The 144,179-nt window shown below is 41.2% G+C and overlaps 2 protein-coding genes across 2 annotated transcripts; both read left to right on the top strand.

The window, feature by feature from the left end:
• Nucleotides 1-16,644: 16,644 nt before the first annotated feature.
• On the top strand, nt 16,645-34,494 carry LOC149468008 (uncharacterized). The gene is made up of 5 exons (XM_089670917.1): nt 16,645-16,776; nt 23,191-23,364; nt 29,789-29,888; nt 31,545-31,675; nt 33,849-34,494. Exons 1-5 carry the CDS (start codon nt 16,726-16,728, stop codon nt 34,119-34,121), a joined length of 729 nt encoding a protein of 242 aa, XP_089527043.1. The 5' UTR covers nt 16,645-16,725; the 3' UTR covers nt 34,122-34,494.
• Nucleotides 34,495-49,328: 14,834 nt separating this feature from the next.
• DCAF10 (DDB1 and CUL4 associated factor 10) lies at nt 49,329-92,734 on the top strand. Its single transcript, XM_089670916.1, has 7 exons — nt 49,329-50,068; nt 59,688-59,801; nt 64,268-64,465; nt 72,168-72,370; nt 77,232-77,345; nt 88,605-88,750; nt 90,918-92,734. The coding sequence occupies exons 1-7, from the start codon at nt 49,722-49,724 to the stop codon at nt 91,284-91,286; spliced, it is 1,491 nt and encodes a 496-aa protein (XP_089527042.1). The 5' UTR covers nt 49,329-49,721; the 3' UTR covers nt 91,287-92,734.
• The last annotated feature ends 51,445 nt before the right edge of the window (nt 92,735-144,179 follow it).

Genomic DNA, 144,179 nt, shown 5'->3' with positions numbered 1-144,179 from the left:
AAAATGAAATAAAAAAATGTTTTTCACAATTGCTTTTTTTTTACATACTCTGACCAGTGCAGCACAGCGTCATCATATAACTGGTGTGGTGTTGATCAGGGACACTGACTGGTAACAGTATGTAAAAAAAACACAAATAATTGTTAATAATGTTTTTTAATGTTTTTATTTTTTACATTTAAACATACTTTGACCAGAACAATACAGTGTTACCATAGTAACAATGTGCTACTCTGATGAGGTGATCAGGATTTTTTTTTTACAGTGCTAAGCACTGTTATAAGCAACCATTTTTTTCTGACTTAAATCCATTCATTTAGTGAGTACTATTGTGATTAGATGTGATTGGCCACAGCTAATCATGTTACAGATGGGCCATGATTGGCCCTGTCTGTACCATGTGATCACTGTGACCAATCACAGAGATCAACACAATAGTACACAATGAATGGAAGACATCTATTGAGTACAATTAATAGTGATCTGCTGTGATTGGTCACAGCAATCACATGGTACCAGCAGCGGCTCAGTACACTGATCTGTCATTCGCTATGTCCAGTGGACATAGTGGGTGACAGAATGCAGCTGCAGTGTGGCCCATGGGGCACGATCCTGGGAAGACGTCATATGATCCACCCAGGATAACAGTGCTCCCATCCTATTGTAATATGAGTGGCTAATAAAACAGAGAAAATGTTAATGTAGAAAAATCAGTTTCCCACGCTTGGGTTTCTAACGTGAAAATAAACATAAACAACTTTTAGCCTTGTGGATTTTTCTACCAGCACTACTGCTTAGGCCTGTTTTCTTGGGCCCCCCAACCATCAAACACAGCACCTCAGTGCTCCTGTACACACTGTCACCATATGCTCTGGCACTGTGCAGACATACATGCTCTGGCTGCCCTGTGCAGACTCCTGGGAAATTAATGGAGTCCTGTCTCTCAGTTGGAGCACTGCACTGTTGTCAGGTCCTAGACTAAGGCAAGGGTGTTGAACCTGGGGCCTAAGACGACTATGAATCAAATATTCCACTAATTTTATGTCGCACTCTTTTACTTTTATGATAAAAAATATTACAAGAAAATGAAGTTTTATAACTCAGGTACATTATCTATATCAGTGATCTTTGTGATATCTATATCAGTGATCAGTGATCGGCCCGACTTTTTCTGCTCATCAGCTATCCTTATTGTTAGTGTATTTTATGTGTGGCCCAAGACAATTCCTCCTCTTCCAGGTTGGATATCCCTGCTATAAAGGCTGTGAAAACTTGTGCGCTCAGCCTGCTGGTTACTGACAACACCCAGATTCTGGGTTGGAGACTCTTTCCCTCCCAAAGCACCCCAGGGTCTCCAAGCTCCAGCTCCTGATTCCAGAATTACAAAACTCTGAGAAAGACGAAAAACCACCTTTCTCTGCTCAGAACTGACATTCTAGAGCCCTGTACTCTGCATATCTGTAAACCCCAAGTCACCTTCTCCTACAGTTTCACAGTGGCAGGACCACACACTGTCACATATATATATATATATATATATACACAGTGGGGATCGAAAGTTTGGGCACCCCAGCTAAAAATTTGTATTAATGTGCATAAAGAAGCCAAGGAAAGATGGAAAAATCTCCAAAAGGCATCAAATTACAGATTAGACATTCTTATAATATGTCAACAAAAGTTAGATTTTATTTCCATCATTTACACTTTCAAAATAACAGAAAACAAAAAAATGGCGTCTGCAAAAGTTTGGGCACCCTGCAGAATTTATAGCATGCACTGCCCCCTTTGCCAAGCTGAGACCTTCCAGTGTCATGGATTGTTCTCAATCATCGTCTGGGAAGACCAGGTGATGTCAATCTCAAAGGTTTTAAATGCCCAGACTCATCTGACCTTGCCCCAACAATCAGCACCATGGGTTCTTCTAAGCAGTTGTCTAGAAAACTAAAACTAGTTGACGCTCACAAAGCTGGAGAAGGCTATACGAAGATGGCAAAGTGTTTTCGGATGTAAATATCCTCTGTTCGGAATGTAATTAAGAAATGGCAGTCATCAAGAACAGTGGAAGTTAAAGCAAGATCTGGAAGACCAAGAAAAATATCAGACAGAACAGCTCGCAGGATTGTGAGAAAAACAATTCAAAACCCACGTTTGACTGCACGATCCCTCCAGAAAGATCTGGCAGACACTGGAGTTGTGGTACACTATTCCACTATAAAGAGATACTTGTACAAATATGGTCTTCATGGAAGAGTCATCAGAAGAAAACCTCTTCTACGTCCTCACCACAAAAATCATCATTTGAACTTTGCAAATGAACATATAGACAAGCCTGATGCATTCTGGAAACAAGTTCTGTGGACCGATGAGGTTAAAATTGAACTTTTTGGCCGGAATGAGCAAAGGTACGTTTGGAGAAGAAGGGGCACAGAATTTAATGAAAAGAACCTCTGTCCAACTGTTAAGCATGGGGTTGGATCAATCATGCTTTGGGGTTGTATTGCAGCCAGTGGCACAGGGAACATCTCACGACTAGAAGGAAAAATGGATTCAATAAAATTTCAGCAAATTTTGGATGGTAACTTGATGCCATCTGTGAAAAAGCTGAAGTTAAAGAGAGAATGGCTTCTACAAATGGATAATGATCCTAAACATACCTCGAAATCCACGGGGGATTACATCAAGAGGCGTAAACTGAAGGTTTTGCCATGGCCTTCACAATCTCCTGACCTCAAAGAAGAAGAATGGGCAAAGATACCTCAAACAAGAATTGAAAGACTCTTGGCTGGCTACAAAAAGCGTTTACAAGCTGTGATACTTGCCAAAGGGGGCAGTACAAGGTATTAACTCTGCAGGGTGCCCAAACTTTTGCAGACGCCATTTTTTTGTTTTCTGTTATTTTGAAAGTGTAAATGATGGAAATAAAATCTAACTTTTGTTGACATATTATAAGAAAGTCTAATCTGTAATTTGATGCCTTTTGGAGATTTTTCCACCTTGCCCAAACTTACGATCCCCACTGTATATATGTATGTATGTAGCGCTACTCCCATAAGAGCCACAGGAATACTGTCCAGGTCTTCCCCAAACAACTTTGCCCTCACAGCCAGATGCATAGGCTCACTCACACGTTTCTTCAATGACCAGTCTAGGGGTGTTTTTTATTTTTGGAGAACTTGGATAGGGTCGAGGGGATTAGGTGGCATACTCCAAAAACAAGAATTATGTACAACTTGAGGTCTTGGGCATTCTTCAGGCTAAGCTATAACAAAGTCCATGCTTGCAACAAACAGTGGACTTCAGCATTACAGCAGTAGTAGAAGTGGTAGTAGTAAGCTAGAGCAGAATCCTTTCAAGTAGGAGATTAAGTGGACAAAACTCGTCAGAACACCAACAGGTGTCCAAGTTATATAGATCTGCAGCTGACTCCCTAGCACCAGAGGGGTTTAAGGAGCACAAAGTCTCTAAGATCATTTAGAGGTGTCTGTACTCACAAGGCCCAAGAACAGCTAGTTGCCTTCCTTCGTGATGTCAGATCTTCTGTATACGGTCCCTCAGTCTGCTTTAGCAGAATATAGGTCCCAGCATTCAGGCCCTCAGGTCGCTCACCTGAGGCCGTACTGCAGCAGTTGCCTGGGAGGGCAGCATGCCCTGTCCAGGCTGGACCAATCCTATACAGGAAAAGACCCAGAACTCAGTGTGCACACTGAATATATACAGTTACCCAGCATGCCATCCAAGCCTGCCTCTCTGGGATAGGCCAGGGCTGTATCAATATTCATGCTACCATCTGCATAACTTCACACCAGAAGCTTCTCAAGCTTCCTGGGTGTAGAGGGAACTATTAGCCTGGCTGCAGTTGATTACACTGAGCAGATTTAACTAGCAGAACACAGCAGCACTGATTACAATGTACAAGTTGTGTACACACACACCTCTTTTAAACTGAACTGGTAGATCCCTTTAAGCAGAATTCCTTACATTATTTACAGCACTGTTTCTTCATGGAAAAATAGAACTTATTTTAAGCAGATGTTTTATATGCAATGTCAGATTGCCTAGGCGTAATATTGCCAACAAATACAGTCAGCATTGCAAAGCTGGTTGCTTCTCATGGAAAATATCTATGGATACATTTCCCGTGCTCTGGCAGTTATTTTTTTTTTTTGTGATAAATAATGGCTTCTAGCTTCTGTAGCTGTAATGTTTTAAAAAGCAGTTATTTATTTTTGAAGTTCTCTCATTAAACAGTTAAATTTTGTTCCTCAAAGACATGTATAATGAATAGCTGACTTGAATATGGCTGAGCAATGTCAACTACAAGCTTTCTCTGCACTAAAATTTTATATAGAGGGCATTTTCTTTCATTGTACCACAGTTGAAACAGACCTTCCAACCATCCTGGATTCAACAATACAGTCTGGGGATTTCAACAAAATCTCAACATCCCTCAGATTCGGGCTGAGTCACTATATGTACAATATAGTGTATGTGGTGCAGGAGTATGCAAGACACAGAGTGCTGAAGTAGGTGTCAGGTTTAGGAATACCTAACACAGTATGTAATGCAAAGAGTACAAGAGCCAAGAGTATGTAACACAATCAGCGCCAGGAGAAGAGCGCTGCAAGCAGTGCCAGGTTTAGGAGTACATGTCACACATACTGTGACTGTGCACTACATACTCCTAAATCTTGAACAATTTGCACTACACACTTGTAACGGAACCAGACCCCGACTGCACTAGGGTATTTCCATTAGACTCCCACTTCCCTGTCCGAACACAGATCCACGGACACCACCGCTGACCATACAAGAGGAGACAGCACCAGACTTGAAGGAAACCAGGAGATAGACTGCTTTGTTTTAACACAGATACAAGATATATACAGTTGCGAGAAAAAGTATGTGAACCCCTTGGGATTACGTGGAGTTTTGCATAAATTGGGCATAAAATGTGCTCTGAATGTCATCTAAGTCACAACAGTAGAAGAACACAGTCTGCTGAACATAATACTACACAAACATTAGATGTTGCCATGGTTTAATTGCACATAACATGTAAACATTCACAGTGCAGGGAGGAAAAAGTATGTGAACCTTTGGACTTAATAACTGGTTGACCCTCCTTTGGCAGCAATAACCACAACCAAACGTTTCCTGTAGTTGCAGATCAGACCTGCACAACGATCTGGAGTAATTTTGGACCACTCCTCTTCACAAAACTGTTTCAGTGTAGCAATATTCTTGGGATGTCTGGTGTGAATCGCTCTCTTAAGGTCATGCCACAGCATTTCAATCGGGTTGAGGTCAGGACTCTGACTGGGCCACTCCAGAAGGCGTATTCTGTGCTGTTGCAGCCATTGTTTTGTTGAATTATTGTATGCTTTGGGTCATTGTCCTGTTGCATCACCCATCCTCTGCGGAGCTTCAGTTGGCGGACAGATGGTCGTACGTTTTCCTGCAAAATGTCTTGATAAACTCTGGAATTCATTTTCCCATCAATGACAACAATCCGTCCAGGCCCTGAGGCAGCAAAGCAGCCCCAAACCATGATGCTCCCTCCGCCATGTTTTACAGTGGGGATGAGGTTTTGATGTTGGTGTGCTGTGCCTTTTTTTCTCCACACATAGTGTTGTGTGTTCTTCCCAAACAACTCAATCTTGGTTTCATCTGTCCACAGTATATTCTGCCAGTAGTGCTGTGGAACATCCAGGTGCTCTTTTGCAAACTTCAATTGTGCTGCAATATTCTTTTTGGACAGCAATGGCTTCCTCCGTGGTGTCCTCCCATGTACTCCATTCTTGTTTAATGCTTTCCTTATTGTAGATGTGTCAACAAAAATGTTAGCATGTGCCAGAGATTTCTGTAGGTCTTTAGCTGACACGCTGGGATTCTTCTTTAACTCATGCAGCATTCTGCGCTGTGCTCTTGCAGTCATTTTTACAGGACGACCACGCCTAGGGAGAGTAGCAACAGTGCTAAACTTTCTCCATTTGTAGACAGTCTGTCTTACCGTGGACACACGAACATCAAGGCTTTTGGAGATACTTTTGTAACCGTTTCCAGCTTCATGCAAGTCAACAATTCTTGATCGTAGGTCTTTTGAGAGCTCTTTTCTGCGAGGCATGGTTCAAATCAGACAGTGCTTCTTGAAACCAGTAAACCCAAAACAGGTGTGTGTTTTTTAAGGGCAGGACAGCTGTCAGCAACACATCCAATATCATCACACTGATTGGAGTCAAGGTTGGCTCACTCCTGGCTCCAATTAGCTCTGGGAGAAGTCATTAAGCTAGGGCCTCACATACTTTTTCCTCCCTGCACTGTGAATGTTTACATGTTATGTGCAATTAAACCATGGCAACATCTAATGTTTGTGTAGTATTATGTTCAGCAGACTGTGTTCTTCTATTGTTGTGACTTAGATGACGTTCAGAGCACATTTTATGCCCAATTCATGCAAAACTCCATGTAATCCCAAGGGGTTCACATACTTTTTCTTGCAACTGTACACAGGGCGGGGCAATACATTTAGTAACAAGAGACACACAGCAGACACCCCCCACCAAGCCAATACACAAACACATACATCCCATAATAGTTTGCTCCCAAGCAAGACACACAACAATGGAACAACCACATGGCATTAAACAATGAACAACCCCCACCTATACATGTCTACACAATAGCAGGACATTTCACTGTGCACCCCTAACAGGCACAGGGTGACTTACACATAAGAGGGATATGGGGAGCTGAGACAGGGGTCTCCCCACCTCTCTAAAGTTAGCTGGGTTCCATGGGCCCCCCACCCAAAGTGACTCCCGTCACATAACACCCTTTACCCCTTCCCTCTATGCATTACATGGCCCTGACTCCTGCATTTTGTAATATGTATTCCTAAACCCTTGCACTTTGTGCATTGCACATCCCTGACCCCTGCACTCTGCTTTACAGACTCCTGCACCATATACTGTACACTTTATTGTACATTTCATACTTTTCACCAAAGTGTTCATTGTCTCAACATTTGCTGTTTATTAAGCTGGCCCTGGTTATTTTAATGAAGTTCTTCTTTAAGGTAGGCTCAGACAAAGTGTTAGCTCTTGGTTAATCTTCAGTGTACTGAAGTTTTTGTGTGTCCACAGCAATCAAAGCATATTGTATAGGTACAAGAAAGTCTGGGTTTTGTTTAACAATACCCATTAAGCCCCTCTCGCTGTTAAAGTGGTTGTAAACTCTGTTTTTTTAATTTTACCTACTGGTAAGCTTATAATAAAGCTTACCAGTAGGTAAAATGAATATCTCCTAAATGTGCACCGTTTAGGAGATATTATTTCTTCATTTAATCCGGCGCATGCGCTCTGAAGGAATGGCATGCCCACGCCGTTCCTTCAGAGCTATGTACCGTGGCCTGGGACTCATGGTACACACATGCACGAGAGTGATGTCATCACGGCCTGGCCTGTCAGAAAGACAGGGCTCACGAACCTGGAAGGAAGACGGGTGAAGATGGAAGCCTCTACAGCGGTGACAGCGCACCGCTGGAGGGCTTTGTTTTAAGGAAAGTTTTACAAAATGTGCTAGTATGTGATGCTAGTATGTGATGCATACTAGCACATTATGACATTACCTTGCAGGGGACTTTTTTTTGTCTGCGGTTTACTTCGGCTTTAACAGCAGGTTTGCCGCACCCACTATTCACTGTCACAAAGTGCACACACTGATTTATTACTCTCCCTGGGGTGCCCAAAGGTGCCTGTGTTTTTTTACAATTAAAGCAACACCCCTGGGGCTGTGGAAGAATGTCCTCCACCAGCCACTGTGATTTAACCACAGTCACTTTTTGCCATGGGAAGCTTTGTGAGCCACAGGTCACTATCTCCCTGAAATGTCCCTCATTCTCAGTTTCTAAAGGTGGGAAGTTCAGTATGTTGAAAGTCCAGCAGACTTCTTCAGTTGGAGACAACCTGTTGGCAAAAGATGGCTAACTGTGTGTATTTTGTACTGGATACTCCTGCTTGAGAGCTTTACAGATGCTCTGACAGGGATGTAAAGTGAAGGAAACCTGTCATGAGGGTAACACAGAGAATATCATTTCTGACTTTGCCTTATGAAAATGCAAATTGTCTGGCTGTGACACTAGCTCTTTTGCATTCATGTTTTCTGAAGTCTTGAAATGGAAGAAACATGCAGATAAGGATGGAGACTTTACTTTTACAACCCTGATCTGCACTTTCATTCCAGGTTAGTGAGTTAGCAAGCACTGAAACTACTAGGGCAGCTTAAATAAACAGGTAACTGTTATTCTCACAAGGAGGTCATTGATGGCAGCCCCATTATGTCTAGAAAAGTAGCCCTTGAGGTAGTACATTTGTTACTGACATAGGCAAAGCTATTCTTTATTGCAGCCTGTCACCACATACAGTACTGATCCTGTAAATTGGTGTGCAACAGACCACCAAATATTTAACCCCCCCTATTGCCATAGCAGCCATTAAATGTGAGCAATCCCCTTTAAAAAACTTGTCAGGTAAGTCTTAATAGAGGTTCTGTACGCAGAGGTAGTAGTGGGAAAGCAGGTTCTGTAGAACAAAACAGTGGTCAGACAGCACCATCTAAAGCCAGGGAACATCTGCCTTTTGTAACTCTAATAATGGCTGTGCTATATAGCCTCAGCATACACAGGAGGTAGTTGAGTGCTCCGCCTCCACAACATTCTTTTGCTGCATCCGCCGCAACATCTGTGGCCTCTAGTGATGGGGAGAGAAGTCTCAAAGGTGGTTTCAGAGACTTAGGATATGCCACAACAAGTGAGTTACAGAGTTACGGGACCACACTGAGGAGGATCAGCAATCGTGAATTCTCCTACACTCGTCCTGCCATCTGCAACAGTAACCCTCTCAAGGAAAGTATCTTTCTGCAGCTGCTGGAGCAAAAGAAAAAACGTCCCCAAATCATCCCTATGCCCAATACCTTAAAGACAGCTTCACAAACTGCTGGCTTTGCAGCTGCTCCTATTCCTGCTGGTGGAATCAGCCCCCTTGTGCAAGTTTATGGCCTGTTCTACACCACAGTGGCAGGTACCTAGCCACCATTCATTTTCTCAGAATCCTATTTCTGCTCTCCATTAGCACGTGGAACATATTGTGCCTGTGTTGCTGGACAGTGGCAGGGTACACTTGACAATGGAGATGTGACCCATTATGTATGTGAAGGATGTTACACATCCTTCACAGCACCCTGGGTCTTCTGGTGGCTGGAAAGAATGCAGGATGGAGATCACTGCTGGAGCTGGTGGTTCCACAATGAGCCTTGCCCAATGGTGACAATGCTGTTCTTTGTTCCCCCCTTTTCCTAACTTGCCTCATCCTCTGACTCTTTGGAACAACAAAACCCCCCTCAAAGCAACCAGAACATATGCAAGGCTAAATGTTGCCATGCTCTGTTGCAATTTGTATGCCTGGGTGACAGGAGCCACACTGGGCCAGAGCTGTAGGCAGCTCTCTAGGCCTAGGTCTTTGAAGTAGCTGATCCTATGCCATCTTCAGCCAGGCAAGGTCATGTATGACAATGGCACTAACCTACTGGCCACCCTTCACCTGGAAAAAAAAATCACACCTTGCCCAGAACATGTCTTCAATCTTGTGGTGCAGTGATTTGTCATGAAGTACCTTGGCTCCATGAGGTCCTCTGTCAGACCAGAAGGGATTGTGGTCACTTTTGATGGTCATACTCAGCCAGTGTTCTTCTGAAAGAATTAGAGTGCTAACATCAGCTGTCCGTCCACTGTATATATGCCCATGTCATATATGACATCCCCACATGCTGGAACTCAACATTGGCAATGCTGCCAAGGCTGCACAAGCAGCAGTGTGTCATCAGTGTGTACCTGTGTGATTATGGTACAAGGACGGCCTTTGGAAAACTGAGATTCCTTTTAGTACCTCAAAGTCTCATGATTTAGGCCATGTGCAGCATTTTTGCTGGTTTTGAAGATGCAATCAAAAAGGAAACCTGTGAAACAGCAGGTATTCGTGATATAATCCCTCTTATGTTCCCCCTGGAGCAAAAACTCCATAGCCTGTTACACCAGACATTGAAGGTACAGCTGCAGGAGGAATAGGAGTACTTGCTTCTGCCTTAGGGGCAGCAGGATTCTTTGCCAACTGCCTTCATTCTTGTGACGTAGAGACAGCAGGAGGTTAAGGAGGAATACAAGAAGGAGGCAAGTTGGGGTGTTGGTGGTGAGAAGGAGGAAATAAGGCAGGGTTCAAGGAGGAAGCTTCATCCTTCTCAAGCCCCAGGAGTTGTACATGGGTGAGGTGAGATTGTTGGGACAGTGTTTTCCTCAGTGATGCTGAGGCAATGAGGTTGATTTACTAAAGGTAAATATACTGTGCACTGCAAGTGCAGTTGCTTTAAATCTGAAATGAGGCAAAGCTCTGCTGATTTCTTTCATCCAACAGCAAAAATGCTGTTTTTTTATTTTCCTTGCATGTTCCCCTCAGATCTAGGGCAACTGCACTTACAGTCTATTTGAGTTTAGTAAATGCACCCCATTGCCAAAAGAATAGGGTTTTTTATGGTCAGGTGCCTGTGCAAAGACCTTAGGATTCAGGTAATCATCTACAGGCAGCACTCACAGGCAACGCATGAACCTTATTATTTGTGAGTACATCAGGTCCAAGGCTGATGCAGACGCTCTCAGAAAGAACCCATGGACTATAGGATGTCCAGGCTGTACCACTGGCAGGAGCTTGAAAAGTAAGCACTTAAGTTTCTGACTTGTTGTCCGAGAGGGCCATCAGTGCATAATGAGCTTTTGTTATGGAGAAGTGAATCTGCCTATCCCCTGACAGTGTGGGCTGGCTAACTTTTATTAAAATGAACCAGTTTTGGATTACCAATGACTACAAAACCCCTGCTGCTGATGCTACAGACTAAACCTTTAAGTTCAAGTTTCACTAGTTTCAAATTGGATTTTCTAAACCCTCTAGAAATCAAACACAGTCATACGTGCAGAGCGGTACCTGTATTGTTTTTGCATAGTTTCTTCACATTAGCAAAGAAAATATTGTCTTGAGGAAAAAAATCAATATGCAAGATTTGCATGTTAGCCATTATTTCTAAATTCAAGGCAGAACCTTATTTATTGAATTAATTTAATGTGCTTTATTGGCATAAAAATTATTCTGGCTAATCACTATAGCAACCATCTCCATAGAAAAGAGACCACTCACTGTTACATTTAAAATTTCTAACAGGGCCCTTTAGATAAGCACACTGAACAATACATTAATGTTTCTATGTGAATGCATGTTATTGATCCATATTTTGCCAAGGGTATTGTTCTGATTTTATGCTTGAAGATGATGAGAGGTGCCTAATATGACTAAAAATCAACTAGATCTAATGGTTTGGAGGCATATTGAAAATTCTGAGTTTTTAGTTCTTGAAAAAAAATAAGGTTTAAACAGTGAGGCATGGCAAAGAGCCTAATTTAAACATGGTTTATACCCAAAGGCCCAAAGATTATACCTGACATGCTTACATGTAAAGCCTTCATATGCATTGGAAATGATCAAGACACAAATTAAGAAAAAACTTACAAGTAGCCATCCCCCCTTTTTCAAGGGACCAACAGTAATTGGACAATTGAATCAAAAGCTGTTTCATGGCCAGGTGCTACTCCTTCATTATTTTTTCATCAATTAAGCAGGTAAAAGGTCTGGAGTTGATTCTAAGTGTAATATTTGCATTTGGAATCTATTCATGTGCATCTATATCATGCATTTAAAGAAGCTGTCCATGCAAGTGAAACAGGCCATTGTAAGGCTTTAAAAACTAAACAAATCCATCAGAGAGATAGCAGCAACATTAGAAGTTTGGTACATTCTGAGGAAAGAAGAACACACTGGTGAGCTCAGCAACAAAAAAGGCATGGACGTCCACAGAAGACAACTGTGGTGCATGATCGCAGGATCCTCTCTTTGGTAAAGAAAAACCCATTCACAACATTCAGACAAGTGAAGGACACTCTCCAGGAGGTGGGCTAATATTGTCAAAGTCTACAATCGAGAGAAGACTTCACGAGAGCAAATACAAAGGGTTCACCACAAGGTGCAAACCATTCATAAGCCTGAAGAATAGAAAATCCAGATTAAACTTTGCCAAAAAACATCTAAAAATGCCAGACCAGTTCTGGAAAAGCATTCTGTGGAGGGATGAAACTAAGATCAATCTGTACCAGAATGACGGGAAGAAAAAAGTGTGGAGAAGATTTGGAACCGCTCATGATCCAAAGCACACAACGTCATCTGTAAAACATGGTGGAGGTAGTGTGATGGCATGGACATGCATCACTTCCAGTGGCACTGGGTCATTGGTGTTTAATGATGATGTGACAGAAGACAGAAGCAGCTGGATGAATCATGCAGTGTTTAGAGATATACTGTCAGCTCAGATTCAGCCAAATGCAGCAAACTTGATTGGACGGCGCTTCACAGTACAGATGGACAATGATCCAAAACACACTGCAAAAGCAACCCAGGAGCTTTTGAAGGAAAAGAAGTGGAATATTCTGCAATGGCCGAGTCAATCGCTTGATCTCAACCCAATTGAGCATGCATTTCACTTGCTGAAGGCAAAACTAAAGGCAGAAAGACCCACAAACAAAGAACAACTGAAGACAGCTGCAGTTAGAGCCTGGCAAAGCATCAGAAAGGAGCAAACCCAGTCTTTGGTATTGTCCATGGGTTCCAGACTTCAGGCAGTCATTGCCAGTAAAGGATTCTCAACAAAATATTAAAAATGAACATTTTATCTATGTTTATATTCCATTGTCCAATTACTTTTGGTCCCTTGAAAAAGGCTGGATGGCTACTCTTAAGAGCTGTAATTCCTAAATCCTTTCTCCAATTTGGATGTACATACCCTCAAATTAAACCTGAGAATGTGCACTTTCAGCCCATATCCATTATATAACTATAGCTTGAATATGTTTTGGTAAATACCTGAAAAAATCTAAAACTGTGCCTGTGTCCTGGACCTAACTGTACTTACCTATTTTTATGCTGCTCCAGTCTGGTCTCTTGATATCTCCTGTGTCAGCTAGTCGCTGCTGCAGCGGGGAAAAGAAAGTGCTGGACAACAGTGTAGGTGTAAACCTAACTAATCTTAACAATGCTCTCTTCTTCCTTCCTAGCACCTATGCCAACTAACCTGTGATAGAAACTTATGCATATGCTTACCTATTTTCAGGCTGTGCCAGTCAGGTCATGTAATCTCCCCTGTGTCAGCCAGCAACAGCTGCAGGGGAGAGAAGAGAATGCTGGACAGCAGCTGGGATGCCTGGAATTGGTGACATCACCCTTAGGTTCCTATGTCTATCCATTATTGGCATTCCCACTTCTTCCCTGTAGCTGCTGCTGGCTGACACAAGGGAGTCGGACCAGAGCGGGCTGAAATTAGGTAAGAATATACATCTTTCTTACAAAGGTTAATCAGCATGTCGGTTAGGAGGGAGCATTTTTAGGATGGGTTAGGTTTAGCCTGGAATTCTGCATTTATGATTGGCTGTCACGGCTGTCACATGATCAGAAGCCCATCCCGCGAGCTTCCGTTCATAATTAGAGACCGGGAACTGTCAGCGAAAATTCAGTCACTGTAGTGGGAGCATGCTGGGAGTGTGCTTTCAGCACAGAGACCTCAGCCGCCATGGACGCATTTGTGTGGCGTGTGGCTGTTAAGACCCACTCTCCTTGCTCCATATCTCCTATGTGGTTGGCCAGAGATTAGACAATAAGTTCACATTTTCATGAAAAATGCCAGTGTTGTCAAAACACAGCCCCAAAGCGAGTATTCATCATAATGCAAGTGTACAATCCAAACGCACATGTTCCTGCGTGAAAAATGGCTCTGTGTATACATGGGTGCTGCAGTCACCATCGGCTGGAACCAAACAGAATCAGCAAGGAAGAATGTCACCAGCACACCAAGGATCACCAATATGGGTCCAAAAGTTTTAATAAACGATCACATAGTTACAGCAAGGCAACGTTTCGGAGTCTTGCAGGACCCCTTCATCAGGCATGTAACAAATTATGACAGAAACTGGAAAACTATTTAAGAAAACCATCCACTAATCAGAGTGAAGTGAAATGAGCCCGACCCCACCCTATGATGTCATGTTCCCTCCAAAAATGCATTCAAATCAATGTATTCTTGTTTTTTCTCCACAGGTCAGTTCCATAACCCTGCCCGCCCATTGGCTTGTGTGGCGCTGGCGTCATGTGTTTCCATGACACCAGCGACCTGCCTCCACCTCGTCCTGTCTGGCGCCGACATGGGTTTCCATGACGACAGCGACCAGTGCAGGAATGGCTTTGAGCACATGCGTGAGTAGTAAACTCGCATAGTGCATACAAAGGTGACATGTGCCACCATGACACTGTCGGCCGCTGCACCAATAGAACCACTGTAGGTGTGTCCTCATTGCAGCTCACTTGACAATAGGAGAGACACCCCCACATTTCTAGGAAACAGCTTTTAGCTTCTGTCAGAAACATATATGCTGCTAATCATTGTTTACATAACAAGGCGATGCTTTCTGCTAACACAGTGGTTCTCAACCTGTGGGTCGCGACCCCTTTGGGGGTCGAACGACCCTTTCACAGGGGTTGCCTAAGACCATCGGAAAACACATATTTCCGATGTGTAAAGAGCAGCTACTGTGTAGAAGGCAGCTACTGTGTTGAAAGCAGCTACTCTGTTAAAAGCAGCTACTGTGTTGAAAGCAGCAGTATTGGAGGTAAAACGACACTTCATGAATTATAATTACTGGGTAAATAATTTTATGGTTGGGGGTCACCACAACATGAGGAACTGTATTAAAAGGTCGCGGCATTAGAAAGGTTGAGAACCACTGTGCTAACACTTTATTGCAATCCAATGAGTACTATGATACACATGTGACCGCAATGTTTATATCCCCGGGAATGCAGTTGATGCACATCTGATTATTGTTTTATGGTTTATTTATTTTCACAGTTTATAATGTTTCTTTTTACATTGATTTGAATGCATTTTTGGAGGGAACATGACATCATGGGGCGGGGTCGGGCTCATTTCACTTCACTCTGATTTGTGGATGGTTTTCTTAAATAGTTTTCCAGTTTCTGTCATAATTTGTCACATGCCTGATGAAGGGGTCCTGCGATACTCCAAAACGTTGCCTTGCTGTAACTATATTCATCATAAAATTGCTTGGAATGGTAAGCGCTCATTAGTCAGTGCAACCAAGTCAATGCGTTGACCATCTAAAGCTTCTTGTTCCAAGAGAGTAAAAGCTTTTCTGATTGGTCAGTGCAGTCATGTAGTTGGGATTACCAATGGATGCTTGTCATTGCAAGCAATTTGATGGATACTCATTCCAGGGCTGTGTATTAAAGTGTTACTACACCCAGGACATTGCATTCACTATATCTGGTCTCCCACAGTACACAGAACATGGAAATGCAATTATTTTAGTAAATATATACTGCTAAATACCTTTTCTCAGCAATATATAGCAGTCTTATGACTTCTATCAGTGTCCAGCTGAGCACTTAAAGCTTGTAGGAGGAGTTTTCATTCTCATCTGACTGTCCTATGAGGCTGTCCCCTGACCCTTTGTCTGGACAGTACAGATTGGCCCTATCAAAGAAAAATAAAACACTCTAGCCATACACACTAATCTGAGCATGTGCAGAGTGACTCCTAGAGCTCTGTAGTATCAGCAGATGGATTAGGGACAGTAGAAGAAGGGGACGCTCAAAGAAGACAGCCTTTTTTTTACAATGTGGAGGACTAACCCCTTAGTAGGACAGGACAGCTGTCAGCAACACATCCAATATCATCACACTGATTGGAGTCAAGGTTGGCTCACTCCTGGCTCCAGTTAGCTCTGGGAGAAGTCAATAAGCTAGGGCCTCACATACTTTTTCCTCCCTGCACTGTGAATGTTTACATGTTATGTGCAATTAAACCATGGCAACATCTAATGTTTGTGTAGTATTATGTTCAGCAGACTGTGTTCTTCTATTGTTGTGACTTAGATGACGTTCAGAGCACATTTTATGTCCAATTCATGCAAAACTCCACGTAATCCCAAGGGGTTCACATACTTTTTCTTGCAACTGTACAGTGAGTATAACAAGCATGATTTACTGCATATACAGACTGATTTTACTGTTGTGGGATTAGTAACACTTTAAGTGTACGGACTGCTACACTTGCAGCACGGGGCACCATGATCTGTATGTGCAATGGGATCTGCAGGGGTAACCAGGATAATTGGTGTTAGCTCATCTTTCTCATTTTGTTTTTTACCCGTAAAGAAATTTAGTCCAAATAAAGACTTTTACCGATTTGAAAAAAAAAAAAAAAAGAATAGTGAAATATATAAACAATTGTTAAAATGTGGCAACTTGAAAAAACAGAAAAAGGGAATGATTTGCTACTCTGCAAATGGAAAGTAATATGTAACTATGGTACAGAAAAATGGAGGGATTTGCTGTTGAAAAGCAAAATGTAAGGCAGAGCCAGTGAGAAAGCAGTTTGTGTGGGTGTGCGCAGCATAGCAGGGAGGATATAGTGTATGCAGTGGAGGAGGGATTCAGCTGCGTGACCCTGAACTAGGAAACACTATCTGAGCAGACAGGCTGGGAGAGAGGACTGGATCATATCACCATGAGAGTAATCAGCAGTCTAATGAAGCTTGGCAGGTTCAGCCTCTCTGCTGTGAGTACACAGGGCACCTGACACTACTGCCTACAATCAGCTTTTGCTGCAGGACACTATTTTAGGATGATAGTTATGTAAGATTTGTAGCACCTAGAAAACCTACAACACAACACATGTCTTCAACAGCTACACTTCTCAGAAACGTGTATGTACAAAATTGACAGTATTTTTCCACTGTGAATGTAAAGATACACCTATAACCTGCTGAAGTATCTCATATTTTGAAATATGCATCTGTATATAAGACACTGACCCTGGCGAGAAACTTTCTTTAGGGCTAGGTTATACCGGCTCTTGTGCTGTACTGATTTGCACAGATCATTGCAAAGGCACAAAGCAAACAATTGCCTTCTATATATCCTGTTCACACCAAAATGCTGCATTATAGTTTGCCACATAAAAATGCAATAGGTCTGCACTTTAGGACAGCGCAACACACCTCACCTCGTGTCCCTGCAGCACATCACATTACCCTACGGTACAGAGATTTGATGGAAGTGTCTCTTTGTGGCCTTTCAATAAAGATAAATAAAAAGAATAAATATTGCATTGCAGCCCCTCTACAAATCACACAGCAGCACGCACAGAATAACAAAAAAAAGACCTTTGCACTGCTATGCCATGATCAAAAGCTATCTAAAAAACAATAGTAGCTTCCCACACTTTATGCCACTCTTATGTGAACACAAAACAACTTGAAAAAACAAAAATAGTGCAGTGCTATTTCATATACCTTTAAAATCCACTTACTGACTCATTACTTATATACAGACCAAAACCATTTATCACAATTAAATATATATTTTGAAATGTGCATTAATAAAACCAACCTACATCCAAGAAAAGTGAGTCATAAATTCAAGGTGAGTGCACAAACGTGGAGGAAAACTTTATTGTACACCGTTTAAGTTTGTGGATGCACAATTTGGGGAGGAGTTAATTAGGTTGTCAAAGAGACTTTTTCTTGCATGTAAGGGAAAATGTCACCAGCACACCGAGGATCACCAATATGGATCTAAAAGTTTTAATGAACGATCACATAGTTACATCAAGGCAACGTTTTGGAGTCTCGCAGGACCCCTTCATCAGGCTTGGTCATATGCCTGATGAAGGGGTCCTGCGAGATTCTGAAACGTTGCCTTGCTGTAACTATGTGATCGTTCATTAAAACTTTTGGACCCATATTGGTGATCCTCGGTGTGCTGGTGACATTCTCCCTTGCTGATTCTGTTCAGTTCCAGCCGACGGTCGCTGCAGCACCCACTTATACACACAGCCATTTTTAACGCAGGAACATGTGCGTTTGGATTGTACACTTTTTTTTTCTTGCATGTGGGATGGTTTTATTGATGCACATTTCACATAATATTTTTAATTGTGATATATTGTTTTACCAAAAATATTTTAATAGTTTTAGATGGGGAAAATGGGGAAAGAAACTCTTGTTGGGTTTTGCTGCTCTTCAGGGCTCCGTTAGGGAGATTTGCCCTTACTTTCTGTTCCGGCTTCACCAGACAGGGGAGAGAACTTGTAATAGAAACTGCCAGGGGTTCTAGTCCTCCACTATTCGACAAAAAGAAACCTTTTATTTGAGTATTCTTCTGGATGTTATGTCTGGTTCCCTGCTGTCCTCTATAGTTCCATCTTCACTGCAGGACAGAATAGTAACCTAGGGACCAACAGAAGGAACCGCAAAGCACGGCATTAAGCCAGGCATTCGACACTGTTGAATGCCAAAGAAAACTCAGCATGGTTAGATCTTCAAGAGAGTGAAGATCAGTGGCAGGACAGGTAAGTACCATTTTTTATTTCTTTCAAGTTTTGTACAATAGCAGCAGGGTCCCTGCAGGGTCCCTTTCACATGGGCTTTCTGAATAGGTCCGCTTGTCTGTTTTTCAGGCAGACCTCATCGGAAGCTCCATGTGGGTCAAGTGGTGGCTGATGTAAAAATGGACTTTTCATGTCTGTTTTAGGGCGAATTCACAATAGAATGGACAGCTGCTGGGGGGGGGGGCGTACAAACTTTAACAAAAGTACACTTCACTCATGGCGTTGCAAAGTGCCGTACAGTTCTGTACAGTGTGCTGTCAGCACATATATATCTTCAAGTGGTACGCAAATATGCGGCCACTCGGCATCCAGGCCCAGACGCCGAGAGGCCGCATATTTATGTGCGCTCGGCGTCTAGAGGTTAAGATCTTCAACCAGCTGAGCTCATCAAGAGTGCAAAGATCTGAGGTAAAGATGGAAGAATGGGTAATTATTATTAATCTTTCTTTGGAAGAATGTCTGTCTCTCTCACACCCCCCCCCCCAAAATGAAGAGGTTACTCAAGTTCTGAAAATTCTTGTATGACCGAGTAAAAATTTGGTAGTAATGTATTGTATTTTCAGACGAAATCTATACTGATTAAATTAAAATTGCGCGGTCTGGTATCATGCAAGAAATATTTTTTGTGCTTGTTCCTTCTATTGATTTTGGACGAAAGCGGTGTACTATTGATCAGATTAGCGTACGATCACATCGAAAGCTGTATTTTTTTTGTATGATTTTCTGATTGTGTACTGGGCTTTACAAAGAGGTCCTGTGTGCATGAGAGCTTATTGTAGCACTGACCACTCATTCCAATTTAAAACAATAACCAGTCTTCAAGGAGCCCTTTACTTTAAAGTTCTTGGCATATATATATATATATATATATATATATATATATATATTTACACTCACTATCTCACAGAAGTGAGTACACCCCTCAGGCAAGTGGATACCTTTAATTGCACAAACAAGTTCTTATCTAATTTAAACAGTCTGATATCTTGTTCCTTGGGCCTAGAGAAATGACATCAGTCACTTCTCATGCTCCTGGGCAATGATGCTTTTATTGTAAAAATTACTCAAGAAACAAAGGGTCCAAGGCCAACACATTTCATAGGCATTACAGCCATGGATTATTGGAACCATGTCTTGTGGTCTGATGAGACCAAGATAAACGTATTTGGTTAAGATGTTGTCAATTGTGTATGGTGCAACCAGGTGAGGAGTACAAAGACAAGTGTGTCTTGCCTACAGTCAAGCATGGTGGTGGGAGTGTCATGGTCTGGGGCTGCATGAGTGCTGCCGGCACTGGGGAGCTACAGTTCATTGAGGGAACCATGAATGCCAACAGGTACTGTGACATACTGAAGCAGAGCATGATCCCCTCCCTTTGGAGACTGGGCCACAGGACAGTATTCCATCATGATAATGACCCCAAACACACCTTAGACATTAATGGCTGTGTGTTGAGTTATTTTGAAGGGACAGAAAATTTACCCTTATACAAGCTGTCCACTCACTACTTTACATTGTAGCAAAGTGTTGTCACCTGAAAAAATATAATAAAATATTTACAAAAATGTGAGGGGTGTACTCACTTCTGTGAGATAGTGTATGTGCATATACAGTTGTGTTCAAAATAATAGCAGTGTGTTGAAAAAAGTGAATAAAGCTCAAAATCCTTCTAATAGCTTTTATTTCCATACACACAAATGCATTGGGAACGTTACACATTCTATTCCAAATCAAAATATGAAGAAAAATATATCAAATTTGTGTTGTTCCTCTAAACAAAAATTGAAGAAAAGTGAATATTAGACTGTTCAAAAAAATAGCAGTGTTTGTATTCTTCTTTACAAACTCAAACATTCACTATATAAACTGAAAAATGTTTGAAGATTTTGCTTTCCTTTGAATCACTTAATTAATATTTAGTTGTATAAGCACTGTTTCTGAGAACTGCTGTACATCTGTGTTGCATGGAGTCAACCAACTTCTGGCACCTGTGAACAGGTATTCCAGCCCAGGATGATTGGACTACATTCCACAGTTCTTCTCTATTTCTTGGTTTTGCCACAGAAACTGCATTTTTTTCTGTCACCCCACAAGTTTTCTATTGGATTAAGATCCGGGGATTGGGTTGGCCACTCCATAACGTCAATCTTGTTGGTCTGGAACCAAGATGTTGCACGTTTACTGGTGTGTTTGGGGTTGTTTTCTTGTTGGAACACCCATTACAAGGGCATTTCCTCTTCAGCATACGGCAGCATGACCTCTTCAAGTATTCTGATGTATTCAAACTGATCCATGATCCCTGGTATGCGATAAATAGGCCCAACACCGTAGTATGAGAAACATCCCCATATCATGATGCTTGCACAACCATGCTTCACTGTCTTCACAGTGTACTGTGGCTTGAATTCAGTGTTTGGGGGTCGTCTGACAAACTGTCTCCGGCCACTAGACCCAAAAAGAACAATCTTACTTTCATCAGTCCACAAAATGTTGCGCCATTTCTCTTTAGGCCAGTCAATGTGCTCTTTGGCAAATTGTAACCTCTTCAGCATGTCTTTTTTTTCAACAGTGGGACTTTGCGGGGGCTTCTTGCAGATAGCTTGGCTTCACATAGGCGTCTTCTAATTGTAACAGTACTCACAGGTAACTTTACACCTTCTTTGATCTTCCTGGAGCTGATTGTTGGCTGAGTCCTTGCCATTTTGGCTATTCTTCTATCCATTCGAATGGTAGTTTTTCACTTTCTTCCACGTCTTTCAGGTTTTGGTTGCCATTTTAAAGCATTTGCAATCATTTTAGCTGAACAGCCTATCATTTTCTGCACTTCTTTATATGTTTTCCCCTCTCCAATCAACTTTTTAATCAAGGTACGCTGTTCTTCTGAACAATGTCTGGAACAACCTATTTTCCTCAGAATTTCAGAGAGAAATGCACTGTAACCAGCATGTACAACATTTGATGCCTTCCTTCCTTATATAAGGGCAATAATTGCCACCTGTTTTTCAAAGAATGAATGACTTCACTAATATAACTCCACACTGCTATTATTTTGAACATGCCCCTTTCAATTAGTGATTCAATTACACAGAATCAGCAGCATGCATGTCATGACTGTTGGGTCTGTTGGATTTCTATTACTCTACTACACCTGCTAGTAAATTATTTGCCATGTAGAAATATCATTTCTACCAAAAACAGTGATTGATCAGGTTAGTGATGTCTGACTGCTATTATTTTGAACACAACTGTATGTATGTGTATATATAAAGCCCAGAACTTTAAAGTAAAAGGCTTCTTGAAGACTGGTTATTGTTTTGAATTGGAATGAGTAGTCAGTGCTACAATAAGCTCTCATGCACACAGGACCTCTTTGTAAAGCCCAGTACACAATCAGAAAATCATAAGAAAAATACCGATTTCAATGTGATTGTACGCTAATCTGATCAATAGTACACCGCTTTCGTCCAAAATTAATAGAAGGAACAAGCACAAAAAATATTTCTTGCATGATACCAGATCGCGCAATTTTAATTTAATCAGTACAGTTTATCTGACAATACAATACAGATACAATACATTAGATGACTACCAAATTTTTATTCTGTCATACAAGAATTTTCAGAACTTTGAGTAACCTCTTCATTTTTGGTATGAGACTAGCATGCAAAAAAAAACAGACAATTGTCCAATACTCTCATTGTATATACAGAGCTTGGCTCTCACAGGAGAAGATGTAAAGGCACAGAAGTGCTGTTTATATAGCAGTGCTGTTATCCATCCAATTATAAGGCCTCATGCATACTAGGTGATAGACACCGCTTTTTGTAGCTTTTGGGGATTTTTTTGTTTTCTTTTTTTCTGCCTCTAAACACCCCTTTATGTTAGACTGTGTCCATGTACACATAGGTGTTTACAGGCATTTAGAGGCAGAAAAAAACTACTGCCAGCTCATTCAGGAGCAGCTGCGTTTTTGCCATCTGTGTCCCATTGGGGAGATCCCTGCAAATAAGGGAATCCCTTGGTGGTTCCCCTGGTCACTAGTGTTCTGGGGACAACCCAAAATTTTGGATTTTCCTTTACTTTTAATGATAGCAGTACATAGGATGAATAGAGAGGGTGAAACTCCCTATAGGGGGCGCAGACAGCAATAAAAACCTAATAGGTGTACTATTCCTTGTCCACTCCATCCAAAACTAAAAAAAAAAAAAAAAAAGTTTTGCTTTTAGTTATACTTAAATTTAAGCTTTAGCTGTTGAGCAGGCTTTTTACAAGATGGCAGAAACAGGAAAGCATGTAAAAGAGCCTAAAGAACTATGATTTATTGATATTAGGAGTATATAATATTTTTCGTGCAATTTTTAATATTAACCCAACTAAAAAAACACTTTAAATCAACCATGATTAGGAAAGGAGAATACATTTGCATGCTGTCTCCGTATCTTTAATTATACTCAAGGATTATGTTTGTAGTATAGCATGTTATATTGAGATTGTAGGTCTTTTTTTTTTAAAAACCCACATATTTTAGTCTGATTACACTAAATAAAATAAAAATGTATATGTTCTCTAAATGTTTTTCAGAACTTTCGAGTAAAGATTTCTCATGGGAATTTGGGATTACCTAGAGCAGTCTTGGGAAGAAAAGGATATGGAACTGACTCAGACTCACCCAGACCAATCAGCCGCTACCCTGTGCCTTACAAAAAAGACTTGCCATATGATATAGTAGAACTAATGGAAGAAGTTGAGAAAAAGGTTTGTGAATGTGTCTACTAGAGTTGGAGTATCAGCAGATCAAATTATAAGAACATTTTTAAAAGCAATTTCAGAAAATTCTTAAGTGTTTGAACCTTAAACAATGTCCATGTATTTTCCATGATTGGTTTGTAGCCATGTCCCCTCTCTTAATTGACAGTGGTTTCCTCAGCTGGCTGATCCCCAGATTACCTGCATTAAGGGAAAAACATTTTACAGCTTGCTTTGCATCCTCACCTTCCTAAATACTTCCTCCTGGATCCTCAGTCAATCCACCTCTGTGACCATCTGCATCTCTTCTCTCTCTCTACTCACAGGAACTGAGGCAGCTGTGGGAGCCATTTACTCCCGCTGCTGTCAATCATATGCTATGAGGAGAAAATGGGGGGCGGGACTAAGCCATGCTGTGTGTCAAAAGATGCACACAGCCCGGCTCAGGGTCACGCTGGCATGTCTGCCTCCAGAGCAATGGGGACAGATGGAGAAAGGGAGCTAAGGGTGCTGACACGGGACCACAGGAGGATGAGGGCCGCTCTGTGCAATACCATTGCATACAGCAGATAAGTATAACATGTTTATTATTTTATTTAAAAAAAATAAATAGGACTACTTAAAGATTTAAAATATATTATAACTTTGGAGGATTTAATATTACCTGTTCCACTATTATAAAGCAGTACATCTATCATAAAGCATATAGATAAATTCAGTTATCTTTTTATGACTAATCTTTAAAGCAGAACTACTGCCAAAAATAAAAAAGAATAGCTGATTATGCTATAAAAAAGCATATTTTGCTGTAATACTCACCCACCCAATGCTTCGTTTGTTTTTAGTGCCCTAGATGGATGGTCAATTTTTCCCTCAGGTCTGCTGGAAGGGTCTTAAAAACTATTTTTGGCTAGCTTTTATTTATTTATTTTTTCCTTCAATCAACACTATTTTCGACATTGCTGCTAGAGGTGATTTCTACGATTGCATCTATCCAAAGTGGCCTTTCCTCAGCCTGGCTTTTGGATTGCAACGACCAGACCCTTCTGGATTAGTAGCCTGAAAGTGACCTTCAAGCACTGGGTTCCGCATAAGGTGCTTTCCTGACCCTGTTCTGGTAACAAGTTAGCCACAGAGTGCTTTCCAGGAAAAGAACTATTGGCATTGCCTCAGCACTTGCCCTATCTCTACTCACTCACTCTGTTCATTCAGGCACAGCACTGAAAGCTACCTTATTCGTTTGGATTGCTGGACACATTTGTCTAATTACTGCCAGTTCTTACCATGGAAAGGGTTAGTGCTGAGAGATGAAGTCACCCATTGGAGTGTTGCATCCCCTCTATTCTCCTTTTGATCTCCTTTCAGCATTAGGCAAGCATCTGTCTACTGCTGCTCCTGCTTTTCAAAGAGCCATATTGAACTTAGATCCTTGGTTCATTCCTGCTGCCCAGCTACAGTGACCATGGTCACTTCTGGCGATCTGACACTCCCCTGCTACCATGCCTCATACCTGAGCTTGACTTGTCCTAACACTGTGTGGTAACATGTCTCTGTCTAGACATAGAAGTGACAGCCCTGCAGTATTTGGTGACTCCAGCTCACACACTCTCGGTTTCTTCCATACCCTCTGAAGGAACAACATGTTGAACCTGGTTCCCTGCTGGTTAGAGTCCTCCCTAGCTCTTCCAGGTGGAGCCAGGGTTTCTACTAGTTATTCAAGACCAGTTCACTCAGTCCCTGGGTTCTGACTGCATATGCTTTAAGCACATCCTTGTGCAGTTTCTAAAGCTGATCTGTCCATGGTCCTAGAGGCTTCTGAACTATCAGTTGCAGCTATTTCTTTCTATGATTCTGAATTACCCCTATCTCTACCTGATATATATTTCCACGACGAGTTGCAGTCTTCTGATATTTCTCCTGAATTTAGTGGTTGTTTGCAGCGTGCACCAGTCTTGCTGTTTCCAGTCCTGGGTCATTCAGAGTTCCTACAGCTTTGAAGGTCTGTCCATTGCATCCACTCTTTAAAGTCTTCTTCTATGGGGATTGGATACCTTGATGTTCCCTTGACACTTCCCAGACACTTACTAGACTTGTTTTCATTTAGGGAGGATGAAGTTTATACCTATTGTGGCTCTGCTTGTGGCCCTCAAAGATACTACTAGGACAGTGGGCCGGAGCCCTGCATTCAAGGATCCACTTGATCTCTCCACAGTGGCAGTGGAGTTTTCCCTTCTAGAATTCGTGGTGCATATGACTGGTTCCTTCTCTGATGGCAGACCATCCCCTTAACAGGTCAATGATATGGATGCAGGTGGGTGCAGCCTAGGTGCTGGTGTGATTCTACTACCAAGGAGAAATAGGGGATCTTCCTGTAACAAGATAGTTCCAGTCCCGTTCCCTGTACTTCTCTCAAATGCTGTTTATTAGGCTAATTTCACACTGATCTGCCACAAAAAACCAAGAAAAAATACGTAGGCATTTTTACTGTGTTTTTACCATGCTTTCTGAGCATTTTTTAAAGGACACGTAATTTAAAAACTGCACCAAAAACGCTTTTTAGAGGCATTTTTGAGGCACTTTTCAGGCAATTTTTTTTCAGACATTTTTCCATTGATTTCAATGAGAAGAGGCATTTTTGGGGCTTTTTTTTTTTTTTTAACTCGCCAAACATGCCCCAAAGATGCTGTAAGCAGTAGTTTTTACACCGCACCGCAAGTGCAACGACTCAGTGTGAAAACATACATTGATATACATAGGGAAGCATTTTTCTTGAGCTTTTCAGGCACTTTTTTTTAACACAAAAACACTTCAAAAACTCCTCATTGTGAAAGTAGCCTAAGTCTGTTGGGAGTTTCTATTGTAGTACTGAGAATGCATCCCTTCTACAGTCCTATTACTTGTCCTGGAGCAAGAGCTGAAGTCACAAATGAAAACAAGCGTTGTTTGTACATTCCAAAATATGGGATTTCTTATATTTGATGAGATACAGTAAATGTGCCCATACATTGGCAGATATCTGTAAGCCATACAACTCTTGAGTATTGCATTGATTTGGGAAGTGTATAGTTTAACACTTGTATTATTAAGTAGGCTACAATTAGGATACATGAGTCCATTAGAATGGTAAACAATAATATGTGCATGGAGGACCTCACCTCCTCCATGAGAAAACAGGAAGTCTGCTTCAGCAAGACGTGGTTCTACTGGACCCAGTTCACTTTCTCTTAGAAGTATAAAGAATTTCTTGAATCTAGTCTTTATTAGCCAGAGGAATTGTTGGCTTGTTAGGACATGTACCCCCCCCCCCCCCCCCCCCCTTTTCATTTTTTTTTTTCACTCCCTCTTTTCTCCCCATTTTCATTTCTATCCTACCTTTCTGCCTACCTCATTATAAATATAATACTTTTCGGGGAGCCGTAAGGTGATACCCCCTGCCAGCGACTTATGTCCCTGTTGACCCTCATGTCTTCCACAATTTGATGGCAGCCTCTGCCTGTGGTATCATTTGGAGCAAATTCTTCAGATTTCTTGTTGCAATTTTATGGCCTTTTGAGTGTTGCTTTCTTCACTCATATTACCTTTTGCAGGACATTGCATGCTGAGTTTGGACTAAAGTCGCACCATACATTCATCTGGTTTAGCATCGACCAGCCGAATCAGCCGATCAGCTTCTGCACAACCGAATGGTCAATGCCACAGCTATAGCTGGCAATGCTGATCATTATATTCTGACAGCAGGGAAGTGTTCCCTCTGTCAGAATACAATACCACAGCAGGAAAGAATACCCCATCCGCCTCAGATGTGTGGATGGGAAATCGACTGATTTTTTTTTTTTTTTTTTTTTTTTTTTTTTTTCGTTCAACCCGCTGGTTGAATGAAGGAAAAAAAAAAGGAATCTTGTATGACCAGCCTTACTGTGGTGCTTCTGTTGGGCTGACTTATTTATTTGATGTATTTTATGTCACTATAAATAATAAAAAAAAAAATTAAGATACAAATTAGAAGTGGCTTGTGTTGTTCCCAGAGATATTCCCAAAATGTCAGATGCACATCTAGACCTTGACCGCTAAATTAGGAATAAAAACTCAGGGACTATCAATCTATTACCACCTGTTCTTTTACCATCTATCATCATCTTAAGGGATTTTCTATTCTCTAGGCAGCCATTGTCGTAGACATAATGGATATAAAAAGTCTACACACCCCTGTTAAAATGTCAGGTTCCTGTGATGTAAAAAAATTAGACAAAGATAATAATGTCAGAATTTTTTCCACCATTAATGTAACCTATAAACTGTAAAGCTCAGTTGAACAACAAAATGAAATCTTTTAGGTGATGGGAAGTAAAAATAAAAAACTAAAATAATATGGTTGCATAAGTGTGCACACCCTTAAATTAATACTTTGTTAAAGCACCTTTTAATTTTGCTACAGCATTCAGTCTTTTTGGGTATGAGTCTATCAGCATGGTATATCTTGTGCATCTCCTGTGCACAGCCCTCATCAGATCAACCCATAGATTTTCGATTGGATTCAGGTCTGGGCTTTGACTGGGCCATTCCAAAACTTTAATCTTCTTCTGGTGAAGTCATTCCTGTTGATTTGGATTTATGCTTTGGGTCATTGTCATGCTGAAAGATGAAGCTCCTCTTCATGTTCATCTTTCTAGCAGAAGCCTGAAGGTTTTGTGCCAATATTGACTGGTATTTGGAACTGTTCATAATTCCCTCTACCTTGACTAAGGCCCCAGTTCTAGTTGAAGAAAAACGGCCCAAAAGCATGATACTGCCACCACCATGCTTCACTGTGGGTATGGTGTTCTTTTGGTGATGTGCAGTGTTGTTTTTGCGCCAAACATATCTTTTGGAATTATGGCCAAAACGTTTAACCTTGATTTCATCAGACCATAAAAAACTTTTTTCACATGCTGTTGGGAGACTTCAGATGTGTTTTTGCAGAATTTAGCCGGGCTTGGATGGTTTTCTTAAGAAAAAAAAGTTTCTGTCTTGCCACTCTACCCCATAGCCCAGAAATATGAAGTATACGGGAGATTGTTGTCACATGTACCACACAGCCAGTACTTGCCAGATATTCCTGCAGCTCTTTTAATGTTGCTGTAGGCCTCTTGACAGCCTCCCAGACCAGTTTTCTTCTTGTCTTTTCATCAATTTTGGAGGGACATCCATTGAACACAGCTACATCCCCAGTTATAAGAGGGTGTGCACACTTATGCAACCACATTATTTTAGTTTGTTTACTCCCCCCCAAAAAAGATTGGTTTGTTTTGCAATTGAGTTGTATAGTTTATAGAGCACATTTCAGAACTTTTTCCACCTTTTTAAATGATTTTATCTTTTGTCTCATTTATTTACTTCACAGAAACCTGACATTTTAACAGGGGTGTGTAGACTTTTTATATCCACTGTAAACAAGAGGTAAGTGTGTCCTATTGTGGCCTACAAGGCGACAATATGTGCAAAACACATACACAAATAAGTTCACTTTTGATTAAAAGTTGAAATCGTGTTCTAAATGCTGGAGACAATGTTGTAGTTCATAACTTGTTCAAAAGAAAAACCATGGAGAGTTGAATACCTTTTTATTGGCAGAGTAAATGACAGTTTCATGCTCAGAGAAGGTGTTTTTGTCAGGGATAGTTTCATGACAAAATCCAATTGAGTACTGTCCGTGATACGTTTTTTTATTTGCACTAACATACAATTTTGAGGACAAGCTTTCGGGGTATGTCCCCTTCTTCAAAGTCCAAGCAGTACTTTGAAGAAGGGGACACACCCCGAAAGCTTGTCCTCAAAATTGTATGTTAGTGCAAATAAAAAAAGTATCACGGACAGTACTCAATTGTTTCTGTAGCAAATGCACTAATACGGCTACAATCACCTCAAGCATGACAAAATCCGAAATCCTAGAGATCACAGAGGAATCACATGGTCAACCCAACGATTGTAAAGGGCATGAGCATGGTACATGGCTGAAGAAAGTAAAAAACTGTAGGAAAGGAATGCATAAGTGTTGCCCATAGAATACAATCAGAGCAAAGCAGAGCATTTAGTAGAATTAGACAACAGGTGGGCGCCAGCACAGGAGGCGATTGTTTAATTTGTTTTGTGGTTGCAAAATGCTGAAAAACCCCTGCAAGGGAAAACCATTTGATTTTTTGAACTTTTTTTTTTTTATAAAAGTGGGCAAGAAAAGCCCTTAAAAAAATTTGAGTGACTGTGACCTAAATGCTCTCCCATTTGAAGCTGGTTCTGACACAAGTTACTAGCCTTCAGAATGGCAGCATCCTTGTTTTATATGACTGCTCATAAACAAGTTTCTCGTTTTTCTTAACCTCTGCATATGCAAAAAAAAAATCACACTATGCTTTGGTACTTTTGATACCAACCATTTCCAATATTTTTTTTATTGCAGGGTGGATTTCTACCAAATGTTTTCAAAGTACTGGCTCATCGACCAAGTGAATTCAGAGCATTTTTTGCCTATTATGATGTCATTATGAACAAGGAAACTGGTAAATACAAATGCACTGGTTAAATGTATGGGGTCTTAGAATGTCACAGTAACAATTGCTTGTATTGCCTCCACACAAGGATTCATATTTTATTCAACTGTTTTCCAGAGAATACTTGAATCTACTTACGTGTTAGACAGCACTCATATTTCAGAAAATTTTATAAATAAGGGTCTTTAAAGTTACTGATGCATGAAGCAGATGAGTGACTCAATTTTAATTTGAGAATGGCCATATAAGCATACTGCCAATTTCTTCATGATCTCCTTATGATCATTCAGTATCTATGCAATGAATGATCAATGTGAGGAGACCAAAGGAATATTGCATGAATAACCAAAAAGTTTTCATATATGGTCATTGTGTAACTTAATTTTCCAGCTCACTCAAAATTTTAAGCAGGAAACAATTTGGTTGAAGTCATATTTTCTCCCCATACACAACTGTTATCTACAAGTATTTAAATAATATGGTGGTGCCGTTTCAATACAGGGTCATAATTTAACACTAAAATGTATATATAAAAAAAAAACCTTCGACTTAATTGTGTATTTGTGAAAATTTAAAACCTAAACCCAAAATCTATATTTCTGTATGTTTTGGTATTTTGCCTCACTATATTCAATTTACTAAAAGGATATTTAAATTCAAGAAGAGCTTTATATACTGCCACTCATTAATACTTACAGTAGATGTGGTGGTTTCATATGCTTTAATTTTTCAGGCTAGGAGACATTTTTAGCAAATACAGGAAAAAAAAAATCTAACCAAAAAATGCAGTGTCTTTCCTGCAAATTGAACTGAAATCACAAACAACCTCTGAACTATCTTCTGTAAATTACAAATGCCCCACCCCCTTGTAAAAAAGATGAGAGGAAGATGTGTTTGTAGTCCAAATCAGGAGAGCAGCCTAGAGTGACATCTATGGCTCCTCCATAGATACAGAAGACAGAACGAGAAACACCATCCAAAGGCAAGAAGTGTGTTATTCTCAGGATTACTAGGTGAAAAAAAGTTGAAGAAAAAAAAAAAAAATCAGAGAAAAAGAAAAGCAATGCAATCACCACATCTATGGACAGGTAAGCTGCAATGTATTGCGTTTTTGTTTTGTTTTTTTGTTTAGATAAGCTTTAAACAAATCTTGTTGTGCTCTCATGGAACTTCACTGAAAAAGCACAAAAGTTACAATGTACAGCCACTTCACTTTGTGTTCCAAACAGACCAGAGGCATTGTCACCGCAATACCACTAATACAAAAATATAAAATGTAACCAAAGTTTATACAATATCACTTCAACTATAGCAATGGAGAGAGAATTTCCATAAGTGAGGGGAATCTCTGCTTAAACAGTTGTCACCAGAACTAGTGTGCCCATTGGAAGATTTTTTCCATCACCTCTTGTTATGGTGGCAAATCTAATTTTTGGATTTTCTCTCATTTTTTACTTCTATTGACAGTGGCCATCATCAGGATAAATAGAGTAAATCTTCCCAGAATGCCACAGAAAGCAATAAAAAACCTTCCAGGAATTCCAACCACCTATGCACTCTTTATTAATAAGTTTAAATATTTAACCATTTTTTTTACAGTCATTTTCCTTATATTCTACTTATAAAGCAAGGATATATAAATTACAGTAATTATTTCTGTTGCAGGAAACCTAACCAAAGCGGACAGAGAGCTCATAGTTGTGGCTACAAGTGCAAGTAATAAGTGTCCTTATTGTGTAACTGCTCACAGCGCATTGCACAGAATATACTCAAAGAATAGAACACTGGCTGACCAGGTAATGCTGAAAAAAATACTTGCAGAAATGCCCAAAATTAGATGAATCGCTAGCTTTAAGTGCCAAGATATCTACACAGGACTGTGCTTTCAGTACTGACAGCTTCATTGCTTAATATATTTGGGTTTCCAAAGGTCAGGTTAGAGATATTGTTGGGTGATTAATGTATAAAAAATTGCTGTGCTGTCTTAAAGTGGCTTTAAAGGAAGGATGTTTTTCATCTTAGTGCATTGTTTTAGCACTTAAGTAAAAAGTCTTATGCATGCAGCAATCCCACCCCAGCCAGGGCATTGAAAATGTCATGGATGGGTGTTCCAGCATGACAGTGACCCAAAACACACGGCCAAGGCAACAAAGGAGTGGCTCAAGAAGAAACACATTAAGGTCCTGGAGTGGCCTAGCCAGTCTTCAGACCTTAATCCGATTGAAAATCTGTGGAGGGAGCTGAAAGTTCGAGTTGCCGAATGTCAACCACCAAACCTTAATGACTTGGAGAGGATCTGCCAAGAGGAGTGGGCCAAAATCCCTCCTGAGATGTGTGCAAACCTGGTGGTCAACTACAAGAAACGTCTGACCTCTGTGTTTGCCAACAAGGAATTTGCCACCAAGTACTAAGTCATGTTTCGTGAAGGGGATCAAATACTTATTTCCCTCATGAACATGCAAATCGGTGCATAATTTGTTAGACATGCATTTCTTTTGCATTTTCTGTTGCTATTCTGTCTCTCATTGTTACAATACACCTACCATTTGATTTTTAGACTGATAGTTTCTTTGTGAGTGGGCATACATTCAAAATTAGCAGGGGATCAAATACTTATTTCCTTCACTGTAGCTTCTTGCAAACTGCAAACAAGACTTCTTATGGCTTTCTTTCAACAATGGCTTTCTTCTTGCCACTCTTCTGTAAAGGCCAGATTTGTGGAGTACACGACTAATAGTTGTCCTGTGGACAGATTCTCCCACCTGAGCTGTGGATCTCTGCAGCTTCTCTAGAGTTACTATTGGCCTCTTAGCTGCTTCTCTGATTAATGCTCTGCTTGCCCGGCCTGTCATTTTAGGTGGACGGCCATGTCTTTGTAGGTTTGCAGTTGTGCCATACTCTTACCATTTTCAGATGATGGATTGAACAGTGCTCTGTGAGATGTTCAAGGCTTGGGATATTTTTTTATAACCTAACTCTGCTTTAAACTTCTCCACAACCTTATCCTTGACCTGTCTGGTGTGTTCCTTGGCCTTCATGATGCGGTTTGTTCACTAATGTTTTCTAACAAACCTCTGAGGGCTTCACAGAACAGCTGTATATATACTGAGATTAAATTACACACAGGTGGACACTATTTACTAATTAGGTGACTTCTGAAGGCAATTGGCTCCACTAGATTTTAGTTAGGGGTATCAGAGTAAAGGGGGCTGAATACAAATGCATGCCATACTTTTCAGATATTTATTTGTACAAAATTTTGAAAACCATTTATCATTTTCCTTCCACTTTACAATTATGTGCCACTTTGTGTTGGTCTATCATGTAAAATCCCAATAAAATTGTTACGTTTTGGTTGTAACATAACAAAACGTAGACAATTTCAAAGGGTATGAATACTTTTTCAAGACATTGTATGCTCTGAAGGAACGGCAATCCTGTGTCGTTCCTTCAGAGCTCTGGGACGTGCCCAGGGCTCCTGTGTGCATGTGCGGGAGTAACATCATCATGACTCGGCCAATCAAGCGGCCAGAGCCTGTGCACATGAAGAAGACCAGGTGAATCCCTGTCAGCAGTGACGGGGGCAATGCTGGAGGGATCCATTCTCAATGTATGTCTGACACAATGTGCTAGTATGCAGTGCATAGTAGCACATTATGGCTTAAACCTATCCCCCCATTAATTTTACTACTGCTTTAGGTGTTAATTTTCAGAGTTAGGTAAGCAGTAGGGTTTGGCTGAGGGGAGGGTGAAGTGCTAGGTTCATCTTGAAGGTAAGGTTATGAATATGAAAAAGTACTGAATTCAGTGTATATATTATTTATACTATTCTCTCCCAAGCGATGCATTCCACAAATATAGCAGTCATTTTGTCCATTGCAGATTTGTGTCTGTTTTTCCTCCCAGAACAGGTACTTTTTCCCCATATACCAATTATTTTCTTTAGAATGTGTGTTTTTTTTCTTTTAGGTGGTTGTTAACCCTGAGCTAGCAGATCTAAGTAAGAGAGAGCATGCCATGATAGAGTTTGCCTTGGACATTGCAAACGCAAAAAGCATACCTGAAACGCATTTCCAGAAGCTAGAGGAACATGGATTTGACCGAGAAGACGCCTGGGATATTGCAATGGTTACAGCCTTTTTTGCTCTGGCGAATCGTATTGCTCACTTAACTGACTTACGACCCAATGAGGAGTTTTATGCCTTAGGCAGAGTTCCAAAAGTTGAGCCTGAAGAAAAATAGTTTGTTACAGATTTGTTTCAGATCACATACACAGATAACAATCTACTCTAAACTGTCAGAAAAATAAAATCACACATACACTTTTGTATTACAGCGCTATACACTATGTTTTATATTCATGATCTAATGTATGCAATTAGGATTTTTCTACCTTTCTCTTGTAAAGATTATTGGTATGGGATTATGTGCATAGTCAGATAATGTAGAATTGTTCTTTTCATATAATCCTGGATACAGTTTAACTTTTACAGAGCTGTGAATATATATCGAACTGTGGGAACGAGTGAGCTGATTGTCATTTATAATTCACAACATGTTATCAGCTGTGCAGTATATGAAATCTGTATTACGAAGTAAAAAAAAAAAAAAGAAAGCTGCTGTCACATTCTCCATGCTGGATGAGCAATATAGTTTGGCTGACAACCTTTACATACAGCCAGCAGCCCTTCATAATTTGACCATGTCTTTTGTTAAAGTAAGCTTGCCATTGCTAAACTTTCTGAAAATACTAGTTGCTTGGCTGTTATGCTCACTCACCGCCTTGTGTCACAGATCAGGAGAATATATGCAGATCAGAAAAGTGAGAAGTCCTTACCAGCATATTTGTTCAATCAAAAAGTGTTGATGTAAGAGGATCATCATGACAGCTGGGCAACTAGCATTTTAGGAGAGGCCAGCAATAGCACACCCTTCCCAAAACAGGTTTATTTTAAACTTCTCACTTTGATGATATTCACAAATACATACCCTTACCAGTATCAGTAGAGTAGTATTAAACACTTCAGAAGATTTGTTAGTAAACCAGAGTAAAGTGGGGTATATGTGTTGGTTTTTTTTTTTCCACCCAATGAGCAGGTTGAACAAAAAAAACCTGACAGACTCCTGCAACAACATAAGCGATGTGTTATTCAGGGATCTGTCCCCCAATTTGGGGGCTCCGCAAGCGCTGATGGAATGCTGGTTTTCTATTCGACAGCAACAGGTCGTTATACTGACTTGTGTTGAACAGAAAGCGGAACACATTTACCAAAAGTCAGCTGGGTCAGCCAGTTCCTGCTGAACCAACAAACTTTCGGTACATGTGCAGCAGATTCCTTACTCATGAAGATTGTTTTCACTGCCATGGCGTAACACAGGGGTGTCAAACTGGCACCCTTCCACCTGTTGTGAAACTACAAGTTCCCATCGTGCTTCTACCTTTGGGAGTCGTGCTTGTCACTGTCACTCTTGCAATTTCTCATGGGACTTGTAGTTTGACAACAGCTGGAGGACCGCCAGTTTGACACCCGTGGTTATCATGTCTAACCAGCCATCTCGAACTGAGAAATGTACTTCAGCACAGAGGTCCTCCTGTATCAAAACACTGGATGGTATACTCCAAACGTTCAAACTCAATTGCAGGTGAAAGCACAGAACAATCAAGCATTCGAAATTCTTATGTGCAGTGTTTTTGTTTTCATAAATGATTGTTTATTTGCAGTGTCTTTTGAAGTGTCACTTCCCTAGCACAACACCTCTCTTCCTTTTATCGCCCTCTCCTCTTCTGATAAAACATCTAATTATTCTCTGTGCTGGCCAAGCTCCTCTAACCCACCCTTCACCTCCCCTCATAACCTTTTCTATAACTGCATGGGAGCAACAAAGGCCACAGTGCCACTTGTTAAACTCTGAGTCTACTGGGGCTGCTGACAACACACCCAAGATGGTGGCACCCAGCAGAAGTCTCACGGCCTTTAGAGGTCTACACAAGGGAGGCATTTACAGATAAAATGACATAAAACACTTTAAAGAATTTTTAACCCAATATTTCCGATATGTGCTTGCTGTACCATGTACTTATATGAAAAAGTATCCTGTCCCCTTTGTATTGCTTCCTTTGTGTGATATTTCTGGTGTTCCATCCAGTCTCTCTGCTTTCCTTTTAAAAACTGATGACACTGGGCAGGACAGTACAGCACAGCATGGTCAGTTCTCTAGCTATGCTGGCAACTTAATCTGTGCTCCTCCAATGATCAGTCTTGTCACCCACCCGATGCACAGCCATTCACTGGGAAGATCAGTTTGCTGCTGTTTCTCCTCCCCCAGTTCTTATGTAGCTGAGAATAGAGGGAATGTGATCACTTTTTTTGAAAAAAAAAAAAAAGGGGGGGGGGGGGGGGGAGGTATTTGTTCTTTTTTTTAAATATCTGTACTCAAATGTTGTGCTTTTCATTTCCATTTTAAACTGGGTTGTTTTACAAGGTGATAGATTACAATCCCTTTAAATGCACATAAAATCTTATAGGAAATATTTGGTTGTAATTGTCTGGCAACAAGGTCATTTAGCTTTGGGCTGCCTTATTGGAGCTATACTATTCAGCAAATTAGAAATCGTTGCTGACAATTCATAATTGTGCCAAAGAGGCAATTCTATTAAGCCATACGCTTCTCATTCTTCTTTGGCTGTAGCTTAAGGAATCTTTTCTATCATTACAAATGGGTGTGGAAAATAAAGATTTGGATATTTCTACTGAATGAAGATAGGAATGCCTCCCATCTGTGTGCCACAGAATTTATAAAGAAACAATTTAGGCTTTAATTTAAACGCTAAACCATTTTAAAGGATTATGACTATTTTTAATATTATTAAGTTCCCCCATGGGAGAAAATACATGTACTTTCTCCCATCCCCCTAGGTACCCTGTAACATTAGCTGCAATTAACACCCCAGCCAGCAAGGAGGCATCTGCTTTGTTTGTAGTGCTTGTCTTGGTCTCCAGGCACTTGCCCAAGGCAAGCACCAGCAAGAGGAATGCAGAGGGACAAAAGGATGACACACAGGCCCTCTCTCTGCAGTCCTGTTGCTGGTGCTTGCCTTAGGAAATGCTGGGAGCCAGAGCCAGGCACACTCTATCAAAGCAGCCTGCTCCTTGCTAGCTGTTGGGCGGTTGTGCGCCAAGAAGGGGTACCCTGTGCAACATCACAGCTAGTTTTACAGAGCACTTAGGAAGATTGGACACAGTATTACATGTACTTTCTCCCATGGGGAACTCAGGATTGTAAAAAAAGTTATAATTCTTCTTTAAAGCAAGAAAATATTTGTAACCAATCCTTTGCATAGGGCATCCTGGTTAGGAAGGTTAATATACAAATTGTAGGGTGGAAGGGGCTGAGCAACTCCTAGACTGTCATTTATCCCTCATTATGCATTTGTCTCCTTGCTAGCAGCATTGGGAAAAGGTGGAGAGATGTTTGCCCACACTGCTCAGTAACCAGAATGGAATGGTACAAAGTGCTACATGCACTTGGTCCAAGGGGGATTAATAAAGATTATAAAGATGGAGCGATACTTCCTCCTTAAAGAGGACCTTCACCCTCAGAACCCCACCTCTTTGGTGCTGTCATCAGCGCCCGTGCTTACACTGAGCAAACTAGGCAGCTGTCTTGGGTGCACTGCCACCTAGGGGTGCCTGGGTGCAGCACAGGCTGGCACTCTCTCTCTGTGTGACCTAAGGACCTCTTATATAAATTCCTCATACACCGGGAATGATTGTATCTTAACTCTGCACAATTGTCTCACAGCCTGTCCACACGTGTGTGTGTGTATATATATATATATATATATATATATATATGAGATGGTATTCCACGTAGCAGTGAGACATCGGCCCCCCTCGGATGAGAAGTAATGACATTAGCCCAGGACCTAGAGCATCGGTTCGTACACACACTGGCACACAGGATCCTCCAGCTGTAACAGGGAGCAGAAGTGTCTAGTGCTGGCTCCACCTTCTTCTACACAGCTAGAGACAATCAATAGGCGGGGGTGTGCTTTGGTTGCAGGGTTAACCCTATGTGAGTAGGATGGTAGGATGATCAGGGCCCGATGTGTATGAGAGGGAAGCGGTGTAGTGTTGGGAGGTCGCCTGTCCTCACTGAGGGCCACAGCCTGGACTACTCACTCTGGCAGGAGCCATCAGAAGTGAGCCGAGCCTAGAGGGAAAGGTGGGTCATGGAGGTGACAGCAGGAGGTGGGGGCTGGACAATGGTCGGGGTGAGGGGATCGGATGCTGATGTGGGTCACCACCATATCATGAATGATCCTTCAGCTGAGGGGAGGAAGAAAGGACAGAGGAAGATACTGGGTGTCGGGGCCAGGGTAGCAGCTGAGCTGCCGCTCCTTCCAGTGTTCCTCTCAGACTCAGTCCCTTACTGCAAGCTGGCTACCAGCTACTGATCACAGTGGTGTTTTGTAACTCTTTTTTTTGTTAAAAAAAATAGTCTATTTTTGGTTAATATATACAGTGCCTTGAAAAAGTATTCAACAGCAAACATGTGGAAGAAGGTGCACTGGTCAGATGAGACCAAAATTTAACATTTTGTCCTAAAAGCAAAACACTATGTGTGGTGGAAAACTAACACTGCACATCACCGTGAACACACCATCTCCACCGTGAAACATGGTGGTGGCAGCATCATGTTGTGGGGATGCTTATCTTCAGCAGGGACAGGGAAGTTGATCAGAGTTGATGGGAAGATGGATGGAGCCAAATACAGGGAAATCTTTGAAGAAAACCTGTTATAATCTGCAAAAGACTTGAGACTGGGGTGGAAGTTCACCTTCCAGCAGGACAAAGACCCTAAACATACAGCCAGAGCTACAATGGAATGGTTTAGATCAAAACATATTCATGTGTTAGAATGGCCCAGTCAAAGTCCAGACCTAAATCCAATTGAGAATCTGTGGCAAGATTTGAAAATTGCTGTTGACAGACGCTCTGCATCCAATCTGACAGAGCTTGAGCTATTTTGCAAAGAAGAATGGGCAAAAATTTCACTCTCTAGATGTGCAAAGCTGGTAGAGATATTCCCAAAAAGACTTGCAGCTGTAATTGCAGCAAAAGGTGGTTCTACAAAGTATTGATTCAGGGGGGCTAAATACAAATGCACACCACACTTTTCACATATTTGTTTATAAAAAGTTTGTAATCATCATCATTTTTTTTCCACTTCACAATTATGTGCCACTTTGCGTTGGTCTATCACAGGAGTCTCCAAACTTCCTAAACAAGGGGCCAATTTACTGTCCTTTAGAGTTAAGGGGGCCCGGACTGTAGCCATTAGGAGTAAAGGTCCTGTGTCAGTGAGGGGTATAGTGCCTCATTTTTGGTGTCAGTTGGAGGAATAGAACCCAATTGTTGGTGTCAGTGGGAGGAATTGTAACTCATCATTGGTGTAATTGGGAGACATTGTGCCCCATCGTTCGTGTTAGTGGAAGAAGTTGCGCCCTTCCATGGTATAACAAAAAACACTAAAGGCAGTAGTCCTCCCATTAATATATCTCTGAATGAGTGAACTCAGCAAAATAAATAAATAATGGTGCATAAATAAAATAAATTAAATATTATACCAGGTGATACCAAACAAGGCAAATAAATGTGACAAATAATTCTGTGAATAGACAAATGAATTGGTGTCCAACAAAAAAGTCTATATAAATGATAATGTTCATAAAAATAGTGTTCGTGAAACAATAAATCTTCTTCAATACTTAATATTAAACTCTTGTATAATGTGGCCAGGGGCGTACTGACCATTTGGAAACTTGGGCACTGCCCGAGGGCCCGGGGTCAGTAAGGGGCCCCATGAGATGCCCCTGGTACATTTTTCATAGGCTTTTTTGAGTTTGGGCAAGGACACAGGGGCCCCATGGTCCCCTATTGCCCGGGGGCCCCATGAGTTGTCAGTCCGCCCCTGAATGTGACCCAGAAACAACCAAAAAATGTTCACTCACCAGAGCTCCATGCTGGTAAAATTATAAACCAGCTCCAACCTCTTAAACTCTGGGAGCAACGATCTGCAGAAGCATACACCAGCTGATTGAAACTCCTTCAAATGACAATTGGCTCCTCATATACTCAGAGTGGGACCATAAAGAAAGAAGAAAGGAATTCACAGAGTAACACCAGCCAGGCGTATATTCAGTACAAAACGTGTTAAAACCACTCACATTTAACAGTGTCAGAGCCGACACTGACATATAGTGCATAGAACATTAATAGTCATAGGTTTGCTCCGGTCTCAACAGACAACGGCCGCTCACCCATACGTGGTGACGTCACCTCCGAGGCCCCACCCTATGGTGTCTATGGGGAGAATTATGCCCCGATTGTTGGTATCACTGGGTGAAATAGTGCCTCAAGGGCCAGATAAAAGCAATAAAAGGGCCGCATCTGGTCCCTGGGCCGCAGTTTGGAGACCACTGGTCTATCACATAAAATCCCAATAAAATACATTTACAATTTTGGTTGTACCATGGCAAAATGTGGAAAATTTCAAGGGGTATGAATACTTTTTCAAGGCACTGTATTTTGTTGTTAATATTGGTTCTGGTGGCATCTTATGACACTTATTTTCGCAAATAAAAGAAATTTAGCAGTTTCATATTTTGTTGATTTAGTATTTTCTACTGTTTTTAAACATTTTTATTTATTTTCCTTTTTTTAGGGGGGGGGGGGGCAAGTAGCTGGTCTTACCTAGGGCGCACAACTGGCCCAGGCTGTCATCTTAACATATTTTGCCCAGAAGTGCTGAAGGTGAGACCTGACAGAGACCTGTGGCACATCTGTGTATCATTAGGGTAATCCTGTGCATGCGACACATTGCTGAATTCTGGTATCTGGGACCTTGCAGGCACCAGCTGTATGTATGAGCATGTGCAGGAATCCCCTCTGCCACAGCTCTTTGCCAAGTCTCGGATACCTGTGGTATATCTGTGCATGTGCCTATCAGTAAATTCCTCCTGGGATGTGTGATGTCCCTGGAGGCTGTAGGGGGACCCTACGTCATTTTCGCCTAGGTGAGAAAGCAGGATGTTCCCAGCTACAGAACAAAAAAAGGTAAACTGTTCTAAAAAGGGAAGTGTTCTCCAATCGTGGGAGCAGGTGGGGACAGAGGCTAAACAAAAATAGAAAATTGTATCAAATACTTACCGTAATTTTCCTTTCCTGTCGAGAATCCATGACAGCAAATACCAATTCCACCTACAGGACCAGTGCATAGCTATAAAGAGTTAATGCCCACACAACAGCCCATTACCCATACATCGCTAGTAACAAACTGGGTGGATACAGTATGCCGCCATGGATTGACACAAGGAAAGGAAAATTACAGTAAGTATTTGATACAATTTTCCTGGCGCAAACAGGGTAGCATACGTGTGGTCTACTAATAACTAGCTACCAGGGTGGGACGCTTAAGTAAACCCTATTTTATAAGAAAGCATGGGCTATTGTGTGGGCGTTAACTATTTATAGCAGGGGTCTCTAAACTTTCTAAACAAAGGGCCAGTTTACTGTTCTTCAGACTCCCAGGGGGCCGGAGTGTGGCCGGTGTCAGTAGAAAATGCCCCGGCATCAATGGGAGTTAACAATACCCCATCATTGATATTAGTGGGAGGAATATTGCCCCATTGTTGGTGTCAGTGGAAAGAACTGTACCTCATGGTTGGTGTCAGTGGAGAGAATTGTACCCCATGGTTGGTGTCAGTGGGAGGAATTGTGCCCTGGCATTGGTGTTAGTAGAAGGAATGGTGCTTCATTGTTGGTATTAGTGACAGGAATTATGCCCCATTGTTGGTGTCAGTGGGAGGAGTATTGTCTTGTATTGTTGGGAGGAGTAGTATCCCAATGGCCAGATAAAGGCAAGCAAAGGGCCACATCCGGTCCCCGGGCTACAGTTTGGAGACCACTGCTTTCTAGCTACAGTTGCAAGAAAAAGTATGTGAACCCCTTGGGATTACGTGGAGTTTTGCATGAATTGGGCATAAAATGTGCTCTGAACGTCATCTAAGTCACAACAATAGAAGAACACAGTCTGCTGAACATAACACTAAACAAACATTAGATGTTGCCATGGTTTAATTGCACATAACATGTAAACATTCACAGTGCAGGGAGGAAAAGTATGTGAACCTTTGGACTTAATAACTGGTTGACCCTCCTTTGGCAGCAATAACCTCAACCAAACGTTTCCTGTAGTTGCAGATCAGACCTGCACAACGATCTGGAGTAATTTTGGACCACTCCTCTTCACACAACTGTTTCAGTGTAGCAATATTCTTGGGATGTCTGGTGTGAATCGCTCTCTTAAGGTCATGCCACAGCATTTCAATCGGGTTGAGGTCAGGACTCTGACCGGGCCACTCCAGAAGGCATATTCTGTGCTGTTGCAGCCATTGTTTTGTTGAATTACTTGTATGCTTTGGGTCATTGTCCTGTTGCATCACCCATCCTCTGCAGAGCTTCAGTTGGCGGACAGATGGTCGTACGTTTTCCTGCAAAATGTTTTGATAAACTCTGGAATTCATTTTCCCATCAATGACAACAATCCGTCCAGGCCCTGAGGCAGCAAAGCAGCCCCAAACCATGATGCTCCCTCCGCCATGTTTTACAGTGGGGATGAGGTTTTGATGTTGGTGTGCTGTGCCTTTTTTCTCCACACATAGTGTTGTGTGTTCTTCCCAAACAACTCAATCTTGGTTTCATCTGTCCACAGTATATTTTGCCAGTAGTGCTGTGGAACATCCAGGTGCTCTTTTGCAAACTTCAAACGTGCTACAATATTCTTTTTGTACAGCAATGGCTTCCTCCGTAGTGTCCTCCCATGTACTCCATTCTTGTTTAATGTTTTCCTTGTTATAGATGTGTCAACAAAAATGTTAGCATGTGCCAGAGATTTCTGTAGGTCTTTAGCTGACACTCTGGGATTCTTCTTTACCTCATGCAGCATTCTGCGCTGTGCTCTTGCAGTCATTTTTACAGGAAGACCCTGCCTAGGGAGAGTAGCAACAGTGCTAAACTTTCTCCATTTGTAGACAGTCTGTCTTACCGTGGACACATGAACATCAAGGCTTTTGGAGATACTTTTGTAACCCTTTCCAGCTTCATGCAAGTCAACAATTCTTGATCGTAGGTCTTCTGAGAGCTCTTTTCTGCGAGGCATGGTTCACATCAGACAGTGCTTCTTGAAACCAGTAAACCCAAAACAAGTGTGTGTTTTTTAAGGGCAGGACAGCTGTCAGCAACACATCCAATATCATCACACTGATTGGAGTCAAGGTTGGCTCACTCCTGGCTCCAATTAGCTTTGGGAGAAGTCATTAAGCTAGGGCCTCACATACTTTTTCCTCCCTGCACTGTGAATGTTTACATGTTATGTGCAATTAAACCATGGCAACATCTAATGTTTGTGTAGTATTATGTTCAGCAGACTGTGTTCTTCTATTGTTGTGACTTAGATGACATTCAGAGCACATTTTATGCCCAATTCATGCAAAACTCCACGTAATCTCAAGGGGTTCACATACTTTTTCTTGCAACTGTATGTACCTATCCTGTGGGCAGAAGTAGGCAGGGCTACTACCACATGCATGCTGCCAGGGTAGTACCAGGAGAGCTATTTTAATGGGGCTTTTTATGCAGATCTATAGGTAATCCTCTATACTTGCAGGATCTTTATAGGCATAAAACAAAGGAAGATGTTCTAGTATTGCAGAGATAATGTATACAGTATACTGCAGTTTTTATATGCCTTGACATACTCTTTAAAGGCATAAAGCCCTATTCACACTTTTGAACTGGGCCATTCCCTATTACATGAAAGAGTCCGATTTGGGGTTCCCAGTGATTAGCCGCATGCAAGAGCCCCATTGAAAGCAAAGGGAGGCCAACAGCTCCCATAGCTAATCACGGCAGCTTGCATCATGGAGTTATTGTGTAAATGATCGGCCCTGGAGGCAGTTTGCATCCAAAGCACATCATTTGTAGGCCATTGCTGCTTGAGTGATTACATGTGAGTGGCTGGGATTAGCTATGGGAGCTGTCAGCCTCCCTTTGCTTTCAATGAGGCTCTTGCATGCGGCTAATCACTGGGAACCCCAAATGGGACTCTTTCATGTAATAGGGAATGGCCCAGTTCAAAAGTGTGACTAGGGCTTCCGCATATGGCTAGTCATTGGGAACCCCAACTGGGTCTCCTGCATGAACAGCCCCATTCACAAGTGTGAATGGGGCCTAAACCTTCCTACTTGCACCTTTTGTATTTCACCTGCATAAGAGTAAATCTTCACATTCCTTTATCAGAGATTTCTGTTTGTGTGGAAACATGAAGCATGCAGCACAGCATTGCACAGGTTAATGCACAATCTCTGTCTGTAATTTAAGAACTGACACTTCCTGTGAAGATACTACATATCCCACAATCCCTGGATCTTTCAGTCTAGTGTTCTGCTGGTAAGAGCTAAACAGCAATTAGATTTGACAGAGGAAGAGAAATTAATGAGAATGAGAAGCTGGGTTTACAACCATCCGTAAAATTAGAGTTTGAAAAATACGTCTATTTACAAACTGTCTGTAAATGTCCATTATAGACACTGGCTGCTGTGGGGTTAGCTCAGGTGGGGGATCTCCTTCCCTGGGACAAAGGTAGACCGCACAGCAGGCTTTTGTCAAAATCTGACTGGTTGTCAGCTTTATTTAAAAGGTTTGCAGAAAAATAAACAAAACATGAAAATAAATCCTTGCCATCCAGGCACTAACTAAACAAAAGGCTTTTCCTCTCTCAGAGGTGAAGGGCTTCTCCCTGTCACCAAAATAAAACAAAAAGCAAACCTTTTCTTGTAGGTATAGTCCATACACACAGCTCTCTCAGAACACCTCTCTGAGTCCCAGGCCACGAGCAACTCCTTGTTCCAGCCCTGCCCTTTTTATACCACCTGTTGGTGGAGATCAGTGGAGTCCAAACTCTGGTCCGGAACCACCTGCTTAACTGTGGCCCCGAAAACCCGGAGTGGACTCCACCTAAACGGTCAGGTATGAGCATATGCGAGGTGACACATAGCGTCCCTCTATCACCTCGCCGTTCATCCTGTCACACTGCCCAGAAACAAATATGTCCACAGGGTGCTTCGGAACTGCACAGGCGCAGTTCTGAAGCCAGCCGGGCTCAGGCAACACTAATCCCTGCCCCTCAGTCTTGGATTGTCAGCGAATTATGATCACACATAGACATATGCACGTTGTGTCCTGCCTTTTTTGGCGTTGACTATTCGTTGACCTACACAGGAGGTGGACCAGAGGCTGGCTGGGAAGGACATGCACAGCGGCGGTATATCTCATCTTCTCTGGGCTGTAATGACTGAAAGGACGGTGAACACTGGAAATAGTGAGGAGGGGCCGGAGGATGCTGTGAGGGCAAGGGAGAACATGACAGCAAGTAGCTGAGTGTATGGGGGATTCAATGAATTGGGGGTGTTCTATAGAGTGTGAGTGTCCAGCTGCTGGCTGTACTACAAGTCCAAGCATTCCATGCTGGCTGAAAGCTCTGTGCAGCTGCTGGTCACCTCACCTGGTGTCCCTGCACTGGACATCCTTCTCCTGCTGTGTGAGGCCTCACTTGTCACACTGACATCCTTCTATAGGACAAGCAGAGGGAGTATCATTCATTGAATGGAATTGGCCAAGTGACTTAAAGAACCTATCATTAATCTACTTCATTAATGTTAAGACCTGATATAAAGGGGAACCATGATGTATAGGGGAATGCAGTGAACTCTAATGTGAGGGGGGGCTCTGGTGACCAGAGACCACCTTACATCGGAGTTCCCCTGTACATCAGAGTCTGCAGAATTCCCCCTTACATCATGGTCCACAGTGTTCTCCTTTACATCAGAGTCTGCAGGGTTTCCCCTTAAATTATAAGAGGCAATTGTGTGGACCCTGATGTAAGGGGGAATGCTGTAGGCTCTTGTTTAAGGGGGGTCTGGTGACCGGACATCAGAGATCCCCTATACATCAGGGTATACGCTTTACACTGTATAGAGGAACTCTGATGTAAGGGGGTCTTCAGTTGCCAGAGCCCTCCCCCTTACATCAGAGTTCCCCTATACATCACGGTCTACAGCGTTTCCCCTTACAATGTAAGGGGGAACCCTGTGGACTCTGATGCAAAGGGGAACTCTGTGGATTCTGATGTGAGGGAGAAGTTTGTGGACTCTTATGTAAAGGAGAACTCTGTCGTCTGATATAAGGGGGGAACTTTGTTGACTGATGTAAAGCAAAGCTCTGTGTACACTTGTATACGGGAGGGTTTTGGTGATCAGAGACCCCCTTTCCTCAGAGTTTCTCTTTACACCAGAATCTGCAGCATTTCCCCTTACATCAGAGTTTTCCATAAAATCAGAGTCCACAGTGTTCTCTTTTACATAAGGGTCTGCAGAGTTCCCCCTTGCGCTGTAAAGGGGAACCCTGCAAACTCTTGTTTGTAGCTTAAATAGTGACATTTGCACTATAAACTGTCATTTTGGCTAACTTTTTGATCTGTCAGTAAAAATGTGGCTCTGTCTCTGGATATGCGTTTCCATCACATTAGCACTCCCTCCCACATCTGTAATAAATACAAAGGAAATGTCAAGGCATAGATTAGATTCTATGTGACCCGGAACAAGACGTTGCTTGTACCTTTAGCAAACACAGACAAGCTAGATGAATGAATACATGGACATTGGGGAATCGGTCAGTCATGACAATACAAGCTGCAACCACATGTGGACCCATCATTACAAGATAAGGCAAACAACATGCGCAATATCCACTAACACCTAGTGAAAGCTCAACTTCACCCAAAAGGGGAAGTCCTGCTTGTTTGCATCCCCCCACTGATACATTTGGCACTTTTGGAGTGGGGAAGCGGGTTCTGGGTTTTGACAGGTACCCGCTCTTACTTCCGTTCAGATTGCTATAGCGATGTTTGGTCACTTCTCATTCCCCCCGCAGCCTTCTGGGACACATCACAGGTTCTAGAAGACTGTGGGACTATCAGCAAAGCACAGCATGGCTCATGCATGTGCAGAAGGAAACCGGCCGTGAAGCCGAAAGGCTTCACTGCCAGTTTCCCTTACCTAAGCTGCTGGCACCTGCACCCGAAGCTGACTGAAGAATCAGCTTGGGTGAGGACATCGCTGGATCCCTAGACAGGTAAGTGTCCTTATAATAAAAGTCAGCAGCTACAGTATTTGTAGCTGCCTTTAATTTTTTGGGGGGAGACTGCAGCTCCTCTTTAAAACAAAAACATAACATGACTTTAACTGCTTTCCCGCCGCCCTATAGCAGAATTACTGCTACGGAACAGCAGGGCTGTGCAAAATCACATATATATACGTGATTTTGCATTTCCAGGTAGGGGGTGCGCGAGCCACGGGCACCCTACCTGCGCTGCTATTCGTGGCCTTGGCTGTCAATCACCAGGTCCCTTCTGGTGATTACTCGCCGGCGCCTGGTGATCACGGAGCATTACCGACGGAGGGAGAGAACTGTATGTAAACAATACAGTTCTCTCCCGTCAGCTCCTGCACGCTGCTTTGCATGGCTCAGCATAGCATAGCCATGCAAAGCAGTGTGCTTACAGTTGAAAGCACAGACAGCTTACTGTAAAACAGCACAGTTAACCCTTTGATTGCCCCAGATGTTAACCCCTTCCTGCCTAGTGCCATTAGTACAGTGTCAGTGCTTTTTATTAGTCCTAGATTGTAAGCTCGAAAGAGCAGGGCCCTTGACCCCCTCGTGTTTTGTTTTGTTACTGTATTGTCTCATGTACTGTCCCCCACTATAATGTACAGCGCTGAGCAAACCTTTCTGGTGCTATATAAACACTGTATAAGAATAATAATTAGCACTGATCACTGTACTGGTGTCACTGGGCAAGTCAGTCCCCCCCAGTGTCAGAATGCCCGCCACCGTGCCACTATAACTTGTGATCGCCGACATTACTACTAAAAATAAAATAAAAAATCCCAGTATCCACAGTATACCGCCATTTGTAGATGCTAGAACTTTCATGGAAAACAATTAATTTACAGGTATTGGGATTTTGTGTAGCAGAATACATTTTGTCCTAAATTTATGACTAGATTTGATTTTTTTTACTGGATATGTTTTATAGCAAAAAGTCAAAAATGTTGTTTTTTTTCTCAAAATTGCCATTGGTTTATATATATAGCGCAAAATAACAACTGCACAGGCGATCAAACACCACAGAAAGAAAGCTCTATTAGTGGGAAAAAAGGGCGTAAATTTAATTTGAGTGCAGCGTTGCATGACTGCGCAATTGTCAAAGTACTGCCCGTAATGCAAAAAATGGCCTGGTCAGGAAGGGGGGGGGGGTAAATCCTCAGGAGGACAAGTGGTTAAAGTAATGCAGCAAATGGCTTGTTCAAGAAGGGTGGGGCGGTAAATCCTCTGGAGGGCAAGTGGTTAATGTAATGCAGCAAATGGCCTGGTCAGGAAGGGGGGGCGGTAAATCCTCAGGAGGACAAGTGGTTAAAGTAACGCAGCGCCGTATCACACAAAATGCCCTGGTCAGGAGGGGGGGCGGTAAATCCTCTGGAGGGCAAGTGGTTAAAGTAATGCAGCAAATGGCCTGGTCAGGAAAGGGGGCGGTAAATCCTCAGGAGGACAAGTGGTTAAAGTAACGCAGCAAATGGCCTGGTCAGGAGGGGGGCGGTAGATTCTCTGGAGGACAAGTGGTTAACATAATGCAGCAAATGGCCTGGTCAGGAGGGGGGCGGTAAATCCTCAGGAGGACAAGTGGTTAAAGTAATGCAGTAAATGGCCTGGTCAGGAGGGGGGCGGTAAATCCTCAGGAGGACAAGTGGTTAAAGTAATGCAGTAAATGGCCTGGTCAGGAGGGGGGCGGTAAATCCTCAGGAGGACAAGTGGTTAAAGTAATGCAGTAAATGGCCTGGTCAGGAGGGGGGCGGTAAATCCTCAGGAGGACAAGTGGTTAAAGTGTTCAATGCCTTTAACAAATGTGGACCAAAGCTATAGTGGACATTAGTAGTGTCAGTCCAATTCTGCCACCTGGTGGTTCATGTGATAAGTGCACACTGGCGTCTTTTTCCACACAGAAGGCTCTCCATCCGCCTGCCGTCGGTCTCCTGGTGCAGAAAATGAACTGGCTCCCGGAAATACACACTTGTCCTCGTACAGACGGTGAGTGTCGTCGCAGGCTCCAGTTTCTCGGTTCTCTCAGAACACTGTCACAATGGTTCCCTACAGGAGCCTTTTCTGATAGGGTGTACCAGCTCCCCCTAGCGAGCACTAATGGTATGATCATTGCGGCGCGCCCTTGTGACGTTCCGGCTACAACGATGTTATTTGAAAGAAACGTTACAACGGTGTCCCGCAATGAATAAAATATCGTGCCGGACACCGGAACTGTGTGGCTGAAACAGGCATGGAATTAGAGGGCGCCTTATTAAAATAAAAGATGGCACCTTGTCGCTCTGGAGTGACGTTGCAGAAGCTCCTCCCCCCAGGTAAGCGGCGCAGCGTACGATGTGTGTTCGGTGACGTGCCTGTGTCTGTTATCTCATCACCCGGCGCCTGTCGTTGTCCATTGAGCGGCGATCGTAGCATCGGCGGGGACGACACCCGGGGCGGCGGTGACATGTTCCAGTGCCCTGCTCCTCCACCCAGGCCTCGGCTGAGAACGGTGATAGGCTGCCTGTAGCGGCGCCCTCTACTCCCCCCCCCCCCCCCCCCGCGCCTGTCTCCGGTGAGCGGGATGAGCGCCACATCAAAGAACAGTCCGGAGGAGCGCCAGGAGGGCGGAGCTGGAGATGACTCCGCGGAGGAGGAGCCTCCGGCACAGGTCAGCCAGCTACCTCCTCTCCCCGCCCCTGAAGAGCCGCACATGGACTTCCCCGAGTCTGAGGGCCTGCCAGTGGGCACTGGGAACCTCTTCTACTGGCTGAAGGACAGATGTTTGGGCCGGGGGCTGTGTGTGGACCCAGCACGGGACAATTACAGGACCATGACCAGCTTGTACAGTTCCATCCAGCCGGCCGACTCTGTCAACCTGAGCACAAGGACACATGGGGCTGTGTTCAATCTGGAGTACTCCCCTGATGGGTAAGGGACGTTATTGGGGTGCATGTAAACCAGGGAATGTTATATCTGCTAGTAGCCACATCATCCCATCACAACAGACACCTGTCATCCACACAGGCACCATGAGTCTTCACTGGGATTTTCCTAATCTGGGTATCAATGAGATCATCAGTGCCATCTATTGCCTGTAATGTGGTATTTCTCCTGAAATACCTCAATCAGGAAAAAATACCACATTCTTGCCACTAGATGGCACTGAGGATCCTGGAGATGAAACGTATTAGTAGACCTCATGCACACTCCATATTTTTAATGCTGCGTTTAAGGGCGTCTGTATTTTTTTTTTCTACCTCTGAACACCCCTCCATGTTAAGTCTCAATGTACAGGTAAGTGTTGGAGACAGAAAAACCCCACTGCCAGTGTCCAAGAGCAGAAAAAAACATTTCCCATCCAAACAGGCATTTGGTGAAGGAGTGTTAATATCGGTGCCGAGAATAAATTATTTTCCTGGCCAATGAATCAAAATAATGCTCAAGTGCTTGATGATCCTAAAAACATTACATACGTTTACAGGTGTCAAGCGGGTCTTTGTTTTTCTCTGGCAAAGCACCGCTGTGAGGAGGAGCGACGCCTAGGAGAGATAGCGAAAACGTCTGTGAGGCCCAAGCATTTGTGGCATTGACATATTCCAACAGCAGCTTTTTGATACATAGACCCATTAGTTTAAAGCGGAGCTCCACCCAGAAGGGGAAGTTCCACTTTAAGGACTGCTCCCCATTAAGGATCAGCACCTTTGGGGCACGGGGGGGGGGGGGGAGCGGGTACCCGAATTTGACAGGTACCTGCACCCACTTCCGATCCAATCGCCTAGGTGACCGGAAGCGGAAGGTGTCCTCCCTCCCTGTAGTCTTTTGAAACGTGACAGGTCCCAGAAGACTACAGGACCATTCATGAAGCGCAGCACTTCTTGCACATGCGCAGTGGGTACCCGGCTGTGAAGCCGAAAGCTGTCACAGCCGGGTGCCCACAATGAAGATGCCGGCCTCCTGGAATACAGTACAGCTGGTAAGACGGGCTGCCGGGGACATACCATGGGACCGAGGGACAGGTAAGTGGCTGTTTTTTAAAAGTCAGCAGCTACAGTTTTAGCAGCTACAGTTTTTGTAGCTGCTGACTTTTATTTTTTTGACAGGATGAGTGGAACTCCGCTTTATAAGAGAACACTTTTGGTTATCTGCCCTCTTATAACTAGGTAACAGTCAGGACTTGTCAAGTCTTGCAAATTTAAAGGAGAAGTTCACCTTTCATGACACGTTACATCCATATTCAGGGTGTAACATGTAATGATAGGACCAGCCCCTGCTCCACTCTGACAGCTAGCGGGGGATCTTCTCCACCCACTAGCTGTCAAACCTTTTTAAAAACATGGCTGTGTGTGGCTCTGCCTGCCCGGCTGCGTCACTTATTCACAGCCCTATGTGAATGAGAAAGCTACAAGTCCTGACAGTCTTTGCAGCTGTCGGTTTGTAGTTCTCAATGAACTACCACAGTGCTGTGAGTGCTGTGGTAGTTCACTGATTCTCCTGTCAGTGTGTATCGGCTTACTCATACGGGATGTACAGGCAGGCAGATACACTGACAGTCTGCAGGAGACCTGCATGGCACTAGCAATCTGCTGATCTCTGGTGCAATGCTTTACAGGCTCCTGCAACAAAAAATAAGAAATGTAGATTTTTTTAACTGCAAAAAAAAATATGCATTCATTATTTTTTGTCAGAAGGTGATCTTCTCCTTTTAAAGTGGCACTAAAGGCAAAACAAAATGTGATCAGGAAGGCTCTTTATGCAGAAGAGGCATACAATATTTCTTCTGCAAAATAATACACATACCTATTGGTACTTACCTGCCTGTCTGCTGAGTGTACAGTGAGCTGGGCATGTGCATGAATGACTCCTGCACCTGGAAGTGACATCATCCTGCACTTGCCAGTTAAGTGCCCGTTCATATATATGTGGATTGGATGAGGTTTGAACCGCATTCAATCCACATGACACGGGAAATAACAATTCTTCCTATGGTGCCTGTTCATGTATGTCCAGTGCACTGGTGGTGCAGATTCAGTGCGGTTTAACAAAAGAAGAGTCCTGTCCGGTTCAGGTGCAGATTACAGGATATTGACTCCTATGGGAACTGTTTCTAAACCTGACTTGTGTGAACAGGATAAAATCCTGAGCTGAACCGGTGACCAGCTACTGTGTCAATTAGCTGTGAAACCTGAGCTTCAATCCGCACCGCACATGTGTGACTCAGGCGGCTGAAGGGTGGCACTTGGAAGAAGCCATGGAGAAGACCTCACAGACGTTGGAGAGTTGGAGTAGCAGTAAGTATTCATACCTTTGGTTCCACCATACGGATAATGGTGCATTGCTTTAAAGTGGTATCTATCTATCTATCCATTCAGTCGTATCCGACCCTTGGCGATTGCATGGACCGTCACTCGTAAGTGACTTTTTCCATGAATTCTCTTAGCAATTATTTTACAAGGTAGGTTGCCAGGTCTTTCCCCAACCCCTGCAATGCAGGAAATCTCTCGTGGCCAGGGATGAAACTAGGACAATTTAGATAGGAGCCAATTAACCTACCAGCATGTCTTTGGAGTGTGGGAGGAAACTGGAGTACCCGGAGGAAACCCATGCGAACACAGGGAGAACATGCAAACTCCATGCAGGAGGCACCATGGTTGGGAATTGAACCCATGACCCAATTACTGCAAGGCAGAAGTGCTAACCACTAAGCCGCCCTTTTTAAAGTGGTAGTAAACTGCAAAAAAAAGTGCTAGTATGTACCACATTCCAGCATATTATGACAGAAATACCTTAAAACAAAGCCCTCCTGTGGGCCACTGTCACTTCTGACAGGGCTTCCATATTCATCCGGTCTTTCTTCCAGGTGCGCATTCTTTGACCACTTGAATAGCGGAGCCACGATGGTGTCACTTCTGCACAGGAGTCGCAGGCGCAGCACAGAGCTGTGAATCTGCTGCACCATCCATTCAGTGCACATGCGCATGTGACGTCACCGGCTGCTACTACAGTAAATATCTCAAGTGGTGCAGGTTTAGAGGATATTTATTGTATCTATAGGTAAGCCTTATTACAGGCTTACCTGTAGGTATAAATCAAAAAGCAGATTTCACTTCCATTTTAAGGCCCTAGTCCCATATTGCATAGTTGGAACGAGAGTTCTCGTGATTTTTCTTGCACAATTTTCCTTTGATTTTAAGTGTTGCACATAGGGCAGCCCATTCACTGCAATGTGCTACCCCATATGCGTTTGTCGCCCATGATGTTCCTACTCCTTTTTGGGCAACAAGCTGAGCACGATTTTTAAACGTGTTTCCTGCAATTGTCATGCGATTCTGTCACGTGGCAATCGCAGCAGAATCAGACTGTGGTTGGGGTGCCATTAAGAATATTGCCGTGATTTGGAATTGCGTAATGTGAATGGGACCTTAGAGTTGTCGCTGTATTCATCGTAGCTGAGTACATATTTGGTGCAAAAAATAAAAGATCAAGTTTTGGCTTTAGATACACTTTAACCACCCTTTCGCTGCCAGAATCTGCACTTCACTTTTAAACTCAGCTGGCTGGACCATTTTTGCAATTTTTCCATTGCTTGTTTATTTTTCCCTTACAGCTTTCAGAGTTTGTAAAATACCCCCCAAACCATATACACTGCTCAAAAAAATTAAAGGATACTTTTTAATCAAAGTATAACATCAAGTTAATTGAACTCCTGGGATATTGATCTGGTCAGTTAAGTAGCAGAGGGGGTTGATAATCAGTTTCAGCTGCTTTTGGTGTTAATGAAATTAGCAACAGATGCATTAGACTGGCAACAATGAGATGACCCCCAAAACAGGAATGGTTTTACAGGTGGAGGCCACTGACATTTGTTTCCCTGTGGGGAAAAATGTCAGGGGCCTCCACCAGGTTTGCTCTGTCTCCCAGCACAGTCTCAAGAGCATTGTGGAGATTCCAGGAGACAGGCAGTAACACTAGGAGAGCTGGACAGGGCCGTAGAAGGTTCTTAACCCATCAGCAGGACCAGTTTCTGCTACTTTTGTGCAAGGAAGAACAGGATGAGCACTGCCAGAGCCCTACAAAATGACCTCCAGCAGGCCACTGGTGTGGATGTTTGACCAAACAATCAGAAACGGACTTTGAGGGTGGCCTGAGGGCCTTTAGCGGGCCCTGTGCTTACTGACCAGCACCATAGAGCTTGATTGGCAGGTCCACCACTGGTGCCTTGTGCTTTTCACAGATGAGAGCAGGTTCACCCTGAGCACGTGACAGACATGAAAGGGTCTGGAGAAGCTGTGGAGAATGTTATGCTGTCTGTAACATCGTTCAGCATGACCGTTTTGCTAGTGGGTCAGTGATGGTCTGGGTAGGTATATCCATGGAGGGACACACAGACCTCTACAGGCTAGACAATGGCACTCTGACTGCCATTAGGTATCAGGATGAAATCCTTGGACCCATTGTCAGATCCTACACTGATGCAGTGGGTCCTGGGTTCCTCCTGGTGCACAACAATGTCTGGACTCATGTGGCGAGAGTATGCAGGCAGTTCCTGGAGGATGAGGGAATTGATATCACTGAATGGCTCCCACGCTCACCTGACCTAAATCCAATAGAACACCTCTGGGATATCAACCTCCAGGTTGCACCTTAGATTGTCCAGGAGCTCAGTGATGCCCTGGTCCAGATCTGGGAGGAAATACCCCAGGACACCATCCGTCGAATCATTAGGGGCATGCCCAGATGTTGTCAGGCATGCATATAAGCTGGTGGGGGCCATACAAACTACTGAGTACCATTTTGAGTTGCTGCAGTGAAATTCCAGTAAAATGGACTAGCCTGCTGGATAATTTTTTTCACTTTGATTTTCGAGGTGTCTTTGAAATCAGTCCTCTGTTGATAATTTTCATTTCCATCAAACGATGGGGCATCCTTACATTCTTAACACTTTACCAAGTCCATATCATTATAGATATCCAGCATGATATTTTTCCCCATTGAGATCTGATATGTTTTCAAAGTGATCCTTTAATTTTTTTGAGCAGTGTACACATGACCAGTAGAATAAAAAGAAGGTGCTACTGAATTTTAAGGCCCCATAATATATGCGCAAATGTTTATCAAAGCAATATTTTCTCTAAAAATACACTAAAATCATTATTAGCAAATTTTACAAAATTTCTGCTAAATATAAAAGCTTAACCTTATTATTAGCAGATTAAAACACAGCAAATTTTACAAAATTCCCACTAAATTCATACTAAATATAAAAGCTTAACCTGTGTTAATAAATAACAAATATTTGTAAATTTTAAATTGCGCCTTTTTGCGAAACGGTGAAAATCGAACATACGCAAAAATGTAAATTTCCAAAAATCTGAAGGTTTTCATTTTACACTTAAAGCTTTCAGAGTTTTTAAAAGACCCCCTAAACTGTACATTTTCGGAAAGTTTGCATGTGTGTGGGATCAAAGTGCGCAATTGCCTTTGATGCTAGCACTGTGGGACGGGGACACTTTCTTTTTTTTTTTTTTTTTTTTTTTAAATATTATTGTATTTTATTTTTGCTGTTTTTTAAACTGTTGCTTTCTTTTTTTTTTTTTCTTTGATCACTTTTATTGTTGTCACAAGGAGTGTAAACATCCCTTTATGACAGCAATAGGCACGTGACAGGTACTCTTTATGGAGGAATATGGGGTCCTCTGCCTCCTCTGCCCTCAAAAGCATTCAAAACACCAAGATCAATGGTGTAAATGCTTTTGATTGTTTGCTTGAAAATTGCGCCGACATCTGGATAAACCAGAAATTATGTCAGGTTATCACTTCCAGGTTACCGTTATGGAGACCCAATCAAAGTCAATCCCAGAGTCCTGGGCAGTAGCTCCAGCTGTAGGGAGAGGTGGGAGGAAAGCCTGCTTGCAGAACTGCCTGAGGGGAGGGGCACTGGATGACTGCTGGGGTTCTCTGGTGGGACGAGAGAACCCGAGCGAGCCATGGAAGGCAGCATGAAATGGGGGGGGGGGGGGGGGAGGGGCATCCCTGTAAGTGCAATACTATCATCGTTCTTGCATTAAAGACAGTATTACACTGAGGGCTTCCTCTTTTTTACATGAGGTATTAGGTCATCCACTGCTATGTTCATCATTGGAAGGAGATAATGCAGGACAATAAGGAGTTAGAGAGAAGGAGCAAGTTCTCACTAGACAAAAAGCATTGTTTGCGTAAGCAAGGGGTCCACCAGATCTGGTGAGTGTGGTCACAAAAGGGGGTCACGGTGCACACTTGAGCAGCTGCACCAGTATCCTTTACAATTTTAGTTTTTGTGTTTTGATTTTTGTTTAAACCATAGTGCAGTTTATGTTTTGTTTAATTTTGGTCATAATGCGCAGGCTGGCGTGAACAAACCCTTAACACAAACCTGTCGTGAAATAAATGTGGGTGCTGCCCTCCATTTAGAAATACTGTTGCCTTGCATTTTTCAGTTGGTAGTTGGTGACCCTCCATGTTTCTCTTGGATATCTAAAGCAATTTTGTGGCTAGAGTAGGACGTTTTTGCAACCTCTGTCAAGTTTGTATTGTTGTCTATGTCTCACTGGGGAGATTCAATCAGTCTGTTTGTCCTGTTGACCACTGTCACTAGGACTGAAAGTAAAAGAAAAATCCAAAATTTAAGTGTCCACCAGAAAAGGTATAGGGAGGTTTTAGGGATACTCATTGTGTGAAAAGCCGTCTAAGACAGTGTAATGCTTATGAAATGTGTTGGCCTTGGACCCTTTATTTCTTGTGTCATTTTTACAATAAAGCATTGTTGCCCAAATGCCAGGAGCATGAGAGGTGACTGATGTATTTTTATAAGCTAAAGGAACAGTCACAAGATATTCTGCTGAAAGCAAGATAAAAACTTGTTTATGGAAAGGAACGTGTTTGACATCTAGTAACCTCACATTAGCAAATAAAAACCTCTTTACTTGCTTGAGAAGTTAGAAATCTTGACGTTTAGGGTAGATGAGAAGTTTAGGGTAGATGAGAAGCAAAAGTGTGACTTTTCAGATAATGAATATGGTGGCTGAACGTGACTCTGTTATCCCCGCGGGACCTTTCTGCTATCTCCTCCTGTGGTGGGTGTAGCGCCCGCCCACTATTGGACAGCTTCCAGAAAAATGGTTTAAAAGCCGGGAGTCCAAGGGAGACCGATAGGAAGCCCCCCTAGTTGCCAGAGGACGCTCTGACGCTGAGATTTTTGCAAAGGCTATACGGGCTCATCAATTGGTTGCGCTTTCGGCTTCCTGTGACCCCCTGGCCAGTATGGTTCCAATGGGATTTGTTCCAGCTTCTAACATAGTTTTGGTAATGTATTCTATGCTGTAACGCTGTCAAATGATGTGTCTATTTCATGCTGTAATGCTCACATTATTATTGGTGTGTTATTATGCAAATTGTGATGACTATAAAGTATATCCTCCTGTGTGTCGTGTGATAATGAAAGTGGAGGTTTTGACAGTGCAAGAATTTTGCAGAGGATTCTGTTATTTCTTGAAGTGCCAAGTGAATGCTATGATGTGCAAGAGCAGGTATTCATTGGGTAGAGGGTCTTTCACACGCATAGAATATGTAATGGTGTAAATGCTGATTAAAAGTACCTGTGTGTGACTACCTGTTGATTGTGTGCATGTATATGACTTGCTTTTAGTTATTGCACCCAGCATTTGCCGTTACATACAGCCTTTTCCAACCAATGTTCATCATGAACTTACTAGGGGCTGCTAGAGCAGAGAGCAATGGCATATTGATTCTTACGTACACTGACCATTAATGCAAGAGGATACTTCTACAGTGACCACTAATATTAGGGGACAACACAAATTTTCGGTTCTACATTTCTTCTGTTATTATTTATTTAATTTCAAGATTACTACTAAAAATGTTGTGCAGAGAAGAAGGGTATAAAATATACCTGCTTAGGGTGTTGGATATACTGGTTGTGCAATATTATTTATTATATTTAAAGTAGAACTATAAGCAACACTTTTTTTTTTTCCCATTTTGGATAGGGCAAGAGAGGGTTGTAACTCCTGTCGATTTTTTTTTTTTTTTTTTTTTTTTTTTTTTTCCATCCTCTGTGTCCCATTGTGGAGATTTTTCTTGGCATCCTGTCCCATAGCCAAACAGGAAGTGAGAAGAAATCCCTGCAAATTAAGGAAATTCCTTGGGGACCCCCAGGTCACCAGAACTGGTTTCCCTATTGGAAGATTTCCTCTATTACTTTTCTGAGGACAACCCAAAATTTGGGATTTTCATTTACTTTCAGTGATAATGGTAAACAGCAAAAATGGAGAGGGTGATTCTCCTTAATAGGGGCACAGACAGCAATAAAAATTGACAGGTGTTCTAATCCCTCTCCACTCTTATCCAAAACAAAAAAAAATGTTTTGCCTTTACTTACACTTTAAAAGGTCTACAGTTTAGTGATCAGGCTAATGAACCACAAACTGTAGGTATTATTTATTTATTTATTTTGAAGAGCTTCCCCAAGACCTGAAAAATATTTCAAGGGTTCCTTGAGGGTAATAAGTTTGAGAAAGGCTGATCTAAGAGGTCACTTGCTGCACCTTGTAGACATCTACTTTCACTTCCTAGTAATGCTCAATTCCAGATATTGTGTGTGTGTGTGTGTGTGTGTGTTATTGCATAGCTACATTGGTCCAGCTTGGAAAATGTAAGTCTGCATACCTCACACTTGTTTGGAAAGCTGCAAATCGGTGTAGTAGTTGTCACTATTACATCAATAGATGCAATATTATGGTCCAGTATCAATTGGCTTAGCTACTTTGCATTGGCAACTCTGTGTAACTCGCTCAGCAATGCCACCATTCACAAAACCCCATTGTAATTTTTCAGCCACTACAAGGCATTCTCTGATTGGATGAGGTGGAGAGGAGGGACCATTGATCTGCATTGGTCAACACATGCTCAGCTTGAAGGCACAGAGAGGAGAGAAGAGTCAGTGGCATCACAATCTCTACCAATCGCTTCACAATCTTGTCCAGTTAGGGAAGAGCTTGTATTCCTTGAGGGGGGAAACAAGGAGTTCAGTAAATGTCAGTGGTGCGTAGGACCTGGAAGATCACTGTTATTACTGTAATAGCGCCAAATACTACAGTGATTGTCTGCTTCCACATCTATCCATAAGGTATGAGTTTTGCATAGTTATATTGGTCCAAGTTTGACCACGCTTGACCAATGTAAATCTGCAAGACAGATAAATACATGGAGTTCAACTTTAGTCTACAGGACAAAAAGTGAATGGAAATCCTTCTACTGGGACAGCTACATTTCTAAAAGTGGAAAAAGCATAGAGAATTCTTCTGAAATTGTTATTCTGATAAAATGTTGACCATGGAACACAAAATAGTATAAAAATGATAACTATAATTTATTGATTCCAGTGCTCAAGGAGAAAACAGCTGCAGTGATGAATAGAAGTAGATTTCATACATCTGGATTGCTTGGTTTATGACTTTACGGTGTGTAACCTTTTTTTAATCTTTCTGTTTAGGTCTGTGCTCACAGTGGCTTGTGAACAAACTGAAGTCCTGCTTTTTGACCCGGTCTCTTCAAAGCACATAAAAACACTATCAGAGGCACATGAAGACTGTGTAAATAATATCAGGCAAGTTAATATTTTTGTTTTGTGGGCCCTTTGTGAATTGGGACACTTGCCACAGCATTTAAAAGACCCTGTCGCCAGACCATTTAAAAAAAAAAATCTTCCAATAAAAATATAAAAGTATTTAATATATTTTATGTATATTATTTACCTGTAAGAACCTCCCTTATGTAGAGAAAAGGTACTGCTACTGGGTGCCATCTTGGGTGTAATATCAGCAACTCCAGCAGACCCAAAGGTGTCACTCAAGTGATATTTTGTAGCATTCCTTTTCAACAGCTACATAAAAGGGTTAAGTGTTTGTAAAGGTAACACCTTTTTTCTTTCTCTTAATGCATTCCCTTTATTAACTACCTGACCTCCGGAAGATTTTCCCCCCTTCCTGACCTGGCCACTTTTATTTTTTTGGCACTGCGTTACTTTAACCGCTTCCCAACTGCCCTATAGCAGAAATACTGCTACAGGGCGGTCCGGGTGCGCAAAATCACGTGTGTATATATACATGATTTTGCATTTTCAGGTAGGGGGCACGTGCCCTACCTGTGCCACCTTTCACAGCTGCGGCTGTCAATCACCGGGTCCCGGCCGGTGATTTTTCGCCGGCACCCAGTGATTGCCAAGGATCTCTGACGGGGAGGAGAACTGTATGTAAATAATACAGTTCTCCTCCCTGTCCGCTCGTGCACATTGTTTTGGATGGCTGTGCACAGCATTCCAAAGCAGTGTGATTACAGTGAAGTGCACACACAGAGCTTACTGTGCAACAGCACACAGTTAACCCCTCATATTAACCCCTTCCTGCCCAGTGCCATTAGTACAGTGTCAGTGCTTTTTTTTTTAGCACTGATCATTGTATTGGTGTCACTGGGGATGTCAGTGACACCAAGTCAGTTTCCCCCAGTGTCAAAATGCCCACCGCAGTCCCACTATAAGTCGCTGATCGCCGCCATTACTAGTAAAAATTAAAAATAACTAAAAATTCCAGTATCTATACTGCCATTTGTAAACGCTAGAACTTTCACATAAACCAATTAATTCATACTTATTGGGATTTTTTTTTTTAGCAAAGACATGGCAGAATACATTTTGGCCTAAATTTATGACAAAATTTGATTTTTTTTTTTTTTTTTTTTTTAAATTTTTTTGCTGGACATGTTTTATTAAATATGTGCAGTAAAAATTAAAAAAAAATCAAATTTCATCATAAATTTAGGTCAAAATGTATACAAAATGTATGTAGGTGCAAAAAGTAAAAAATATTGTTTTTTTTTCTCAAAATTGTCAGTCTTTTTTTATACCGCTAAAAATTCAAAACGCACAGGCGATCAAATACCATCGAAAGAAAGCCCAATTCATGGGGAAAAAAGGATGGAAATTTAATTTGGGTGCAGCATTGACCGCGCAATTGTCAGTTAAAGTGACGCAACGCCGTACTGCAAAAAATGGCCTGGTCAGGAGGGGGGGTAAATCCTCAGGAGGGCAAGTGGTTAACTGATCATTGCCCAGTCATGAAACACTTTATAAAAAAAATTTCCAGACAAAGCTTTCTTTTGGTGGTATTTGATCACCACTGGGTTTTTTATTATATAAACTTAAAAAAAACTTTTGAAGAAAAAACATTTATTTTTTACTTTTTCTGTTCTAAAACATATCCAATAAAAATCATTTTTTAAAAAGAAATCTAATTTTTTCATCAATTTAGGTCAAAATGTATTCTGCTACATGAAAAAAATCCCAATAAGTGTATATTGAATGGTTTGCGTGCAAGTTACAGCGTCTACAAACTGCCGTGTATGTATACTGGAATTTTTATTTCGTTTTTCATACTAGTAATGGCGGCAATCAGCGATTTTATAGCGGTACGGCGGTCAATCTGACACTGAGTGACACATTGTAGGAGCCAGTGACACTAATACATTGAACAAGGCTTTAGGCAAGCCCTGAGAGGTGAAATCTACCTGAACATATAAGAGATCCAGGATCACTGAGGTTCGGTGCCTTTTTTTTTTTTTTTTGGAAATTGCCTAGCTAAAAACAAGGATAATTTGGAAAAATATAATAAAACAAATGTCACTGTAAAAATATAAACTTAGCCTACCTTAAAAGTGGACAGAGTCAGTCCGTAGGGCTCAGACGTCAGTAGTGCAGTGTCAGAAGAGCAGTGGACAGTGTCAGTAGGGCAGAGGATGGTGTTTTTTTATTTTAATATTTTTTACAATTATTTTTTTTTTTGTTTCTGGCTTTGGTGAAATATCAGGGGATCTAAACAGGCCCATGATGTCCCAATTTTGAGAGAGAAAGAGAGTGAGGACAGAGATTCCCCAGTCCGTGGACAGTGAATGCATGGGAAGTGCTCTGTGCTGAGCAACTTCCTGTTCATTCACAAACTGAAGAATAGCTAAGACAGTTTACTATGCTTCCGTTCTCAGCAGCCAGGGGATGACCAGGGCAACAGGAGGGGAGGAGAGGTGAGGCAGCTGCATATACTAGAATCAATTGGTTGTTTTTTCCTCCTGCAGCTGTTAAATGCGGCGAGGGAGAGGAGAAGAAGCTGGCTTTCAGTGGCTGCAGGAGGAATATACAGCCGATCGGTTCTAGTAAATGTTGTCCCCTCTTAGTTCCAGGTGTGACAGGGAGGCCACAGGAACCCCCTGGAGAATGGGGATGGCAGCGTCCGGGGCATCATTTTTGGGATTTTTCTGTCAGTGTTAGCAGGTGTTGGGGGCAGTGTGTGTCTGTTCCTGGCTGTCAGTGTTGGGAGGTGAGCAGGGTGGAGGGTACAGATGGCCCCAGTAGTGGCACAGAGCCGAGCAGTATCTTTCCTCACCAGTGACAGAAGTCTGGCTACCAGGCAGTGCTCTCCTTTTGCCTTGCTTAGCCCTGTGACAGTTCGGTGTCAATCAGCATCAAGAGATGTAACTGTGTGCGAAAACAAATCTCCTCCCCCGCTCCACTCACCCGGCTCTCTTTTTCCCTGCTCTGGAACTTCTCCTGTTCCACTAAGCTCTTGCTCTGACAGCACCGGGAAGAAGCAGTTTAGTTCAGGGTCGCCAATACAGAGACGCAATCTACCTGTCACCTAGCAGCGGTTGACCAGTAGATTGCGATTGACGAGTTGCTGACCCTGGCTTTAGAGGCTCCTACTACAAATAATAATAAATGCAATTTTTTTTTACCTGCAAAAAAATACACATCTAATTATTTTTTGTCAAAAGATGAACTGATCCTTTAAGTAGTGAGATATAGGGAGTGGTGGGAATACTGGGCCAGTATTCCCACCACTCCCTATATTCCAGAGAGTAATTAGACACTCCCTGAAGAGGAGAAGACATGGTCCTTAACAATTAAATTTTTTTAATAAAGCCTATGCTAGAAATAAGCAATTAGAAAAAGAAAAAAGTTGTCCACTATGGAGCTGCATCCATTTCTAAGTCCTTAAAGCAAATCTAAAGGTTAATTTTTTCCTTTTGTAAAATAACAAACATGTCTGTACGTACCTGCTGTGTGCAGTGATTTTGCACAGATCAGTCTGGATCCTCCTCTTCTCTGGTGCCCCCACAGCAAGCAGCTTGGTATGGGGGCACCCGCTGCTCCATGTGTCCATTCACACATGGAGCTGTGGTTTGGCCGTGCCCCCTCGCTCTCCTCATTGGTTGACTGGCTGTACTTGGCAGCAGCGGAAGCCAATGGCTCCTGCTTTCTGTCTCAACTAATGAGGAGGCAGAGACCAGGGACAGCCGAGGATGTCATTCACGTCACTGGATCGCGATGAGGCTCAGGTAAGTATTGAGGGGGCTGGGAGAACTGCTGCACACAAAAGGTTTTTTACCTTCATGCATAAAATGGTTTCGCCAGTAACACACTTTTGGTTTTAAGGTGTCTCCGTTCTATAGAGGAGCAATGGAGCCACTTTCAGACCATAGCATTGTAAAGATGTGGAGAGGCTAGTATTAGAATAGCAGATTTAGATGGATTTTACATAAGTGACTAACAATTTAAATATTGTCTTGATCCTAACACTTTTTAGGCAGTTATAGAAAAATGTGTTTTCTATGGGGATAAAGGTTTTGCAACAATTAATAAAAGCTAAACATTGTAAGCATCCTTGTCAATTTGTCTCAACCCTCTAACTTCCACCTTTGCTGGACAGCTAGGTCTGTTTAGGTTACAAATGACATACTTATTGGCCAGTTTGCCAGGTGAAAATAAAGAAAAAAAACCACAAAAAAAATAAAATTAATGCAGACACCACACCTAAGGATTGGTAAGCTTCAATATTTAAAATGTTCGTTTTGGGTTTAGATACACTTTAAGATTGACATTCTTCCAAAATGTAATATGGGTCGTAAGATCGAGTTCCCTGTCCCGGCTAGAATGTCTGTCCCTCGGGTGTGCTGTCCTGGAACATTCTTTGGAAAGAAAGATTTGGCGAGTGTAACTTTCCTTTTTTTTTTTTTTTTTTAATTCAGATTTCTTGACAACAGGTTGTTTGCAACCTGCTCCGATGATACAACAATAGCATTGTGGGACCTGAGAAAGCTGAACAATAAGGTGTGCACACTACATGGACATACCAGCTGGGTGAAGAATATAGAATATGACACACATACAAGGCTGTTGGTGACTTCTGGATTTGATGGCAATGTGATCATTTGGGACACTAATAGGTAAATACATTGTTTACTTTATTATGGCCTTAAAGCAACCCTGTCAGGGAGTTACAAAATGCCAATAGCAGTACTCTGTGAAGAAAACCGTTTTATACTCCTCTGTCTGTTGGCTGGTCTTTCATAGAAAACAAGGCTTCCTGTGAATCCCCTAACAGGATTTTGTTCCGGGAGCTGAACAGGAAGTCTCTGTCCCATTGTTGGAACACAGCGCTGTATACTGTATCTAGCTGATGCTATGTACAGTTTATGTAGCGGGCACATCTAGTAGTGAAAATGATAGTACATTTAAACTAGCTTGATCCAAACAAACTTTTTAAACTTCCCTAAAAGCTGATCCACGAGGGGATGAAAGACATTGTACACCACTAGTTCAACAGGTGGAGAGGAATGTGAATGGCAACGGTCTTGAACTCCTCCTAAGCCACGCCCCCTGATGCAGGTTAAAATGTCAATTAAAGGTTCATTTCTCACATCTGTGGCTTTTTTAAATTGCAATTAGTGTCTGTGTATAAATAGTCAATGAGTTTGTTAGCTCTCACGTGGATGCACTGAGCAGAATAGAATACTGAGTCATGGGGAGCAGAAAAGTACTGTCAAAAGACCTGCGTAACTAGTTAATGGAACTTTTATAAAGATGGAAAATGACATAAAAAGATATCCAATGCCTTGGATATGCCAGTCAGTACTGTTCATTCATTTATTAACAAGAGGAAAATTTGGGGATCGCTTGATAGCAAGCCAAGGTCAGATAGACCAAGAAAGATTGCAGCCACAAGTGCAAGAAGAATTATTCAGTATACAAAGAAAAACTCAAATGTAACCTCAGGAGAAATACAGACTGCTCTCGAAAAAGATGGTGTGGTTGTTTCAAGGGGTACAATACAACAATACTTGAACAAAAATGAGCTGCATGGTTGAGTTGCCAGAAAGAAGCCTACACTGCGCCATTGCCACAAAAAAGCCCGAGTGCATTATGCTGACAACACCTTGAAACACCTTGCAGCTTCTGGTACACTGTAATCTGGAGTGACAAGACCGAAATCCAGTAGAGCTTTATGATTACAACCATAAGGCCTATGTTTGAATAGGGGTCAACAAGGTCTATAACGACAAGAATACCATCCCCACTGTGAAGCATGGTGGTGGCTTACTGATGTTTTGGGGATGTGGGAGCTTTTAAGGCACAAGAAATCTTATGAAAATGAATGGCAAGATGAATGCAGCATGTTATCAGAAAATACTGGCAGACAATTTTCACTCTTCTGCACAAAAGCTGTGCATAGATTGCTTTTGGACATTCCAGCACAACAGTGACTTTAACCACCCCCTAGTGGCTCTCACAGTCTCCTGACCTTAATTATTATTATTTTACAGGATTTAAATAGCGCCAACAGTTTGCTCAGTGCTTTACAATATAACGGGAGACAATACAGCAACAATACACTTCAATACAAGAGGGTTAGGAGGGCCCTGCTCCTTGGAGCTTACAATCTAAGAGGGAGGGGCTAGTGGTACAAAAGGTAGTAACTGTGGGGAATGGACTGGTAGGAGGAGTAGAAGATTCCATTGTTAGCTGAGGGCAGGATAGGTTTCCCTGAAGAGAGAGGTTTTCAGAGACCGCCTAAAAGTGAGCAGAGTAGGCGATAGTCCGATCAATTGGGGTAGAGAGTTCCAGAGGATGGATCATTGAGCCACTCTGGGGAGATCTTAGATGTGCTATTGATGCAATATGATCAAAGACTTTGCACGACCTGGAGGCATTATGCCAAGATAAGATGAATGGGCAGCTTTACCACCTGCAAGAATCCAGGGCCTCCTAGACAACTATTACAAAAGACTGCATGCTGTTGTTGATGCTAAAGGGGGCAATACACAGTATTAATAACTAAGGGTATGCAGACTTTGAACAGGGGTCATTTAATTTGTATACTTGTTGCTATGTTTTATTCTATGATTGTGCCATTCTGTTATGATATATAGTTGATTATGAATCCCGTAAGAAATAAAGAAAAAAAGTGTTTTTGCCTGCTCACTCATGTTTTAAAAAAAAAAAAAGGTACATACTGTATATTACTAATTCTCCAAGGGTATGTAAACTTTTGAGCACAACTGTACACGTGAGACTCCAAATTTTTTTTTTACCAGCAAAGTACTTTGAGTGGAACTACAAGTGGTTCCAGGTTTTTGTAAGTATTTAAACCTGTCCAGATGGCTTTTGCCAACGCTGGGAATTGTGAATAAAATGCAAATGGCAATGAAACTGAGGTTTTACTTGCAGGACAAGCTTATGGGCTGGAATACCTATCAAAATCAATGAAAGGGAGCTAGTAAAGGGCAGCTTTCTTTTTAGTACACCCTGTTACCTTGAAAATGTTGGCTAAATGATTAACTTTGACCTTTTGGTGACTTTATAAGTGTGCATGAATACATATAAAATATACAGCAGTGGTATAATTGATCAGAAAAGCTTCCCCTTTTATCATTAAAAGCAGTCCTTGGGAAGGAGGAAACCTTTACTTTGTCTCCGCTCCCCCAATATGTCCATTGTAACTTTGTAGCAAGGTATGAGTACACCCCTTTTGAAAAGTAAGATTTTCATCAATATCTCAATGAACACAAGAACAATTTCCAAAATTTTGACAAAACTGAGTTGTATAATACATTTGTTTAGCTCATTACATGAAAGTAAGGTTATTAATATAACTTAGATTACAAAATCTTCTGTTTTTTTCAAATTAGTTGATGCAAAAATGAATACACCCCACAACATAAACTCCTCTCTCTAGTATTTTGCATGACTTCCATGATTTGTAAGGACAGCACCAAGTCTTCTTGGCATGGAATGAACAAGTTGGCAACATATTGCAACATCCTTTTCTATTCTTTGAGAACAACCTCTTTTAGAGGCTGGATGGAGAGTGATGCTCAATGTCTCTTCAGAAATCCCCATAGGTGTTCGATTGGGTTCAGATCAGGAGACATAATTGGCCACTGAATCACTTTCACCCTGTTAATCTTCAGAAATGCAGCAGTGGCTTTAAATGTGTGTTTGTCTTTGCTATAAGCAATCAAATTATATAAAAAAAAAAAAAAAACAAATACTGATCACTATACATTATACTACTTTGGTCATAGTGTAATATGAAAAAAAAATCTTAAAAAAAAGAGAAAAAAATTTAATAAAAAAAAAATAAAATAAAACAAATTGAAAAAATTTTTTTTTTCCCCATACTGTCACAAGTCAGTGTCCCTGATCACCATCACACCAGTTATGAGGACCATATACTGCACTGGTGGCAGTACGTAAAAAATAATTGTGAAAATTATTTTAATTTCTTCATTTTCTAAAAAACTAATAATTACAACTTCAAAAAACTCACCATGCCTCTTATGAAATTCGTCAGACTGTCTACTTTGCAAAAAGGGGTAATTTGGGGGATATCTGTACTGTTCTGACATTTTTGGGCCTCATCAAATTTGGTTGACTGTCAGTACTTCAGAATTGATCAATTTTCAAATACAGTCAGGTCCATAAATATTGGGACATCGACTCAATTCTAACATTTTTGGCTCTATACACCACCACAATGGATTTGAAATGAAACGAACAAGATGTGCCTCCCACTTGTTAAGGGACCAAAAGTAATGGGACAGAATAATAATCATAAATCAAACTTTCACTTTTTAATACTTGCTTGCAAATCCTTTGCAGTAAATTACAGCCTGAAGTACGGAACGCATAGACATCACCAGACGCTGGGTTTCATCCCTGGTGATGCTCTGCCAGGCCTCTACTGCAACTGTCTTCAGTTCCTGCTTGTTCTTGGGGCATTTTCCCTTCAGTTTTGTCTTCAGCAAGTGAAATGCATGCTCGATCGGATTCAGGTCAGGTGATTGATTTGGCTATTTCATAACATTCCACTTCTTTCCCTTAAAAAACTCTTTGGTTGCTTTTGCAGTATGCTTTGGGTCATTGTCCATCTGCACTGTGAAGCGGCGTCCAATGAGTTCTGAAGCATTTGGCTGAATATGAGCAGATAATATTGCCCGAAACACTTCAGAATTCATCCTGCTGCTTTTGTCAGCAGTCACATCATCAATAAATACAAGAGAACCAGTTCCATTGGCAGCCATACATGCCCACGCCATGACACTACCACCACCATGCTTCACTGATGAGGTGGTATGCTTAGGATCATGAGCAGTTCCTTTCCTTCTCCATACTCTTCTCTTCCCATCACTCTGGTACAAGTTGATCTTGGTCTCATCTGTCCATAGGATGTTGTTCCAGAACTGTGAAGGCTTTTTTAGATGTCGTTTGGCAAACTCTAATCTGGCCTTCCTGTTTTTGAGGCTCACCAATGGTTTCCATCTTGTGGTGAACCCTCTGTATTCACTCTGGTGAAGTCTTCTCTTGATTGTTGACTTTGACACACATACACCTACCTCCTGGAGAGTGTTCTTGATCTGGCCAACTGTTGTGAAGGGTGTTTTCTTCACCAGGGAAAGAATTCTTTGGTCATCCACCACAGTTGTTTTCCGTGGTCTTTTGGTGTTGCTGAGCTCACCGGTGCGTTCCTTCTTTTTAAGAATGTTCCAAACAGTTGTTTTGGCCACGCCTAATGTTTTTGTTATCTCTCTGACGGGTTTGTTTTTGTTTTTTCAGCCTAATGATGGCTTGCTTCACTGATAGTGACAGCTCTTTGGATCTCATCTGGAGAGTTGACAGCAACAGATTCCAAATGCAAATAGCACACTTCAAATGAACTGTGGACCTTTTATCTGCTCATTGTAATTGGGATAATGAGGGAATAACACACGCCTGGCCATGGAACAGCTGAGAAACCAATTGTCCCATTACTTTTGGTCCCTTAACAAGTGGGAGGCACATATGCAAACTGTTGTAATTTCTACACCGTTCACCTGATTTGGATGTAAATACCCTCAAATTAAAGCTGACAGTCTGCAGTTCGTTTCATTTCAAACCCATTGTGGTGGTGTATAGAGCCAAAAATGTTAGAATTGTGTTGATGTCCCAATATTAATGGACCTGACTGTATTTCTAGGGATGCACTGAAATTTCAGCCACTGAAACATAGCCAAAAATAGCCCTATCTGCATTTTGCCGATAGAAAAAAAAGTTAGCTGACACAGGGGACTGTGTACTGCAGATGTGAGGGGGGTAGGGGGGAACAGCTGAGAAAGGCAGGAGAGGAGCAGTGTATACAGTGACTGGCGGTCACTATATGTCAGTGCCGTTTTTTAAATGTAATTACTGGCTTTTTTTTTTTTTTTTTTTTCTTTGCTATAGCTCACTGAATTTAGCTGTCACTAACCCCCCCCCCAGCTAAAAGAAACAAATTTTCCTTTTTATTTTCTTTCCCCGAGATAAAAGAAAGTTTCCTATAGCATCAGGAAAAGTGACAGCTGATAGCGAGGAAAAAAAAAAAGCTGCCAATTGCATTTAAAAACCGGCACCGACATATAGTGACAGCCAGTGAGGGAGCCTCTCTGTATACACTGTTCCCTCATTGTATACACTGCTTCTCTGCTCCCCCTACAAAGAGGACCTGTCAATCATATGCTATCACATAGGGGACTATTGGTCCCCTATGTGATAGCAATAAAATCATAAGTTAAAAAAAAAAAAATATATATATATATATATATATATATATATATATATATATATATATATATATACATATATATATATATATATATACACACACACGTGAAAGTAGAAGAAGATACGAAAACAAATTGGAGCCTCCCCACATCCAAATACGAAAACAAATTGGAGCCTCCCCACATCCAAATTTTCAGACATTTCAGTTCGGTTTTCAGCCACATGCATTCTGAATTTTCAGGTATCTGTTTCGGCACCAGAATTTTCATTTCGGGGGAACCACTAGATCTATCCCATAGTTTGTGAACGCTATAACTTTCCTACAGACTAAATAATAAATACTGATTTGGGTTTTTTTCTAACCAAAGAAATGTTGCAGAATACATCTTGGGCTAAATTTATGAAGAACAATTATTTATTTGCAAACTTTTATAACAGAAACAAAGATAAACGTTTTTTTTTTTTTCAAAATTTTCTGTATTTTTTTGTTAATGTAGCAAGTAATAAAAACCCCAGCGGTGATTAAATACCACCAAAATAAAGCTCTAGTTGTGTGAACAAAATGATAATATTTAGTTTGTGTACAGTGTTGCATGACCACGCAATTGTCATTCAAAGTGTGAGAGCTCTGAAAATTGGCCTGGGCAGGAAGGGGGTAAAAGTGCCCAGTATTGAAGTGGTTAATTTTTTGTACCCCTGTGGAAGTCACGTGGTCTGGAGCTTAGGTGACAGGAGAGCCAATGTGTTGGAGACACCACAGATTGTTCGATGTTAGAGAGTCCTTGTGCTTCTTAACCACTTGCCTACCAGGCACTTATACCCCCTTCTTTACCAGGCCAATTTTCAGCTTTCAGCGCTGTCGCACTTTGACAATTGCGCGGTCATGCAAAATTGTACCCATATGAAATTTGTATAATTTTTTTTCACACAATTAGAGCTTTTTTTTGGTGGTATTTAATTGCCACTGGGCACTTTACTTTTTGCGCTATAAACAAAAAAAGTGCAAAAAATGTGAAAAAAAAAAACATTTTTGTTTCTATTATAAAATTTTTCAAACAGGTAATTTTTCTCCTTCACTGATGTGCGTTGATGAGGCGGCACTGATGGGCAGCACTAATGAGGTGTCACGGATAGGCGTCACTGATAGGTGGCACTGATGATGGGTACTGATAGCAGCACTGACTGGCATCACTGGGCACTGACTGGCGGCACTGCTAGGCATTGACTGGCACAAAAGCTGGGCACTAACTGGCACAACCGTGGGGCACTGACTGGCAGCACTGCATTGATGGGCACAGGTGGGTGGCACTGCTGGGCACAGGTGGGTGCATTGCTGGGCACAGGTGGGCAGAACTGGTGGGTGGCACTTCTGGGCACCGATCATCAGAGCACTGATCATCAGTGCCGATCCCTGCTCTGACAACTGCCGGTTCTCTGCAGTACTTTCCTCGTGCTCTAACAGCGTGAGGAAAGTGCAGCCGAGAACTGGCAATTGCATTTCCCAGTGATCAGCTTGTCATTGGACATGGCTGATCACGTGGTAAAAGGCCGCTGTGATTGGCCTTTTACCACATCATGTGATCAGCTGTGTCCGTAGGACACAGCAATCACGAAGATCGCTGGGTGCGTGCCCCCGGGGGCACGCAGGAGAGCGCGTTCTGGGAGGACATCATATGACGCTCTCCCAGAACTGGCCAGCAGCAGTGTAGCCATCATTCGGCTATCTGCGGTTGGCAAGTAGTTAATGGCATATTACCAGCTTCTTATGTGAATGTAAAGTTTTGGGTTGTAACACTTTTAATAAAACGGGAATATAATTCACAAGTGAAGATCAAAGGACAAAGTATAATTAATGTTTTTATTATAAAGGTAAAAAGGGTTGCATTTGGTAGTTAGGAGAGCCACAAGATGGGTTCTCATAATGGCTGCACTTTGACTCCAGAAAAGATTCCATTAAAAATTTTAAAACAAGCTTAATGTTCTAATTTAATAATGGAGCGTATTGTGTTTTTACATGTGCAGGTTTTTTTATGCATGTGATCTTTATATCCCTATTGCTTGTATTCACAGGTGTACAGAAGATGGTTGTCCACACAAAAAATTCTTTCACACTCGGTTTTTAATGCGAATGAGATTAACTCCTGATTGTTCAAAAATGTTAATTTCCACTTCCTCTGGATATCTGGTAATTTTACATGATTTAGACCTGACAAAATCCTTAGAGGTTGGTAGTTATCCTATCTTAAGAGCCAGGAGAACAGCGTCTGCGTCAGGTAAATGGAATATAAAATATTTTGTCTACTTAAAACCAAATTCCACCCAAAAGATTTGGATAGAGCTGGATGGTTTAATATGCTGCTGTGATGTTAAGAATGACTGAGATCCCTCACCTTATGGCACAGATGTGAGAAGGTCAAGTACTGCCTCTGATCTGTGTTTTATTTTCCATATATTCCTGTGGGGAATCTAATTTTGTCTCTGGTTGAAATTCTAAACAGGTATATGGAAATTATTCATGGCCTGTAACAGTGCTTGTTGTGTCTTGACTGTGCCATTGGAGACTTGAAAAGATTTAAGGTACACCTAAGCCTGGGTTCACATTTAATACGGGCCAGGATCTGTGCAATTTTGATGGTCGGTGTAGTGTGATTTTGTTCATGTGGTGCAGATGTGATTCAGATGAGGATTGATAAAGTGTATGAGGCTGAAAATCGCACTTCACTGAAAATTTCACAGGACCCATTTCAAAATCGCACTGCAGCTGGCCTGCATGTATGTGAACGGGCTCCCCAGAAAAGTATTTTATTTCACCTGTCATGTGAATCTGAGCAGTTCAAATCGCATCAGAATTCGTATATATATATGAACCAAGGCTAAAAAGAACCCTTTAAGAATGGGAGTATCAGAGCTGCATTGTTTTATTTTTAAAGGTGTAAAGTTCAAGGACTGTCATCCTGATCGTGCTTCCCTTTGTAGGGAGTCATTGACCCAAAACAAGTATCCAAGAAAGCAGATCAGCCTTCTCAGGGTAGGTAGTAAAGCTAGGATTGGTTTGACAGCTATATAGGTATTCTCACAGGTGTACTTTAAATTGTTTGTTTGTCATTTACCTGTCCACCTAATTATATACATAAATGGTAAATAAAGTTGAATATGCTACCTTTTACTGAGAGAGTGGACAGGCTTCTTTTTGGTAGCCTCTGAATATTTGTCATGGTTTCTGTGGATTGGGGGGGACTAATGTACTAGCAGATCCACTGAGCAGTCAGCTTAGCTTGAACACCAGACCCTAGAGCAAACCCCACCAGCCTTGTTTGTAAAAAGATGATTCTTAAAGGACCACTGTCATGATGCAGTAATCTTAGTATTTTCCTTTTTTCTTACACATTTTTCTGCAGACCAAGCTGTCCAGGGAAAGATATGGGTTGTGAAAAGCTATAACATGGCCAGGACTGCTTTAGCATTTGCAACAACTGTTAAAAAAAAAAAGAAAAAGTAAAATATGATTAAAGAATAATTGTAAGCACCCTGAGTGGTATTTAGTGATCCGTAGTCTTGATCAGTGGTCCGGTTGCCAAAAACCTTTTCCTATAAAGTCAAAAGTACTGAATTAGGTGGCTCCAGAAAGTAATACCAATTTTGGCTGCAGACAGATGGTAAATACATAATTGAAAAACATATATGTGAGCTGGTATTACTAAGAATCTTTGTGTCCTGCCTTCTCTGCAGTTATGAAAGGGTTACAGAGGATTACAGGCAGTATAACCTTTGATGTCCACACAGTAAAGAGTCGATGATTGATAACCGATGATCTTTTACTGATAACATGTGACATAATGAGAATGCGCGTGAATAAATGAATGGTAAAACTGAAATACAAACAGAATAAACAAACATGAGTACATATCTAACTTCCTAGCTATGTGCATAACATTCCACAGTACATAGGAAGGGTACTTACAGACTTTGGGGGTCTAATCAAGCCCATATATGAAGAGAGAACAGCATCCCACATCTACTTGCATAGTAGAATTTCTTCAGTCTGAAGAGATGAGGTCACTTCCTCCCAAGTTAGCAAACAGGACGTCCCTAGCCTTAAGGGGACAGACACTGCTGAATGCTAAAGAATGCCTTGTGTAATACAAGGCAGCACACTTTGAGTCCAGTCCTTTGCTAAACTATACTGCCAGATCACTCCCTGTGTTAGCTTTACTGAATTACAAATACTTTGGCAGGTAAAATAGGCAGCATACAGTATATGTATTGTCACTGTGTACTTACCTAATTGCTGGAGTTCATTATTATGTAGGTTACATTGGTCACCTCTGTCCTTCTATTTAAAACGATTTTCTATATGCATAGGATATATTCCAAAACTGTTTGTATCGGCTTCTGAAGTCGCCCTTCTTTTTTTTTTTTTTTTTTTTTTTTTTTCTCAATTCATTTTTTTGGGTATTCTCAAATGTCAAACATCTTATCGCATTACATAACAATTTTCCTATCAAACAGGAGAAAAAAAAAATTAAGAGTCCTAGCAGTTGCATTCCAGTGTCCTAATGAAGAACTAATTAAAGTGACTTCTAATATATATATATATATATATATATATATATATAACACTAGGGTACAAGTGTGCCTTTTAAAGTACCGTATTTTTCGCTCCAGAGGACGCACCTAGGTTTTAGAGGCAGAAAACAGGAAAAAAAAAATTCTGAACTAATGGACTGCAGACATAGTACAGGAGATGACCAGAGACTGCGGACACAGTACAGGAGATGACCAGAGACTGCGGATACAGTACAGGGGATGACCAGAGACTGCAGACATACTACAGGAGCTGACCAGAGACTGCAGACATAGTACAGGAGCTGACCAGAGACTGCGGACATAGTACAGGAGATGACCAGAGACTGCGGACATAGTACAGGAGATGACCAGAGACTGCGGACATAGTACAGGAGATGACCAGAGACTGCGGACATAGTACAGGAGATGACCAGAGACTGCGGACATAGTACAGGAGATGACCAGAGACTGCGGACATAGTACAGGAGATGACCAGAGACTGCGGACATAGTACAGGAGATGACCAGACACTGCGGACATAGTACAGGAGATGACCAGACACTGCGGACAGTACAGGAGATGACTGCTGATCTTTGGTGAGGGGGGGGGGGTGCGGGTACCTGAATTTGACAGGTACCCGCTCTTACTTCCGCGGAGTTGTTCTTTGATCTTACCTGTTCCTCTATCCAGCCGTGCGCTGTCTACCCGGCTTCTGTAGTGTGGGCGCTTGGCGGACAGCCGGATGCCCAGTGCGCATGAGCAAGAAGCGCTGCGCTTTCTGATTGGTCCGGCGGCTTCTGGGATCTGTCATGTGTCCCAGGTACCGCCTTACCATTCACAAACAGCACCGCTTCTTGCACATGCGCACTTGGCACCCGGCTGTCAAGCACACTACAGAAGCCGCTGGATAGAGGAACAGGTAAGGTCCCACTGCAGAGCTGAGCGGCCGGCCCGGTATTCTGACGCGGCGGTGGAAATACCGGACCGGCCGCTCCATATTCGCTCCATAAGATGCAAAAAAGTGCGTCTTATGGAGCGAAAAATACGGTATATAACCCAACAATATGTGGGAGGGCGTCAGGACAAGCCTGATCATTGGAAGAGCGCGAACTGCACAGCTAGAGAACTTACTACATTGTGTTCGCATGCCTAGTGTGGTCAATTTTTAATAGGAAAGCAGGGGGACTGGCAGGAACACCTGTTCTTTCTCAGCATTTATAAAGGGTAATGGTAACAAAGAAACCATTAACTATTGGCTGCTCTGTAGAATGTCCAAAACTACAAATGCTTGTGGAATTTTTCAGATTTACACTCATATGCCATAAATTTCTCATGTTCATAGATCAAATCCAAATGCCGTTTTACATCTACCATGTTTTGGTGCTAGTTGTTTTCCATTCTTTGGCAAAACAAAGGCACGGTGAGAATTTCTCCAAGCCTATATTTTAAAATGACCAGTTCCAGTGAAGCTTTCATTAGGGCCCCTATTACCTCTGAAATTAGATGGAATAATGCATTCCAATAGCTATAATGGTGTAGGGAGGACCAAGTCATATGGATAAGAGCCCCCACCTGTCCTACTTGTTATCTTTTGTGTGCCTACCAACCTACAGTCATATGTACATACAAAAAGGGTATCCAAGCTACTGACTTACTTATGTAAGAAGGGAGTTGCTGCAGGGTTTTTCTTAAATCGGTAGTTATGTCCACTGCCAGTTCTACTTTTTGGAGGTCCCCAGGTGGGTTATGCCATTTGCTAGTATGCACAGCATATTTAACACATTATGGCATACTTACTTACCTGTCAAACAGAGCCCTCCAGCACTGCGCTGTGATCGATCTGGCTGGTCCCGAGCACTTCCATATTCTCCCGGTCCTCCTTCCAGGTTCTGTGCCTGTCCTGTGCTGCTTGAATGGCTGGCTGGGCTGCGATGATGTCACTCCCACATATGCGCACTGGAGTCGCATTGCAGTGACACATATCGGGGCATAAATGTTCACTGGGTTGTGTATGTGTGGCTTAGGGTGCATGTCGGCTGACAGGCAGAAGGAAGCGTTTACAACAGAAGAGACCGATAGGGTCTCTTCTGTCATAAATACCCTGTCTGTCAGCAACTTTCCAAAAGCGTAAGTTTACTAGCACTTTTTAATTAGATTTATGAGTTTCAATGACTCAAATGTATTCAGGCTCATTTATCGGCATGATGGCCAAGCAACCAACCTGTTATGACGTAGACAGTCTTCACATTTTTTTCTCAGCGCAGTTTCCTAGAAACTGGCCAGCCTTGTCTGCTTGTATCTGAAGACAGATTATTCTGTTGAGGAAAGGAGGACACTAATTTAGATTTAATATAGGAAGCCTATAACAGATGTAGTGCAACCAATGATGGTCATTGCTTGAACAATCCATTGTAATGACCTGTCTGCATACTGAGGCATTGCTGGTTTCAGAAGAGCATTCCACCTGTGTTTATGAGACCAATTTACTCAGCTTGAATTGTATTATTAGCCATGTACTGGATAGACTGCGTACTGTCAATGAAATTGATTATCATTTATTATTCACAGACGTGACCACTTCACCCACATCTTCTGAAACAAGGTCATCTAGTTCTCCAAGTCATCACAGTGAATTGGGCTGCCTGTTTGAGAAACATAACTTGCGTGCTTCACAGAGAGAAGGTTTGTGCTATTGTGACCCAAGTGGGCTGTATAATCTGCAGATTTCCATTGGCAAGTATATGCTGTCCTGAGAATTGACAGTCTCTGCACTTCAGCAAACTTAGGGGGTCTCTGTCAGAAAATGTGATGCTGATTGAAAATGTTTATCTAAATGAAATGCATTACCTCTTGGTGCACAGTAAAGAGTTGTGTTGCAATTTCCAACCTTCATAGGGGTGTAGGATACAGGAATGATTGGCTATATTCTCGCTTAGGCAGAGTGGTTCTTTTAGTCTATCGTACCTAAGCAGGGCTATTGTATCCTATCAACTGCTTTTGATAGCTAGCATAGAATTCTGTCCTTGCTGATGCAGGCCAGCGCTGTGAAAATAAATGAGGCATATGCTATCCAGTCAGGGCCATCTTTAATATTGATTGGGCACTAGGCAAACAATTTCTTGGGCCCCCCATTCAATTTTGCTCTGCACCCCAACATCCCAAAAAAACAAACATACACATAGACCTCCCCCTTAATACCCCCATCATTCTGCAAGACCCCCTCCCCTATACTACCCCCATCATTACACAGGACCCCCTCCTCCGTACTACACTCATCATTACATAGGACCCCCTCCCCCATGCTACCTCCATCATTACACAGGACCCCCCTGTGAATGGATGAACTACAAATCTTGTGTGCCACTACAGCATATGCCTTGAAGTTCTCAACTAAACTGTGGGGGTGCTTGTGAGCACTCTCATAGTTCACTGAGACTTCCTACAGCTTTCAAACAGTCTGTGCACATGTTTGAGTAGAAAGCTGTGAGCAGTGTCTGCAAGAGCCTGCTGAATGGTGGCATTAGATATAGGGTGAATTAGGTCTTCCTGTCCTGTAAGGAACGTCTGGGCATTGTAGCAGAGCTACATAGTGTAAATCCCAGAACTGGATAGACGACAAAGCCTTTGGCAGGTACAATAAAGGAAATAAGTATTTTATCCCTTGCTGATTTTGAATGGTTGCCCACTCACAAAGAAATGATCAGTCTAAAAATCGAATGGTAGGTGTATTGTAACACTGAGAGCCAGAATAGCAACAACAAATTCAAAAGAAATGCATGTCTAACAAATTATGCACTGATTTGCATGTTCATGAGGGAAATAAGTATTTTATCCCCTATCATTCAGCAGGATTTCTGGCTACCAGGTGTCTTTCATACAGGTAACAAGCTGAGATTAGAAGCGGTCTCTTAAAGGGAGTGCTGCTAATCTCATTTTGTTACCTGTATAAAAGACACCTGGCCACAGGAGCAATCAAACAATCAGATTCCAAGCTCTCCACCATGGCAAAGACCAAAGAGCTGTCCAAGGATGTCAGGGACAAGATTGTAGACCTACACAAGGCTGGACTGGGCTACCAAACTATCGCCAAGCAGCTTGGTGAGAAGATGACAACAGTTAGTGCAATCACTCGCAAATGGAAGAAACACAAAACCACTGTCAAGTCTCCCTAGGTCTGGTGCACCATGCAAGATCTCACCTCGTGGAGTGTCAATGATCATGAGAACAGTGAGGAATCATCCCAGAACTACACCTGAGGATTTTGTCAATGATCTCCAGGCAGCTGGGACCACAGCCACCAAGAAAACAATTGGTAACACACTACGCCGACAAGGATTGAAATCCTGCAGTGCCCGCAAGGTCCCTCTGCTCAAGAAAGCACATGTCCAGGCCCATCTGAAGTTTGTCACTGAACATCTGAATGGACTGGTTGAAAGTGTTGTGGTCAGATGAGACCAAAATCGAGCTCTTCGGCATCAACTCAACTCACCGTGTTTGGAGGAGGAGGATTGCTGCCTATGACCCCAAGAACACCATCCCAACTGTCAAACATGGTGGTGTAAACATTCTGCTTTGGGGGTGTTTTTTTCTGCTAAGGGGACAGGACAACTACAACGCATCAAAGGGACGATGGACGGGCAATGTACCGTCAAATCTTGTGTGAGAACCTTCTTCCCCTCAGCCAGGGCATTGAAAATGGGTTGTGGATAGCTGTTCCAGCATGACAATGACCCAAACACACAGCCAGGGTAACAAAGGAGTGGCTCAAGAAGAAGCACATTAAGGTCCTGAAGTGGCCTAGCCAGTCTCCAGACCTTAATCCACTTAAAAAATCTGTGGAGGGAGCTGAAAGTTCGAGTTGCCAAACGTCAGCCACCAAACCTTAATGACTTGGAGAGGATCTGCCAAGAGGAGTGGTCCAAAATCCCTCCTGAGATGTGTGAAAACCTGGTGGCCAGCTACAGGAAACGTCTGACTTCTGTGATTGCCAACAAGGGATTTGCCACCAAGTACTAAGTCATGTTTTGTGAAGGGGATCAAATACTTATTTCCCTCATGAACATGCAAATCAGTGCATAATTTGTTATACATGTATTTCTTTTGAATGTTTTGTTGCTATTCTGTCTCTCAGTGTTACAATACATCTACGATTCAATTTTTAGACTGATCATTTCTTTGTGAGTGGGCAAACATTCAAAATCAGCAGGGGATCAAATACTTACTTCCTTCACTGTAAAATGACTACCTTATCTGAATTTCATTTCTGTATCTAGAATTTTGGCTTGAGTTCAACTTTATTGTTCTAATGTAGACCCAAAAAAATGATGCACAGCATCATTTAACCCACATTTAGTGAAGGCAGGGCACCCTGGGGGGAAAGGGGCGGGGTGTAATCGTCCTGGTCAGTACCACTGCACAGAATGGCTCTCATATGTCACTATGTCAACCCAGAATATAGGAACAGAAGAGGACGATACTGCTCATTACATGACCAGCCACAAGGCAGATGGGGGGGGAAGTATGTCTACTACAAATATGCTGCTGATGAGACTTTAGTGAGGGAGAAATTGAGTTTAGGTTTAAACAGACATAACTGAGAAGATGGTGAGAAAATCTGTAATGGGAACCATGTTCCTCAGGGCAGGTTCTCTTGTTATGCTCCCAGGCCACCCACCTCCTATTCCAGGCACTGGAGACATGGAGGAATGGGAGCAAACTCCTGCTACACTCGTACCCAGCTAGAATGCACTACAAGTCCCATAATTCCACAAAAAAAAAATGCAGAAAGAACACACCCTAGAAGCACACCAAAGTCCCAATAAATATATATATATATATATACATACACAGTTGCAAGAAAAAGTATGTGAACCCCTTGGGATTCCGTGGAGTTTTGCATGAATTGGGCATAAAATGTGCTCTGAACGTCATCTAAGTCACAACAATAGAAGAACACAGTCTGCTGAACATAATACTACACAAACATTAGATGTTGCCATGGTTTAATTGCACATAACATGTAAACATTCACAGTGCAGGGAGGAAAAAGTATGTGAACCTTTGGACTTAATAACTGGTTGACCCTCCTTTGGCAGCAATAACCTCAACCAAACGTTTCCTGTAGTTGCAGATCAGACCTGCACAACGATCTGGAGTCATTTTGGACCACTCCTCTTCACAAAACTGTTTCAGTGTAGCAATATTCTTGGGATGTCTGGTGTGAATCGCTCTCTTAAGGTCATGCCACAGCATTTCAATGGGGTTGAGGTCAGGACTCTGACTGGGCCACTCCAGAAGGCGTATTCTGTGCTGTTGCAGCCATTGTTTTGTTGAATTACTTGTATGCTTTGGGTCATTGTCCTGTTGCATCACCCATCCTCTGCGGAGCTTCAGTTGGCGGACAGATGGTCGTACGTTTTCCTGCAAAATGTCTTGATAAACTCTGGAATTCATTTTCCCATCAATGACAACAATCCGTCCAGGCCCTGAGGCAGCAAAGCAGCCCCAAACCATGATGCTCCCTCCGCCATGTTTCACAGTGGGGATGAGGTGTTGATGTTGGTGTGCTGTGCCTTTTTTTTCTCCACACATAGTGTTGTGTGTTCTTCCCAAACAACTCCATCTTGGTTTCATCTGTCCACAGTATATTCTGCCAGTAGTGCTGTGGAACATCCAGGTGCTCTTTTGCAAACTTCAAACGTGCTGCAATCTTCTTTTTGGACAGCGATGGCTTCCTCCGTGGTGTCCTCCCATGTACTCCATTCTTGTTTAATGTTTTCCTTATTGTAGATGTGTCAACAAAAATGTCAGCATGTGCCAGAGATTTCTGTAGGTCTTTAGCTGACACTCTGGGATTCTTCTTTACCTCATGCAGCATTCTGCGCTGTGCTCTTGCAGTCATTTTTACAGGACGACCACGCCTAGGGAGAGTAGCAGCAGTGCTAAACTTTCACCATTTGTAGACAGTCTGTCTTACCGTGGACACATGAACATCAAGGCTCAAGGAGATACTTTTGTAACCCTTTCCAGCTTCATGCAAGTCAACAATTCTTGATGGTAGGTCTTCTGAGAGCTCTTTTCTGCGAGGCATGGTTCACATCAGACCGTGCTTCTTGAAACCAGTAAACCCAAAACAGGTGTCAGCAACTCATCCAATATCATCACACTGATTGGAGTCAAGGTTGGCTCACTCCTGGCTCCAATTAGCTCTGGGAGAAGTCATTAAGCTAGGGCCTCACATACTTTTTCCTCCCTGCGCTGTGAATGTTTACATGTTATGTGCAATTAAACCATGGCAACATCTAATGTTTGTGTAGTATTATGTTCAGCAGACTGTGTTCTTCTATTGTTGTGACTTAGATGACGTTCAGAGCACATTTTATGCCCAATTCATGCAAAACTCCACGTAATCCCAAGGGGTTCACATACTTTTTCTTGCAACTGTATATAGTAAGTCCCCGACTTACGAACGAGTTCCATTTTAGGAGAACATTCGTAAATCGGATTCGTTCGTATTCCGCAAAGTGAGTCTTATACACCTTTGATACAAATATACAATGTAAAGCATAAAAAAAAAACCAAACACACACAAAAATACTGTAAATAAACTAATTTTACTTTTACAGTTACCTTAGTCACTTGCCCTCCTGAGGATTTACCCCCCTTCCTGACCAGGCCATTTTTTGCATTACGGCGCTGCGTTACTTTAACTGACATATCGTGGTCATGCATCGCTGCAACCAAATTAAATTTGTGTCCTTTTTTTTTTCCTACAAATTGATCTTTCTTTCGGTGGTATTTGATCGCCTGTGCATTTTTTTATTTTTTGCGCTATAAGAAAAAAAAAAAAAAGACTTTTTGCTATTAAACATGTCCAGTAAAAAAATTTAAAAAATCAAATTTCGTCATAAATTTACACCAAAATGTATTCTGCTATATGTCTTTGCTAAAGAAAATCCCAATACGTGTAAATTAATTGGTTTACGTGACAGTTATAGCGATTACAAATGGTGGTATATATACTGGGTTTTTATTTTAAATTTTTACTAGTAATGGTGGCGATCAGCGACTTATAGCAGGACTGTGGCAGACATTCTAACACTGGGGGGAACTGACTTGGTGTCACTGACATCCCCAGTGACACCAATACAGTGATCAGTGCTAAAAAAAAAAAAAAAAGCACTGACACTGTACTAATGGAACTGGGCAGGAAAGGATTAACATGAGGGGCAATCAAAGGGTTAACTGTGTGCAGGGAGTGTTTTACTAGGGGGACAGTGATAGTGTGCTTCACTGTAATCACACTGCTCTGGATGGCTGTGCTGTTGCATTCTGAACGGCTGCTGCAGCCTTTGTGTATCGTTATACGTTGGGGTCCTGTGCCTCAGAAACTAACAGTGCCTCTTCAAGTAAAGAAAATCCCCTTGCCATTTCCTGTGTTGTGAATCTCTGTGGTTCTTCAGTTACATCTTTCTCAGCTCTTAGTCTTTTCACTGGGCCTCTAGTTCCATCAGGTCCTCATTAAAAAGCTCCTCATGTTGCACAGCAAGGAGTTTAATGAAGTTGTCCTCTTGCAGATCTAGCTCTAGCTCCAGCTCCAGCTTCGTACTAAGGGTCACTAAGTTGTTGAAGACCTTTTTGGACTCCTTACCCATCTTCTCAAGTCCATGAACTTCATGAACAAACTGCGGGCAAAGGTTCTTCTAAACCCCATTCATGGTGACAGCCAAAACCTCACGCCAAGCAAAGTTGATGTTTATTATGGCCGTGTAGTTGTTATAGTCCTTCCAAAATTGTCACAAGGTTGTTCCTGTTTCATCAGTAGCCTTCACTACCTGACAAAAAGTGTAATGTAAAAATTAATTCTTGAAATTCGCAATAACACCTTGGTCCATAGGTTGGATGTGCGCCGTAGTATTCGGTGGCACTACTCTGACGTTGGGATGAATTAGGGGTGACCTGGTGCATTGTCAAGCAGCAAAAGAATGTTGAATGCGATATTTTTCTCCAAACGGTATTTCTCTATCTCTGGGATAAAGTGGTGGAAAAACCCTTCCTGAAAAATGGCCTGTGTAACCCAGGCTTTGGAGTTACTCTTCCACACAACAGGTAGAGAGCCCTTGGCTATGTTTTTGAGGGCTCTTGGGTTCTCTGAATGGTAAACTTTAGTTTCATATCACCGGAAGCATTGCCACCAAACAAATTAAGTCTGTCCTTTGCTGCTTTGAAGCCTGGCATCACCTTTTCCTCTTTACTGATGTAACTTCATTCTGGCATCCTCTTCCAGTAGTCCTGTCTTGTTGTTAAAAACCTGTAGGGGTAAATAAGCACCTTCGTCAATAATTTCTCTAAGTGTTGCTGGAAATTCTTGGGCAGCTATGGTATCTGCACTCGCAGCCTCACCACTTACTTTTACATTGAGAAGGTTGGCTCTAGCCTTGAATCTGATAAACCATGTATGACTGGCAGTAAAAGATGCACACTGTTCACCCCGTTTTTTTTTCTTCAAGTCTTCAAACAGGCGTTTAGCTTTTTCTTGAATAAGCCTTAAGCTGAGTGGGACTCAGTGCTGATTCTGCATCCACACACTGAGAAGTTTCTCCATCTCCTATATCACTTTACCACGCTTTTTGGATATTATTGTTGACTTCATAGGCACAGCAGACTTCACATGTTCCATGAGCTTGGCCTTGTTCTTTAGAATTGTGCCAATGGTTGAATGATTCATGTTATAAGAACAAGCGATGTCTACCATCTTTTCACCTAAGTCCAATTTCTCAATTTTTTTCCCTTTTGTTTCCATGGTTATTTCTTTGTGCTTCTTAGCAGTCCCCACCACATCACCACTGTTTCTCCTCTTGCTTCCGGACACGTGAGCTACTTCTACAATTTGTTCACATCTACGAATGTTCGTAATGTGAGGTCTTTCCGTATCGGGGGCGGACTGACCATTTGGAAACTCTGGCACTGCCCGAGGGCCCGGGATCAGTATGGGGCCCCATGAGATGCTCCTGGTACCTTTTTCATAGGCTTTTTTGAGTTTGGGCAAGGACACTGGGGCCCCATGATCCCCTATTGCTCAGGGGCCCCATGAGTTGTCTGGTCCGTATCTGTGAAAGTTCGCAACTCGAATGTTCGTAAGTCGGGGAGTCTCTGTGGGATGCATAACCTGTGTGACGGCTCTACCTCAGCTTGCAGGATGTCAGTTATTGTAGGTTGCTTAAGTATCTTTTATTGTAAAACACTGTATCCTTAGAAAAACAAACAACCTCAATGTATCCTTCCAGAGAACAAACAGCCAGTTGTCTGAAACTGAGTGAGAAAGTCTTTGGATGGTTAAAAGTCACATCTGCCTCTTTGACGGAGGGGTGGAGGGGAGCTTGGGCTGATAGACAGATGAAGGTTCTTGTGTACTGATGAGGAGTAAGCCACACAAACCCTCAAGGGAGCGCCCGGAAATACCTGCTTACTCTCTGCTGGAACCAAGGGAAAGCCCAGGTGACAGCTGGATGAGACACCCACTGAGAGAAGCTGAGAACAACCCACTCCACTCTTCCTGTCTGGAACCAACCACTTGGGCAGAGGCAGAAACTGTCGCTGGAGACTGGTGAAGTCCCAGAATTCCCTGCACCTGTGTGTGTTTACTACATTCTGTATGTCTGGAGGCTCTCTGCTCCCGCCAGTACTGAGCGCCAGAAACGTTGACCATGGGTTTGTTTTCCACAGTGCCCTGTTCCTCTCTGACCGCTCGCCCACACTACTTCAGCAGCCTGGGACCACACCTCTCCACTGCGTCTGTCTGTGTCCTTGTCTGCTGGCAGTGTGGGCTGAAGGGGCAGCTGCTCTGGGCCTCACAACAATGACTGGGCCAGCTGCCCCTTTTTCCCTGCGTTAAAGACGGCCCTGTATCCAGTGTTAGAATATGCCTGTCACATGTTTTAAACCAATATCCTCCAAGCAACACCTCCTGAACGATACTACACTAGCTCCCCCTCACCGCAGATTGTTGCATACATATGTAGCAAAGCCACATCCCGTGTGATGTTTGTTTATGGTGAAGAAGGATCTGGGAGTTCCGGTAGATCACAAGCTTAATAATGGCATGCAATGCCAAGCTGCAGTTTCTAAAGCGAGCAAAATCCTCTCTTGTATTAAAAGAGTTATATACTCCAGAGAGAGATATCCTATTACTCCTGTACAAATCATTAGTAATACCTCATCTGGAATATGCAGTTCCGTTTTGGGCACCAATTCACAAACAAAACATTGGGGAACTGGAGAAAAGTACAGAGAAGGGCAACCAAACTGATAAGAGGCACGGAGGAGCTCATCTATGAGGAAAGATTAGAGGAACTGAATTTATTCTCTCTTGAGAAGAGGAGATTAAGGGGGGATATGATCAACATGTATAAATACATCAGTGGTTCATATAATGAACTCGGTGTAGAGTTATTCACCCTGAGGTCATCACAGAGGACAAGGGGGCACTCTTTATGTCTGGAGGAAAAGAAATTTAATCTCCAAATATGGAAAGGTTTCTTCACAGTAACAGCTGTGAAAGTGTGGAATAGACTCCCTCAAGGGTTGGTTCTGGCCAGCTCAGTGGATTGCTTAAAAAAAAAAAAAAAAAAGGCCTGGATTCTTTCCTAAATGCACATAATATAGTTATTATATTCTTATAGATAAAGTTGATCCAGGGAATATCCAATTTGCCTCTTGGGGGATCAGGAAGGAATTGTTTCCCCTGCAGGAGCATGCTTTGCTGGGGGGGGTTTTGCCTTCCTGTGGATCAACTGTGGGTATAGGATTGTGTGTATATAGGATTGTATTTTTTTTTTTCTTTTATTGGTTAAACTAGATGGACTTTTGTGTCTTTTTTTTCAACCAGACTATATAGAGTATGCGTCTTTCAGCAAGAATACTCTCACCAGGTGTGCTTGTGTGCTAATACTTCATAAAGAGCTATCACCAGAACAAGACAGACAGTGTGTTATACCTCCAGGGAATCCTGTGCACAAAGCACTTGCCCCCATTGAAATACTTGGGGGTGTTGCTGAACTATTGTGACAGCTAGCCCTGCTTATCTGCCTAGCTATCTGACATCACTGATCAAGAGTTAAGAGTGACAGGCAATACACACAGAGCTTGCACAGCCCCTGCCTCCTCCTCCTAATCTGCCAGCCAAACCATCAATGTGCTGTGCTGTCTCTTTATCTCTCCTCAAGACCTAGCCATCTAGTAATTGCCATGCAATGCATCTGGACTAGCTTTTATTCTGAAAATATCATCATCATGTTCTTTAATTTTTATTTACTGCAGTTTCTGTTCAAGAAATGGCAGTAAATGTAATTGTAAATGGTGCAATACTGGTAGATGCATTTGCAGCACACTGTGGCAACAGACATTTCTCCGCTGCCCTGCATGGGCAGTCACAAACTGCATGGAAGAAACTTCACATAATTCTAAAATACAAAGCCTTTGAATTCATAGGTAACACTGACCCTTTGTGATACATTCTGAACACCGATAATCAGCTAAATTACAGGCTTGGCAACACATATGCCGTCATTTGGAGATATTCTCATGCATGATCGCTTTGGAAAAATAGTGCTTGTAGAGAGACCTGTGGAAGCATCAAGCTGCAGCAAGAATGTTTAGATGTCTTTTTGAAGCTGGCAAATACTGTATGTGGTCAGCCTAATAAAGGTAGCCTCAGAGTCAATGCAGGCAACTGAACTAAAATGACTGCCGCTCTAATCTGCTTTGTGCCTGGCCAAATCCCAGGTCATTCTGATGAGGCAGAGCTCTCGTGTGTTTGGTAATGTTGCCTGCCCTTTCCAGCCTTTCCATTCCTAATGTTTAACCACTTGCCTACAGGGCACTTATACCCCCTTCCTGCCCAGGTCAGTTTTCAGCTTTCAGCGTTGACGCACTTTGAATGACAATTGCGCGGTCATGCAACACTTTCTTTTGGTGGTATTTAATTACCTCTGGGTTTTTTAATTTTTTGCTAAACAAACCAAAAACAAATAAAAAATGTTTCTGTTATAAAATTTTGTAAATAAATTATTTTTCTCCTTCACTAATGTGTGCTAATGAGGTTGCAGTGATGGGCACTGATAGGTGGCACTGATGAGGAGGCACTGGTAGGTGGCACTGATGGGCATTGACAGGCATCACTGATGGGTACTGAAAGGCAGCATTCATATGGCACTGTTAGGTGGCACTGACTGGCACTGTTAGGTGGCACTATGTGGCAGCACTGAAAGGCAGCTCAGATGGGCACTGATATGTGGCATAGATGTGCACTGATGGGCACTGACAGGTGGCATTGATGGGCACTGATGGGGCTACACTGATCATCAGATCACACTAATCATCAGTGCCCTGATGATCAGTGTACATGTCCCCTCTGAGGAATGCCGATTACCGGCTCTCCTCTTCTCACGAGCTGTCAGTGTGACAGCTTTTGAGGAGAGGAATGCCGATAACTGGCATTTCCTTATTTACATGCGATCAGCTGTGATTGGACACAGCTGATCACATGACAGAGCCGACGTCTTCGGCTCTTTCCGTTGATCGGTGATCCACTGTGTCCCAGGGACACAGCGCAGCACCGATCGGCACGCACGCACGCACGGTTAGAATGGGAAGACGTCATATGACGTCATTCCAGAACGAGAGAACTGCCTTGCGCCCATCATTACCTTATATGGCGGGCAGAAGGCGGTTAAAGTATGTTCATGGTACAATAGGAATGTGTGCAGGGAATGGGGCAAGCTTTAGCCTTCCTAAAAGCTGTTGGAGATTTGCCCAATCAGAATGTCCCAGGATTCAGCTATAGTGGCAGGACTGGGAGTCTTCACCCTATGCTTTTTAGCAACATTAAACCAAACGTGCAATGAGAAATGTACCTTTTTTTATATATTATCTTTGGCACAGGTGCTTCCCCTCGTAACAGCCTTGAGGTTCTAACACCAGAGGTTCCTGGAGAGAGGGACCGTGGCAACTGCATTACATCTTTGCAACTTCACCCCAAAGGATGGGCTACGCTTCTTCGCTGTTCTAGCAATACTGATGACCAAGAGGTGAGAGCTTCCAGGTTACATTCTGTTGGTGTAATATTTGTTTGAATTCCAGTTTCAGTGCTGGTTTTCTATGTCAGGATAAATGATTTATAGCAGGAGTCCTCAAACCTTTTAACAAATGTATAGTTTGGTGTCCTTTTAGACTGTTGGGGGTAGTGAGGGAAATAGAGTAAATTCCAATATGGCTTTGCAGAATGTGAGACTGGATACACCTGGCTTACAGACCATTTGCCTACAAAGGTTGTAGTTTGCCTTGTTTCATTTGATTTTATAGCTGCAGGTTGCCCTGGTTTTTTTTTTTGTGATTAGCACACAGAAATTTTCATTGGCAACAGACCTACACCCTCAGTCACTGAAAAGCTGCAGACTTGGAAGACCTCCTGGCTTACAACACACACCTCAAAACATTGGGATGTATGTGCTTCATTAGACTGCTGCCACAGCCTAACATTAAATGAATGAGTAGCAGAACACCAGCAATAGCAATAGGTTGTGGCAGCAGTCCATGGCATAGCCCTGTTTTTCCGACAGCTGTAGTGGTAATACGCCTTACTGTCACTGCTGCTGTCCTACTACTCTAGTGTCAGGTTGTGGCTCCTATGGTTTTTCTGGTCTCCAGCAGAAGGCATAGATAGCAGGGCAGCATCAGTGATGGTAAGGCTTGCATTTACTGCAACTGTCCTGGACCTTATTTATTTAGCAGGACCCGGAAAAAAATTGCAGAAGTGTACCATATTTTTGGATTCCAGGTAGATAAAATGTACAAGAAAACTTTGTTTTTTTTTTTTGTTTTTTTTTTAGAATATTACTTAGAACCTCCAAAAATGGTATATTTTGAGCAGAGGCCCTAAAGAATAAAATGGGTTTTGCAATTTGTCACACGACTTTTGTGCAGCGGTTTTTCAAACACGATTTTTTTGGAAAATATACACTTTAATGAACTTTACTGCACAAACACAGTATAATTCCCAATTGTTTGCTAAAATATAAAAGATGATGTAAATAGATAAAAGTACCTAACATGTCGTGCTTTAAAATTGTGCACGCTCATGGAATGGCACCAAATTATGGTACTTGTAAATTTCCATAGGTGACACTTTAAAACCCTTTACAGGTTAATGGTTTAGAGTTACACTGGAGATCTGGTGTTAGATTTATTGCTCTGACTCTTATCTACGCGGGACCAATACATTGTATTACTTTTTTTTATTTTTCTTAATTTTTTTTTTTTTTCTTTTTTGATCACTTTTATTGCTATCACAAGGAATGTAAACATCCATTGTGATAGCAATAAGCAATGACTGGTCTGCTTTACTGAGACATCTGGGGTCTGTTAGACCCCAAATGTCTCCTCTGCCCTTAAAAGCATTCGATGAAATTCAGATTGGTTTTGATCTGAGCACTTTTCTATGCTAAAAATGGCTTATTTACTTCCTCACCATAAAGATGATTGGTGAAGATCTGGTCCCTTATCACCTCTACGGTAAACCGGTGGAACTGTTGTCTTCAGTCTCATTCTTTCAAGTACTATACGAGGTCTAGACCTGGTTCAAAAGCTGTATTTGTAGTTGGGCAGGTGAAGTGATATAGACACTTTTGAAACGTTAGATGGATTTGTTGCTAAAGAACATACACATTACATACTCAAACACTCTAGGTTCACACCTAAGTGTTTGCTGTAGTGTGTGCAGAAACGCAGTACAGTCCATTTAACCTGATTTCCTATGGGACCTGTTCACACCTGTGCGTTTTCACCCAGTGCGTTTTTTGGAAAGGGTCATGGACTTTATTGAACGCAAAAAGTTGCATTTTTGTTTTTATAGACTTCAATGGAAACACTGCAGAAAAGCATGTATTGTGTTTTTATGCATTTTTCCCGCATTTTTGATGCATTTTAAATCTGCCTACCAACAAGAAAAATGAAAAAAAAAAATTACAAAATGCTTTAAATGCGATGCAGGAACGGCTAAACCGCAACCTGCATAAGTGTGAATCTAGCCTAACAGATTATCATCCAGTTATGTGTCCCCTGGCCCCACAATGTCCCTTAATAATGAATAAACCAGTGTTACACAGCTACCTCTAGGGCTAAATATGATGGTTTGATAAATATCTTGTATTTTTTGAGTAGTATCCTTAATTGTTTCCCTTGTTTTTGTTCTTGCAGTGGACTTGTGTATACGAGTTTCAAGAAGGAGCCCCTGTACGTCCTATCTCTCCTCGATGCTCTTTGCGTCTGACCCACTATATTGAAGAGGCTAATGTGGGCCGTGGCTACATTAAGGAACTATGTTTCAGCCCAGACGGACGCATGATTGCCTCTCCTCATGGCTATGGGATCCGATTGCTGGGATTTGATACCCAGTGCAGTGAGCTTGTAGACTGTTTACCTAAAGAAGCTGGGACTCTACAAGAAATTCGCTCCCTATATTCTCATAGGGATGTTGTCCTGACAACTAAGTTCTCTCCTACCCACTGTCAGATAGCGTCAGGGTGCCTTAGTGGACGGGTCTCCCTGTACCAACCAAAATTTTAACTTCCACAATGCAGTTTTTTCCAAAGCCAGACTGGGAATCCACTTGTTCCTGTTTCTTTAAACATCAGCATTTTGACTTTTCCAGAAATTAACGGGAAAAAACCTTTTTGTTTACAACAATAGATTGTGAGCTTTGTGGTCACACTACTTTCAAATGAATGGAAGTTTATAACAGGGCTTGCCATAGAAAAACACTTCTCACTAAAGGGATATATTCTCTTTGTCTATGTTTCAGCTCTACATGGATATATAAAGTGTGCTTTCAAGAAAATGTCTTGTTGCCTGTAGGAACCAGCCAGAGTTGTTGATTCATTTTATGACCCAGACTGTAGAAGTTACAGTTGGAAGTTGATATTGTCATGGGCAAAAAGACATTTTTTACAGCACCTTTTCCATACATCAGCCCTGGATTGTTTTCTTTTTGTGTAATCTCCCAGCATGCTTGTCAGATATCTTGCTAGGGGAAAACATTGATACAGATGTAAGTAAAACTTAAAATAAAGTGCAGCGCTTCCCAATAAAACAGACGGTACAAGATGTTCCCTCCTCATACACCAGTAAACTGTAATCTATGTTAGAAGTTTAGCATGAAAGGAACTTTAAAATGCCAGTTGCTTCACCAATGAATTTGGCATGGCACGGTCCCTTCCCTTTAGCCACAATCTGGTATTCCCGGCATACATCAGCCGTCCTTACTTTGGCTGTATAGCCTTTCACATGATTTGTTTTTTACTTTGTTTCCTTACATTTGTTATGCTCTGTATTTGTTTTGGTTCATTTAAAAGGAAAGCAGATTCTATATTTCAACAAACTTTTATCAGTCATGCTTTCTGCTTTCATTTTACCATGCTTAGAAAGCATAATGTTCTTTTCAATAAGACCATATTAAAGGTCCATATGTAATATGCCAGTCATAATTTGATCCAGTTGTAGCTGTATATTTGGAACTATTTATTTAACAAATTATACGATAAGGATAAGATGTGACTGTGAGCTGTGTGTGATGTTCATCTTCATAATAAGCAGTCAAGTATAAAAAAAAAATAAAGTCACTATTGCTGAAATATTACAATATTATTTTACTGTGTAAAATGGTTGAAAGGTCATGCTTGCTATTTCATAAGCTGATCACAAGGGGATGCTATATCATTTTGCTGTTATACAATTTGGTTTATTCTGTAAACTCTTTTACAATCCCTTGCAGGGTGCAAAATTATACGTTTTTGGATTTTTTTTTTTTTTTTTTTCCTTTTTATGGGAGCTGTTTAGATAGTGGAGGCCAAAACGCAAGGACATTCTGTACTGGTCTCCTTGGCTACATAAATGACATGCATTTTCCTAGTGAAATATTATGTATTTAAATGCATACAGATCTCATTTACTGTAAACTTTCTGGCTGTTTTAAATATATCTATTTAAATAATAAAATATAAAGTAGCATCTGCAAATGTGTGTATATAATTGTTTGGTGTGGAAACCCAAATACATTATAAATGGCACAGATGAAAATGTAGTATGGGCGTGGTTTTGCATTTTAACCCTCATTCTGAATATTTAGAAATAGGTTGTCACAGTTTTTCTTTCTAGCAGTTATCTAATGTGCATATCTGTTTGCAATTGGCTTAAAAAAAAAAAAAAAAAGTGACATCAGGACACGGTTTAGTCTTTATGTAATATGATGAATCATATGGGCTCTGGCTAAAAAGGATAAGTTGAGTTCAGTCCTTTTTAGTAATAACATATTGATCCATACACTAATATGTTGTTAAAATGTGAAATATTATAGATGCTTTTCTATATTCATATGCAGAATTCAACTGTGCTTTCTACACAACTGGATTATAGATCCTAGACTAATAAGCGCGCACACACACCAATAAACTGAATTGGAGTGATGCCACTGTCAAAAGTACATGGTAAGTGGAGGACAAATTATTCATGATTACATGATTTTAGAGTAAGGGGGTACTGTGTGATTTAACTTAAAAGCTGATCTCCAGGTTTCCTGTCACTTTAAATTGTTCATTTGGACCTGGCTGGTCCAAATGAACGGTTTCCTTTACCAAGTGCTGCATTGGTTGCAAGTGCTGTCTGAATTGTATGTAGCCTCAGCTACATACAGTACACAATGCTGGGTTCCGGCTGTAAGACAGTCTTCCTGTATCACACTCGGAACAAAACAGAGTCACATTGAGCGTCGCTCAGCCATTAAAAGGCAGCTTTTTATTCTGTGAATGAATACAAAGCTTTCTCTGATTGGCTGAGTTGGAGATTGTGACATCATCAGTCCGCCCCAGGCAATCAGAGGAAGCTTTGTATTAATTCACAGAATATAAACCTGCCTATGAATGGGGTGAACGCTGCTCAGACCAACTCGATTTTATTCTGGGTGTGAGACAGGAAGTCTGTCTCAAAGCTGGAACCTGGCACTGTGTACTGTATGTAGTTGAAGCTACATACAATTCAGACAGCACTTGCAACCAAAAATATGTCTCTCTAAGGGTGGTCTTTAACCGTGAGCAACCACATATATGTGTCCCTATGTTAACACTTTACTATGCTGATGGCGTGCTCCCTGCACGCGCCCAGCACAGTAATCAGTGGGTACTGGAAAGCTTCAGATGCATACGTGCGGCCAGAAGCTTGCCAATCACAGCAGTCACTTGATCGGAATGTCCGCCTCTACCTCCTGTTATTTAGAACCTGTTAAAGGGCTGGGAGGTGGCCGTAGGGAGGGGTTAATGGAGATTTTTCTTTATTTAACGCTAAAGTCACAGAACTCCAAATAATATTGTCCCACAATACTTTGTGTTCTGTAAACGGGCAGTGGAGTGGTTGAAAAATGGGATTCTACTGTCCACAGAATATGATGCATTGTGGGATGTGGGAAGTTTTGTGAATGGCAGAGAGGGGAGAAGGTTGTGGGTGAGCAGCACAACTTTTCTCTGCAGCTGTAGTTGGCTGTCACAGCGCTGGAAAACCGCTTGCTCAGGGCAGTATCCGGCAGCTGTGAAGTGGCACAGCAGGGAAGATTGTTAGTAGAAGAGGCTGCCTGGGATGGGATACACATCATTAAATATAACTAGCATGTATGGTGCAGTATCCCAACCTCCTCACCATATCCTGTTTGCACTCTCTCATTGGTCCATACAGCTTGTTTCATAGGATAATTTACACTGTGATGATGGTGGCCAGTAAGCCTGAAGCAGCTCTGTATGCAGTTTAGAACAAATGGCTATAATACTACTTAGGTTTTATCCATTCTGCAAACCAGCAGTTTGCATGCAGACACTATCCTTAACCACTTATGGTCCGCACTACAGCAGTTTTACTGCTACAGGGCAGACCTCCTGTGCAAAAGTGTGTGTGTGTTAGAGTGGTGTGTATTCCACAGGTGGATCACTTCTACTGTGAACATTCACATCAGCAGCCGATCTGCGACTGCTGGCAAACAGATGTCATCCGCCAGTCGTCAGGCAGGAAACAGAATAGAACTCTGTTCTGACGGGGGGAGTGAAAGACCGTGTTGTGTGTCCTTTCAAAGCTGGGAACACGATCCTTCACTTCCCCTAGTAAAAGCACCACCTAGTGCACACCAAGCACTTAGCTAGGCATACAGTTGACCCTCTGATCACCCTAGATCAGGGGTCTTGAATTAAAATTTACGGAGGTCCGGTTAGCAAAATTTCCTTCCAGCAGAGGTCCGAAACTCGTTGGCAATATAACACATCACAGTCCCCCAGTACATTATAATCTTTAGCGTACCTTTCAGACTGTAGTCCCCTCTACATCACAGTCCCCTCTTTAAAGAAGTCCCAGTGTCCTCTTTTCCCCTTCACATCACAGCATCCTTTAACACAAAGCAGCGCCCCTAACACAGAGTCCCTTTTAATACAAGCCTTCCCCTGTACGGTCCTATGGACACTAATCCTTTTGGGGTGTACTCTCCTGGGCCTCTGGCCCACCACCAGTGTCGTCCTCATGGTGGGCATGGTGTGAGGGGCTAGCAGGTGGGCAACTGCCTGGCTTGCTGGTGTGGTGGGGGGTTCCTGCCTTCTGTCTCGATCTGCAGAGAATGGAGGTCTTTGCATGTTGACGGGCTGGGTGGTCGCCGGCTCCTGCCCCTCAGTCCCGATCTTCAGCTCCTCATGCCCCGTTCACCAAGGGGCGCTCCTGTCTGGACCCCTGCTGGGTGTTCTCTTCTGGACCTCCCACCCGGCTGCCGGTGTCGTCCTCACAGTGGGCGGGGGACTGGGGGGCGGGAGCTGGTGATTGCCCAGCTTGTTGGTGTGCGGAGACTTCTGCTTTCTGTGGCTCGCGGCAGGGGGCGGGAGTCTTTTTATGTTGGCAGGCCATGCGGTCACCCACTTGTTGACATGGTGACTTGGGCAGCTCCTGCCCCTCGGTACCGATCTGCGGCTCCTCGCACCCGCTGTGGGGATGGCGTCGATGGCTGGGTGGGGGAGGGCACCTGGCAAAGGTGGTGGTGGCGGCGGCGTGGCTGTGGTCTGGGACGGGACTGTCCCTCGGTCTGATTCCGGACCGCAGTCTGCCATTTAGTGACCACTGCCCTAGATGTTTAACCCCTTCCCAGCCAGTGTCATTAGTACAGTGTCATTGCATATTTTTAGCACTGATCACTGAAATTGTGGGAACCAGTGACATTAATACAAAGTAAAAATGTCCAGTGCAATATCGCAGTCCCGCTATAAGTTGCTGATCGCTGCCATTACTAGTATTTTAAAAAAAAAATAATTTAAATTCCAGTATATGTCCTATAGTTTGTAGAGGCTATACATTTTGCGCAAACTAATCAATATACGCTTATTGGGATTTTTTTTTTTTTTACTAAAAATATGTAGTAGAATACATTTTGGTCTACATTTATGAATTTTGATATTTAAATTTTTTTTTTTTAATTGGATATGCTTTATAGCAGAAAGTAAAAATATAAACAAAAACATATAAATATATATAAAGAAATCATCAAATCATAAGTCCAGAAAAAAATATATATATGCCAATACCACAAAAAAATATAAAAAAACTTTTAAGTGCAAAAAACTTTTGTGCAAAAAAAGGGTCTAAATATGAAAAATTTCACCAAAAAACCTTGATAATATAATGGCAGATCATCCATAAATATATCTTCAGAAACGGAAACTCTGCAACACACCGATCCTCATCGATCGAAATAACAGGATGAAAAACTTTGTAGTTAATCGAAAATCCACTTCTCCAATAGATAAAAGACCACCTTCAAACGTATCCATGGGGGGAAATGCCAAGCACTCAAGAGAAACAGAAAGACTTCATGGTGCAATATTATAAAAACCAATTCCTTTATTAGGTACTAATAAACTAAATGCCACTTCCGGTTTTGGAAAATGCCAGTTTCTCAGCCAATTTATTGGCTGTTTAAAGCTCAAATCAACTCATTTTTCACCCCTCTGGTAACCCTTTGGAAAAAAGAAGTTCCAACGAGTATAAAAATGCAATAAAAATGGGGGGTCCGTTTTGAGGGGTGTGCTCCTCGAAATTTTCAAATTTTTGCCAAATTCTCCGAGTGGCCCAAAAGGTGTCTAAAAAGGCTTAAAAATGTGAAAAATGGATGAAGCAGGTCTTTAAACCCTAAAAAGTCAAGAGAAAGGACATTAAATGCCACTTCCGGTTTTGGAAAATGCCAGTTTCCCAGCCAATTTATTGGCTGTTTAAAGCTCAAATCAACTCATTTTCACCCCTCTGGTAACCCCTTTGAAAAAAGAAGTTCCAACGAGTATAAAAATGCAATAAAAATGGGGGGTCCGTTTTGAGGGGTGTGCTCCTCGAAATTTTCAAATTTTTGCCAAATTCTCCGAGTGGCCCAAAAGGTGTCTAAACAGGCTTAAAAATGTGAAAAATGGATGAAGCAGGTCTTTAAACCCTAAAAAGTCAAAGAGAAAGGACATTAAATGCCACTTCCGGTTTTGGAAAATGCCAGTTTCCCAGCCAATTTATTGGCTGTTTAAAGCTCAAATCAACTAATTTTCACCCCTCTGGTAACCCCTTGGAAAAAAGAAGTTCCAACGAGTATAAAAATGCAATAAAAATGGGGGGTCCGTTTTGAGGGGTGTGCTCCTCGAAATTTTCAAATTTTTGCCAAATTCTCCGAGTGGCCCAAAAGGTGTCTAAACAGGCTTAAAAATGTGAAAAATGGATGCAGCAGGTCTTTAAACCCTAAAAAGTCAAAGAGAAAGGACAGTAAATGCCACTTCCGGTTTTGGAAAATGCCAGATTCCCAGCCAATTTATTGGCTGTTTAAAGCTCAAATCAACTCATTTTTCACCCCTCTGGAAACCCCTTGGTAAAAAGAAGTTCCAACGAGTATAAAAATGCAATAAAAATGGGGGGTCCGTTTTGAGGGGTGTGCTCCTCGAAATTTTCAAATTTTTGCCAAATTCTCCGAGTGGCCCAAAAGGTGTCTAAACAGGCTTAAAAATGTGAAAAATGGATGAAGCAGGTCTTTAAACCCTAAAAAGTCAAAGAGAAAGGACATTAAATGCCACTTCCGGTTTTGGAAAATGCCAGTTTCCCAGCCAATTTATTGGCTGTTTAAAGCTCAAATCAACTCATTTTCACCCCTCTGGTAACCCCTTGGAAAAAAGAAGTTCCAACGAGTATAAAAATGCAATAAAAATGGGGGGTCCGTTTTGAGGGGTGTGCTCCTCGAAATTTTCAAATTTTTGCCAAATTCTCCGAGTGGCCCAAAAGGTGTCTAAACAGGCTTAAAAATGTGAAAAATGGATGCAGCAGGTCTTTAAACCCTAAAAAGTCAAAGAGAAAGGACAGTAAATGCCACTTCCGGTTTTGGAAAATGCCAGATTCCCAGCCAATTTATTGGCTGTTTAAAGCTCAAATCAACTCATTTTTCACCCCTCTGGAAACCCCTTGGTAAAAAGAAGTTCCAACGAGTATAAAAATGCAATAAAAATGGGGGGTCCGTTTTGAGGGGTGTGCTCCTCGAAATTTTCAAATTTTTGCCAAATTCTCCGAGTGGCCCAAAAGGTGTCTAAACAGGCTTAAAAATGTGAAAAAAGGATGCAGCAGGTCTTTAAACCCTAAAATGTCAAAGAGAAAGGACATTAAATGCCACTTCCGGTTTTGGAAAATGCCAGATTCCCAGCCAATTTATTGGCTGTTTAAGGCTCAAATCAACTCATTTTCACCCCTCTGGTAACCCCTTGGTAAAAAGAAGTTCAAACGAGTATAAAAATGCAATAAAAATGGGGGGTCCATTTTGAGGGGTGTGCTCCTCGAAATTTTCAAATTTTTGCCAAATTCTCCGAGTGGCCCAAAAGGTGTCTAAAAAGGCTTAAAAATGTGAAAAATGGATGCAGCAGGTCTTTAAACCCTAAAAAGTCAAAGAGAAAGGACATTAAATGCCACTTCCGGCTTTGGAAAATGCCAGATTCCCAGCCAATTTATTGGCTGTTTAAAGCTCAAATCAACTCATTTTCACCCCTCTGGTAACCCCTTGGTAAAAAGAAGTTCCAACGAGTATAAAAATGCAATAAAAATGGGGGGTCCATTTTGAGGGGTGTGCTCCTCGAAATTTTCAAATTTTTGCCAAATACTCCGAGTGGCCCAAAAGGTGTCTAAACAGGCTTAAAAATGTGAAAAAAGGATGCAGCAGGTCTTTAAACCCTAAAAAGTCAAAGAAAAAGGACATTAAATGCCACTTCCGGTTTTGGAAAATGCCAGATTCCCAGCCAATTTATTGGCTGTTTAAGGCTCAAATCAACTCATTTTCACCCCTCTGGTAACCCCTTGGTAAAAAGAAGTTCCAACGAGTATAAAAATGCAATAAAAATGGGGGGTCCATTTTGAGGGGTGTGCTTCTCGAAATTTTCAAATTTTTGCCAAATTCTCCGAGTGGCCCAAAAGGTGTCTAAAAAGGCTTAAAAATGTGAAAAATGGATGCAGCAGGTCTTTAAACCCTAAAAAGTCAAAGTGAAAGGACATTAAATGCCATTTCCGGTTTTGGAAAATGCCAGTTTCCCAGCCAATTTATTGGCTGTTTAAAGCTCAAATCAACTCATTTTTCACCCCTCTGGTAACCCCTTGGTAAAAAGAAGTTCAAACGAGTATAAAAATGCAATAAAAATGGGGGGTCCATTTTGAGGGGTGTGCTCCTCGAAATTTTCAAATTTTTGCCAAATACTCCGAGTGGCCCAAAAGGTGTCTAAACAGGCTTAAAAATGTGAAAAAAGGATGCAGCAGGTCTTTAAACCCTAAAAAGTCAAAGAGAAAGGACATTAAATGCCACTTCCGGTTTTGGAAAATGCCAGATTTCCAGCCAATTTATTGGCTGTTTAAGGCTCAAATCAACTCATTTTCACCCCTCTGGTAACCCCTTGGTAAAAAGAAGTTCCAACGAGTATAAAAATGCAATAAAAATGGGGGGTCCATTTTGAGGGGTGTGCTCCTCGAAATTTTCAAATTTTTGCCAAATTCTCCGAGTGGCCCAAAAGGTGTCTAAAAAGGCTTAAAAATGTGAAAAATGGATGCAGCAGGTCTTTAAACCCTAAAAAGTCAAAGTGAAAGGACATTAAATGCCATTTCCGGTTTTGGAAAATGCCAGTTTCCCAGCCAATTTATTGGCTGTTTAAAGCTCAAATCAACTCATTTTTCACCCCTCTGGTAACCCCTTGGTAAAAAGAAGTTCAAACGAGTATAAAAATGCAATAAAAATGGGGGGTCCATTTGAGGGGTGTGCTCCTCGAAATTTTCAAATTTTTGCCAAATACTCCGAGTGGCCCAAAAGGTGTCTAAACAGGCTTAAAAATGTGAAAAAAGGATGCAGCAGGTCTTTAAACCCTAAAAAGTCAAAGAGAAAGGACATTAAATGCCACTTCCGGTTTTGGAAAATGCCAGATTCCCAGCCAATTTATTGGCTGTTTAAGGCTCAAATCAACTCATTTTCACCCCTCTGGTAACCCCTTGGTAAAAAGAAGTTCCAACGAGTATAAAAATGCAATAAAAATGGGGGGTCCATTTTGAGGGGTGTGCTCCTCGAAATTTTCAAATTTTTGCCAAATTCTCCGAGTGGCCCAAAAGGTGTCTAAAAAGGCTTAAAAATGTGAAAAATGGATGCAGCAGGTCTTTAAACCCTAAAAAGACAAAGAGAAAGGACATTAAATGCCACTTCCGGTTTTGGAAAATGCCAGATTCACAGCCAATTTATTGGCTGTTTAAGGCTCAAATCAACTCATTTTCACCCCTCTGGTAACCCCTTGGTAAAAAGAAGTTCCAACGAGTATAAAAATGCAATAAAAATGGGGGGTCCATTTTGAGGGGTGTGCTCCTCGAAATTTTCAAATTTTTGCCAAATTCTCCGAGTGGCCCAAAAGGTGTCTAAAAAGGCTTAAAAATGTGAAAAATGGATGCAGCAGGTCTTTAAACCCTAAAAAGTCAAAGAGAAAGGACATTAAATGCCACTTCCGGTTTTGGAAAATGCCAGTTTCCCAGCCAATTTATTGGCTGTTTGAAGCTCAAATCAACTCATTTTCACCCCTCCGGTAACCCCTTGGTAAAAAGAAGTTCCAACGAGTATAAAAATGCAATAAAAATGGGGGGTCCATTTTGAGGGGTGTGCTCCTTGAAATTTTCAAATTTTTGCCAAATACTCCGAGTGGCCCAAAAGGTGTCTAAACAGGCTTAAAAATGTGAAAAAAGGATGCAGCAGGTCTTTAAACCCTAAAATGTCAAAGAGAAAGGACATTAAATGCCACTTCCGGTTTTGGAAAATGCCAGATTCCCAGCCAATTTATTGGCTGTTTAAGGCTCAAATCAACTCATTTTCACCCCTCTGGTAACCCCTTGGTAAAAAGAAGTTCAAACGAGTATAAAAATGCAATAAAAATGGGGGGTCCATTTTGAGGGGTGTGCTCCTCGAAATTTTCAAATTTTTGCCAAATTCTCCGAGTGGCCCAAAAGGTGTCTAAAAAGGCTTAAAAATGTGAAAAATGGATGCAGCAGGTCTTTAAACCCTAAAAAGTCAAAGAGAAAGGACATTAAATGCCACTTCCGGCTTTGGAAAATGCCAGATTCCCAGCCAATTTATTGGCTGTTTAAAGCTCAAATCAACTCATTTTCACCCCTCTGGTAACCCCTTGGTAAAAAGAAGTTCCAACGAGTATAAAAATGCCATAAAAATGGGGGGTCCATTTTGAGGGGTGTGCTCCTCGAAATTTTCAAATTTTTGCCAAATACTCCGAGTGGCCCAAAAGGTGTCTAAACAGGCTTAAAAATGTGAAAAAAGGATGCAGCAGGTCTTTAAACCCTAAAAAGTCAAAGAGAAAGGACATTAAATGCCACTTCCGGTTTTGGAAAATGCCAGATTCCCAGCCAATTTATTGGCTGTTTAAGGCTCAAATCAACTCATTTTCACCCCTCTGGTAACCCCTTGGTAAAAAGAAGTTCCAACGAGTATAAAAATGCAATAAAAATGGGGGGTCCATTTTGAGGGGTGTGCTCCTCGAAATTTTCAAATTTTTGCCAAATTCTCCGAGTGGCCCAAAAGGTGTCTAAAAAGGCTTAAAAATGTGAAAAATGGATGCAGCAGGTCTTTAAACCCTAAAAAGTCAAAGTGAAAGGACATTAAATGCCATTTCCGGTTTTGGAAAATGCCAGTTTCCCAGCCAATTTATTGGCTGTTTAAAGCTCAAATCAACTCATTTTTCACCCCTCTGGTAACCCCTTGGTAAAAAGAAGTTCAAACGAGTATAAAAATGCAATAAAAATGGGGGGTCCATTTTGAGGGGTGTGCTCCTCGAAATTTTCAAATTTTTGCCAAATACTCCGAGTGGCCCAAAAGGTGTCTAAACAGGCTTAAAAATGTGAAAAAAGGATGCAGCAGGTCTTTAAACCCTAAAAAGTCAAAGAGAAAGGACATTAAATGCCACTTCCGGTTTTGGAAAATGCCAGATTCCCAGCCAATTTATTGGCTGTTTAAGGCTCAAATCAACTCATTTTCACCCCTCTGGTAACCCCTTGGTAAAAAGAAGTTCCAACGAGTATAAAAATGCAATAAAAATGGGGGGTCCATTTTGAGGGGTGTGCTCCTCGAAATTTTCAAATTTTTGCCAAATTCTCCGAGTGGCCCAAAAGGTGTCTAAAAAGGCTTAAAAATGTGAAAAATGGATGCAGCAGGTCTTTAAACCCTAAAAAGACAAAGAGAAAGGACATTAAATGCCACTTCCGGTTTTGGAAAATGCCAGATTCACAGCCAATTTATTGGCTGTTTAAGACTCAAATCAACTCATTTTCACCCCTCCGGTAACCCCTTGGTAAAAAGAAGTTCCAACGAGTATAAAAATGCAATAAAAATGGGGGGTCCATTTTGAGGGGTGTGCTCCTTGAAATTTTCAAATTTTTGCCAAATACTCCGAGTGGCCCAAAAGGTGTCTAAACAGGCTTAAAAATGTGAAAAAAGGATGCAGCAGGTCTTTAAACCCTAAAAAGTCAAAGAGAAAGGACATTAAATGCCACTTCCGGTTTTGGAAAATGCCAGATTCCCAGCCAATTTATTGGCTGTTTAAGGCTCAAATCAACTCATTTTCACCCCTCTGGTAACCCCTTGGTAAAAAGAAGTTCAAACGAGTATAAAAATGCAATAAAAATGGGGGGTCCATTTTGAGGGGTGTGCTCCTCGAAATTTTCAAATTTTTGCCAAATTCTCCGAGTGGCCCAAAAGGTGTCTAAAAAGGCTTAAAAATGTGAAAAATGGATGCAGCAGGTCTTTAAACCCTAAAAAGTCAAAGAGAAAGGACATTAAATGCCACTTCCGGCTTTGGAAAATGCCAGATTCCCAGCCAATTTATTGGCTGTTTAAAGCTCAAATCAACTCATTTTCACCCCTCTGGTAACCCCTTGGTAAAAAGAAGTTCCAACGAGTATAAAAATGCAATAAAAATGGGGGGTCCATTTTGAGGGGTGTGCTCCTCGAAATTTTCAAATTTTTGCCAAATACTCCGAGTGGCCCAAAAGGTGTCTAAACAGGCTTAAAAATGTGAAAAAAGGATGCAGCAGGTCTTTAAACCCTAAAAAGTCAAAGAGAAAGGACATTAAATGCCACTTCCGGTTTTGGAAAATGCCAGATTCCCAGCCAATTTATTGGCTGTTTAAGGCTCAAATCAACTCATTTTCACCCCTCTGGTAACCCCTTGGTAAAAAGAAGTTCCAACGAGTATAAAAATGCAATAAAAATGGGGGGTCCATTTTGAGGGGTGTGCTCCTCGAAATTTTCAAATTTTTGCCAAATTCTCCGAGTGGCCCAAAAGGTGTCTAAAAAGGCTTAAAAATGTGAAAAATGGATGCAGCAGGTCTTTAAACCCTAAAAAGTCAAAGTGAAAGGACATTAAATGCCATTTCCGGTTTTGGAAAATGCCAGTTTCCCAGCCAATTTATTGGCTGTTTAAAGCTCAAATCAACTCATTTTTCACCCCTCTGGTAACCCCTTGGTAAAAAGAAGTTCCAACGAGTATAAAAATGCAATAAAAATGGGGGGTCCATTTTGAGGGGTGTGCTCCTCGAAATTTTCAAATTTTTGCCAAATTCTCCGAGTGGCCCAAAAGGTGTCTAAAAAGGCTTAAAAATGTGAAAAATGGATGCAGCAGGTCTTTAAACCCTAAAAAGACAAAGAGAAAGGACATTAAATGCCACTTCCGGTTTTGGAAAATGCCAGATTCACAGCCAATTTATTGGCTGTTTAAGGCTCAAATCAACTCATTTTCACCCCTCTGGTAACCCCTTGGTAAAAAGAAGTTCCAACGAGTATAAAAATGCAATAAAAATGGGGGGTCCATTTTGAGGGGTGTGCTCCTCGAAATTTTCAAATTTTTGCCAAATTCTCCGAGTGGCCCAAAAGGTGTCTAAAAAGGCTTAAAAATGTGAAAAATGGATGCAGCAGGTCTTTAAACCCTAAAAAGTCAAAGAGAAAGGACATTAAATGCCACTTCCGGTTTTGGAAAATGCCAGTTTCCCAGCCAATTTATTGGCTGTTTGAAGCTCAAATCAACTCATTTTCACCCCTCCGGTAACCCCTTGGTAAAAAGAAGTTCCAACGAGTATAAAAATGCAATAAAAATGGGGGGTCCATTTTGAGGGGTGTGCTCCTTGAAATTTTCAAATTTTTGCCAAATACTCCGAGTGGCCCAAAAGGTGTCTAAACAGGCTTAAAAATGTGAAAAAAGGATGCAGCAGGTCTTTAAACCCTAAAAAGTCAAAGAGAAAGGACATTAAATGCCACTTCCGGTTTTGGAAAATGCCAGATTCCCAGCCAATTTATTGGCTGTTTAAGGCTCAAATCAACTCATTTTCACCCCTCTGGTAACCCCTTGGTAAAAAGAAGTTCCAACGAGTATAAAAATGCAATAAAAATGGGGGGTCCATTTTGAGGGGTGTGCTCCTCGAAATTTTCAAATTTTTGCCAAATTCTCCGAGTGGCCCAAAAGGTGTCTAAAAAGGCTTAAAAATGTGAAAAATGGATGCAGCAGGTCTTTAAACCCTAAAAAGACAAAGAGAAAGGACATTAAATGCCACTTCCGGTTTTGGGAAATGCCAGATTCACAGCCAATTTATTGGCTGTTTAAGGCTCAAATCAACTCATTTTCACCCCTCTGGTAACCCCTTGGTAAAAAGAAGTTCCAACGAGTATAAAAATGCAATAAAAATGGGGGGTCCATTTTGAGGGGTGTGCTCCTCGAAATTTTCAAATTTTTGCCAAATTCTCCGAGTGGCCCAAAAGGTGTCTAAAAAGGCTTAAAAATGTGAAAAATGGATGCAGCAGGTCTTTAAACCCTAAAAAGTCAAAGAGAAAGGACATTAAATGCCATTTCCGGTTTTGGAAAATGCCAGTTTCCCAGCCAATTTATTGGCTGTTTGAAGCTCAAATCAACTCATTTTCACCCCTCCGGTAACCCCTTGGTAAAAAGAAGTTCCAACGAGTATAAAAATGCAATAAAAATGGGGGGTCCATTTTGAGGGGTGTGCTCCTTGAAATTTTCAAATTTTTGCCAAATACTCCGAGTGGCCCAAAAGGTGTCTAAACAGGCTTAAAAATGTGAAAAAAGGATGCAGCAGGTCTTTAAACCCTAAAAAGTCAAAGAGAAAGGACATTAAATGCCACTTCCGGTTTTGGAAAATGCCAGATTCCCAGCCAATTTATTGGCTGTTTAAGGCTCAAATCAACTCATTTTCACCCCTCTGGTAACCCCTTGGTAAAAAGAAGTTCAAACGAGTATAAAAATGCAATAAAAATGGGGGGTCCATTTTGAGGGGTGTGCTCCTCGAAATTTTCAAATTTTTGCCAAATTCTCCGAGTGGCCCAAAAGGTGTCTAAAAAGGCTTAAAAATGTGAAAAATGGATGCAGCAGGTCTTTAAACCCTAAAAAGTCAAAGAGAAAGGACATTAAATGCCACTTCCGGTTTTGGAAAATGCCAGATTCCCAGCCAATTTATTGGCTGTTTAAGGCTCAAATCAACTCATTTTCACCCCTCTGGTAACCCCTTGGTAAAAAGAAGTTCCAACGAGTATAAAAATGCAATAAAAATGGGGGGTCCATTTTGAGGGGTGTGCTCCTCGAAATTTTCAAATTTTTGCCAAATTCTCCGAGTGGCCCAAAAGGTGTCTAAAAAGGGTTAAAAATGTGAAAAATGGATGCAGCAGGTCTTTAAACCCTAAAAAGTCAAAGTGAAAGGACATTAAATGCCATTTCCGGTTTTGGAAAATGCCAGTTTCCCAGCCAATTTATTGGCTGTTTAAAGCTCAAATCAACTCATTTTTCACCCCTCCGGTAACCCCTTGGTAAAAAGAAGTTCAAACGAGTATAAAAATGCAATAAAAATGGGGGGTCCATTTTGAGGGGTGTGCTCCTCGAAATTTTCAAATTTTTGCCAAATACTCCGAGTGGCCCAAAAGGTGTCTAAACAGGCTTAAAAATGTGAAAAAAGGATGCAGCAGGTCTTTAAACCGTAAAAAGTCAAAGAGAAAGGACATTAAATGCCACTTCCGGTTTTGGAAAATGCCAGATTCCCAGCCAATTTATTGGCTGTTTAAGGCTCAAATCAACTCATTTTCACCCCTCTGGTAACCCCTTGGTAAAAAGAAGTTCCAACGAGTATAAAAATGCAATAAAAATGGGGGGTCCATTTTGAGGGGTGTGCTCCTCGAAATTTTCAAATTTTTGCCAAATTCTCCGAGTGGCCCAAAAGGTGTCTAAAAAGGCTTAAAAATGTGAAAAATGGATGCAGCAGGTCTTTAAACCCTAAAAAGACAAAGAGAAAGGACATTAAATGCCACTTCCGGTTTTGGAAAATGCCAGATTCACAGCCAATTTATTGGCTGTTTAAGGCTCAAATCAACTCATTTTCACCCCTCTGGTAACCCCTTGGTAAAAAGAAGTTCCAACGAGTATAAAAATGCAATAAAAATGGGGGGTCCATTTTGAGGGGTGTGCTCCTCGAAATTTTCAAATTTTTGCCAAATTCTCCGAGTGGCCCAAAAGGTGTCTAAAAAGGCTTAAAAATGTGAAAAATGGATGCAGCAGGTCTTTAAACCCTAAAAAGTCAAAGAGAAAGGACATTAAATGCCACTTCCGGTTTTGGAAAATGCCAGTTTCCCAGCCAATTTATTGGCTGTTTGAAGCTCAAATCAACTCATTTTCACCCCTCCGGTAACCCCTTGGTAAAAAGAAGTTCCAACGAGTATAAAAATGCAATAAAAATGGGGGGTCCATTTTGAGGGGTGTGCTCCTCGAAATTTTCAAATTTTTGCCAAATTCTCCGAGTGGCCCAAAAGGTGTCTAAACAGGCTTAAAAATGTGAAAAATGGATGCAGCAGGTCTTTAAACCCTAAAAAGTCAAAGAGAAAGGACATTAAATGCCATTTCCGGTTTTGGAAAATGCCAGATTCCCAGCCAATTTATTGGCTGTTTAAGGCTCAAATCAACTCATTTTCACCCCTCTGGTAACCCCTTGGTAAAAAGAAGTTCCAACGAGTATAAAAATGCAATAAAAATGGGGGGTCCATTTTGAGGGGTGTGCTCCTCGAAATTTTCAAATTTTTGCCAAATTCTCCGAGTGGCCCAAAAGGTGTCTAAAAAGGCTTAAAAATGTGAAAAATGGATGCAGCAGGTCTTTAAACCCTAAAAAGTCAAAGAGAAAGGACATTAAATGCCACTTCCGGTTTTGGAAAATGCCAGTTTCCCAGCCAATTTATTGGCTGTTTGAAGCTCAAATCAACTCATTTTCACCCCTCCGGTAACCCCTTGGTAAAAAGAAGTTCCAACGAGTATAAAAATGCAATAAAAATGGGGGGTCCATTTTGAGGGGTGTGCTCCTTGAAATTTTCAAATTTTTGCCAAATACTCCGAGTGGCCCAAAAGGTGTCTAAACAGGCTTAAAAATGTGAAAAAAGGATGCAGCAGGTCTTTAAACCCTAAAATGTCAAAGAGAAAGGACATTAAATGCCACTTCCGGTTTTGGAAAATGCCAGATTCCCAGCCAATTTATTGGCTGTTTAAGGCTCAAATCAACTCATTTTCACCCCTCTGGTAACCCCTTGGTAAAAAGAAGTTCAAACGAGTATAAAAATGCAATAAAAATGGGGGGTCCATTTTGAGGGGTGTGCTCCTCGAAATTTTCAAATTTTTGCCAAATTCTCCGAGTGGCCCAAAAGGTGTCTAAAAAGGCTTAAAAATGTGAAAAATGGATGCAGCAGGTCTTTAAACCCTAAAAAGTCAAAGAGAAAGGACATTAAATGCCACTTCCGGCTTTGGAAAATGCCAGATTCCCAGCCAATTTATTGGCTGTTTAAAGCTCAAATCAACTCATTTTCACCCCTCTGGTAACCCCTTGGTAAAAAGAAGTTCCAACGAGTATAAAAATGCAATAAAAATGGGGGGTCCATTTTGAGGGGTGTGCTCCTCGAAATTTTCAAATTTTTGCCAAATACTCCGAGTGGCCCAAAAGGTGTCTAAACAGGCTTAAAAATGTGAAAAAAGGATGCAGCAGGTCTTTAAACCCTAAAAAGTCAAAGAGAAAGGACATTAAATGCCACTTCCGGTTTTGGAAAATGCCAGATTCCCAGCCAATTTATTGGCTGTTTAAGGCTCAAATCAACTCATTTTCACCCCTCTGGTAACCCCTTGGTAAAAAGAAGTTCCAACGAGTATAAAAATGCAATAAAAATGGGGGGTCCATTTTGAGGGGTGTGCTCCTCGAAATTTTCAAATTTTTGCCAAATTCTCCGAGTGGCCCAAAAGGTGTCTAAAAAGGCTTAAAAATGTGAAAAATGGATGCAGCAGGTCTTTAAACCCTAAAAAGTCAAAGTGAAAGGACATTAAATGCCATTTCCGGTTTTGGAAAATGCCAGTTTCCCAGCCAATTTATTGGCTGTTTAAAGCTCAAATCAACTCATTTTTCACCCCTCTGGTAACCCCTTGGTAAAAAGAAGTTCAAACGAGCATAAAAATGCAATAAAAATGGGGGGTCCATTTTGAGGGGTGTGCTCCTCGAAATTTTCAAATTTTTGCCAAATACTCCGAGTGGCCCAAAAGGTGTCTAAACAGGCTTAAAAATGTGAAAAAAGGATGCAGCAGGTCTTTAAACCCTAAAAAGTCAAAGAGAAAGGACATTAAATGCCACTTCCGGTTTTGGAAAATGCCAGATTCCCAGCCAATTTATTGGCTGTTTAAGGCTCAAATCAACTCATTTTCACCCCTCTGGTAACCCCTTGGTAAAAAGAAGTTCCAACGAGTATAAAAATGCAATAAAAATGGGGGGTCCATTTTGAGGGGTGTGCTCCTCGAAATTTTCAAATTTTTGCCAAATTCTCCGAGTGGCCCAAAAGGTGTCTAAAAAGGCTTAAAAATGTGAAAAATGGATGCAGCAGGTCTTTAAACCCTAAAAAGACAAAGAGAAAGGACATTAAATGCCACTTCCGGTTTTGGAAAATGCCAGATTCACAGCCAATTTATTGGCTGTTTAAGACTCAAATCAACTCATTTTCACCCCTCCGGTAACCCCTTGGTAAAAAGAAGTTCCAACGAGTATAAAAATGCAATAAAAATGGGGGGTCCATTTTGAGGGGTGTGCTCCTTGAAATTTTCAAATTTTTGCCAAATACTCCGAGTGGCCCAAAAGGTGTCTAAACAGGCTTAAAAATGTGAAAAAAGGATGCAGCAGGTCTTTAAACCCTAAAATGTCAAAGAGAAAGGACATTAAATGCCACTTCCGGTTTTGGAAAATGCCAGATTCCCAGCCAATTTATTGGCTGTTTAAGGCTCAAATCAACTCATTTTCACCCCTCTGGTAACCCCTTGGTAAAAAGAAGTTCAAACGAGTATAAAAATGCAATAAAAATGGGGGGTCCATTTTGAGGGGTGTGCTCCTCGAAATTTTCAAATTTTTGCCAAATTCTCCGAGTGGCCCAAAAGGTGTCTAAAAAGGCTTAAAAATGTGAAAAATGGATGCAGCAGGTCTTTAAACCCTAAAAAGTCAAAGAGAAAGGACATTAAATGCCACTTCCGGCTTTGGAAAATGCCAGATTCCCAGCCAATTTATTGGCTGTTTAAAGCTCAAATCAACTCATTTTCACCCCTCTGGTAACCCCTTGGTAAAAAGAAGTTCCAACGAGTATAAAAATGCAATAAAAATGGGGGGTCCATTTTGAGGGGTGTGCTCCTCGAAATTTTCAAATTTTTGCCAAATACTCCGAGTGGCCCAAAAGGTGTCTAAACAGGCTTAAAAATGTGAAAAAAGGATGCAGCAGGTCTTTAAACCCTAAAAAGTCAAAGAAAAAGGACATTAAATGCCACTTCCGGTTTTGGAAAATGCCAGATTCCCAGCCAATTTATTGGCTGTTTAAGGCTCAAATCAACTCATTTTCACCCCTCTGGTAACCCCTTGGTAAAAAGAAGTTCCAACGAGTATAAAAATGCAATAAAAATGGGGGGTCCATTTTGAGGGGTGTGCTTCTCGAAATTTTCAAATTTTTGCCAAATTCTCCGAGTGGCCCAAAAGGTGTCTAAAAAGGCTTAAAAATGTGAAAAATGGATGCAGCAGGTCTTTAAACCCTAAAAAGTCAAAGTGAAAGGACATTAAATGCCATTTCCGGTTTTGGAAAATGCCAGTTTCCCAGCCAATTTATTGGCTGTTTAAAGCTCAAATCAACTCATTTTTCACCCCTCTGGTAACCCCTTGGTAAAAAGAAGTTCAAACGAGTATAAAAATGCAATAAAAATGGGGGGTCCATTTTGAGGGGTGTGCTCCTCGAAATTTTCAAATTTTTGCCAAATACTCCGAGTGGCCCAAAAGGTGTCTAAACAGGCTTAAAAATGTGAAAAAAGGATGCAGCAGGTCTTTAAACCCTAAAAAGTCAAAGAGAAAGGACATTAAATGCCACTTCCGGTTTTGGAAAATGCCAGATTTCCAGCCAATTTATTGGCTGTTTAAGGCTCAAATCAACTCATTTTCACCCCTCTGGTAACCCCTTGGTAAAAAGAAGTTCCAACGAGTATAAAAATGCAATAAAAATGGGGGGTCCATTTTGAGGGGTGTGCTCCTCGAAATTTTCAAATTTTTGCCAAATTCTCCGAGTGGCCCAAAAGGTGTCTAAAAAGGCTTAAAAATGTGAAAAATGGATGCAGCAGGTCTTTAAACCCTAAAAAGTCAAAGTGAAAGGACATTAAATGCCATTTCCGGTTTTGGAAAATGCCAGTTTCCCAGCCAATTTATTGGCTGTTTAAAGCTCAAATCAACTCATTTTTCACCCCTCTGGTAACCCCTTGGTAAAAAGAAGTTCAAACGAGTATAAAAATGCAATAAAAATGGGGGGTCCATTTGAGGGGTGTGCTCCTCGAAATTTTCAAATTTTTGCCAAATACTCCGAGTGGCCCAAAAGGTGTCTAAACAGGCTTAAAAATGTGAAAAAAGGATGCAGCAGGTCTTTAAACCCTAAAAAGTCAAAGAGAAAGGACATTAAATGCCACTTCCGGTTTTGGAAAATGCCAGATTCCCAGCCAATTTATTGGCTGTTTAAGGCTCAAATCAACTCATTTTCACCCCTCTGGTAACCCCTTGGTAAAAAGAAGTTCCAACGAGTATAAAAATGCAATAAAAATGGGGGGTCCATTTTGAGGGGTGTGCTCCTCGAAATTTTCAAATTTTTGCCAAATTCTCCGAGTGGCCCAAAAGGTGTCTAAAAAGGCTTAAAAATGTGAAAAATGGATGCAGCAGGTCTTTAAACCCTAAAAAGACAAAGAGAAAGGACATTAAATGCCACTTCCGGTTTTGGAAAATGCCAGATTCACAGCCAATTTATTGGCTGTTTAAGGCTCAAATCAACTCATTTTCACCCCTCTGGTAACCCCTTGGTAAAAAGAAGTTCCAACGAGTATAAAAATGCAATAAAAATGGGGGGTCCATTTTGAGGGGTGTGCTCCTCGAAATTTTCAAATTTTTGCCAAATTCTCCGAGTGGCCCAAAAGGTGTCTAAAAAGGCTTAAAAATGTGAAAAATGGATGCAGCAGGTCTTTAAACCCTAAAAAGTCAAAGAGAAAGGACATTAAATGCCACTTCCGGTTTTGGAAAATGCCAGTTTCCCAGCCAATTTATTGGCTGTTTGAAGCTCAAATCAACTCATTTTCACCCCTCCGGTAACCCCTTGGTAAAAAGAAGTTCCAACGAGTATAAAAATGCAATAAAAATGGGGGGTCCATTTTGAGGGGTGTGCTCCTTGAAATTTTCAAATTTTTGCCAAATACTCCGAGTGGCCCAAAAGGTGTCTAAACAGGCTTAAAAATGTGAAAAAAGGATGCAGCAGGTCTTTAAACCCTAAAATGTCAAAGAGAAAGGACATTAAATGCCACTTCCGGTTTTGGAAAATGCCAGATTCCCAGCCAATTTATTGGCTGTTTAAGGCTCAAATCAACTCATTTTCACCCCTCTGGTAACCCCTTGGTAAAAAGAAGTTCAAACGAGTATAAAAATGCAATAAAAATGGGGGGTCCATTTTGAGGGGTGTGCTCCTCGAAATTTTCAAATTTTTGCCAAATTCTCCGAGTGGCCCAAAAGGTGTCTAAAAAGGCTTAAAAATGTGAAAAATGGATGCAGCAGGTCTTTAAACCCTAAAAAGTCAAAGAGAAAGGACATTAAATGCCACTTCCGGCTTTGGAAAATGCCAGATTCCCAGCCAATTTATTGGCTGTTTAAAGCTCAAATCAACTCATTTTCACCCCTCTGGTAACCCCTTGGTAAAAAGAAGTTCCAACGAGTATAAAAATGCAATAAAAATGGGGGGTCCATTTTGAGGGGTGTGCTCCTCGAAATTTTCAAATTTTTGCCAAATACTCCGAGTGGCCCAAAAGGTGTCTAAACAGGCTTAAAAATGTGAAAAAAGGATGCAGCAGGTCTTTAAACCCTAAAAAGTCAAAGAAAAAGGACATTAAATGCCACTTCCGGTTTTGGAAAATGCCAGATTCCCAGCCAATTTATTGGCTGTTTAAGGCTCAAATCAACTCATTTTCACCCCTCTGGTAACCCCTTGGTAAAAAGAAGTTCCAACGAGTATAAAAATGCAATAAAAATGGGGGGTCCATTTTGAGGGGTGTGCTTCTCGAAATTTTCAAATTTTTGCCAAATTCTCCGAGTGGCCCAAAAGGTGTCTAAAAAGGCTTAAAAATGTGAAAAATGGATGCAGCAGGTCTTTAAACCCTAAAAAGTCAAAGTGAAAGGACATTAAATGCCATTTCCGGTTTTGGAAAATGCCAGTTTCCCAGCCAATTTATTGGCTGTTTAAAGCTCAAATCAACTCATTTTTCACCCCTCTGGTAACCCCTTGGTAAAAAGAAGTTCAAACGAGTATAAAAATGCAATAAAAATGGGGGGTCCATTTTGAGGGGTGTGCTCCTCGAAATTTTCAAATTTTTGCCAAATACTCCGAGTGGCCCAAAAGGTGTCTAAACAGGCTTAAAAATGTGAAAAAAGGATGCAGCAGGTCTTTAAACCCTAAAAAGTCAAAGAGAAAGGACATTAAATGCCACTTCCGGTTTTGGAAAATGCCAGATTCCCAGCCAATTTATTGGCTGTTTAAGGCTCAAATCAACTCATTTTCACCCCTCTGGTAACCCCTTGGTAAAAAGAAGTTCCAACGAGTATAAAAATGCAATAAAAATGGGGGGTCCATTTTGAGGGGTGTGCTCCTCGAAATTTTCAAATTTTTGCCAAATTCTCCGAGTGGCCCAAAAGGTGTCTAAAAAGGCTTAAAAATGTGAAAAATGGATGCAGCAGGTCTTTAAACCCTAAAAAGACAAAGAGAAAGGACATTAAATGCCACTTCCGGTTTTGGAAAATGCCAGATTCACAGCCAATTTATTGGCTGTTTAAGGCTCAAATCAACTCATTTTCACCCCTCTGGTAACCCCTTGGTAAAAAGAAGTTCCAACGAGTATAAAAATGCAATAAAAATGGGGGGTCCATTATGAGGGGTGTGCTCCTCGAAATTTTCAAATTTTTGCCAAATTCTCCGAGTGGCCCAAAAGGTGTCTAAAAAGGCTTAAAAATGTGAAAAATGGATGCAGCAGGTCTTTAAACCCTAAAAAGTCAAAGAGAAAGGACATTAAATGCCACTTCCGGTTTTGGAAAATGCCAGTTTCCCAGCCAATTTATTGGCTGTTTGAAGCTCAAATCAACTCATTTTCACCCCTCCGGTAACCCCTTGGTAAAAAGAAGTTCCAACGAGTATAAAAATGCAATAAAAATGGGGGGTCCATTTTGAGGGGTGTGCTCCTCGAAATTTTCAAATTTTTGCCAAATACTCCGAGTGGCCCAAAAGGTGTCTAAACAGGCTTAAAAATGTGAAAAAAGGATGCAGCAGGTCTTTAAACCCTAAAAAGTCAAAGAGAAAGGACATTAAATGCCACTTCCGGTTTTGGAAAATGCCAGATTCCCAGCCAATTTATTGGCTGTTTAAGGCTCAAATCAACTCATTTTCACCCCTCTGGTAACCCCTTGGTAAAAAGAAGTTCCAACGAGTATAAAAATGCAATAAAAATGGGGGGTCCATTTTGAGGGGTGTGCTCCTCGAAATTTTCAAATTTTTGCCAAATTCTCCGAGTGGCCCAAAAGGTGTCTAAAAAGGCTTAAAAATGTGAAAAATGGATGCAGCAGGTCTTTAAACCCTAAAAAGTCAAAGTGAAAGGACATTAAATGCCATTTCCGGTTTTGGAAAATGCCAGTTTCCCAGCCAATTTATTGGCTGTTTAAAGCTCAAATCAACTCATTTTTCACCCCTCTGGTAACCCCTTGGTAAAAAGAAGTTCAAACGAGTATAAAAATGCAATAAAAATGGGGGGTCCATTTTGAGGGGTGTGCTCCTCGAAATTTTCAAATTTTTGCCAAATACTCCGAGTGGCCCAAAAGGTGTCTAAACAGGCTTAAAAATGTGAAAAAAGGATGCAGCAGGTCTTTAAACCCTAAAAAGTCAAAGAGAAAGGACATTAAATGCCACTTCCGGTTTTGGAAAATGCCAGATTCCCAGCCAATTTATTGGCTGTTTAAGGCTCAAATCAACTCATTTTCACCCCTCTGGTAACCCCTTGGTAAAAAGAAGTTCCAACGAGTATAAAAATGCAATAAAAATGGGGGGTCCATTTTGAGGGGTGTGCTCCTCGAAATTTTCAAATTTTTGCCAAATTCTCAGAGTGGCCCAAAAGGTGTCTAAAAAGGCTTAAAAATGTGAAAAATGGATGCAGCAGGTCTTTAAACCCTAAAAAGACAAAGAGAAAGGACATTAAATGCCACTTCCGGTTTTGGAAAATGCCAGATTCACAGCCAATTTATTGGCTGTTTAAGGCTCAAATCAACTCATTTTCACCCCTCTGGTAACCCCTTGGTAAAAAGAAGTTCCAACGAGTATAAAAATGCAATAAAAATGGGGGGTCCATTTTGAGGGGTGTGCTCCTCGAAATTTTCAAATTTTTGCCAAATTCTCCGAGTGGCCCAAAAGGTGTCTAAAAAGGCTTAAAAATGTGAAAAATGGATGCAGCAGGTCTTTAAACCCTAAAAAGTCAAAGAGAAAGGACATTAAATGCCACTTCCGGTTTTGGAAAATGCCAGTTTCCCAGCCAATTTATTGGCTGTTTGAAGCTCAAATCAACTCATTTTCACCCCTCCGGTAACCCCTTGGTAAAAAGAAGTTCCAACGAGTATAAAAATGCAATAAAAATGGGGGGTCCATTTTGAGGGGTGTGCTCCTTGAAATTTTCAAATTTTTGCCAAATACTCCGAGTGGCCCAAAAGGTGTCTAAACAGGCTTAAAAATGTGAAAAAAGGATGCAGCAGGTCTTTAAACCCTAAAAAGTCAAAGAGAAAGGACATTAAATGCCACTTCCGGTTTTGGAAAATGCCAGATTCCCAGCCAATTTATTGGCTGTTTAAGGCTCAAATCAACTCATTTTCACCCCTCTGGTAACCCCTTGGTAAAAAGAAGTTCAAACGAGTATAAAAATGCAATAAAAATGGGGGGTCCATTTTGAGGGGTGTGCTCCTCGAAATTTTCAAATTTTTGCCAAATTCTCCGAGTGGCCCAAAAGGTGTCTAAAAAGGCTTAAAAATGTGAAAAATGGATGCAGCAGGTCTTTAAACCCTAAAAAGTCAAAGAGAAAGGACATTAAATGCCACTTCCGGCTTTGGAAAATGCCAGATTCCCAGCCAATTTATTGGCTGTTTAAAGCTCAAATCAACTCATTTTCACCCCTCTGGTAACCCCTTGGTAAAAAGAAGTTCCAACGAGTATAAAAATGCAATAAAAATGGGGGGTCCATTTTGAGGGGTGTGCTCCTCGAAATTTTCAAATTTTTGCCAAATACTCCGAGTGGCCCAAAAGGTGTCTAAACAGGCTTAAAAATGTGAAAAAAGGATGCAGCAGGTCTTTAAACCCTAAAAAGTCAAAGAGAAAGGACATTAAATGCCACTTCCGGTTTTGGAAAATGCCAGATTCCCAGCCAATTTATTGGCTGTTTAAGGCTCAAATCAACTCATTTTCACCCCTCTGGTAACCCCTTGGTAAAAAGAAGTTCCAACGAGTATAAAAATGCAATAAAAATGGGGGGTCCATTTTGAGGGGTGTGCTCCTCGAAATTTTCAAATTTTTGCCAAATTCTCCGAGTGGCCCAAAAGGTGTCTAAAAAGGCTTAAAAATGTGAAAAATGGATGCAGCAGGTCTTTAAACCCTAAAAAGTCAAAGTGAAAGGACATTAAATGCCATTTCCGGTTTTGGAAAATGCCAGTTTCCCAGCCAATTTATTGGCTGTTTAAAGCTCAAATCAACTCATTTTTCACCCCTCTGGTAACCCCTTGGTAAAAAGAAGTTCAAACGAGTATAAAAATGCAATAAAAATGGGGGGTCCATTTTGAGGGGTGTGCTCCTCGAAATTTTCAAATTTTTGCCAAATACTCCGAGTGGCCCAAAAGGTGTCTAAACAGGCTTAAAAATGTGAAAAAAGGATGCAGCAGGTCTTTAAACCCTAAAAAGTCAAAGAGAAAGGACATTAAATGCCACTTCCGGTTTTGGAAAATGCCAGATTCCCAGCCAATTTATTGGCTGTTTAAGGCTCAAATCAACTCATTTTCACCCCTCTGGTAACCCCTTGGTAAAAAGAAGTTCCAACGAGTATAAAAATGCAATAAAAATGGGGGGTCCATTTTGAGGGGTGTGCTCCTCGAAATTTTCAAATTTTTGCCAAATTCTCCGAGTGGCCCAAAAGGTGTCTAAAAAGGTTTAAAAATGTGAAAAATGGATGCAGCAGGTCTTTAAACCCTAAAAAGACAAAGAGAAAGGACATTAAATGCCACTTCCGGTTTTGGAAAATGCCAGATTCCCAGCCAATTTATTGGCTGTTTAAGGCTCAAATCAACTCATTTTCACCCCTCTGGTAACCCCTTGGTAAAAAGAAGTTCCAACGAGTATAAAAATGCAATAAAAATGGGGGGTCCATTTTGAGGGGTGTGCTCCTCGAAATTTTCAAATTTTTGCCAAATTCTCCGAGTGGCCCAAAAGGTGTCTAAAAAGGCTTAAAAATGTGAAAAATGGATGCAGCAGGTCTTTAAACCCTAAAAAGTCAAAGAGAAAGGACATTAAATGCCACTTCCGGCTTTGGAAAATGCCAGATTCCCTGCCAATTTATTGGCTGTTTAAAGCTCAAATCAACTCATTTTCACCCCTCTGGTAACCCCTTGGTAAAAAGAAGTTCCAACGAGTATAAAAATGCAATAAAAATGGGGGGTCCATTTTGAGGGGTGTGCTCCTCGAAATTTTCAAATTTTTGCCAAATACTCCGAGTGGCCCAAAAGGTGTCTAAACAGGCTTAAAAATGTGAAAAAAGGATGCAGCAGGTCTTTAAACCCTAAAAAGTCAAAGAGAAAGGACATTAAATGCCACTTCCGGTTTTGGAAAATGCCAGATTCCCAGCCAATTTATTGGCTGTTTAAGGCTCAAATCAACTCATTTTCACCCCTCTGGTAACCCCTTGGTAAAAAGAAGTTCCAACGAGTATAAAAATGCAATAAAAATGGGGGGTCCATTTTGAGGGGTGTGCTCCTCGAAATTTTCAAATTTTTGCCAAATTCTCCGAGTGGCCCAAAAGGTGTCTAAAAAGGCTTAAAAATGTGAAAAATGGATGCAGCAGGTCTTTAAACCCTAAAAAGTCAAAGTGAAAGGACATTAAATGCCATTTCCGGTTTTGGAAAATGCCAGTTTCCCAGCCAATTTATTGGCTGTTTAAAGCTCAAATCAACTCATTTTTCACCCCTCTGGTAACCCCTTGGTAAAAAGAAGTTCAAACGAGTATAAAAATGCAATAAAAATGGGGGGTCCATTTTGAGGGGTGTGCTCCTCGAAATTTTCAAATTTTTGCCAAATACTCCGAGTGGCCCAAAAGGTGTCTAAACAGGCTTAAAAATGTGAAAAAAGGATGCAGCAGGTCTTTAAACCCTAAAAAGTCAAAGAGAAAGGACATTAAATGCCACTTCCGGTTTTGGAAAATGCCAGATTCCCAGCCAATTTATTGGCTGTTTAAGGCTCAAATCAACTCATTTTCACCCCTCTGGTAACCCCTTGGTAAAAAGAAGTTCCAACGAGTATAAAAATGCAATAAAAATGGGGGGTCCATTTTGAGGGGTGTGCTCCTCGAAATTTTCAAATTTTTGCCAAATTCTCCGAGTGGCCCAAAAGGTGTCTAAAAAGGCTTAAAAATGTGAAAAATGGATGCAGCAGGTCTTTAAACCCTAAAAAGACAAAGAGAAAGGACATTAAATGCCACTTCCGGTTTTGGAAAATGCCAGATTCCCAGCCAATTTATTGGCTGTTTAAGGCTCAAATCAACTCATTTTCACCCCTCTGGTAACCCCTTGGTAAAAAGAAGTTCCAACGAGTATAAAAATGCAATAAAAATGGGGGGTCCATTTTGAGGGGTGTGCTCCTCGAAATTTTCAAATTTTTGCCAAATTCTCCGAGTGGCCCAAAAGGTGTCTAAAAAGGCTTAAAAATGTGAAAAATGGATGCAGCAGGTCTTTAAACCCTAAAAAGTCAAAGTGAAAGGACATTAAATGCCATTTCCGGTTTTGGAAAATGCCAGTTTCCCAGCCAATTTATTGGCTGTTTAAAGCTCAAATCAACTCATTTTTCACCCCTCTGGTAACCCCTTGGTAAAAAGAAGTTCAAACGAGTATAAAAATGCAATAAAAATGGGGGGTCCATTTTGAGGGGTGTGCTCCTCGAAATTTTCAAATTTTTGCCAAATACTCCGAGTGGCCCAAAAGGTGTCTAAACAGGCTTAAAAATGTGAAAAAAGGATGCAGCAGGTCTTTAAACCCTAAAAAGTCAAAGAGAAAGGACATTAAATGCCACTTCCGGTTTTGGAAAATGCCAGATTCCCAGCCAATTTATTGGCTGTTTAAGGCTCAAATCAACTCATTTTCACCCCTCTGGTAACCCCTTGGTAAAAAGAAGTTCCAACGAGTATAAAAATGCAATAAAAATGGGGGGTCCATTTTGAGGGGTGTGCTCCTCGAAATTTTCAAATTTTTGCCAAATTCTCCGAGTGGCCCAAAAGGTGTCTAAAAAGGCTTAAAAATGTGAAAAATGGATGCAGCAGGTCTTTAAACCCTAAAAAGACAAAGAGAAAGGACATTAAATGCCACTTCCGGTTTTGGAAAATGCCAGATTCACAGCCAATTTATTGGCTGTTTAAGGCTCAAATCAACTCATTTTCACCCCTCTGGTAACCCCTTGGTAAAAAGAAGTTCCAACGAGTATAAAAATGCAATAAAAATGGGGGGTCCATTTTGAGGGGTGTGCTCCTCGAAATTTTCAAATTTTTGCCAAATTCTCCGAGTGGCCCAAAAGGTGTCTAAAAAGGCTTAAAAATGTGAAAAATGGATGCAGCAGGTCTTTAAACCCTAAAAAGTCAAAGAGAAAGGACATTAAATGCCACTTCCGGTTTTGGAAAATGCCAGTTTCCCAGCCAATTTATTGGCTGTTTGAAGCTCAAATCAACTCATTTTCACCCCTCCGGTAACCCCTTGGTAAAAAGAAGTTCCAACGAGTATAAAAATGCAATAAAAATGGGGGGTCCATTTTGAGGGGTGTGCTCCTTGAAATTTTCAAATTTTTGCCAAATACTCCGAGTGGCCCAAAAGGTGTCTAAACAGGCTTAAAAATGTGAAAAAAGGATGCAGCAGGTCTTTAAACCCTAAAAAGTCAAAGAGAAAGGACATTAAATGCCACTTCCGGTTTTGGAAAATGCCAGATTCCCAGCCAATTTATTGGCTGTTTAAGGCTCAAATCAACTCATTTTCACCCCTCTGGTAACCCCTTGGTAAAAAGAAGTTCAAACGAGTATAAAAATGCAATAAAAATGGGGGGTCCATTTTGAGGGGTGTGCTCCTCGAAATTTTCAAATTTTTGCCAAATTCTCCGAGTGGCCCAAAAGGTGTCTAAAAAGGCTTAAAAATGTGAAAAATGGATGCAGCAGGTCTTTAAAACCTAAAAAGTCAAAGAGAAAGGACATTAAATGCCACTTCCGGCTTTGGAAAATGCCAGATTCCCAGCCAATTTATTGGCTGTTTAAAGCTCAAATCAACTCATTTTCACCCCTCTGGTAACCCCTTGGTAAAAAGAAGTTCCAACGAGTATAAAAATGCAATAAAAATGGGGGGTCCATTTTGAGGGGTGTGCTCCTCGAAATTTTCAAATTTTTGCCAAATACTCCGAGTGGCCCAAAAGGTGTCTAAACAGGCTTAAAAATGTGAAAAAAGGATGCAGCAGGTCTTTAAACCCTAAAAAGTCAAAGAGAAAGGACATTAAATGCCACTTCCGGTTTTGGAAAATGCCAGATTCCCAGCCAATTTATTGGCTGTTTAAGGCTCAAATCAACTCATTTTCACCCCTCTGGTAACCCCTTGGTAAAAAGAAGTTCCAACGAGTATAAAAATGCAATAAAAATGGGGGGTCCATTTTGAGGGGTGTGCTCCTCGAAATTTTCAAATTTTTGCCAAATTCTCCGAGTGGCCCAAAAGGTGTATAAAAAGGCTTAAAAATGTGAAAAATGGATGCAGCAGGTCTTTAAACCCTAAAAAGTCAAAGTGAAAGGACATTAAATGCCATTTCCGTTTTTGGAAAATGCCAGTTTCCCAGCCAATTTATTGGCTGTTTAAAGCTCAAATCAACTCATTTTTCACCCCTCTGGTAACCCCTTGGTAAAAAGAAGTTCAAACGAGTATAAAAATGCAATAAAAATGGGGGGTCCATTTTGAGGGGTGTGCTCCTCGAAATTTTCAAATTTTTGCCAAATACTCCGAGTGGCCCAAAAGGTGTCTAAACAGGCTTAAAAATGTGAAAAAAGGATGCAGCAGGTCTTTAAACCCTAAAAAGTCAAAGAGAAAGGACATTAAATGCCACTTCCGGTTTTGGAAAATGCCAGATTCCCAGCCAATTTATTGGCTGTTTAAGGCTCAAATCAACTCATTTTCACCCCTCTGGTAACCCCTTGGTAAAAAGAAGTTCCAACGAGTATAAAAATGCAATAAAAATGGGGGGTCCATTTTGAGGGGTGTGCTCCTCGAAATTTTCAAATTTTTGCCAAATTCTCCGAGTGGCCCAAAAGGTGTCTAAAAAGGCTTAAAAATGTGAAAAATGGATGCAGCAGGTCTTTAAACCCTAAAAAGACAAAGAGAAAGGACATTAAATGCCACTTCCGGTTTTGGAAAATGCCAGATTCACAGCCAATTTATTGGCTGTTTAAGGCTCAAATCAACTCATTTTCACCCCTCTGGTAACCCCTTGGTAAAAAGAAGTTCAAACGAGTATAAAAATGCAATAAAAATGGGGGGTCCATTTTGAGGGGTGTGCTCCTCGAAATTTTCAAATTTTTGCCAAATTCTCCGAGTGGCCCAAAAGGTGTCTAAAAAGGCTTAAAAATGTGAAAAATGGATGCAGCAGGTCTTTAAACCCTAAAAAGTCAAAGTGAAAGGACATTAAATGCCATTTCCGGTTTTGGAAAATGCCAGTTTCCCAGCCAATTTATTGGCTGTTTAAAGCTCAAATCAACTCATTTTTCACCCCTCTGGTAACCCCTTGGTAAAAAGAAGTTCAAACGAGTATAAAAATGCAATAAAAATGGGGGGTCCATTTTGAGGGGTGTGCTCCTCGAAATTTTCAAATTTTTGCCAAATACTCCGAGTGGCCCAAAAGGTGTCTAAACAGGCTTAAAAATGTGAAAAAAGGATGCAGCAGGTCTTTAAACCCTAAAAAGTCAAAGAGAAAGGACATTAAATGCCACTTCCGGTTTTGGAAAATGCCAGATTCCCAGCCAATTTATTGGCTGTTTAAGGCTCAAATCAACTCATTTTCACCCCTCTGGTAACCCCTTGGTAAAAAGAAGTTCCAACGAGTATAAAAATGCAATAAAAATGGGGGGTCCATTTTGAGGGGTGTGCTCCTCGAAATTTTCAAATTTTTGCCAAATACTCCGAGTGGCCCAAAAGGTGTCTAAACAGGCTTAAAAATGTGAAAAAAGGATGCAGCAGGTCTTTAAACCCTAAAAAGTCAAAGAGAAAGGACATTAAATGCCACTTCCGGTTTTGGAAAATGCCAGATTCCCAGCCAATTTATTGGCTGTTTAAGGCTCAAATCAACTCATTTTCACCCCTCTGGTAACCCCTTGGTAAAAAGAAGTTCCAACGAGTATAAAAATGCAATAAAAATGGGGGGTCCATTTTGAGGGGTGTGCTCCTCGAAATTTTCAAATTTTTGCCAAATACTCCGAGTGGCCCAAAAGGTGTCTAAACAGGCTTAAAAATGTGAAAAAAGGATGCAGCAGGTCTTTAAACCCTAAAAAGTCAAAGAGAAAGGACATTAAATGCCACTTCCGGTTTTGGAAAATGCCAGATTCCCAGCCAATTTATTGGCTGTTTAAGGCTCAAATCAACTCATTTTCACCCCTCTGGTAACCCCTTGGTAAAAAGAAGTTCCAACGAGTATAAAAATGCAATAAAAATGGGGGGTCCATTTTGAGGGGTGTGCTCCTCGAAATTTTCAAATTTTTGCCAAATTCTCCGAGTGGCCCAAAAGGTGTCTAAAAAGGCTTAAAAATGTGAAAAATGGATGCAGCAGGTCTTTAAACCCTAAAAAGACAAAGAGAAAGGACATTAAATGCCACTTCCGGTTTTGGAAAATGCCAGATTCCCAGCCAATTTATTGGCTGTTTAAGGCTCAAATCAACTCATTTTCACCCCTCTGGTAACCCCTTGGTAAAAAGAAGTTCAAACGAGTATAAAAATGCAATAAAAATGGGGGGTCCATTTTGAGGGGTGTGCTCCTCGAAATTTTCAAATTTTTGCCAAATTCTCCGAGTGGCCCAAAAGGTGTCTAAAAAGGCTTAAAAATGTGAAAAATGGATGCAGCAGGTCTTTAAACCCTAAAAAGTCAAAGTGAAAGGACATTAAATGCCATTTCCGGTTTTGGAAAATGCCAGTTTCCCAGCCAATTTATTGTCTGTTTAAAGCTCAAATCAACTCATTTTTCACCCCTCTGGTAACCCCTTGGTAAAAAGAAGTTCAAACGAGTATAAAAATGCAATAAAAATGGGGGGTCCATTTTGAGGGGTGTGCTCCTCGAAATTTTCAAATTTTTGCCAAATACTCCGAGTGGCCCAAAAGGTGTCTAAACAGGCTTAAAAATGTGAAAAAAGGATGCAGCAGGTCTTTAAACCCTAAAAAGTCAAAGAGAAAGGACATTAAATGCCACTTCCGGTTTTGGAAAATGCCAGATTCCCAGCCAATTTATTGGCTGTTTAAGGCTCAAATCAACTCATTTTCACCCCTCTGGTAACCCCTTGGTAAAAAGAAGTTCCAACGAGTATAAAAATGCAATAAAAATGGGGGGTCCATTTTGAGGGGTGTGCTCCTCGAAATTTTCAAATTTTTGCCAAATTCTCCGAGTGGCCCAAAAGGTGTCTAAAAAGGCTTAAAAATGTGAAAAATGGATGCAGCAGGTCTTTAAACCCTAAAAAGTCAAAGAGAAAGGACATTAAATGCCACTTCCGGTTTTGGAAAATGCCAGTTTCCCAGCCAATTTATTGGCTGTTTGAAGCTCAAATCAACTCATTTTCACCCCTCCGGTAACCCCTTGGTAAAAAGAAGTTCCAACGAGTATAAAAATGCAATAAAAATGGGGGGTCCATTTTGAGGGGTGTGCTCCTTGAAATTTTCAAATTTTTGCCAAATACTCCGAGTGGCCCAAAAGGTGTCTAAACAGGCTTAAAAATGTGAAAAAAGGATGCAGCAGGTCTTTAAACCCTAAAAAGTCAAAGAGAAAGGACATTAAATGCCACTTCCGGTTTTGGAAAATGCCAGATTCCCAGCCAATTTATTGGCTGTTTAAGGCTCAAATCAACTCATTTTCACCCCTCTGGTAACCCCTTGGTAAAAAGAAGTTCAAACGAGTATAAAAATGCAATAAAAATGGGGGGTCCATTTTGAGGGGTGTGCTCCTCGAAATTTTCAAATTTTTGCCAAATTCTCCGAGTGGCCCAAAAGGTGTCTAAAAAGGCTTAAAAATGTGAAAAATGGATGCAGCAGGTCTTTAAAACCTAAAAAGTCAAAGAGAAAGGACATTAAATGCCACTTCCGGCTTTGGAAAATGCCAGATTCCCAGCCAATTTATTGGCTGTTTAAAGCTCAAATCAACTCATTTTCACCCCTCTGGTAACCCCTTGGTAAAAAGAAGTTCCAACGAGTATAAAAATGCAATAAAAATGGGGGGTCCATTTTGAGGGGTGTGCTCCTCGAAATTTTCAAATTTTTGCCAAATACTCCGAGTGGCCCAAAAGGTGTCTAAACAGGCTTAAAAATGTGAAAAAAGGATGCAGCAGGTCTTTAAACCCTAAAAAGTCAAAGAGAAAGGACATTAAATGCCACTTCCGGTTTTGGAAAATGCCAGATTCCCAGCCAATTTATTGGCTGTTTAAGGCTCAAATCAACTCATTTTCACCCCTCTGGTAACCCCTTGGTAAAAAGAAGTTCCAACGAGTATAAAAATGCAATAAAAATGGGGGGTCCATTTTGAGGGGTGTGCTCCTCGAAATTTTCAAATTTTTGCCAAATTCTCCGAGTGGCCCAAAAGGTGTCTAAAAAGGCTTAAAAATGTGAAAAATGGATGCAGCAGGTCTTTAAACCCTAAAAAGTCAAAGTGAAAGGACATTAAATGCCATTTCCGGTTTTGGAAAATGCCAGTTTCCCAGCCAATTTATTGGCTGTTTAAAGCTCAAATCAACTCATTTTTCACCCCTCTGGTAACCCCTTGGTAAAAAGAAGTTCAAACGAGTATAAAAATGCAATAAAAATGGGGGGTCCATTTTGAGGGGTGTGCTCCTCGAAATTTTCAAATTTTTGCCAAATACTCCGAGTGGCCCAAAAGGTGTCTAAACAGGCTTAAAAATGTGAAAAAAGGATGCAGCAGGTCTTTAAACCCTAAAAAGTCAAAGAGAAAGGACATTAAATGCCACTTCCGGTTTTGGAAAATGCCAGATTCCCAGCCAATTTATTGGCTGTTTAAGGCTCAAATCAACTCATTTTCACCCCTCTGGTAACCCCTTGGTAAAAAGAAGTTCCAACGAGTATAAAAATGCAATAAAAATGGGGGGTCCATTTTGAGGGGTGTGCTCCTCGAAATTTTCAAATTTTTGCCAAATTCTCCGAGTGGCCCAAAAGGTGTCTAAAAAGGCTTAAAAATGTGAAAAATGGATGCAGCAGGTCTTTAAACCCTAAAAAGACAAAGAGAAAGGACATTAAATGCCACTTCCGGTTTTGGAAAATGCCAGATTCACAGCCAATTTATTGGCTGTTTAAGGCTCAAATCAACTCATTTTCACCCCTCTGGTAACCCCTTGGTAAAAAGAAGTTCAAACGAGTATAAAAATGCAATAAAAATGGGGGGTCCATTTTGAGGGGTGTGCTCCTCGAAATTTTCAAATTTTTGCCAAATTCTCCGAGTGGCCCAAAAGGTGTCTAAAAAGGCTTAAAAATGTGAAAAATGGATGCAGCAGGTCTTTAAACCCTAAAAAGTCAAAGTGAAAGGACATTAAATGCCATTTCCGGTTTTGGAAAATGCCAGTTTCCCAGCCAATTTATTGGCTGTTTAAAGCTCAAATCAACTCATTTTTCACCCCTCTGGTAACCCCTTGGTAAAAAGAAGTTCAAACGAGTATAAAAATGCAATAAAAATGGGGGGTCCATTTTGAGGGGTGTGCTCCTCGAAATTTTCAAATTTTTGCCAAATACTCCGAGTGGCCCAAAAGGTGTCTAAACAGGCTTAAAAATGTGAAAAAAGGATGCAGCAGGTCTTTAAACCCTAAAAAGTCAAAGAGAAAGGACATTAAATGCCACTTCCGGTTTTGGAAAATGCCAGATTCCCAGCCAATTTATTGGCTGTTTAAGGCTCAAATCAACTCATTTTCACCCCTCTGGTAACCCCTTGGTAAAAAGAAGTTCCAACGAGTATAAAAATGCAATAAAAATGGGGGGTCCATTTTGAGGGGTGTGCTCCTCGAAATTTTCAAATTTTTGCCAAATACTCCGAGTGGCCCAAAAGGTGTCTAAACAGGCTTAAAAATGTGAAAAAAGGATGCAGCAGGTCTTTAAACCCTAAAAAGTCAAAGAGAAAGGACATTAAATGCCACTTCCGGTTTTGGAAAATGCCAGATTCCCAGCCAATTTATTGGCTGTTTAAGGCTCAAATCAACTCATTTTCACCCCTCTGGTAACCCCTTGGTAAAAAGAAGTTCCAACGAGTATAAAAATGCAATAAAAATGGGGGGTCCATTTTGAGGGGTGTGCTCCTCGAAATTTTCAAATTTTTGCCAAATTCTCCGAGTGGCCCAAAAGGTGTCTAAAAAGGCTTAAAAATGTGAAAAATGGATGCAGCAGGTCTTTAAACCCTAAAAAGACAAAGAGAAAGGACATTAAATGCCACTTCCGGTTTTGGAAAATGCCAGATTCCCAGCCAATTTATTGGCTGTTTAAGGCTCAAATCAACTCATTTTCACCCCTCTGGTAACCCCTTGGTAAAAAGAAGTTCAAACGAGTATAAAAATGCAATAAAAATGGGGGGTCCATTTTGAGGGGTGTGCTCCTCGAAATTTTCAAACTTTTGCCAAATTCTCCGAGTGGCCCAAAAGGTGTCTAAAAAGGCTTAAAAATGTGAAAAATGGATGCAGCAGGTCTTTAAACCCTAAAAAGTCAAAGAGAAAGGACATTAAATGCCACTTCCGGTTTTGGAAAATGCCAGATTCCCAGCCAATTTATTGGCTGTTTAAGGCTCAAATCAACTCATTTTCACCCCTCTGGTAACCCCTTGGTAAAAAGAAGTTCCAACGAGTATAAAAATGCAATAAAAATGGGGGGTCCATTTTGAGGGGTGTGCTCCTCGAAATTTTCAAATTTTTGCCAAATACTCCGAGTGGCCCAAAAGGTGTCTAAACAGGCTTAAAAATGTGAAAAAAGGATGCAGCAGGTCTTTAAACCCTAAAAAGTCAAAGAGAAAGGACATTAAATGCCACTTCCGGTTTTGGAAAATGCCAGATTCCCAGCCAATTTATTGGCTGTTTAAGGCTCAAATCAACTCATTTTCACCCCTCTGGTAACCCCTTGGTAAAAAGAAGTTCCAACGAGTATAAAAATGCAATAAAAATGGGGGGTCCATTTTGAGGGGTGTGCTCCTCGAAATTTTCAAATTTTTGCCAAATTCTCCGAGTGGCCCAAAAGGTGTCTAAAAAGGCTTAAAAATGTGAAAAATGGATGCAGCAGGTCTTTAAACCCTAAAAAGACAAAGAGAAAGGACATTAAATGCCACTTCCGGTTTTGGAAAATGCCAGATTCCCAGCCAATTTATTGGCTGTTTAAGGCTCAAATCAACTCATTTTCACCCCTCTGGTAACCCCTTGGTAAAAAGAAGTTCAAACGAGTATAAAAATGCAATAAAAATGGGGGGTCCATTTTGAGGGGTGTGCTCCTCGAAATTTTCAAATTTTTGCCAAATTCTCCGAGTGGCCCAAAAGGTGTCTAAAAAGGCTTAAAAATGTGAAAAATGGATGCAGCAGGTCTTTAAACCCTAAAAAGTCAAAGAGAAAGGACATTAAATGCCACTTCCGGCTTTGGAAAATGCCAGATTCCCAGCCAATTTATTGGCTGTTTAAAGCTCAAATCAACTCATTTTCACCCCTCTGGTAACCCCTTGGTAAAAAGAAGTTCCAACGAGTATAAAAATGCAATAAAAATGGGGGGTCCATTTTGAGGGGTGTGCTCCTCGAAATTTTCAAATTTTTGCCAAATACTCCGAGTGGCCCAAAAGGTGTCTAAACAGGCTTAAAAATGTGAAAAAAGGATGCAGCAGGTCTTTAAACCCTAAAAAGTCAAAGAGAAAGGACATTAAATGCCACTTCCGGTTTTGGAAAATGCCAGATTCCCAGCCAATTTATTGGCTGTTTAAGGCTCAAATCAACTCATTTTCACCCCTCTGGTAACCCCTTGGTAAAAAGAAGTTCAAACGAGTATAAAAATGCAATAAAAATGGGGGGTCCATTTTGAGGGGTGTGCTCCTCGAAATTTTCAAATTTTTGCCAAATTCTCCGAGTGGCCCAAAAGGTGTCTAAAAAGGCTTAAAAATGTGAAAAATGGATGCAGCAGGTCTTTAAACCCTAAAAAGTCAAAGAGAAAGGACATTAAATGCCACTTCCGGCTTTGGAAAATGCCAGATTCCCAGCCAATTTATTGGCTGTTTAAAGCTCAAATCAACTCATTTTCACCCCTCTGGTAAACCCTTGGTAAAAAGAAGTTCCAACGAGTATAAAAATGCAATAAAAATGGGGGGTCCATTTTGAGGGGTGTGCTCCTCGAAATTTTCAAATTTTTGCCAAATACTCCGAGTGGCTCAAAAGGTGTCTAAACAGGCTTAAAAATGTGAAAAAAGGATGCAGCAGGTCTTTAAACCCTAAAAAGTCAAAGAGAAAGGACATTAAATGCCACTTCCGGTTTTGGAAAATGCCAGATTCCCAGCCAATTTATTGGCTGTTTAAGGCTCAAATCAACTCATTTTCACCCCTCTGGTAACCCCTTGGTAAAAAGAAGTTCCAACGAGTATAAAAATGCAATAAAAATGGGGGGTCCATTTTGAGGGGTGTGCTCCTCGAAATTTTCAAATTTTTGCCAAATTCTCCGAGTGGCCCAAAAGGTGTCTAAAAAGGCTTAAAAATGTGAAAAATGGATGCAGCAGGTCTTTAAACCCTAAAAAGTCAAAGTGAAAGGACATTAAATGCCATTTCCGGTTTTGGAAAATGCCAGTTTCCCAGCCAATTTATTGGCTGTTTAAAGCTCAAATCAACTCATTTTTCACCCCTCTGGTAACCCCTTGGTAAAAAGAAGTTCAAACGAGTATAAAAATGCAATAAAAATGGGGGGTCCATTTTGAGGGGTGTGCTCCTCGAAATTTTCAAATTTTTGCCAAATACTCCGAGTGGCCCAAAAGGTGTCTAAACAGGCTTAAAAATGTGAAAAAAGGATGCAGCAGGTCTTTAAACCCTAAAAAGTCAAAGAGAAAGGACATTAAATGCCACTTCCGGTTTTGGAAAATGCCAGATTCCCAGCCAATTTATTGGCTGTTTAAAGCTCAAATCAACTCATTTTCACCCCTCTGGTAACCCCTTGGTAAAAAGAAGTTCCAACGAGTATAAAAATGCAATAAAAATGGGGGGTCCATTTTGAGGGGTGTGCTCCTCGAAATTTTCAAATTTTTGCCAAATACTCCGAGTTGCCCAAAAGGTGTCTAAACAGGCTTAAAAATGTGAAAAAAGGATGCAGCAGGTCTTTAAACCCTAAAAAGTCAAAGAGAAAGGACATTAAATGCCACTTCCGGTTTTGGAAAATGCCAGATTCCCAGCCAATTTATTGGCTGTTTAAGGCTCAAATCAACTCATTTTCACCCCTCTGGTAACCCCTTGGTAAAAAGAAGTTCCAACGAGTATAAAAATGCAATAAAAATGGGGGGTCCATTTTGAGGGGTGTGCTCCTCGAAATTTTCAAATTTTTGCCAAATTCTCCGAGTGGCCCAAAAGGTGTCTAAAAAGGCTTAAAAATGTGAAAAATGGATGCAGCAGGTCTTTAAACCCTAAAAAGTCAAAGTGAAAGGACATTAAATGCCATTTCCGGTTTTGGAAAATGCCAGTTTCCCAGCCAATTTATTGGCTGTTTAAAGCTCAAATCAACTCATTTTTCACCCCTCTGGTAACCCCTTGGTAAAAAGAAGTTCAAACGAGTATAAAAATGCAATAAAAATGGGGGGTCCATTTTGAGGGGTGTGCTCCTCGAAATTTTCAAATTTTTGCCAAATACTCCGAGTGGCCCAAAAGGTGTCTAAACAGGCTTAAAAATGTGAAAAAAGGATGCAGCAGGTCTTTAAACCCTAAAAAGTCAAAGAGAAAGGACATTAAATGCCACTTCCGGTTTTGGAAAATGCCAGATTCCCAGCCAATTTATTGGCTGTTTAAGGCTCAAATCAACTCATTTTCACCCCTCTGGTAACCCCTTGGTAAAAAGAAGTTCCAACGAGTATAAAAATGCAATAAAAATGGGGGGTCCATTTTGAGGGGTGTGCTCCTCGAAATTTTCTAATTTTTGCCAAATTCTCCGAGTGGCCCAAAAGGTGTCTAAAAAGGCTTAAAAATGTGAAAAATGGATGCAGCAGGTCTTTAAACCCTAAAAAGACAAAGAGAAAGGACATTAAATGCCACTTCCGGTTTTGGAAAATGCCAGATTCACAGCCAATTTATTGGCTGTTTAAGGCTCAAATCAACTCATTTTCACCCCTCTGGTAACCCCTTGGTAAAAAGAAGTTCAAACGAGTATAAAAATGCAATAAAAATGGGGGGTCCATTTTGAGGGGTGTGCTCCTCGAAATTTTCAAATTTTTGCCAAATTCTCCGAGTGGCCCAAAAGGTGTCTAAAAAGGCTTAAAAATGTGAAAAATGGATGCAGCAGGTCTTTAAACCCTAAAAAGTCAAAGTGAAAGGACATTAAATGCCATTTCCGGTTTTGGAAAATGCCAGTTTCCCAGCCAATTTATTGGCTGTTTAAAGCTCAAATCAACTCATTTTTCACCCCTCTGGTAACCCCTTGGTAAAAAGAAGTTCAAACGAGTATAAAAATGCAATAAAAATGGGGGGTCCATTTTGAGGGGTGTGCTCCTCGAAATTTTCAAATTTTTGCCAAATACTCCGAGTGGCCCAAAAGGTGTCTAAACAGGCTTAAAAATGTGAAAAAAGGATGCAGCAGGTCTTTAAACCCTAAAAAGTCAAAGAGAAAGGACATTAAATGCCACTTCCGGTTTTGGAAAATGCCAGATTCCCAGCCAATTTATTGGCTGTTTAAAGCTCAAATCAACTCATTTTCACCCCTCTGGTAACCCCTTGGTAAAAAGAAGTTCCAACGAGTATAAAAATGCAATAAAAATGGGGGGTCCATTTTGAGGGGTGTGCTCCTCGAAATTTTCAAATTTTTGCCAAATACTCCGAGTTGCCCAAAAGGTGTCTAAACAGGCTTAAAAATGTGAAAAAAGGATGCAGCAGGTCTTTAAACCCTAAAAAGTCAAAGAGAAAGGACATTAAATGCCACTTCCGGTTTTGGAAAATGCCAGATTCCCAGCCAATTTATTGGCTGTTTAAGGCTCAAATCAACTCATTTTCACCCCTCTGGTAACCCCTTGGTAAAAAGAAGTTCCAACGAGTATAAAAATGCAATAAAAATGGGGGGTCCATTTTGAGGGGTGTGCTCCTCGAAATTTTCAAATTTTTGCCAAATTCTCCGAGTGGCCCAAAAGGTGTCTAAAAAGGCTTAAAAATGTGAAAAATGGATGCAGCAGGTCTTTAAACCCTAAAAAGTCAAAGTGAAAGGACATTAAATGCCATTTCCGGTTTTGGAAAATGCCAGTTTCCCAGCCAATTTATTGGCTGTTTAAAGCTCAAATCAACTCATTTTTCACCCCTCTGGTAACCCCTTGGTAAAAAGAAGTTCAAACGAGTATAAAAATGCAATAAAAATGGGGGGTCCATTTTGAGGGGTGTGCTCCTCGAAATTTTCAAATTTTTGCCAAATACTCCGAGTGGCCCAAAAGGTGTCTAAACAGGCTTAAAAATGTGAAAAAAGGATGCAGCAGGTCTTTAAACCCTAAAAAGTCAAAGAGAAAGGACATTAAATGCCACTTCCGGTTTTGGAAAATGCCAGATTCCCAGCCAATTTATTGGCTGTTTAAGGCTCAAATCAACTCATTTTCACCCCTCTGGTAACCCCTTGGTAAAAAGAAGTTCCAACGAGTATAAAAATGCAATAAAAATGGGGGGTCCATTTTGAGGGGTGTGCTCCTCGAAATTTTCAAATTTTTGCCAAATTCTCCGAGTGGCCCAAAAGGTGTCTAAAAAGGCTTAAAAATGTGAAAAATGGATGCAGCAGGTCTTTAAACCCTAAAAAGACAAAGAGAAAGGACATTAAATGCCACTTCCGGTTTTGGAAAATGCCAGATTCACAGCCAATTTATTGGCTGTTTAAGGCTCAAATCAACTCATTTTCACCCCTCTGGTAACCCCTTGGTAAAAAGAAGTTCAAACGAGTATAAAAATGCAATAAAAATGGGGGGTCCATTTTGAGGGGTGTGCTCCTCGAAATTTTCAAATTTTTGCCAAATTCTCCGAGTGGCCCAAAAGGTGTCTAAAAAGGCTTAAAAATGTGAAAAATGGATGCAGCAGGTCTTTAAACCCTAAAAAGTCAAAGTGAAAGGACATTAAATGCCATTTCCGGTTTTGGAAAATGCCAGTTTCCCAGCCAATTTATTGGCTGTTTAAAGCTCAAATCAACTCATTTTTCACCCCTCTGGTAACCCCTTGGTAAAAAGAAGTTCAAACGAGTATAAAAATGCAATAAAAATGGGGGGTCCATTTTGAGGGGTGTGCTCCTCGAAATTTTCAAATTTTTGCCAAATACTCCGAGTGGCCCAAAAGGTGTCTAAACAGGCTTAAAAATGTGAAAAAAGGATGCAGCAGGTCTTTAAACCCTAAAAAGTCAAAGAGAAAGGACATTAAATGCCACTTCCGGTTTTGGAAAATGCTTGATTCCCAGCCAATTTATTGGCTGTTTAAGGCTCAAATCAACTCATTTTCACCCCTCTGGTAACCCCTTGGTAAAAAGAAGTTCCAACGAGTATAAAAATGCAATAAAAATGGGGGGTCCATTTTGAGGGGTGTGCTCCTCGAAATTTTCAAATTTTTGCCAAATACTCCGAGTGGCCCAAAAGGTGTCTAAACAGGCTTAAAAATGTGAAAAAAGGATGCAGCAGGTCTTTAAACCCTAAAAAGTCAAAGAGAAAGGACATTAAATGCCACTTCCGGTTTTGGAAAATGCCAGATTCCCAGCCAATTTATTGGCTGTTTAAGGCTCAAATCAACTCATTTTCACCCCTCTGGTAACCCCTTGGTAAAAAGAAGTTCCAACGAGTATAAAAATGCAATAAAAATGGGGGGTCCATTTTGAGGGGTGTGCTCCTCGAAATTTTCAAATTTTTGCCAAATACTCCGAGTGGCCCAAAAGGTGTCTAAACAGGCTTAAAAATGTGAAAAAAGGATGCAGCAGGTCTTTAAACCCTAAAAAGTCAAAGAGAAAGGACATTAAATGCCACTTCCGGTTTTGGAAAATGCCAGATTCCCAGCCAATTTATTGGCTGTTTAAGGCTCAAATCAACTCATTTTCACCCCTCTGGTAACCCCTTGGTAAAAAGAAGTTCCAACGAGTATAAAAATGCAATAAAAATGGGGGGTCCATTTTGAGGGGTGTGCTCCTCGAAATTTTCAAATTTTTGCCAAATTCTCCGAGTGGCCCAAAAGGTGTCTAAAAAGGCTTAAAAATGTGAAAAATGGATGCAGCAGGTCTTTAAACCCTAAAAAGACAAAGAGAAAGGACATTAAATGCCACTTCCGGTTTTGGAAAATGCCAGATTCACAGCCAATTTATTGGCTGTTTAAGGCTCAAATCAACTCATTTTCACCCCTCTGGTAACCCCTTGGTAAAAAGAAGTTCCAACGAGTATAAAAATGCAATAAAAATGGGGGGTCCATTTTGAGGGGTGTGCTCCTCGAAATTTTCAAATTTTTGCCAAATTCTCCGAGTGGCCCAAAAGGTGTCTAAAAAGGCTTAAAAATGTGAAAAATGGATGCAGCAGGTCTTTAAACCCTAAAAAGTCAAAGAGAAAGGACATTAAATGCCACTTCCGGTTTTGGAAAATGCCAGTTTCCCAGCCAATTTATTGGCTGTTTGAAGCTCAAATCAACTCATTTTCACCCCTCCGGTAACCCCTTGGTAAAAAGAAGTTCCAACGAGTATAAAAATGCAATAAAAATGGGGGGTCCATTTTGAGGGGTGTGCTCCTTGAAATTTTCAAATTTTTGCCAAATACTCCGAGTGGCCCAAAAGGTGTCTAAACAGGCTTAAAAATGTGAAAAAAGGATGCAGCAGGTCTTTAAACCCTAAAAAGTCAAAGAGAAAGGACATTAAATGCCACTTCCGGTTTTGGAAAATGCCAGATTCCCAGCCAATTTATTGGCTGTTTAAGGCTCAAATCAACTCATTTTCACCCCTCTGGTAACCCCTTGGTAAAAAGAAGTTCCAACGAGTATAAAAATGCAATAAAAATGGGGGGTCCATTTTGAGGGGTGTGCTCCTCGAAATTTTCAAATTTTTGCCAAATTCTCCGAGTGGCCCAAAAGGTGTCTAAAAAGGCTTAAAAATGTGAAAAATGGATGCAGCAGGTCTTTAAACCCTAAAAAGTCAAAGTGAAAGGACATTAAATGCCACTTCCGGTTTTGGAAAATGCCAGTTTCCCAGCCAATTTATTGGCTGTTTAAAGCTCAAATCAACTCATTTTTCACCCCTCTGGTAACCCCTTGGTAAAAAGAAGTTCAAACGAGTATAAAAATGCAATAAAAATGGGGGGTCCATTTTGAGGGGTGTGCTCCTCGAAATTTTCAAATTTTTGCCAAATACTCCGAGTGGCCCAAAAGGTGTCTAAACAGGCTTAAAAATGTGAAAAAAGGATGCAGCAGGTCTTTAAACCCTAAAAAGTCAAAGAGAAAGGACATTAAATGCCACTTCCGGTTTTGGAAAATGCCAGATTCCCAGCCAATTTATTGGCTGTTTAAGGCTCAAATCAACTCATTTTCACCCCTCTGGTAACCCCTTGGTAAAAAGAAGTTCCAACGAGTATAAAAATGCAATAAAAATGGGGGGTCCATTTTGAGGGGTGTGCTCCTCGAAATTTTCAAATTTTTGCCAAATTCTCCGAGTGGCCCAAAAGGTGTCTAAAAAGGCTTAAAAATGTGAAAAATGGATGCAGCAGGTCTTTAAACCCTAAAAAGACAAAGAGAAAGGACATTAAATGCCACTTCCGGTTTTGGAAAATGCCAGATTCACAGCCAATTTATTGGCTGTTTAAGGCTCAAATCAACTCATTTTCACCCCTCTGGTAACCCCTTGGTAAAAAGAAGTTCCAACGAGTATAAAAATGCAATAAAAATGGGGGGTCCATTTTGAGGGGTGTGCTCCTCGAAATTTTCAAATTTTTGCCAAATTCTCCGAGTGGCCCAAAAGGTGTCTAAAAAGGCTTAAAAATGTGAAAAATGGATGCAGCAGGTCTTTAAACCCTAAAAAGTCAAAGAGAAAGGACATTAAATGCCACTTCCGGTTTTGGAAAATGCCAGTTTCCCAGCCAATTTATTGGCTGTTTGAAGCTCAAATCAACTAATTTTCACCCCTCCGGTAACCCCTTGGTAAAAAGAAGTTCCAACGAGTATAAAAATGCAATAAAAATGGGGGGTCCATTTTGAGGGGTGTGCTCCTTGAAATTTTCAAATTTTTGCCAAATACTCCGAGTGGCCCAAAAGGTGTCTAAACAGGCTTAAAAATGTGAAAAAAGGATGCAGCAGGTCTTTAAACCCTAAAAAGTCAAAGAGAAAGGACATTAAATGCCACTTCCGGTTTTGGAAAATGCCAGATTCCCAGCCAATTTATTGGCTGTTTAAGGCTCAAATCAACTCATTTTCACCCCTCTGGTAACCCCTTGGTAAAAAGAAGTTCAAACGAGTATAAAAATGCAATAAAAATGGGGGGTCCATTTTGAGGGGTGTGCTCCTCGAAATTTTCAAATTTTTGCCAAATTCTCCGAGTGGCCCAAAAGGTGTCTAAAAAGGCTTAAAAATGTGAAAAATGGATGCAGCAGGTCTTTAAACCCTAAAAAGTCAAAGAGAAAGGACATTAAATGCCACTTCCGGCTTTGGAAAATGCCAGATTCCCAGCCAATTTATTGGCTGTTTAAAGCTCAAATCAACTCATTTTCACCCCTCTGGTAACCCCTTGGTAAAAAGAAGTTCCAACGAGTATAAAAATGCAATAAAAATGGGGGGTCCATTTTGAGGGGTGTGCTCCTCGAAATTTTCAAATTTTTGCCAAATACTCCGAGTGGCCCAAAAGGTGTCTAAACAGGCTTAAAAATGTGAAAAAAGGATGCAGCAGGTCTTTAAACCCTAAAAAGTCAAAGAGAAAGGACATTAAATGCCACTTCCGGTTTTGGAAAATGCCAGATTCCCAGCCAATTTATTGGCTGTTTAAGGCTCAAATCAACTCATTTTCACCCCTCTGGTAACCCCTTGGTAAAAAGAAGTTCCAACGAGTATAAAAATGCAATAAAAATGGGGGGTCCATTTTGAGGGGTGTGCTCCTCGAAATTTTCAAATTTTTGCCAAATTCTCCGAGTGGCCCAAAAGGTGTCTAAAAAGGCTTAAAAATGTGAAAAATGGATGCAGCAGGTCTTTAAACCCTAAAAAGTCAAAGTGAAAGGACATTAAATGCCATTTCCGTTTTTGGAAAATGCCAGTTTCCCAGCCAATTTATTGGCTGTTTAAAGCTCAAATCAACTCATTTTTCACCCCTCTGGTAACCCCTTGGTAAAAAGAAGTTCAAACGAGTATAAAAATGCAATAAAAATGGGGGGTCCATTTTGAGGGGTGTGCTCCTCGAAATTTTCAAATTTTTGCCAAATACTCCGAGTGGCCCAAAAGGTGTCTAAACAGGCTTAAAAATGTGAAAAAAGGATGCAGCAGGTCTTTAAACCCTAAAAAGTCAAAGAGAAAGGACATTAAATGCCACTTCCGGTTTTGGAAAATGCCAGATTCCCAGCCAATTTATTGGCTGTTTAAGGCTCAAATCAACTCATTTTCACCCCTCTGGTAACCCCTTGGTAAAAAGAAGTTCCAACGAGTATAAAAATGCAATAAAAATGGGGGGTCCATTTTGAGGGGTGTGCTCCTCGAAATTTTCAAATTTTTGCCAAATTCTCCGAGTGGCCCAAAAGGTGTCTAAAAAGGCTTAAAAATGTGAAAAATGGATGCAGCAGGTCTTTAAACCCTAAAAAGACAAAGAGAAAGGACATTAAATGCCACTTCCGGTTTTGGAAAATGCCAGATTCACAGCCAATTTATTGGCTGTTTAAGGCTCAAATCAACTCATTTTCACCCCTCTGGTAACCCCTTGGTAAAAAGAAGTTCAAACGAGTATAAAAATGCAATAAAAATGGGGGGTCCATTTTGAGGGGTGTGCTCCTCGAAATTTTCAAATTTTTGCCAAATTCTCCGAGTGGCCCAAAAGGTGTCTAAAAAGGCTTAAAAATGTGAAAAATGGATGCAGCAGGTCTTTAAACCCTAAAAAGTCAAAGTGAAAGGACATTAAATGCCATTTCCGGTTTTGGAAAATGCCAGTTTCCCAGCCAATTTATTGGCTGTTTAAAGCTCAAATCAACTCATTTTTCACCCCTCTGGTAACCCCTTGGTAAAAAGAAGTTCAAACGAGTATAAAAATGCAATAAAAATGGGGGGTCCATTTTGAGGGGTGTGCTCCTCGAAATTTTCAAATTTTTGCCAAATACTCCGAGTGGCCCAAAAGGTGTCTAAACAGGCTTAAAAATGTGAAAAAAGGATGCAGCAGGTCTTTAAACCCTAAAAAGTCAAAGAGAAAGGACATTAAATGCCACTTCCGGTTTTGGAAAATGCCAGATTCCCAGCCAATTTATTGGCTGTTTAAGGCTCAAATCAACTCATTTTCACCCCTCTGGTAACCCCTTGGTAAAAAGAAGTTCCAACGAGTATAAAAATGCAATAAAAATGGGGGGTCCATTTTGAGGGGTGTGCTCCTCGAAATTTTCAAATTTTTGCCAAATACTCCGAGTGGCCCAAAAGGTGTCTAAACAGGCTTAAAAATGTGAAAAAAGGATGCAGCAGGTCTTTAAACCCTAAAAAGTCAAAGAGAAAGGACATTAAATGCCACTTCCGGTTTTGGAAAATGCCAGATTCCCAGCCAATTTATTGGCTGTTTAAGGCTCAAATCAACTCATTTTCACCCCTCTGGTAACCCCTTGGTAAAAAGAAGTTCCAACGAGTATAAAAATGCAATAAAAATGGGGGGTCCATTTTGAGGGGTGTGCTCCTCGAAATTTTCAAATTTTTGCCAAATACTCCGAGTGGCCCAAAAGGTGTCTAAACAGGCTTAAAAATGTGAAAAAAGGATGCAGCAGGTCTTTAAACCCTAAAAAGTCAAAGAGAAAGGACATTAAATGCCACTTCCGGTTTTGGAAAATGCCAGATTCCCAGCCAATTTATTGGCTGTTTAAGGCTCAAATCAACTCATTTTCACCCCTCTGGTAACCCCTTGGTAAAAAGAAGTTCCAACGAGTATAAAAATGCAATAAAAATGGGGGGTCCATTTTGAGGGGTGTGCTCCTCGAAATTTTCAAATTTTTGCCAAATTCTCCGAGTGGCCCAAAAGGTGTCTAAAAAGGCTTAAAAATGTGAAAAATGGATGCAGCAGGTCTTTAAACCCTAAAAAGACAAAGAGAAAGGACATTAAATGCCACTTCCGGTTTTGGAAAATGCCAGATTCCCAGCCAATTTATTGGCTGTTTAAGGCTCAAATCAACTCATTTTCACCCCTCTGGTAACCCCTTGGTAAAAAGAAGTTCAAACGAGTATAAAAATGCAATAAAAATGGGGGGTCCATTTTGAGGGGTGTGCTCCTCGAAATTTTCAAATTTTTGCCAAATTCTCCGAGTGGCCCAAAAGGTGTCTAAAAAGGCTTAAAAATGTGAAAAATGGATGCAGCAGGTCTTTAAACCCTAAAAAGTCAAAGTGAAAGGACATTAAATGCCATTTCCGGTTTTGGAAAATGCCAGTTTCCCAGCCAATTTATTGTCTGTTTAAAGCTCAAATCAACTCATTTTTCACCCCTCTGGTAACCCCTTGGTAAAAAGAAGTTCAAACGAGTATAAAAATGCAATAAAAATGGGGGGTCCATTTTGAGGGGTGTGCTCCTCGAAATTTTCAAATTTTTGCCAAATACTCCGAGTGGCCCAAAAGGTGTCTAAACAGGCTTAAAAATGTGAAAAAAGGATGCAGCAGGTCTTTAAACCCTAAAAAGTCAAAGAGAAAGGACATTAAATGCCACTTCCGGTTTTGGAAAATGCCAGATTCCCAGCCAATTTATTGGCTGTTTAAGGCTCAAATCAACTCATTTTCACCCCTCTGGTAACCCCTTGGTAAAAAGAAGTTCCAACGAGTATAAAAATGCAATAAAAATGGGGGGTCCATTTTGAGGGGTGTGCTCCTCGAAATTTTCAAATTTTTGCCAAATTCTCCGAGTGGCCCAAAAGGTGTCTAAAAAGGCTTAAAAATGTGAAAAATGGATGCAGCAGGTCTTTAAACCCTAAAAAGTCAAAGAGAAAGGACATTAAATGCCACTTCCGGTTTTGGAAAATGCCAGTTTCCCAGCCAATTTATTGGCTGTTTGAAGCTCAAATCAACTCATTTTCACCCCTCCGGTAACCCCTTGGTAAAAAGAAGTTCCAACGAGTATAAAAATGCAATAAAAATGGGGGGTCCATTTTGAGGGGTGTGCTCCTTGAAATTTTCAAATTTTTGCCAAATACTCCGAGTGGCCCAAAAGGTGTCTAAACAGGCTTAAAAATGTGAAAAAAGGATGCAGCAGGTCTTTAAACCCTAAAAAGTCAAAGAGAAAGGACATTAAATGCCACTTCCGGTTTTGGAAAATGCCAGATTCCCAGCCAATTTATTGGCTGTTTAAGGCTCAAATCAACTCATTTTCACCCCTCTGGTAACCCCTTGGTAAAAAGAAGTTCAAACGAGTATAAAAATGCAATAAAAATGGGGGGTCCATTTTGAGGGGTGTGCTCCTCGAAATTTTCAAATTTTTGCCAAATTCTCCGAGTGGCCCAAAAGGTGTCTAAAAAGGCTTAAAAATGTGAAAAATGGATGCAGCAGGTCTTTAAAACCTAAAAAGTCAAAGAGAAAGGACATTAAATGCCACTTCCGGCTTTGGAAAATGCCAGATTCCCAGCCAATTTATTGGCTGTTTAAAGCTCAAATCAACTCATTTTCACCCCTCTGGTAACCCCTTGGTAAAAAGAAGTTCCAACGAGTATAAAAATGCAATAAAAATGGGGGGTCCATTTTGAGGGGTGTGCTCCTCGAAATTTTCAAATTTTTGCCAAATACTCCGAGTGGCCCAAAAGGTGTCTAAACAGGCTTAAAAATGTGAAAAAAGGATGCAGCAGGTCTTTAAACCCTAAAAAGTCAAAGAGAAAGGACATTAAATGCCACTTCCGGTTTTGGAAAATGCCAGATTCCCAGCCAATTTATTGGCTGTTTAAGGCTCAAATCAACTCATTTTCACCCCTCTGGTAACCCCTTGGTAAAAAGAAGTTCCAACGAGTATAAAAATGCAATAAAAATGGGGGGTCCATTTTGAGGGGTGTGCTCCTCGAAATTTTCAAATTTTTGCCAAATTCTCCGAGTGGCCCAAAAGGTGTCTAAAAAGGCTTAAAAATGTGAAAAATGGATGCAGCAGGTCTTTAAACCCTAAAAAGTCAAAGTGAAAGGACATTAAATGCCATTTCCGGTTTTGGAAAATGCCAGTTTCCCAGCCAATTTATTGGCTGTTTAAAGCTCAAATCAACTCATTTTTCACCCCTCTGGTAACCCCTTGGTAAAAAGAAGTTCAAACGAGTATAAAAATGCAATAAAAATGGGGGGTCCATTTTGAGGGGTGTGCTCCTCGAAATTTTCAAATTTTTGCCAAATACTCCGAGTGGCCCAAAAGGTGTCTAAACAGGCTTAAAAATGTGAAAAAAGGATGCAGCAGGTCTTTAAACCCTAAAAAGTCAAAGAGAAAGGACATTAAATGCCACTTCCGGTTTTGGAAAATGCCAGATTCCCAGCCAATTTATTGGCTGTTTAAGGCTCAAATCAACTCATTTTCACCCCTCTGGTAACCCCTTGGTAAAAAGAAGTTCCAACGAGTATAAAAATGCAATAAAAATGGGGGGTCCATTTTGAGGGGTGTGCTCCTCGAAATTTTCAAATTTTTGCCAAATTCTCCGAGTGGCCCAAAAGGTGTCTAAAAAGGCTTAAAAATGTGAAAAATGGATGCAGCAGGTCTTTAAACCCTAAAAAGACAAAGAGAAAGGACATTAAATGCCACTTCCGGTTTTGGAAAATGCCAGATTCACAGCCAATTTATTGGCTGTTTAAGGCTCAAATCAACTCATTTTCACCCCTCTGGTAACCCCTTGGTAAAAAGAAGTTCAAACGAGTATAAAAATGCAATAAAAATGGGGGGTCCATTTTGAGGGGTGTGCTCCTCGAAATTTTCAAATTTTTGCCAAATTCTCCGAGTGGCCCAAAAGGTGTCTAAAAAGGCTTAAAAATGTGAAAAATGGATGCAGCAGGTCTTTAAACCCTAAAAAGTCAAAGTGAAAGGACATTAAATGCCATTTCCGGTTTTGGAAAATGCCAGTTTCCCAGCCAATTTATTGGCTGTTTAAAGCTCAAATCAACTCATTTTTCACCCCTCTGGTAACCCCTTGGTAAAAAGAAGTTCAAACGAGTATAAAAATGCAATAAAAATGGGGGGTCCATTTTGAGGGGTGTGCTCCTCGAAATTTTCAAATTTTTGCCAAATACTCCGAGTGGCCCAAAAGGTGTCTAAACAGGCTTAAAAATGTGAAAAAAGGATGCAGCAGGTCTTTAAACCCTAAAAAGTCAAAGAGAAAGGACATTAAATGCCACTTCCGGTTTTGGAAAATGCCAGATTCCCAGCCAATTTATTGGCTGTTTAAGGCTCAAATCAACTCATTTTCACCCCTCTGGTAACCCCTTGGTAAAAAGAAGTTCCAACGAGTATAAAAATGCAATAAAAATGGGGGGTCCATTTTGAGGGGTGTGCTCCTCGAAATTTTCAAATTTTTGCCAAATACTCCGAGTGGCCCAAAAGGTGTCTAAACAGGCTTAAAAATGTGAAAAAAGGATGCAGCAGGTCTTTAAACCCTAAAAAGTCAAAGAGAAAGGACATTAAATGCCACTTCCGGTTTTGGAAAATGCCAGATTCCCAGCCAATTTATTGGCTGTTTAAGGCTCAAATCAACTCATTTTCACCCCTCTGGTAACCCCTTGGTAAAAAGAAGTTCCAACGAGTATAAAAATGCAATAAAAATGGGGGGTCCATTTTGAGGGGTGTGCTCCTCGAAATTTTCAAATTTTTGCCAAATTCTCCGAGTGGCCCAAAAGGTGTCTAAAAAGGCTTAAAAATGTGAAAAATGGATGCAGCAGGTCTTTAAACCCTAAAAAGACAAAGAGAAAGGACATTAAATGCCACTTCCGGTTTTGGAAAATGCCAGATTCCCAGCCAATTTATTGGCTGTTTAAGGCTCAAATCAACTCATTTTCACCCCTCTGGTAACCCCTTGGTAAAAAGAAGTTCAAACGAGTATAAAAATGCAATAAAAATGGGGGGTCCATTTTGAGGGGTGTGCTCCTCGAAATTTTCAAACTTTTGCCAAATTCTCCGAGTGGCCCAAAAGGTGTCTAAAAAGGCTTAAAAATGTGAAAAATGGATGCAGCAGGTCTTTAAACCCTAAAAAGTCAAAGAGAAAGGACATTAAATGCCACTTCCGGTTTTGGAAAATGCCAGATTCCCAGCCAATTTATTGGCTGTTTAAGGCTCAAATCAACTCATTTTCACCCCTCTGGTAACCCCTTGGTAAAAAGAAGTTCCAACGAGTATAAAAATGCAATAAAAATGGGGGGTCCATTTTGAGGGGTGTGCTCCTCGAAATTTTCAAATTTTTGCCAAATACTCCGAGTGGCCCAAAAGGTGTCTAAACAGGCTTAAAAATGTGAAAAAAGGATGCAGCAGGTCTTTAAACCCTAAAAAGTCAAAGAGAAAGGACATTAAATGCCACTTCCGGTTTTGGAAAATGCCAGATTCCCAGCCAATTTATTGGCTGTTTAAGGCTCAAATCAACTCATTTTCACCCCTCTGGTAACCCCTTGGTAAAAAGAAGTTCCAACGAGTATAAAAATGCAATAAAAATGGGGGGTCCATTTTGAGGGGTGTGCTCCTCGAAATTTTCAAATTTTTGCCAAATTCTCCGAGTGGCCCAAAAGGTGTCTAAAAAGGCTTAAAAATGTGAAAAATGGATGCAGCAGGTCTTTAAACCCTAAAAAGACAAAGAGAAAGGACATTAAATGCCACTTCCGGTTTTGGAAAATGCCAGATTCCCAGCCAATTTATTGGCTGTTTAAGGCTCAAATCAACTCATTTTCACCCCTCTGGTAACCCCTTGGTAAAAAGAAGTTCAAACGAGTATAAAAATGCAATAAAAATGGGGGGTCCATTTTGAGGGGTGTGCTCCTCGAAATTTTCAAATTTTTGCCAAATTCTCCGAGTGGCCCAAAAGGTGTCTAAAAAGGCTTAAAAATGTGAAAAATGGATGCAGCAGGTCTTTAAACCCTAAAAAGTCAAAGAGAAAGGACATTAAATGCCACTTCCGGCTTTGGAAAATGCCAGATTCCCAGCCAATTTATTGGCTGTTTAAAGCTCAAATCAACTCATTTTCACCCCTCTGGTAACCCCTTGGTAAAAAGAAGTTCCAACGAGTATAAAAATGCAATAAAAATGGGGGGTCCATTTTGAGGGGTGTGCTCCTCGAAATTTTCAAATTTTTGCCAAATACTCCGAGTGGCCCAAAAGGTGTCTAAACAGGCTTAAAAATGTGAAAAAAGGATGCAGCAGGTCTTTAAACCCTAAAAAGTCAAAGAGAAAGGACATTAAATGCCACTTCCGGTTTTGGAAAATGCCAGATTC

Source organism: Staurois parvus, unplaced genomic scaffold (genome assembly GCF_062004578.1).
Source record: "Staurois parvus isolate SC_StPar_1 unplaced genomic scaffold, SC_StPar_1.0 ptg000096l, whole genome shotgun sequence".
NCBI lineage: Eukaryota > Metazoa > Chordata > Amphibia > Anura > Ranidae > Staurois > Staurois parvus.
Note: the sequence above shows the minus strand (reverse complement) of the source record. Positions and strands in the feature narration are given on the sequence as shown.

Coding starts and splice junctions, on each gene's coding strand:
- LOC149468008 (XM_089670917.1), top strand. CDS start 16,726: ATGAGAGTAATCAGCAGTCTAATGAAGCTTGGCAGGTTCAGCCTCTCT. Junction 16,777..23,190: donor GCAGGTTCAGCCTCTCTGCT/GTGAGTACACAG, acceptor AATGTTTTTCAG/AACTTTCGAGTAAAGATTTC. Junction 31,676..33,848: donor ATAGAACACTGGCTGACCAG/GTAATGCTGAAA, acceptor TTTTTCTTTTAG/GTGGTTGTTAACCCTGAGCT.
- DCAF10 (XM_089670916.1), top strand. CDS start 49,722: ATGAGCGCCACATCAAAGAACAGTCCGGAGGAGCGCCAGGAGGGCGGA. Junction 64,466..72,167: donor ATCATTTGGGACACTAATAG/GTAAATACATTG, acceptor TTGTATTCACAG/GTGTACAGAAGATGGTTGTC. Junction 77,346..88,604: donor GCGTGCTTCACAGAGAGAAG/GTTTGTGCTATT, acceptor TCTTTGGCACAG/GTGCTTCCCCTCGTAACAGC.